The 130,763-nt window shown below is 57.8% G+C and overlaps 15 protein-coding genes and 2 non-coding genes across 31 annotated transcripts; 11 read left to right on the forward strand and 6 right to left on the reverse strand.

Annotated features, from left to right (window-relative positions):
* The first annotated feature begins 248 nt into the window (after positions 1–248).
* APBB1 (amyloid beta precursor protein binding family B member 1) lies at positions 249–7,114 on the forward strand. Of its 6 annotated transcripts, XM_069025163.1 has the most exons (14): positions 249–281; positions 773–1,433; positions 1,887–2,065; positions 2,353–2,409; positions 2,485–2,588; positions 2,975–3,011; positions 3,456–3,593; positions 3,709–3,833; positions 4,494–4,608; positions 5,236–5,320; positions 5,693–5,776; positions 5,896–6,017; positions 6,472–6,648; positions 6,716–7,114. In XM_069025163.1, exons 2-14 carry the CDS (start codon positions 908–910, stop codon positions 6,881–6,883), a joined length of 1,917 nt encoding a protein of 638 aa, XP_068881264.1. In that variant the 5' UTR covers positions 249–281; positions 773–907; the 3' UTR covers positions 6,884–7,114. The 6 variants fall into 6 exon arrangements, 3 of the variants coding, with proteins under 3 accessions (XP_068881264.1, XP_068880942.1, XP_068882862.1); XM_069024841.1 differs by lacking the exon at positions 249–281 and having other exon boundaries at positions 644–1,433; XR_011154316.1 differs by lacking the exons at positions 249–281; positions 5,693–5,776; positions 5,896–6,017; positions 6,472–6,648; positions 6,716–7,114 and adding exons at positions 4,791–4,851; positions 4,935–5,038 and having other exon boundaries at positions 644–1,433; positions 5,236–5,268.
* A 123-nt stretch (positions 7,115–7,237) lies between these two features.
* Positions 7,238–11,684, reverse strand: SMPD1 (sphingomyelin phosphodiesterase 1). The gene is made up of 6 exons (XM_069027869.1): positions 11,409–11,684; positions 9,771–10,570; positions 9,022–9,193; positions 8,866–8,942; positions 8,259–8,404; positions 7,238–8,182 (listed from the first exon to the last, which is right to left on the reverse strand). Exons 1-6 carry the CDS (start codon positions 11,652–11,654, stop codon positions 7,767–7,769), a joined length of 1,857 nt encoding a protein of 618 aa, XP_068883970.1. The 5' UTR covers positions 11,655–11,684; the 3' UTR covers positions 7,238–7,766.
* A 716-nt stretch (positions 11,685–12,400) lies between these two features.
* CCKBR (cholecystokinin B receptor) lies at positions 12,401–15,508 on the reverse strand. The gene is made up of 5 exons (XM_069029003.1): positions 15,358–15,508; positions 14,076–14,327; positions 13,587–13,842; positions 13,389–13,516; positions 12,401–13,111 (listed from the first exon to the last, which is right to left on the reverse strand). The coding sequence occupies exons 1-5, from the start codon at positions 15,506–15,508 to the stop codon at positions 12,594–12,596; spliced, it is 1,305 nt and encodes a 434-aa protein (XP_068885104.1). The 3' UTR covers positions 12,401–12,593.
* A 384-nt stretch (positions 15,509–15,892) lies between these two features.
* CNGA4 (cyclic nucleotide gated channel subunit alpha 4) lies at positions 15,893–22,019 on the reverse strand. Its single transcript, XM_069017230.1, has 7 exons — positions 21,872–22,019; positions 20,472–21,399; positions 19,497–19,610; positions 19,306–19,412; positions 17,154–18,146; positions 16,629–17,086; positions 15,893–16,033 (listed from the first exon to the last, which is right to left on the reverse strand). Exons 1-7 carry the CDS (start codon positions 22,017–22,019, stop codon positions 15,893–15,895), a joined length of 2,889 nt encoding a protein of 962 aa, XP_068873331.1.
* FHIP1B (FHF complex subunit HOOK interacting protein 1B) lies at positions 20,878–29,574 on the forward strand. 2 transcript variants are annotated; one of them, XM_069030133.1, is made up of 14 exons: positions 20,878–20,944; positions 21,302–21,343; positions 22,843–23,108; positions 23,186–23,434; positions 23,851–24,237; positions 24,911–25,069; positions 25,150–25,236; positions 25,349–25,516; positions 25,735–25,814; positions 26,028–26,200; positions 26,858–27,811; positions 27,881–28,059; positions 28,366–28,528; positions 28,975–29,574. In XM_069030133.1, the coding sequence occupies exons 3-14, from the start codon at positions 22,971–22,973 to the stop codon at positions 29,244–29,246; spliced, it is 3,009 nt and encodes a 1,002-aa protein (XP_068886234.1). In that variant the 5' UTR covers positions 20,878–20,944; positions 21,302–21,343; positions 22,843–22,970; the 3' UTR covers positions 29,247–29,574. The 2 variants fall into 2 exon arrangements, with proteins under 2 accessions (XP_068886234.1, XP_068887044.1); XM_069030943.1 differs by having other exon boundaries at positions 24,959–25,069.
* Positions 29,575–31,082: 1,508 nt separating this feature from the next.
* Positions 31,083–33,384, forward strand: RPS11 (ribosomal protein S11). Its single transcript, XM_069027983.1, has 5 exons — positions 31,083–31,168; positions 31,877–32,008; positions 32,220–32,295; positions 32,718–32,847; positions 33,214–33,384. Exons 1-5 carry the CDS (start codon positions 31,154–31,156, stop codon positions 33,335–33,337), a joined length of 477 nt encoding a protein of 158 aa, XP_068884084.1. The 5' UTR covers positions 31,083–31,153; the 3' UTR covers positions 33,338–33,384.
* Positions 32,384–32,468, forward strand: LOC138120199 (small nucleolar RNA SNORD35). The gene has a single exon (XR_011155779.1). It is a non-coding gene; the product is annotated as a small nucleolar RNA SNORD35 (small nucleolar RNA).
* On the forward strand, positions 33,006–33,095 carry LOC138120191 (small nucleolar RNA SNORD35). Its single transcript, XR_011155778.1, has one exon. It is a non-coding gene; the product is annotated as a small nucleolar RNA SNORD35 (small nucleolar RNA).
* Positions 33,385–45,334: 11,950 nt separating the features above from the next.
* On the forward strand, positions 45,335–52,600 carry LOC138119667 (olfactory receptor 52B2-like). The gene is made up of 2 exons (XM_069032164.1): positions 45,335–45,461; positions 46,779–52,600. The coding sequence occupies exon 2, from the start codon at positions 46,814–46,816 to the stop codon at positions 47,786–47,788; it is 975 nt and encodes a 324-aa protein (XP_068888265.1). The 5' UTR covers positions 45,335–45,461; positions 46,779–46,813; the 3' UTR covers positions 47,789–52,600.
* A 1,763-nt stretch (positions 52,601–54,363) lies between these two features.
* Positions 54,364–62,481, forward strand: LOC138120993 (olfactory receptor 52B2-like). Its single transcript, XM_069034499.1, is given in 5 exon segments — positions 54,364–54,379; positions 54,881–55,029; positions 55,156–55,446; positions 61,102–61,477; positions 61,480–62,481. Coding segments are annotated over 2 exon segments (954 nt in total). The 5' UTR covers positions 54,364–54,379; positions 54,881–55,029; positions 55,156–55,446; positions 61,102–61,107; the 3' UTR covers positions 62,064–62,481.
* A 17,083-nt stretch (positions 62,482–79,564) lies between these two features.
* Positions 79,565–82,748, reverse strand: LOC138120342 (folate receptor alpha-like). Its single transcript, XM_069033327.1, has 4 exons — positions 81,850–82,748; positions 81,091–81,279; positions 80,499–80,634; positions 79,565–80,244 (listed from the first exon to the last, which is right to left on the reverse strand). The coding sequence occupies exons 1-4, from the start codon at positions 82,228–82,230 to the stop codon at positions 79,871–79,873; spliced, it is 1,080 nt and encodes a 359-aa protein (XP_068889428.1). The 5' UTR covers positions 82,231–82,748; the 3' UTR covers positions 79,565–79,870.
* An 18,886-nt stretch (positions 82,749–101,634) lies between these two features.
* LOC138104004 (hemoglobin subunit rho) lies at positions 101,635–103,040 on the forward strand. Its single transcript, XM_069002726.1, has 3 exons — positions 101,635–101,917; positions 102,021–102,243; positions 102,877–103,040. The coding sequence occupies exons 1-3, from the start codon at positions 101,826–101,828 to the stop codon at positions 103,003–103,005; spliced, it is 444 nt and encodes a 147-aa protein (XP_068858827.1). The 5' UTR covers positions 101,635–101,825; the 3' UTR covers positions 103,006–103,040.
* A 3,020-nt stretch (positions 103,041–106,060) lies between these two features.
* On the forward strand, positions 106,061–107,309 carry LOC138103354 (hemoglobin subunit beta-like). Its single transcript, XM_069001987.1, has 3 exons — positions 106,061–106,168; positions 106,288–106,510; positions 107,181–107,309. The coding sequence occupies exons 1-3, from the start codon at positions 106,077–106,079 to the stop codon at positions 107,307–107,309; spliced, it is 444 nt and encodes a 147-aa protein (XP_068858088.1). The 5' UTR covers positions 106,061–106,076.
* A 1,803-nt stretch (positions 107,310–109,112) lies between these two features.
* LOC138102727 (hemoglobin subunit beta) lies at positions 109,113–110,569 on the forward strand. Its single transcript, XM_069000751.1, has 3 exons — positions 109,113–109,289; positions 109,393–109,615; positions 110,336–110,569. The coding sequence occupies exons 1-3, from the start codon at positions 109,198–109,200 to the stop codon at positions 110,462–110,464; spliced, it is 444 nt and encodes a 147-aa protein (XP_068856852.1). The 5' UTR covers positions 109,113–109,197; the 3' UTR covers positions 110,465–110,569.
* A 498-nt stretch (positions 110,570–111,067) lies between these two features.
* Positions 111,068–115,951, forward strand: LOC138121636 (hemoglobin subunit epsilon). 9 transcript variants are annotated; one of them, XM_068995601.1, is made up of 5 exons: positions 111,068–111,107; positions 112,572–112,633; positions 114,015–114,127; positions 114,231–114,453; positions 115,556–115,951. In XM_068995601.1, exons 1-5 carry the CDS (start codon positions 111,095–111,097, stop codon positions 115,682–115,684), a joined length of 540 nt encoding a protein of 179 aa, XP_068851702.1. In that variant the 5' UTR covers positions 111,068–111,094; the 3' UTR covers positions 115,685–115,951. The 9 variants fall into 9 exon arrangements, with proteins under 9 accessions (XP_068851702.1, XP_068853325.1, XP_068850885.1 ...); XM_068994784.1 differs by lacking the exon at positions 111,068–111,107 and adding an exon at positions 111,918–112,026; XM_068999283.1 differs by lacking the exon at positions 111,068–111,107 and adding an exon at positions 112,341–112,430.
* An 8,408-nt stretch (positions 115,952–124,359) lies between these two features.
* LOC138117554 (olfactory receptor 52R1-like) lies at positions 124,360–125,972 on the reverse strand. The gene is made up of 2 exons (XM_069027998.1): positions 125,932–125,972; positions 124,360–125,345 (listed from the first exon to the last, which is right to left on the reverse strand). The coding sequence occupies exon 2, from the start codon at positions 125,326–125,328 to the stop codon at positions 124,360–124,362; it is 969 nt and encodes a 322-aa protein (XP_068884099.1). The 5' UTR covers positions 125,329–125,345; positions 125,932–125,972.
* Positions 125,973–128,699: 2,727 nt separating this feature from the next.
* On the reverse strand, positions 128,700–130,300 carry LOC138117561 (olfactory receptor 51E2-like). Its single transcript, XM_069028009.1, has one exon. The coding sequence runs from the start codon at positions 130,258–130,260 to the stop codon at positions 129,310–129,312; it is 951 nt and encodes a 316-aa protein (XP_068884110.1). The 5' UTR covers positions 130,261–130,300; the 3' UTR covers positions 128,700–129,309.
* Between the last annotated feature and the right edge of the window lie 463 nt (positions 130,301–130,763).

Genomic DNA, 130,763 nt, shown 5'->3' on the forward strand with positions numbered 1-130,763 from the left:
GCCGGATCGAGCTGCCCGCCGCCGGCAAGGCCTGGGCTCCCGGTCCCGGGGGGTACTCGGGGGTCTCGGGGGGTATCCGGTGGTGCGTGCCGGGGAGGGTCCGGAGAGATCCCGGTGGTCCCGGTGCCGGGGGGTCCCGGTGGTGCCGGGGGTCCCGCGCGATGCCGGCGCCGGCGCGGGAGGCGGCGCTGTCCCCCCGCCGGCCGGAAGCGGAAGTGACGCGGCCCCGAGCCCCCCACCCTCCCCCCCCGCGACCCCCGGCAGCGGAGCCGCCGCCGCAGGTACCGGCAATGGGGGCACAGAACCGGGGAGGGGCGCGGGTCGGCCCTGCTGCGCTGCGGGGAGTGATGGGGGGCGATGGGGGCTGAGGCCCGTGGAGACCCCGCAGGCCTGGGCCGGGGGAGAGCGGGGGAGGTCCGTGGGTGCGGGGTCCCCGTGGGATCTCCCCTGGCAGGGCCGTGGGGCAGGTGCGGAGGGGCCCCGGCACGGGGTAGTCGCGGGGTGACCCCGGGGGATTGTGGCCGTGGAGGGGACTGGGGGGAGACCCGGCGCCGTGCGGCGGGGGCAGTGTGGGATGCCGGGGCTGAGGGGGATTCTGGTGCTGGGGGGGGGGGTCTCCCCGTCCCGGGGGAGCCGTGGGGGGATGCTGGTGCTGCGGAACGCTCCCCGGGTCCGTGACAGGGCTGTGAGGGGATGCCGAGTCCTTGGGAGGACCCAGGGCCGTGGAGCGTCCGTGGCCGGGGGTCCCCGCGCTACCCCCCGCTCCCCGCAGGCCCGATGGACGCGGAGCCGCCCCGGGGGCTGTAGGACCCCCTCGCCCTCCCCCCCCAGCAACGGCAGCTGCGGCCGGGCCGGGCCGGGGGTCCCGCCGTGCCGGGGGTCCCGCCCGTCCCCGTGTCCTCGCGCCATGTCGGGGGCCCTGAGCAAGCGCAGCGACCTGGCCAACGACAACCGGTGCCCGGGGCTGAGCCTGGGGCTGGGAGCGCCCCCCGACCCCCGCACCGGCCCCGGGGGGGCCCCGGCCGAGGAGCTGCCCGGCGCCGGGTGGGCGAAGGCCGGGCAGGACCAGAACCGCAACGAGCTCGAGCCGGGGCCGGGGCCGGGGCGGTCCCCCGGGGCTCACGGAGGGTCCCCCGGAGCGCTCGAGCCGGGGGTCCAGGCCCGCAATGCCCGGAACGCCGCCCGAGACCCACGGGCCCTGCTGATCGGCGCCTCGGAGGAGGAGGAGGATGATGAAGATGAGGAGGAGGACGAGGAGGAGGAGGACGGGGCCGGGGTCTCTCCGCCGGCTCTGGGCACGGAGCGGGGCCTGCGGGAGCCCCCGGGGCGCAGCGCCAGCCGCCTCTTCGGGGGGCCCGGCCCCGGCAGCGACGAGGACTCGAGCTGGGCCACGCTGAGCCAGGGCAGCCCCGGCAGCTCCCCCGATGAGCCAGGTGGGCACCCGACCCGACTGGGGAGCCCCAGTGACTTTTGGCTGCCCTATGGAGCCCCACGGTGACCTCTCACTGCCCCACAGTTGCCGCATGGAGGCTTCTGACAATATCTGGCTGCCCCACAAGTGCCCCACAGAGCCCCATGGCTGCCCCCACCTGCTCCTTCCTGCCATGCCCCCCTGCTCCTATCAGCTTCATATCTCCCCTAGTCCTTGGCTGTGTGCCCACCGCTACACTCCCAGCCCCGCTGGGTGCCACTCCTGGCCCCCTGGTCCCCCAGCCCCCTGGGCACTGTTCTGTGTCCCCAGCCCCTGTTGGTTCCATGGCCCCCTCTTTGCCCCCTTGTCCCTGTGCAGCCCTCCTGGGGCATCCCCGTGTCCCTAGGCAAGGCGGCTGTGTGGGGCTGTGTGTGGGGTCGGGGCTGACCCCCTCTTACCCCCCCATGCCCTGCAGAGTCGCTGTGGCCGTGCGGTGCGGGAGCACATGGGGACCTGCCCCCCGGGTGGCTGCGGGTGCAGGACACCTCGGGCACCTACTACTGGCATGTCCCCACTGGTACCACTCAGTGGGAGCCCCCCGGCAGGCCCCATGAGACCCCTTCTGATGGCAGCACCCCCACCGAGGGGCCCACCGTGAGTCGGGACTGAGAGGGCTGGCGTTGGGCTGGGAGGTGGCTGTGCAGCCACTCTGGGGCCACCGGGGGGTGGCTATAGGGCGTGGGGTGACCGGGATATGATGGTAGGGTGGTTGTGGGGCGTGCAGGGCACCCGTGGTATGGGCGTGGGATGCTCTTGGGGTTACCGTGGGGCTCCCATAGTGTGCTGCGGGGTGACTGGGGGGCAGCCATGGGGCACTTGTGGGGTGATGGGGGGCCTGCAGGGGGCTGCCCTGTGAAGCTCCCTGACCCAGCCCCCTGCAGCTGTCCTGGACCAGCTTTGCCCCGGCCGAGACCTTCAATGATGGGGACTTGTGGAAGGTGAGAGGGGGTAGTGGATGGAAAAGGGTGGGGGGTCAGTGCCCCTCCAGCCCCACAGAGCCCCCTTGCCCCTAGGACCCCACAGCAGAGGAGGAGGAGGAGGAGGAGGAGGAAGATGAGGAGCCAGGAGTGTCGGACCTGGAGATGCTGTCACCAGGCCCAGGATCACCAGGAGAGGGGTGCGGGGCAGGGCACAGGGGCTGGGGGGACACACGGGAAATGTGGGGCATGGGCAGGGCCATGCCTGGGCCCTGTCAGGAGGTGGGACCCTGGGTGACAAGCAACAGAATGGGGAGAGGTGTCCGGTGTGAAGTGGGAGCTGGGGGGGCAAGGACCCAGGTGTGGGGCAGGGAAATGGGGTCTTGGGACAGGGGTTGGACTTGGGTCCCAGGATCTTAAGGCAGGGGTTTGGGGGGGAAAGTCCAAGGTACTCAGGGTGCAGTGACCCAGGTGTGGGATGCAGGGAATCCCAGAGGGGTCTCAGGGACAGGTGTTGGGGATGGGGAGGCCCCAGGGTCTCAGGGTGCAGTCACTGACCCCCCCCCCCCCACCCTTCCCCTTGCAGCATGGCCCTGGGTGAGGAGGATACGCTGGACTCCAAGGTAGGGCTGGTCTCTCCTGACCCTCCCAACCCACGGGGCCCCTTCCCCACCCCGCTGGGGTCTGGTCTACTGCTGGGGGGCTGAGGTATCCAACCCGGGGGTGCCCCAGGATGTCACCTGCACAGGAGGGACCTCGCCCCACTGTGGGGTCTGCCCTGCCCCGAGGGCCCAGGGCCGTACAAACTGGGGCAATGAGGGGTTGGGTTACTGCTGGGGAGCTGAGGCTGCCCCACACTATCCCTGCCCCCTTGCCCCTCACCATCTCTGCCCCATAGCCCATGCCCCACAGCACCCCTGCTTCATGGTCCATGCCTTTCCTACTCCATGTCACTCCCTTCTCCACTACCCCCCACCCCATGCCATCCTTGCCCCACACTGCCCCCACCCCACAGCTCCTGCCCCACACAGTCCCCAGTGACTCTCGTTTTCCCCCCTTGCCCCCAGGGCCTCCCGGTGCGCTCTCTGGGCTGGGTGCAGCTGCGGGAGGAGGAGCTGGGTCCTGGCCGCAGCAGCAGCGCTGTCAGCGCCTGCATCCGGCAGCTCTCAGGGCCTCGTGATGGCCCCCCCGGCAGCTGGGGGGAGGTGAGTGACCCCAGAGCCCCCCGTGCCCCCCCACATCCATCCCACACCCTCTCCGCTGCCCCCCCCCGGCATCTGCGGGAGCGGAGTATCCTCCTGACCCTCTTGTGGCCCCCAGGCACGGGCGCTGCTGCTGCTCGAGGGCCGCACGCTGAAGCTTGTGGACCCCCAGGACCGGGCACTGCTGCATGCGCAGCCCGTGGGCGGCATCCGTGTGTGGGGCGTGGGGCGGCACGGCAGCAGGTGGGGGGCACGTGTGGGGCTGGGAAGCACAGGGGTGCCCACGTGTGGAGCTTGAGGTGGCACTGGGGTCTGGTGTGGGGGCATGGGGTTCTGGTGTCTGCAGGGGGCTCGGTACATATGGGGCTGGGGGTCCTGTGTGTGCAGGCTGCAGGGATGGAGAGAATCTGGGTTTGTGGGACTCCTATGGGGCTTGGGGGACCCACATGGGGTGGGGGCTCTGGAATCCCATGTATGTGGGGCTGGGTATGGGGGCATCCGGGTGTGGAGGGGGGCCCGGGGCTGGGATTCCCACATGGGTGAGGTGTGGGGCTGTGGGGTCACGTGCGCAGGGCTGGGGGGTGCCATATGTGGATGTGGTCCCATCAGTTGGGCAGGTGGGGGCCACGGGGTCCCAACACTGAGCCCCCCCAGCAGAGGAGAGTGTGGGCTGGGATCAGACCTGCCCCCAGGATGCTGTGGGGTGGGTCCTGGGGCTGGGGAGGAGGGGGTCTGTGCCCCGTCATCACCCCCTAACCCTGCTCTGTCCCGCTGTGCTGCCGGGGACACAGGGAGAGGTATGGCCCCAACTTGTCCCCAGAGGCCCAGTGCCTCCAGTCCCGGCTCGGACCGGGTGGGGAGGGAACCGGAGGATCCTGAGCGTACCCCCCTGCTCCCCCCTAGGGACTTTGCGTACGTGGCCCGGGACCCCTTGACGCAGGTGCTGAAGTGCCACGTGTTCCGCTGCGAGGGGCCAGCCAGTGCCATCGCTGCTGGGCTGCACCGGGTCTGTGCACAGGTGAGACCCCCCAGACCTCCCCAGGACCCCCCTCAAGCCACCCCCTGGCCTGCACCATGTCTGTGCCCAAATGAGACCCCCCCTCTGGCCTGCACTGGATCTGCGTCCAGGTAAAACCCTCCCAATCCCTGCCGCGTTTCTCCCCAAACCATCACTTTGGCCTGTGCTGCATCTGTGTCTAGATGAGACCCCCCAAAAGCCCTTGAGAACTCCCCTCCTGGCCTGCACCATGTCTGCGCCCAGGTGAGACACCCCCCAAGACCCCCTGGGCCCAGGAAACCCACCCCAAATTCCCCTTCCTTGGTCTGCACCACGTCTGTGCTCAGGTGAGACCCCCAAAAACCCGCCGGGACTTGCCCTAGCCTGCGCCACATCTGCACACAGGTGAGACCTGCAGGCCCCTCCAGCCAGCCCCCAGGCCTGTTCCCGGGTGAGCCCCTCCCCACCCCAGCGTCCCCACAGACCTGCTGCAGGGTGCTGCGAGTCCCTGCGGGTGTCCATGGTGTGACATCCAGGAGGGCTGGGGGTGCCCCTTGTATGACATTGGGGGACTGTGGGTCACCGCGGGGGTCCCTGGAGGTCACTGTGGTGTGACATCTGCGAGGGCCGTATCCCCTTGTCCCCCAGCTGACGGCGGAGCGGCGAAGCGCCCGGGCAGCAGGCAATGGCCTGGGGACAGACCCCCCCCGGCTGGGGGACCCTCCCCTGCAGGGTATGGAGGTTAGGGGGTGCCTGTGAGGGAATTGGGGTGGCTCTGGGGAGGCGTCTGGAGGGGATTGGGAGTCTGGGAGTGACTAGGAAGGACTGGGGGACTGCAGGAATGGGGCCCGTGTGTCTGGAGTTGCATTTGCTGGGGTGGGGCAGCTGGAAGAGAAGGTGGCTTTTGGGGAGGTTTGGGGGGGGGCTCTGACAATGTCCCCCACCACAGTAGGGCTCCTGGCCCCTAAGAGCAAGGCAGTGCAACTGGGGGATGTTGGGAGTTCTGGGGATGCTCTGGGGGAGTGTTGGGGTGCTCTGGAGGGATGCTGGGGCTCTGGGGTGTTTTGGGGGGCTCTGGGGGTGTCTGACAGTGCCTCCCCCACAGTGGAGTTCCCAGCCCCCAAGAGTGAGGTGGTTCAGCGCTTCCCCGTGTGTTACCTGGGCTGCGTCCCCGTCGCCAAGCCAGTGGGTGAGTGGGGGACTCAGGAAGGGGGAGGGTGTCTCAGGGGGGGCTCCTCCAGCCCATGGGGGGGAGCTATGGGGAAAGGGCACCCCCGGGGTTGCCCTGACCCTCCCTGTGCCCCTCAGGCATGGATGTGATCAATGCGGCACTGGAGGCGGCGCTGGCCCCTGGCTCGGGGGAGCCCCCTGCACCCACCCCCGTGGTGGTCAGTGTGGCCCCTGCCACCCTCACCATTGCTCACCGCCAGGTGTGTGCCCTCCTCGGACCCCCCCTGCCCTGGGACCCCCACCCACGCCCGCCCTCACCATCATCCACCACCAGGTGCATCCCCCGCCTGGGACCATTACCCTGGCCTAGGGGGGCTGTGGTGACCCCCACCTGCACTGGTGACCCCCTCCTGTTCTGGGGTCTCAGTGACCCTGTCACGTGCCAGAGGGGCTGTAGAGACCCCTCCTTGTACCAAGGAGCCATGATGGCTCCCTCCATCGTGTCCCCATCCCAGCACATCCCAGGGGGCCTTGGGGGATCCCCTCCCAACCTGGGGGGCTGTGCTGAACCCTCCCAGCACAGCGACCACCCCACTCCTCCTGGCGGGAGCCTTAGGCACCCATGTGCCCTGCTGACCCTATCCCCATCCTGGGGGTGCCTCGATGACCCCCTGCTCACCCTGGGGTGCCCCAGTGACCCCCCTGCTCCCCCAGACGGAGGCGGTGCTGTGCGAGTGCCGCGTGCGGTTCCTGTCCTTCATGGGCGTGGGGCGCGACGTCCGCGCCTTCGCCTTCATCATGGCCAGCGCTCCTGGCACCTTCCGCTGCCACATGGTGTGGTGTGAGCCCAACGCCGCGGGGCTCAGCGAGGCGCTGCAGGCTGCCTGCGTGGTGAGTGGGACCCCTGAGCCCCCCCAGGGCTCCCCCCGCCCCCCGCTGACCCCCTCCCTCCCCACAGCTCCGCTACCAGAAGTGCCTGGATGCGCGGCCCCAGGCCTCCAGCTCCTGCCTGCCGGCGCCCCCGGCTGACTCAGTTGCACGGCGGGTGGGCTCCTCTGTGCGCCGGGGGGTGCAGACCCTCCTGGGGACCCTCAAACCGCGGCGGGGAGGGGCACAGACCCCGTGAGTGGGGCAAGGGCATGGGGGGTACGCAGCTGGGCAAAGCAGCGTGAGGGGGCAGGACCACTGACCCAACGCTCCAGGGCACACAGTTACCCAGGGTGTTGGGTTGGGGGTCCTGCCCCCACCACTGCCCCCATGGTGGGTCATGCCCCCCCCAAGGTCCCCAATGCATGTGGCGTAATGAGGGTCTGTGTTGTACTAAATCATTAATTAATAAACCCATTCCACCAGCCCAGCTTGGCTCTGCATTTGGCCTCTTAAAAGGAGAAGCTGCAAGGGGAGGGATGGTGAGGGCACTGTGTCCAGTTTGGGTCTTCCTAGTGTGTTGCAGGGTGAACATGAGGGTGAAGAGGGGCAGTGGGGTCCATCCACACCTTTATTAGGGGGGGTGATGGGAGTACAGGGACTATGGCCTGATCCTAATTGTGATCCCAGGGGGTGAGAATTAGGAGAAAGAGGTGGGGTGGTGGGGTCCCATCATCCCTGATTTGGGTCTCCCTAAGCTGTGGGCTGAGAATTGCGGTGAGGAGGATGAAGGACAGTGGGGTCTATCACACCTGTACTGGGGGGTGATGGGAGCATGAGGACTATGTGCTGATCCTGATCCCAGTTCCAATCCTGGTGGGTGAGGATAAGGAGGGGTGGTGGCGTCCATTGTGCCTTTATTGTGTAACTGGTGGGACGTGGGGACCATGTGCCAATCCTGACCTTGCTCCCAGTGACCTTGTGCAGATCCCGCTCCCAGCCCCTCTCCTGGTGTAACCACGTGCTGACTGCAATCCCGCTCGCTGCGTAACCGTGTCCCAGCCCTGCTTCCAGGGAGACCACGCACTGACTCTGCTCCTGGTGTGGCCACGTCCCAGCCCCTGCTCCTGCCGGCCCCTGGGTCAGCACAGCCGCTGCTGGTGCCAGAGCTCCTGGATGCGTGGGAAGGGCAGCGCGGGGCGCAGGGGCCGGCACAGTGCGGGGTCGGCGGCGCGGCCGGTGCGCAGGGCGCAGAGCAAGGCGGCCTTGCAGGGGCTCCCGCAGGGCTCGTGGGGTGGGTGCCCCTTGTGCAGGTGGAACCAGAACCGCTGGAAGAGCTGCTCGTCGTCCTGCATCCGCCGCACCAGCAGGTCCCAGTCAGCTGGGAAGGCTGTGGGCAGCCCATAGGCCTCACGTGCGCTGTAGAGCCGCTGCCAGGGCGGGGGAGTCCCTGGGGGGGCTGCGTTGGCCTCCGTCAGGTTTAGGATGAAGGTCTCATGGTCCAGAACCGCGTGGGAGCTCCCAGGGTAGGAACCGGCCACCTCATACACACGGTACCCTACGGCAGGAGGGACAGTCAGCACCGGTGGGATTGGGGTGGCTTGGGGGGACACATGGGGGGGTCTGGGGCGCACCGGGATTGAGGTTGATGTAGGTGGTGACGCTTGGTGCAACGAAGGCAACGGAGACGGGACGTGACAGCGTCTCCTCATCGTAGAACAACTCAAACTCGTCCAGGTGCGTGTGCCCGAAGAACTGGGCAGCAATGGTGCCCTCGAATCTGCCACGGTGGGGTGAGTGGGGGGCGGCATCCCGACCTCCAGACCCCCACCCTGGAACCCCAACCCAAGCCTAGCCCTGGGGCTCTGGTACATGGGGTGGTGGTCCAAGATATGTGGGGTGGGGGTCTGGCACATGGGATGGCACATGAAGGGAGAGTCCAGGGCACAGGGTGAAGGTCTGTGTAGGGGTCCAGCATATGGGGCAGGGACCTGTTGTATAGGGCAGGGGTACCATGTGTTGGTGGGAGTTCAGGGTGTGGAGCTGTGCTCTGGCTTGTGGGGTGGGGGGTCTGGTGTGGGGGTCAAGGATGCATGGACAGGGGTCTAGTGTGCAGGGCAGGGGTCCAGCACATGGGGTTGGAGTCCGGGGCACAGTGTGGGGGTCTGGCATGTGGGGTGGGGCACACAGTCAGGGGTCTGGCACATGGTGTGGGGTCTGGGCCAGGGGTCAGGCACTGACCTGTTGACGATGCGGTAGTAGTTCCAGCTCCAGCTGCGCAGGCAGTGGGCTGGGGGGATGTGCCCGATGATGTGCACCTGTGGGCAGGGAGCCGGGGCTGGGGCTTTGCCTGGGGCCCACCGGAACCCCCCATGTCCCCCCAGAAACCACCCCCACCTTCTCCCCATCACGCTCGGCATCTGCAAGGACCCCCATGAGCCACTGGAGCTGCCCTGCAGGGTCAGTGGCGTTGATGAGGAGCCAGAAGTTGGCCTGGGAGCAGAAGTTCATGTTGAGGGAGACAAGGCGCAGCCCAGGCCAGACCTGTGCCGTGTAGAACCCGCCGGCCCTGCATGGAAAAGGGGGGTCAGTGCTGTGTCTGTCCTCTGATCCACAACCCCGCACCCATCCTATGGACCCCCAGCTCTCTGCCACCCACGCTGCCCACCTGCCTACAGCCCCCAGCCTGGAGCCCCCACTGCCCCTGTGCCCCCATAGCCCTCTGTACCCCAACCAGCCATGACCCCCCCCCCCCCCCCATCCTTGCACCTCTCCCCGCCCATGAAGCTGAGACATGTGCACCTAGCCTGGTACCCCCACTGCCCCTCCAGCATGGAGACCCCTCTGTGTCCTGCCAGTCCCGAGCCCCCAGTAGCCCGGAGTCCCCAGCTCTGAGTCCCCAATCCATGCTACCCCAACTCCTCTACTCCAGAACACCCAACAGCCCAGAGCTACCCAGCGCGGAGCCTCCCAGCCCTCTGCCCCCTGATCCCTGGTACCCTAAACGCCACAGACTCTGGCCCCCAATAGCCCAGAACCCTCATCTCTGTGCCCTCCTACCCCTGCAATCCATTAACTCCCCACACCTGGACCCTCAATAGCCTGGAATCCTCCACCCTCTCCCCCCGACCGCGCCCCGTGCCCACCGCAGGGTGTGCAGGGCGGCGGGGGGCAGCCAGTCCTGCCAGGCCTCGGCCATGGCGTCGTAGAGCCACGCGGCCGACTGGTTCCCGCGCACGTAGGGCGGGGGGAAGGCGTTCACCGGGGTGGCCTCGTGGTTGCCCACGGCTGGGAAGACGCGCAGCCCCCCCAGGCGGGCGCGCAGCAGGGCCGTCACGGTGCGCAGTGCCCGCAGCTGGTCCCCGCGGCTCTGCTGCCACACGTTGTGCGCAGGGATGTCCCCAGTCCAGTACGCTGCCGCGAAGCCGCTGGTGCCGTTACCGCTGTCGTTACCGGTGTGACCGGTGGTGTTGGGGAGCTGGGCCAGCAGCGCATCGATGGTGTGCAGGGGAAGGTCACACTTGCTGTAGGTGCCCCAGAACCCCGCTGCCCCCGGCCCGTCGCGGGGGGCCCCGCGGCAGCACAGCGGGTCGGGGCAGGCAGCGGCACTACCCGGGACGTACTGCCGGTCCCAGTGCAGGTCGGTGAGGAAGAGGATACGGGCGGTGGGCGCTCCAGGCGGTGGCGGCGTGGGGGGCCGCACCGGTGGCTTGGGGGTGGCGGGCAGGGACAGGTTCCAGGCGCCCAGGATGTCCCAGTGGCCACAGCGGGGGCCCAGCAGGAGCCCGCAGGCCTCGGGCGGGCGCAGCACGGAGCGCGCCCAGGCTGCCACCACATCGCCCTGGAACAGCTGCACGGCCTGGCGGCACACGGGTGGCCGCGCCAACCGCAGCTCCTGGCACAGCCGCGACGCCACGCGCCCCACGCGTGCCACATTCGGCTCCAGCTGCAGGGGGATGGACATTCGGGATGGCCCCAGCACCCCACACCCCTTGCTATCCTCGCTGCCCTGCAACCCCCAGCTCCCCAGGACAGACCCCACACACTGAACTCCAGCTGCTGTCACCGGCTTGTACCCGTCAGCACCCCCGGGATGGGCACGGCACGCCAGCTGCCATCTCTGTGCCGCGCCCACCAGCTCCCCGGCATGGACCCCACACCCCGACCGCTGGCTGCTGTCAGTGTCCCACACCCGCCGGCCACCCCGGCCCACTCAGCTGGATATCCCGAGGCCAGAAGGGACCCACACGGGTCCCCAGCCCCTCTGTTCCCCCAGCCCGGTTCCCTCCTCCCTCCCTTCCCTTCCCTTGCCGGCCCCGTCCTCTGAGAAGGATTCACCGACCCCTCCCAGCCTGTCCATGTCCCCGTTCCTGTTCCTGTTCCTGTTCCTGTCCCAGTCCGTCCCCGTTCCCCCAAGCGGAGCCACTGGCATGACCCGGCCCGTCCCTGCCTCCGTTCCCGTCCCTCTTTCAGCCGTCCCAGCCTGTCATTCTCCCCGTCCCCGCCCGTCCCTGTCCCCATTCCCAGCCTGGTCTCGTGTCTGTCACAAGCCCCGACCTGCCCCAGCCGGTCCCGTCACGAGGGACTGGCCCGGCCTGTCTCTGTCCCGTCTCTGTCCCTTCCCGTCCCGTCCCCTCTGTCCCCGCTCCCGTCCCAGCCCTGTCGCCTCCGCTCCCCTCGTCCCGGTGTTCCGGTGTCCACCCATCCCCGTGCCTCGCCCGGTGTTTCGGTGTCGCCCCGGTGCCCCCCGTGTCCCGGTGCTCCCCGATGCCCCCCGTGCCCACCTGCAGCGCCAGGTCCAGCGCCCCGAAGAGCACCCGGCAGGCCGGGCACGACAAGTTCCGCCAGCCCCAGCGCGGCGCCGCCGCCACCAGCTGCTCCCCGGGGCCGAGTGGCGACCCCGCCGACACCGGCAGCGACAGCAGCGACAGCGCAGCCAGGGCCAGCGACAGCGCAGCCAGGGCCAGCGACAGCAATCGCCACGGTGACGGCGCCATCAGCCCCGGCTGGGCTCGAGCCCCGGCGGCCATGGCCGAGGGAAGGGGGCGGGGCGGGGCGGCCCCCGAGCGCCGGCGGTCATGGCCGGGCGGGGCGGGGCCTGGCGCGGGGGGCGTGGCCGCGAGGGAGGCGTGACCAATACCCGCGGAGGTGAGCGGGGAGGGGGCGTGGCCACCCGGGGCGGGGAGCCGTATGCAAATAAAGGAGCCGGCCTGCGTGGCGCGCGGGGGCCGATGGGAATCGGAGTCCTGGGGACGGCGTGGTCCCGGGGGGTCCTCCTGGCCTGCGGTCACAGCCCCGCTGCGGCGATGGGTTCACCGGACCCGGGGGTCCCACCCCCCCAGCTACCGCCGCCGCCGGGCTCAGGAGTTCCCGCAGCGGAGGGTCCCATCCCGCCGCCCCCCGCGCCTTGCGCGGTGCCGACCCCACGTCCCGCCCGGAGCTGCCCCGCGGAGCCTCCGTGCCGGCCGGGCAGGAGCGGTGGGAGCAGCGGCGCAGGTGGGCATGGGGTCAGTTTATTGTGACTGTAGCCGGGGAGCAGCGCGGGGACAGCCCGGGCTGAGCTGGGGGTGCCTCGACCTCCCTCAGCCTCCGACCTGCCCAGCCCCAAGGTTCCTCCCGCCCAGTCCCTCGCCCCCACCCAGCCGGGGACTCGGGGGCACAGGGATGGAGCGCGGGATGGGGCGTAAGGGTGTCCCGGGAGGGCGGGAGGCTGGGGGTGCCCTGATCTGGGAGGCACCAGAGAGGGGCACGGGGGGTGCTGGCAGCACCCGGGGGAGGCAGGGCGGGGTTCATGCTCGGGGGGGTCCTGCTGGGAGTGTCTAGCTCAGGGGTCCCAGGCTGCTGAGGATGGTGTAGCTGAACTTGGAGAGCAAGGTGCTGGCCATGGGGGGCTCATGGGGGTCCAGCTCACGTGGGTGCCAGGCACTGGTGTTGGAGGGCTCAGGGGGTTCCAGCTCAGGGGCGCCGGCTCAGGGGGGTCCCAGGCTGCTGACAGTGGTGTAGCTGAACTTGGAGAGCGAGGCGCTGGCCATGGGGGGCTCGTCCTCAGGCAGGCGGCGGGGGCAGGCGCGGCGGCACCCCCAGCCCGCACAGGTGGCGCCGAAGGCCTTGCGGAAGCGGCGGTTCATGAAGCAGTAGATGAGGGGGTTGGCGCAGGCTGAGGTGTACGAGAGCAGGTGGATGAAGGCGATGGGGGTCCCCGAGAGTGCCCGCTGGGCTGCCCGCGGGGCAAAGGCACGCCAGGTGTTGGCGGCGAAGATGGGCAGCCAGCAGAGGAAGAACATGGCCACGATGACCACCAGCATGCGGATCACGCGCCGCTTGGCCGCCAGCTGGGCCCCCGAGCTGTTGATGCGTGCCCCATCCTGCTGCGCAGCCGCCCCCAGCGCCCGCAGCTCCAGTGCTGCGCCTGGACGTGACAGCTGCAGGTAGCACCCATCGCCCTCATCACAGGCGGGTGCTGGGTCCCCCCCGATGCCGTGCTGGGCTGTGGAGTGAGGAGGCATGGTCACGGCCATGGCACTGTAGGGACACGCTGCATCCCAACACCATGGGAGCATCCTCCAGGAGGGGGGTGGGATGGGGTGCAGGGGACATGGAAGTGGACATGGCACCATGGGGACATGCTGCACCCCAAGGCTACAAGGAGGTCTCCAGGAAAGGGAGGTGGCCCCGAGGAGCCCACCACTGTGGGGAGCAGGGGTGAGGGCTCAGCCCTCCCTCTCCTCCTGGGGTGGGCACTCTGCCACGCCCCATCCCCTCACCTGCCACCTCCCTCTTGACGTCCAGCTCGAAGCGGATGCCACGGTAGAGCTCACGGGAGATGAGCCCGTATGCCACCGTCATCACCACGCCTGGGATGAAGAAGAGGACGAGGAGCAGCAGGACGTACCTGGGACAGGTGGCCCCCGTCACTTGGCATCCCCTCACCCCTGCGTTCCCCCTCCCTCCCCGGGACTCACCAGACCTGCCGGATGCGCTCGCTGGGCCAGTGGTGTGTGCATTGTGCGGGGGGTGGCCGGGGGGCGGCGGGGCGCGTGGTGCTGTACACGGCGTAGGGCAGCATCAGCAGCGCTGCCAGAGCCCAGGTGCCGGCGATGACGCGGCAGGCATGGGACCGTGTCTGCCAGGCGCGCGACTGCAGTGGGTTGCAGATGGCACTGTACCGCTCGATGGCAATGGCCACCAGGCTGAAGGTGGACACGGCCACCGAGACCCCTGCGGGAGGCAGGGGGTGTCAGTGGGCATGGTGTGATGCTGCAGGCCCCCACCTCCTCCCGAAGCCCCCCAGCATGTTCCATGTACCTGTGAGGTAGGGATAAGCCCCCTACATATCCACGCGGTAGGGATGAGCCCCCTCCCTGTGCCCCTGTGTACCACCAAGGTAGGGATGTGCTGTGTCCCCCCATACCCACGAGGTAGGGACAAGCCCCCACTGTGCCCCACCCTACCCATGAGGTAGGCGACAAGCTTGCAGACGACGTCGCCGAAGATGAAGGCACCCATGAGGCCGGGCAGCAGGGTGAAGGGCATGCAGCACAGTGCCAGGAGCAGGTCACTCAGTGCGAGGGACAGCAGGAAGCAGTTGGTGACGGTGCGCAGTCGCCGGTTCAGCGCCAGCACGGCCACCACCAGCGCATTGCCCCCGACGCTCAGCACGAAGATCAGCGCGTACAGCACCACGCGCACCGCCACGTCCAGCTCTGTGGGCAGCAGGGCACCGGCGCTGCATTGGGACCCTGGGTGCACCCCAGAGGCACCACGAGGGCACCCCAGAGGCACCCAGGTGGCACCCTAGAGGCACTCTGAAAGCACTTCTGAGGGCACCATAGAGACCCCCCCACGGCACCCCAAGGGTAGCCCGGTGGCACCCCAGAGACACTCTGAAGGCACCCCAAAGGCACCCCAGCACAGGCCCAGGCACCGGGACACCGGGGCTCCAGTGTGACTGGCGTGGGTTCGCTGGGGACCCATCAGACGAGTGCATCGTTTCCCCCCCGTCTGGCAGCCGCCGGGATTTGGGGTGAACCCCGTGCCCCCTGGCTCAGTTCCGTGAGGCTGGGGGACCCTCACCCAGGTGGGTGCTCCCCAGCACAATTCTGTGAGGCTGGGGAACCCTCATCTGGGTGAGTGCCCCCATCCTGCTCACCCTCCGCCTCGGTGCTGAGCTGCGGCTCCCCCCGGCAGCGCGGGGACCGGGGACCGGGGACGTGCAGCCCGGAAAGGGGAGTGACAAGCCGGACTAGGGGCTCCAGCCGGGCGGTGGGATGGGGTTAGCGGTCTTGGCTCTGGTGGTGGGGTGGGATGGGGGCGGCGCAGTCGAGGGTCCAGTTGGAGGTCCCGGCCCCGGCAGTGGGGCAGCGGTGCGGCGCGGGCGGTGTCTGTGTCCCTGTCGGAGACCCCTCCGGCCTCCTGCTGCCGCCGGCACAGCGCGGCGTGCTCCCTCCGGGCAGCGCCGAGATCCTCACCGGGACCACTGGGCAATGCCGGGGCCGCCGAGCCCCCGCCCGGGGCGCGGGGGTCGGGGACGATGGGTGCGATGAGGGGCACGGCGGGGGACGGGGGCGGCATCGGTCAGGGACCGGGAGAACCGGAGCGCGGGGCGGCGGGCGCCGGGGTGGCACGGCGGGACGAAGCGGGGTGCTGGCGTGCCGAGGGGCGCAGGGCCGGGCACGGAGGGGGGGTCCCCTCCCGGGTCCATCCCGCTCCTTCCCCCCCCGCCCCCGCTCTCACCTCTGGGCGCCGGGGGCCCGCGGAGGCCCCTGCGGAGGAGGTCGCAGACCGAGCCGTTGGTCCCGGTGCCGGTGCCGGGTCCGTTCCCGGTGCCGTTCCCGAAGCGGCAGAGCATCTCCTGCAGCGACTCGTTGAGGGGCCGGGGGTCCATGGCGGGGACCCCCCACCTCCCCCCGCCCCTCCTCCGGCAGGAGGCACCGGGAAGGACCAGGCACCGGGAGGCTCCGGGAGGGACGAGGCTCCGATCCGCTCGGAGCCGCCGGTGGATAAGCGGGGGCGGCGCCCGGCGCGGGGCGGGCCGGGGGCGGGGGGCGGTGGCGGCGGCGGGGGGAGCCCGGGGGGTGCTGGGGGCGCGGGGGAGGCGGGACCGGGGGGAGCCCGGGGCGGGGGGGACGGGCAGGGCCATGGAGAGTACCGAGAGCGGGGCTCGGGGAGTACCGGGCTGCAGCCGGAGTCCCGGGCAGGTCGGGGGGCGTGGGGAGGCTCCAGGCCGGGAGCGCTCTAGCGGCAGCGGCTGCCGTCACCGCGGTGTCTGTCACCGCGTCCCTGCGGCTGACCCCGGGACGCCCCGGCGGGGCTGGGGGTCCCGAGCTGCTCCCGACTCCGCAACTCCATGACCCTGATCCGTCCCCATCCCGGCTCCTTCCCCGTCCCGGTCCCCGTCCCACAGCAGCAGCTGTCGGTGTCACCCGACAACAGTTGTCGCTGCTGTCCCCCTCCAGGTGACCCCTCAGCACCGTGGAACTAGTCCCGCGGCACCCCCCCCCCCTCGTGGGACCCTGAGCCTCGGAGAGATCCTGCACCCCTCTGGAACTCTGTGACCCAGAGGGACCCTGTGGCCTGGGGAGAGCCTGTGCCCTCCTGGGACCGTATGTGCCACTGGGACCTCGTGCCCCAATCTGTGTCTGTGTCCTGGGGGGGCCCTGTGCCCTGAGGGGACCCTGTACCATGGGGGTATCACGTGCCTTGAGGGGAGCCTGTGCCCCCCTGGGACCATATGTGCCACTAGGACCTCGTGCCCCGATGTGACCCTGTGCCCCGAGGGGACCCTGCACCATGGGGGTATCGTGTGCCTTGGGGGGACCTTGCATGTTGCTGGGACCCTGTGCTCTGTGGGGACCCTGTGCCCTGGAGGGACCCTGCACCCCAGTGGGACCCCATCCTCCTGCAGGACCTGGTCCCTGGGCAGGACCCTGTGCCCTGGGGGCACCCTGCACCTTGAAGGGATCCTGTTTCCTGAGGGGACCCTGTGCCTTGGTTGAACCCTGTACCCTGAGGGGGCCCTGTCCCCCAGTAGGACCCTGTGTCCTGGCAGGCCACTGCGGTGAGGCCGTTCCTGCTGCCCCATCTGTCCCTGCTGCTCTGTCCCGTCGCTGCTGCCGCAGGTGCAGCCACCCCTCGAGGCACTGGACGCGCAGGGCCACACGCAGGGCACTGGCCTCCAGCTGTGCCAGCAGTCGGGCTGCCCATGTCTGGAGCCCCTCCAGGGCCACCTCCAGCCCCTGCAGCCGCCGCTCGGCCTCGGCCTCGGCCGCCACTGCTGCCGCCTCTGCTCCAGTGTTGAGCTGGCCCATGCACAGCAGCAGCTCCCGGCCCTTGGCCTCCATGGCAGCACGGGCATTGGGGAACTCGGCCAGCACCTCTTTCAGGTCCTCCTTGCCCAGGCAGAACAGGTCTGAGTACCCAATGCTCAGGATGTCGGCCGTGCGCCGGTTCCCTGCCGTGTTGCCTGTGGGGCAGGGGGCCGTGAGCCCAAGGGGACCATGGGCGGCATCAGGGCGCAGTGTGGAGCTCACCCTTGATGTTGATGAGGCTGATCTCCCCAAAGTAGAGCCCCTCGCCCAGCACGGCCAGCTGCGTGACACCGTCCTCGGCCACCACAGCCAGGCGGCCCTCGCGGATGAAGTACATCTCGCGGCCCACATCGCCACGCCGGCACACGAACTCGCCAGGGCTGAAGACCTGCGGGCGCAGGCGCAGCACCAGCTGCCGCAGCACGCCGTGCTCCCAGCCGCGGAACAGGCTCACGCGCCGCAGGGCCGCCAGGTGCACGCTGGCTGCCACCTCGGCCTGCAGGCCCTGCGGCAGGTGCTGCAGCACCTCCTGCTCCGCCGGCAGCTTGCGCTGCGCCCGCAGGTGCTGGTGCCAGCGCACCACACGCCGCACCAGCCGCCCGCCTGCGTCCTGCGCCCGCAGGTATCGCCGCATCGGCCCCACGTCTGGGTAGAAGGCGGCGTCGGCTGCGCTGAGGTTGACGATGACGGTGCTGATGTTGCCGGTGATGGTGGCGAAGCCCAGCACGGCCAGGAGGAAGCTGGCGGTGACGAAGAGGAACTCCTCCTCGCGCTGCGGGGCTGGCGTGTCGCCCACCATGGCCAGGACCAGTGTGGAGAAGTAGAAGCTGTGCAGGTAGCGGCGCAGCAGTCGGGTGAAGCTGGGGCAGACCCAGGGGTCAACGCCCAGCCCCAGGTGTGCCGACAGTGCGAAGTAGAGGCAGCCATGCCAGTGGATGCCCAGCAGCAGGTACAGCATCAGCTTGGCCACACGGAACACATTGGGCCATCCTGTGCGTGTCTCGCACCGGTCGAAGGCCTCGAAGAGCCGTGGCACCCGTAGGCAGCGGTTGGCACGTGCTGCTGGCACCCCTGGGACCCTGGGGACCCCTGGGAGCAGACAGAGCAGCTCGGTGGGCAGCACAGCCATCACATCCCAGGGGAAGGTCCAGGAGCCCAGATAGCACCGCCGTGTCCGGCTGACATCCTGCACCAGGATCCCATCCTCTAGGAAACCTGAGTGGGCAGCCAGGGGAGCCATGGCACTACAGGGGGTTCAGGGTTTGAGGGGCAGGGGTTGCTCAGGACCTCCCTGTGATGGGAGGAGGCTCACAGTGGGGACGAGGCACTGGTATCTGTGTGTGCCCAGCATGGGGCACAGGGGGGACGCAGGGGTCAGGAGCCCTGGATGGGCACCCTGGGGGATGTCACTGGTGGTTCCCTGGGCTGCCATGGGGCTAAGGGGGTCAGCGGTGGGCGCCAAGACTCAAAACCACCCACCCAGATGTCCTCTGTGTGGGACTGGGGGAAGGCTATATCGGGTGGGAGTGCATGTGTGTGTGTGTCTCTGTGTGTGTATGCTTGTATGTACACGCCTGCATGTGTGTGTATGTGTGTGTGTGCACACCTGTGTGTCTCTGTATGTGTATGTACACACCTGTGTGTGTATGTACACACCTGCATGTCTGTGTGTGTGTGTATGTACACACCTCTGTGTGTGTGCACACCTGTGTGAGTGTGCACACCTGTGTGAGTGTGCACACCTGTGTGTGTCTGTATGTGCACACCTGTGTGTCTGTGTGTATGTACACACCTGCATGTCTGTGTGTGTGTGTATGTGTACGTACACACCTCTGTGTGTGCGTGTGCACACCTGTGTGTGTGTATGTAAACACCTGCATGTCTCTGTGTGTGTGTATGTACACACCTCTGTGTGTGCACACCTGTGTGTGTGTATGCACACACCTCTGTGTGTCTGTATATGTACACACCTGTGTACCTGTGTGTGTCTGTATGTGTATGTGCACACCTGCATCTCTGTGTGTGTGTATGTAAATCTATGTCTGTGTCTGTGTGCACACCTGCATGTCTCTCTGTTTGTGTGTATGTACACACCTCTGTGTGTGTGTATGTGTGCACACCTGTGTGTCTGTATGTGTATGTACACACCTGTGTGTCTGTGTGTACATCTATGTGTGTGTATGTGCACATCTGTGTGTGTGTATGTACACACCTGTATGTGTGTGTGTGTAGGTACACACCTGTGTGTCTGTGTGTGTGTACACACCCATGTCTTTGTGTGTCTGTGTGCACACACCTGTACATCTCTGTGTTTGTGTCTGTACACACCTGTGGGTGTGTGCACACACCTGTGGGTGTTTGTGCCTGTACACACCTGTGTGGAGGTGCACAGCCATGTCCAGCAGGTACAGTGCATCGCTGAGCCCATCCAGGGCCTGCCACAGCCCCATGTGTGCCTCCTGCACCTCGGGGAAGCAGCACCTGGGGTACAAGTGGCATCATGAGGCATCGCTGGGACGGGGCCAGGACACCCCACACCCCCACCCCAACCGTACTGCCTGGCACCTGAGGATGAGGATGACCCAGTTGTAAAGGATGGGCAGAACCATGAGGCTGATCCATCTGTAGTGCCAGTCCCCAGCGGGGTCCAGGGTCCAGTTCCAGGGGGTGGCAGTGCGGCTGGGGGGCACAGAGGGACCTGGGGTCACTCTATCCCCATTTGGGATCCCTCTGCCCCACACTCACCCCCGGCTGCCAGTGGCTCTAAGGCTCAGCCAGACCCCCAGCTCCTGGGGGACTGAGGGGTCCCTGCTGTGCCCCTACCCCCAACCCCACGGGAGGCAGCCACGCCCTGCTCACCCCGCGGCATGTCCAGTGCCGGTGCCAGCCCCAGCTGCGGCCGTGGATCCAGACGTGCTGCAGGGCCGGAGCCAGGCCCAGCGGCAGGACAGGAGGGAGCGGAGGGTCTGCATCCTTCACAGCAGGGATCCCGTGCGTCCCGATAGCGGGGGTCCTGTGCACCTGAGCGCCTGGCAGGTGCTGCCGCCTGCCCCGGTGCCAAGTGTGGTGCCAAGGGGACCCAGCCACGGGGCTCCTGCAGCATGGGCGTGTCCTAGCAACGTGGGGTCCCCAGGGTACCCACCGGCCCCCTGGGATACCCGGGCTGAAGCAGCCGCTGTGCCAGGTCCCCCGGGCATGCTGGGGCACGGAGCCACGGGCAGGAGTGTGCTGGGGGCCAGGCTCGTCTCCAGGAACTGCAGCCGGTGCCAGGCAGTGCCCTGTGCAGAGGTGTGGCAGCTCCCAGTACCTGGTGCACGGGCCAGAGCCGTGCCCGGTACGGGGTTACCTGGCAGAGGGGCGCCTAGTACAAGGTTATCAGTGCCAGGGAGGGCCCGTTTCTGGGGTGCCTGGTAGAGGGGTTCTGGGGGGGTCCCGGTACAGGGGTGCCCGATTCCGGGGTGCCCAGTTCCGGGACGTGCAGTGTGCAGGGGCTATCCGGTGCAGGGGGTCCTAGTACAGGGTTACCCGGTGCCCAGTTACGGGGGGTCCCAGAAGAGGGATGCCCGGGCCAGCGGGGTGCCCGGTTGCGGGTGGTGCCCGTACTGGGGTTCTCGGTGCCGGGAGTCGCAGTACCTGGGTACCCGGTTGTCGGTGACCGGCTCAGAGGGGTTGCCGGATTCTGGGGATGCCTCATTCCGGGGAGTGCTCCAGTACCAGGTTACCCGGCCCCGGGGTGCCCCAGTACCGCCTTTCCCGGTTCCCGGCTCCCGGTTCCCACGCGCCCCCGGCCCCGCCCGGTCCCGCCCCGCTCCCGGAGTAGCCAATGAGCGCTCGGGCTCTCCCGGGCGGCCCCGGCCACCGAAGCCTGTGGGCGTGTCCCCGGCCCCGGTGGGCGTGTCCCCGGCCCCGGTGGGCGTGTCCCCGGCCCCGGTGGGCGTGTCCAACGCGCGCGGTGCGTCGGGCGCGGCGGGAAGATGGCGTCGGGAGCGCGGGGCCTGTGGCGGGGGCGGGCGGTGAGCGGCGGCACTGGGGCGGACCGGGAGGGGCCGGGGGGCACCGGAACACCGGGAACGGGGACACCGGGAATGGGGACACCGGGAGCGGCGGGCGTGAGGAGCGGGGCTGGCCTCGGGGCAGGTCCAGCCGCCCTTCCGCCGCGGTCCCGGGGTGCCCGGGCCGCCGCCCGCCCTTGGCCGCGCGGGGCCGGAGGGACCGGGCCGGCCCGGGCGGTGTCGGGGATGAGGGGACCGCGACGGGGACGGGTCTGAGCGGGCCGCGGTGCCGTGGGGCGAGGGGCCCAGTCCCGCTGGGGCCCGGGGGGTTCCGGGGGGTCCCGGCCCCGCGTCCGACGCCTCCTCTGCCCTCCCCAGGTGCGGCGCTGACGGGACGGGACCGCCGCGGCCTTGACCCAGGTAGGCGGCCCGGCCCCGGGGCATCGAGGGGTCCCGGTTATGCGTGACCCCGGAGCCTGAGGAGGTCCCGGTCCCGGTGTCTCCGTGGCTCCGGGACTGAGGATGCCCGAATGAGCAGCACCTACCGCGGGCTGGGGGACCGCGGCCCCGGCTCGGGGGCAGCTCCGGGCTGTGACAGCCCCTTGCCTCACCCGGACCACCGGCGCCTCCCGGCGACCCCCACACCGTGCTCCGTTTCCTGGTGCATCGGAGGGGCCGGGGCTCATCACCCACAACTTCCTGGCACTGGGTGCCATCCTCTGCGCATGGTGGCCGTGCCCCCGATGTCCCTGTCCTTGCCCTGGTGGCACCTGGCTGTCATCCTGTGCCCTCGGTGTCCCTGCCTGCAGCGTCCCTTTCCCTGGTCTGGTGGCACCTGGTCACCCCCCAGTGCTCTGGCTACTTTGTGCCTGGGCCAAGGCTGCTCCCCCACCACAGCCCCTCCGGGTGGCACTGGGGTGCCCCTGGTGTGGTGCCATGGCCCCGTACTGTGCCCCAGTGGCTGGGTCCTTCGGCACGTAGCGGGCACGGCCAGGTTGGGTTGTGGGGGCACTGATGCTGGTGACAGCTGGTGTCCCTGTCCCAGCAGCATGGCTCTGGCCGCGTATCGGATGGGTCCCTGCACTAGGGACGTCATGGTGTGCCACATCGGTGTGCCACATCGTGGCCTTTGCCTTAGTGTTCCTGTGGGGCCGCAGTGCCAGGTCCCAGGGCTGGCACTGCCCTGGCATTCAGCGGGTCTAACTTTAGCAGCCACACGAGCGCTGGCTGTGGGTGGGACAGGCTGTGCTGGGTATAAATAGACAGGCCCTGCCCGTGCCGTGTCCCGCTGCCCCAACTTCAGCCACTTCCCATTCCTGCTCCTGTGGTTTGGGGTGTCTTTAATGGAACTTTCACTTCCCCAAGCCCCATGCAAGGGCTGTGGCACTGGCTCTCAAAGCCATTTGCCCTTAGGGAGCTCAGGGGCCCCTGTGGTGTCCCAGGCACACCGGTGCTGCCAGCTCTGCGGCCTCGTAGTGCTCAGTCCCGTGCTGGTGCCTGCAGTGGCAGTGGTGGTGCTAGGGCACGGGGCCCTATAAATATCCCGGCAGTGCTGTTGTGCTGCACCGGTTGTGGGTGCTGCTGAGCATGGGGGTGGGCAGCTGTCCCAGCTGTCCCGGTGTCCCTGCGGGCTGCTGGGTACTCCCCACACCCATGCTGGGCCAGCTCCTGGACTAAAGTCCAGTACTGGGTGTGAGCAGGACTGGGATCCAGAGTCCTCCAGCCACCACCGCTCCACCATGCTCGCCCGGCCCAGTTCCCAGTGCTCTGGCTCTCCTGCCTGCCTTTCCTCTTTCTTGCCTTCCTTTCTTCCTGACTTTCTTCCCTCCTGGCTTCTGTCCTACTTTCCCTTCTCCCTCCATCCCTGCTGCCAGGCGTGAGGTTGGGCTGGGGATCTCTGATGGCCCCTCTCCCTGCAGCCCAGCCGCTGGCAGCAGCATGGAGAAAGGACCCTGGCGTCCCGCCCGCTCCCCTGTGCCCCCACGGTGGTGCCAGGCCGCATCCAGACCGGTTGGGGTGCCCCGGTGCTGTCCGTGACCCTGTGCTGATGGAGAGGATGAGCTGGCTTAGCAAGCTGACCCCACGGGCAGGTGGGCAGCGAGCCCCCCGCAGCGCCAGCCTGCAGCCCCCCGTCACTGCTGACCCCGAGACCTGTCTCATGGTCTTCAAAAACCACTGGGCACAGGTGAGTGGGGTGGGGGGCAGTCGGGATCCCCCCAACCCTCCAGCCCCCAGCCCCCGCTGCCAAGTCCCCTCCCACAGGTGCTGCGGATCCTGGAGCGGCGTGGGAGCAAACCGGCCCCCGACGACCTCAGTGCTGTCCGCAACAACACCTACCAGATGCTGAACCTGCTGGCTGAGGACCGGCCCTGGGGGGATGGGGACGGGGACAAGTCACAGGGGGACGGGGATGTGGCCTGTGGGCCCATCCTGGAGTTCGTGGCTGCTGAGAACCTGCTGGAGCGGCTCCTGTGCTGGCATCTGCAGGGCGACTTCACCGAGGAGAGGAAGGTCTGAGTGGGGGGAGCAGAGGGGACTACAGGGGTGGGGGGTATGTGGGGAGGTTTGGACAGGCTGGATCCAAGGGGTGAAGGTGGTGGGTTGAGGGTCAGCCAGGCCAAGGGTAGGGTGCTGCCCCAGGGCATGTACAGCTTGGATTGGATTGGGGTTGAAACTAGATGGGCTTAAGGTCACTTCCAACCCGAGCCACCCTGAAAACTCTGTGATGCTGGAGGAAATTCCTCATGAAAAGAGCTGTCCAGCCCTGTCACACATGGCCCAGGGCAGTGCTGGAATCTCCAGGCCTGAGGGGATTCACAGCCATGTGGATGTGGCATCTGGGAACATGGTTCAGTGGGCTGGGCTGTGCTGGAGGAACAGCTGGACCTGGTGGTCTCTGTACCTTTTCCCCCTGTCCTTGTTGGCAGGTGGAGCAGCTGAAGCTGTATGAGATGCTGATCAGCCAGGCCCGGCAGCCCCTGCTGCGGCACAAGCCGGTGCTGACACCGCTGCTGCGCCTGCTCAGCGTCTGCGCTGAGCCCGCCTCGGCCCCACTCGAGAACAGCCTGGTGCTGCTGCTCAACCAGCTCTGCGTCTCTGTGGCCCGTGAGCCAGCCATCCTGGAGCTCTTCTTCCACAGCCACACAGACCAGGGCCCCGCCAACCTCATCATCTTCTCCCTCCTCATCCCCTTCATCCACCACGAGGGTGCGCGGGGCCAGCAGGCACGTGACGCGCTGCTGCTCATCATGGCCATGTCGGCCAGCAACCGCGCCGTGGCCCAGTCCATCACCGACAACTCCTACTTCTGCCCGGTACGGATCCCCCGTGTGGCATCCCTGTCCTTGGGGCAGTGTTCGCCTCCCTGGCGTGACGCCACTCTCCCTGGTATGGTGTCCCCCTCCCCAGGGCAACGTCCCTGCTGTGGGACAGTGCTTGGACCCTGCACTGCTGGCGCAGGATTGGGTTGGGCCCTTGGGGCAAGAGCCATGGACAGGCCTGGAGGGAGAAGGCCTGCCCTGGCTTGGGGATGGTGGGGGGGCAGGGCTGGAGATTATGGGGGACTCGGGAGTGATGGAAGCTTGCAAGTGATGGAGAGCTTTGGGATAGAGGGCTTGGAGATGATGGGGGATCTGGGGGTGATAGAAAGTCTGCAAGTGATGGGGGGCTTGGAGGTGACAGAGTAGCCTAGAGATGATGGGAATGCTTGGGGATGAGGGGCCTGGGGACAGGGTGCTTGGAGATGATGGGGGGGACTTGTTGGTGATGGGACGCTTGGAGATGATGGCGGGCCCAGCTCTGGGGATGAGGGGGCCACTCCCTGGGGTCAGTGGTGGATGCAGCGCCCAGCCCAGCTGCCCTGCCTGGACCACTGGAGTGGGGCAGGTTCCTGTGGGGGGCAGGTTCCCAGGGTTTGGGGAAGGCCGGTTGGGTCCAGTAGCCAGAGGTCCGAGGGGCTGCGGGGCAGCCGAGTACATGTGTTCCCAGGTGCTGGCCACGGGCCTGAGCGCCCTGTACTCCTCCCTGCCCCGCAAGATCGAGGTGCGAGGAGATGACTGGCACTTCCTGCGGCGTGAAGACTGGATCGGCGTCTCCTCCCTCGTCCTCTTCATGAACTCGCTTGAGTTCTGCAATGCTGTCATCCAGGTGGGGCTGAGGGGCTGTGAGGAGCTGTGTGGGGCTCCCAGCCCCATAGGGGGCTGCCTGACTCCCCTGCGGCCCTGCAGGTCGCCCACCCACTGGTGCAGAAGCAGTTGGTGGATTACGTCCACAACGGGTTCCTTGTGCCTGTCATGGGGCCGGCGCTGCACAAGGTGAGGGACCCCTGGCAGCAGGTGTGGGATGGGGGTCTCATGCCCGTGCGGGCGGGCAGGGCCCCATGCTGCCCATCCCTGTGACGCCTGGCTCCACATGCCTGTCCTGCAGACTTCGGTGGAGGAGATGATTGCGAGCACGGCATACCTGGACCTGTTCCTGCGCAGTGTCAGTGAGACGGCGCTGCTGAAAACCTTCCTGCGCTTCGTGCTGCTGCACCGGCACGACAACACAACCATCCTGGACACGCTGGTGGGCCGCATCAACAGCAACTCCCGAGTGAGCCCCGTGGCCCCCCATGGCCCCCAACATCTCCATCCCATCCCAAGCATCCCTATCCCCAACATCCCCACCCTCATCTTTATCTTGTCCCCAATATCCCCATCCTCATCCTTGTCCCGTCTCACTCCCATCCCCTTCCCCTGTCCTGCCATGGGGTGGGTGGCACTGCTGCCTGCCCACTCTGCTGCCCCTCTGACACCCCGCACTGTCCCCAGCTGTGCATGGTGTCCCTGAGCCTCTTCCGGACCCTGCTCAGCCTCAACTGCGAGGATGTGATGCTGCAGCTGGTGCTCAGGTAACAGGGGCTGGGGGGGGTGCTGAGGGGGGCCAGGGGTCACCTGCTGCTGACCCACCCACTCTGGGGGCTCCTCTGGGATGGGCCTGGGGAGTGCCCACACGGATGTGAGGCAGCCATGTCGCTCGCCCCCCTGTGAAGGGGCTGGGGTCCTGTGCAGGGTCCCCGTCCCTGTGTCTCTCCTGCAGCTGCCCTGTGCCGCCCTGCCCCCAGGTACCTGCTGCCCTGCAGCCATGTGATGCTGAGCCAGAAGCGGGCGGTGCGGGACCTGGACATCTATGGGAAGACAGCGGCTAAGTTCCTGTCGCTAATCCCGCGCTGCTGCCGGCCCGAGAGCCCCCCACCGCCCCACGACCGGGACGAGGAGCCCCCCTCCCGGGCCAGGGGTATGCAACTGTGGCCCCTCAGAGCCCCTCCACACCCCGGCTTGGTGCTGAGCCCCTCCCCATGGCCCCTCGCACGCCGTCCCTGCTGGGTCCCGGCACTGAGCCCTCTCCCAGCATCCATCTCTGCAGCCCCTCAGACTCTCTTCCTACCCTGGCTTGGCACTGAGCTGTCCCATGCTGTCCCTGCAGCCCTTTAGGCCCTGTCCGCCTCCTGACTTGATGTGGAGCCTCCTCCTGGGGTCTCCACGGCTGCTTGTAACCCATCCCTGCTCCTACTTGTTGATGAGTCACAGCTGTGCCATCCCTATGGCCCCCCCCTCCCCCCCCACATCCTAGCCCCATCCTGTCCCATTGCTGAGCTCTACTTTGTTGTCCCCTTGGGCCCTGAGCTCTGGTGCCTGTCAGCGCTGAGCCTCTGGTGCCATTCCTGTGGCACTTTGAACCCCATCCTCACCCTATCCTGGCACAGTCCCCCATGCCGTGCTATCCCCACATTCTTGAGCCCTGTCCTGGCACTGAGCTCCCCTGTGCCGTCCCTGTAGCCGCTGGGACACCATCATTCCTGTCCTAGCCCGGTGCTGAGCCTCATCCCCCCATCCCCCGGCACCCTGAGCTCCCCCCGGCACCAGCCGGGTGCTGACCCCTGCTACTCCGCAGGCCACGGCAGTCCCGGTGCAGACGCCCCCCCGGCACCGAAGCCATCCACACCGTCCCGCCTCTCCTTCTTCATGCGCCAGGCCAGCGCAGCCCCCGCTGAGGCTGCAGCCCCCCGCTCCCCCGGGCCCTCCACGGGCAGCCCCTCCCGGCCTGGCCCCCGGGATGAGGTGGCAGAGCTGGACAGGAACTACCTGGAATACCTGCGGGACGCGCGGCACAGCATCGACCGCTGTGCCTGGGCCTGCCGCGTCTGGTCGGCTCCCTACGACGGCGAGGACCCCCGTGCCCCCAGCCCCACTCCCGACCCTGACAGCCCCCCAGGACGGCTCCCAGGACCCCCCACCCCACGGACTAAGAAGCGGGGGCTGCCCGAGGAGGGGGCGCGGGAGGTGCCGGGGGGGCCCCTCGGGGGTGATGAGCCCAGCACTGGGGGGTCTGGCCCCGAGCCCCGGGACAGGGGGACACTGGTGAATGGGGCACATGGAGCGGCTGAGCCAGGGCGGCCAGAGGGGGATGTGGTGGTGAAGAAGGTCCGTCGGAGCCCCCAGGGTGAGGGCGAGGGCGGCGGAGGGGCCCCGAATGGGGCCCCCCGGGCACAGCCCCCTGGCTGGGAACCTCTGCCCTCGGTGGACTCGCTGTTGGAGGAGCTGCTGGCCCGTGTGCCTGCCGAGCCTCCCGGCGCCGGTGTCTCCATCGAGACCTTCACGGAGGAGCTGCGTGAGATTGAGGCTGAGATGCAGAACGGGGGTGTGGGGGGGGCCCCAGCCAGCCCTGCAGAACCCCCTGAGCCACCTCTGTCCCATGAGGAGGAGGAGGCCTTCGCCAGCTTCACCGCGCTGCCCGAGGGGGACACAGGCACCGGGCGGGCACCGCCACGGCCCCCAGACCCCCTGGCGCAGGTGGTGGCCAGCCCTCCACGGGCGGTGGGGCCACCCCCCAGCCAGCCCTTCACAGGTGGGCATGGGGGGACAGGGAGGGTCCCAGCTCCCTGCAGGGCCCTGCCTGACGCCCCTGTGTCCCCAGGCCCCTTCGTGTCGGTGCTGTTCGGGAAGCTGGAGAACATGCCCCACAACTCACTGTATGTCAACTTCCTGCTGACGGGGCTGGTGGCCCAGCTGGCCTGCTACCCCCAGCCCCTGCTCCGCTCCTTCCTGCTCAACACCAACATGGTCTTCCAGCCCAGTGTCAAGTCCCTGCTCCAGGTATGGTCCCTGGGGAACCCCTGCCCTCATGGAGTCATGGGAAGGTGTTGGAACAGCCCCCCGAGATCACTGAGTTCCCCTTGTGCTGCCCAGCCTACCCCTGCCCCGTGTTCCTAAGTGCCACATGGCTGTAACCCCTCTGGAGACGGGGATCCCCCTACTCCCTGAATCCCCTGTTACTGTGGAGAGCCCCCCCCATTCCTGTAGGGGTACCTTGTGCTCAAGAGAACAACCCCATCGGATGGGGACCCCCCTTCCTGTGGGGACCCCTGTTCCCGAGGGGTCCCCCATCCTGTGGTCCTGCAGGTGCTGGGCTCGGTGAAGAACAAGATCGAGAGCTTTGCTGCCAGTCAGGAGGATTTCCCAGCACTGCTCTTCAAGGCCAAGAAGTACCTGATTGCCCGGGGGCGGCTGGACTGGGCTGAGGGGCCCGGGGCTGTCCCTGCCCTGCGGCGCCCTGACACCCTGGGTGAGGGCATGGCCTTGGATGGGGGGCTGGGGGTTGTGCAGGCAGCTCACAGTAGCATGTGGGGCTGGGGGCTATGTGAAGGGCTGGGGGCTATGTGAAGGGCTGGGGGCTGCCCCTTGTGTTGTCTCAGGGACTGGGGGTTGCATTGGGAGTCTGGTGTCTGGGTGCGGTGTGGGGTCTGCGCAGGGCCTGGGAAGGGGGCCTGAGGGTTGCGCGTTGTGTGATAGGGAGGGCTGGAGTCCGTGCAAGGGGCTGGGGATTGTGGGGGGGAGCTGAGAGCTGCACAGAGGTGTAGATGCCATCGCCTGTGTGCCCGCAGCCAGGAGCTGTCCCTTGGGTATGGCGGAGGTTCTGGGGGGTGCTGGGGGCTGCACTGGGGGCCGTATGCCCCCCTGTACCCCCCCACGCCCAGCGTCCCTGATCCTTTGCCCTCCGCGTGCCCCCAGCCCGCAGCCGGAAGCCATCCCTGGGGGAGCTGCTGCTGCGGCACGCCAACAGCCCGACCCGCGCGCGACACGCGGCGCAGCTGGCGCTGCAGGGGCTGCGGGACGGGGGGCTGCACCCCCTGGCCCCCTCGGCGCGGCACGGCGAAGCCCTGCGCGTGCGCAACGCCGTGTACTGCGCCGTCATCTTCAGCGAGTTCCTCAAGGAGCTGGCAGCCATCGCCCAGGCCCACGCCGTCACTTCCCCCTTCCTCACCGAGCCCCCCGAGGAGTGACCCCCGGGCCCCCTTTTTAACCCTGGACTCGGACCTTTTTAATTTATTGGGGCAGAGCTGGGCCGAGGCTGGGCTGCACTTTGGACACGAGTGGCCGCCCCTCGCCCCGTGCCCCGGGGGAGCAGGGCAGGACCCTGGGGGCCCCCGGGGCTCACAGGGCGGGGGTCGCGGGGCGGGCTGGTTCTGCCCCCCTCGGCCCCCTGGGGGTTCCTGGTGCCCACCCAGCCGCTCTCTATGCAACCCCCGGGGTGTGGGGCTGGGGGGGCTGTGCATGGGGAGGGGATGTGTGTCTGTGCTGTGTAAAACCCTTCGGAATAAAGGGTCTGATTGAGGGCATCGCCTCCCCCCATCTGTGCAACTCTCGGGGTATAGGGGGGGGGCTGGCCAGGATATCAGGGCACAGGGCATGGCCGAGTGACCACATCATGCTGCTGGCCTGAGCCAGCCCATGTCTGCTCCCTCCTCAGCCCTGGGGGGCTGTGTGTCCCTATGGGCAGCACCGGGCTGTGGGGTGAAGCTGTGACTGTCAGGGCTTGTGACAGCAAGTGGCTTGTGGAGCATTGGTTCCGCAGGTGTGGGGTGCTCTGGCCCCCTGGTGCCGCTGTAGCACTGACCTGGGACACGCCCAGGACCCTGTTCATGGCCGTCACCCAGAGGTTTCCCAGTGTTGCTGGGGTGGGAAATGGGAATTGGCATGAGGTTGGAGATGCAGATAATTAGGATGGAATGGGGTTGAAGGGGATGGGCCCCAGTGGTGGTATCTCCTGGGCTATTGTGGGTTTTGGGGGGCATGGAGCCTTATGGGCCTGGCAGGTGCCCCCAAGGCCATGGCTGCATTCTCCATCCCAAACACCCCCCATGCTCTATGACCTGTGGGAACAGCGACTGGAGAATACCTGGATTTCCCATTCCAATAGTTAATGTGTTTATTCCAGTCACTTGGTGTCTTCAGTGCAGCTTTTCTCCAGCTGCACGGTGCAGATACACCGGGGAGGAGAGTGGGGTGAGCTTTATTCCAGCCTTTTCCCTAGCAGTGTGGAACGTTAGCCAGCCAGCAAAGGGACATGGAGCCACCCCCAGGCTAGAATCTGGGGGGCCCTGCCTGCATTAGCTCCAGTTCCAGCCCTTGCAACCCTGCAGTTGAGCCTTTTTCCTAATTGCCCATCGATTTATGACCAACTCCCACTCATCTGTTCGAGGTTTTGCCCCAGATGAGGTCATCTCTGTAACAGCCAGAGGCAAGACTAAGGAAGTGATGCTTTCTCCCGTGCTGGGCACTGCTGAGGCCACACCTCGAGTGCTGTGTCCTGTTCTGGGTCCCTCAGTTCAGGAAGGACATTGAGGGGCTGGAGCGTGTCCAGGGCAGGGAAGGGAGCTGGGAAGGGGCTGGAGCCCCAGGAGCGGCTGAGGGAGCTGGGAAAGGGGCTCAGGCTGGAGCAAAGGAGGCTCAGGGGGGACCTTGTGGCTCTGCACAAGTCCCTGACAGGAGGGGGCAGCCGGGGGGGTCGGGCTCTGCTGCCAGGGAACAGGGACAGGAGGAGAGGGAACGGCCTCAGGCTGGGCCAGGGGAGGCTCAGGGTGGACAGCAGCAGGAATTTCCCCATGGAAAGGGAGCTCAGGCCTTGGCAAGAGCTGCCCAGGGAGGTTTGGAGTGCCCATCCCTGGAGGTGTCCCAGGAAGGGCTGGAGGTGGCACTCAGTGCTCTGGGCTGGGGACAAGGTGGGCATCGGGCACAGGTCGGACTCGGTGGTCTCGAGGGCTGGTCCGACCCGCACGGCCCCGCCGCTCCCGAGCCGCCCCGCAGCGTCACGCCAGCCGCGTTGCGTCACTTCCTGCCCCTGCTCCCGCCCCCGGGTTAACCCGCGCCCCGCGCGCTCCCCGGCCTCTTTCCGGCCGCGCGCGCAAAGATGGCGGACACGCAGGTGGGTGCTGCGCGGGGCCCGGGGACACCGCCGGGACACCGCCGGACACCGCCGGACAGACCCCCAAGAGGGGGATGCTGGCCCAGCGGTGTTAGGGGGCGCGGGGGAGGCGTGCGGGAGGGGCGGTGGGTGCCTAAAGGGTGTGGAGGGGGATTGCGAGGGGAAGTCTCTGGGATCTGGGTGTGGGAGGGGGAGAGGGACCCGTTCTCCGGGGTTGGTGGAGCGAATGGGGGGCCGGAATCTCGGTGTCGGCGAGGGATGGGTCGTCTCGATTCGCCGGGATTTTGGGGAGGGGGCGCCGGAGGCGGCTCTCGGCGCGCCAGGGTTTTGGGGGCAGTGGAAATCTCAGTGGGGTTTTATTGGCTGAGCGGAGGCTCCCATGCCTCGGGGTTGGTAGGACGAAGGCGGGGGCGGAATGTCGGTGCCCCACAGGTTTGGGCTGGGGGAGCAGAGCCGTGCCCGGAGCTTGGGACGGGGTCTCGGTGCACCGAGGGTCTGGGGGAGGGCAGAGGGTCCGGCGGGGGGGGGAATCTCGGTGCTCCGGGGTCGTGTGCGGTCCTGGGGCCCGGGGTTGTGGAGGGAAGGTGGGGGAGGGTCTCGGTGCCCCGGGGCAGGGCTGGGCTCGCTCTCGGTGCTGAGGGTCCTTTGCTGGGATCTCCCCCCGGTGCTGCGCCCCGTGCTGACCCCCCCAGCCTGTTCCACCCCCAGACGGAACGTGCCTACCAGAAGCAGCCGACGATCTTCCAGAATAAGAAGCGTGTGCTGCTGGGCGAGGGCGGCAAGGAGAAGCTCCCCCGCTACTACCGCAATGTGGGGCTGGGCTTCAAGACCCCCAAGGAGGTGAGGGGGGGCCTGGGCATGCAACTGGGGCCATGGTTGTCCTGATGTGGATGTGGCATTTCAGGACAGGGTCAGTGGTGGCCTTGGCAGTGCTTCCTGGACTCGAGGTCTCTGGTGAGCCGTTCCATGATTCCTGTGTATACAAGTGTTCTCTGGGTTCTGGTGGTGTGTGAGCTTTATCTCCCCACTTAGCATCCACCTGTCCTTGCAGGCCATTGAGGGCACCTACATCGACAAAAAGTGTCCCTTCACTGGGAATGTCTCCATCCGAGGCCGCATACTCTCAGGTGAGCTGGAACATCCCCAAGGGAATTCCATGGGAAATCTGGGGCAGGCAACCAACCCCCTTGAGGTAGCCTGCCTTGGTCCTGGAGCCGCAAATGATGCCAATCTCACGATGGTCTGCTGAGCCCACCACGGGCCTGATGACACTGCCACATGGCTTTACTGATGCAGGTGACAGGGCCAGGGGCTGTCCAGGTGTGCTGGAGGGCAGCTGCAGGGGGAAGATGGGACCGTTAGGAAGTGTGTTAGAAGGGCTTGAAAAAGAGCCATAATTGGGTTTATGACAGAAAGGGGGAGGTTGTGGCCTGGCACCGAAGGGGCAGTAAATGAGGAGAAATTCCTGGAATTGGTGCATGTTGCTACCCGGCGCCACACTGATCCCTGCCAGTCCCCTGTGTCTCAGTGGTCCTGTCCCCCCGTCCAGGTGTGGTGACCAAGATGAAGATGCAGCGCACCATCGTCATCCGCCGCGATTACCTGCACTACATCCGCAAGTACAACCGCTTTGAGAAGCGCCACAAGAACATGTCCGTGCACCTGTCCCCCTGCTTCAGGTGCGTGCGTGTCCCTGGCTGCGCCAGGGCTGCCCGGGGTGTCCCCGCACCTGTTCCTGCTGCTTGTGTGTAGTGCTGAACTCACACAGGCTGGTGAGGGCCCGTCTGGGCGGGACGTGGGTGGGTTCATAGCCCCTGCTCATCTGGAACCTGCTCACAGGTTATGATGTCCAAACTCACGATGGTCTGCAGAGTCCCTCAGCTGAGGGGCTGCTGACAATGCCACTGGCATGTGCTGAACCGTGGGTCAGGTTCCAGGCACCATCTGTGGGAGCCTTAAGTTCCCTCCAGGAGGAGCAGCCAGACTCAGCATTGTGAGGAACAGGTGAAGCCTGAGGAGGTCCCTGACCCCGGGTGTCGTTGCAGGGATGTGCAGATTGGGGACATCGTGACAGTGGGCGAGTGCCGCCCCCTCAGCAAGACCGTGCGCTTCAACGTGCTCAAGGTGACCAAGGCTGCAGGCACCAAGAAACAGTTCCAGAAGTTCTGACACCTGTGGGGAGAGGCATGGGAGGAATAAATGTTGGGAAAGTGGAATTACCTGTGTGTGAGCTGAAGTGAGTTGTGTGCAGTGCAGACTGGGGACGGCTGGTGATGTGCGGGCTCAGCTGTGTGGTGCTGGGAGCACAGGTCACGGCACAGGGCAGAAGGGGACACTCTCTGGCTGCTCTGTCACTGGCTGTGTCCCAGTTCAGTGCTGGTTTGTTCTGGGCTGTGTCTCCCCTCGCAGCGCCAATGCAGCGGGTGCTAGGTGTGGGTTTGGTAACAATTCAGAACGTGAAGTCACCTGGTGCTGGCAGGGGCAGGTGTGGCCCTGAGGGTTGTTCTCAGGAATGAGTGGTTCAGCAGTGGTGGCAGCATCTGAGGCCAGCCCTGGTGGTGTCACCTTCACATCCAAGTGTCCAAGGGCAGGTTGGATGGGACTTACAGCAGCCTGGTCTGATGGAAGGTGTCCCTGCCCATGCAGGGGGGTGGAACTGGATGAGCTGTAAAGGTCCCTCTCGACCCAAACCGTTCCGTGATTTCCTGACCTCTGGCTGCCTCCACCTGCTCCAGGTGAGCCCCACACCTTTGGCTGTGGGCTGGAGCTGGAGCTCCAGGGTTGAGCTGTAGCCATGCTTCATGCTCAGACTCCTGGAAGAAACCTCACCGTTAAAAGGATTCACACAATTGCCAGTAAATTTAGGTTTCTGGGGCTCAGTGGGATCCATACCTTCCTGGTGCTGCCAGAACCACGGGACTGTCACATGTTTGCACTGGAAATGGGTGCAGCGGAGGACATGGCACCTGGTGTCCAGGGACAACAAGCAGGAGAGTGTTCAGTGGGTTGGGAGGGTCTTACTGCTGTCCAGTGCCAGCAGGTGCCATGAGTGCACTGGGATTCATCCCCCAGTTACCTGAGGAGTGTGGAACATCCTGAATTGGAAGGGATGCACAGGGACACTCGGATCCTTGTGCCCAACCAGAGTCACCACGGTCTTGAGAAGCATTTCTGAGCTTCAGCCTGAGGTGATGTCATTGCCTTGGGCATGAAGCTCCTCCCGTCAGGGGCCTTAACGGGGAGCACGTGGTGCAGGAGAAAAGGGACAGGACATGGGACAGGGCATCCATCAGCTGTTCCCTTGGAACCCCGGTGTGTGCCTGTGTGAGACCCCCAGCTCCTGAGCGGGGGGAGCTGAATCCCCCAGCACTGCACCCTGTGAACCATCCCAGCATTGAAACCCCCCAGACTGAGGTGGTGCCACCAGCCCTGGCCGTGTCCCGCAGCAGAGGACTGCAAGAAGGACAAGCTCTGCAACCAGCTCCTTCCCGAGCCCGAACGGTCCGGGATAGGGATGGAGCTGTGGGCAGCAGGAGTGTCTTGCACCTGGGTGACCTGAGTGCTGGGATGGCATTGCAGTGGGTCCCAGGAGGGTTGTTGGGTCCTGCTGCAGGATGTGCCCTCCAGTGTTCCAGCTGCACCATCTGTCAGCAGTGGTGCATTTGGGAGCATGGGCCTTCTGAAAACCACATTAGTAATTTCTGTGGCAGGGCTGTGCCCTGGCCTGTGGCAGCTCCTGTGCCCTCAGCTGATGCTGCCTTTGGCTGGCCTGGGCTGACCCTTCCTGTTGCCAAATGCCACTGGTTTGTCTCTGGGCCGTGGCGTTGGGGATGCTGGGAGTGAGCCCCGACTCCAGCAGTGGGGACACCTTTACCTGACTGTCAGACCTGGGTGAGTGGTGCTCAGGCTGCTCTGTGCAGTCTCATGTTCCTGAGACTCATCCTCATCCTCCCTGTCCTGCCTCTCCTCCCATTCCCAGGACAGCTGTCTCAGGCTGCCCGTGGTGCTGGGTGTCTCTGGGGTACCTCCTGTGGCAGGTCCAGCGTGTGATTGTGACTTCCCAAAGCTTCAATGCCCATTCCCAGGTGGAGCCGGGGCCCAGTCCTGGGGAGCCCTGCAGCACTGAGGGTTGTGGTGTTTTCCCCCATGGTTCCCATATGGAAGCCCCCAGGGCCAGCACCAATCCACAGGCTGCTTGGAGCCTACACCCCCCACACCTTAATGCCCAATTATTTGCTCCTTGGGAGATTATCCCAAACCTTCATCCCAGAGTGATTAGTCCTCCTTCACTCCCTTAAGCAGATTTATTTGGCTAATGTGCCTCTCCTGTGAATTATCCCAAAAAGCCTGTTTTTAACACCAAACTGTGATTTTACCAGGGTGTCTGAGCTGGGGGTGGCCTATGTTCCCCCCGCCCCGAACCCTGCTGGGAGCTGTGGCTCCCGGTGATGTCCCTGCTGCACCTGGCAGAACCAGCACGGGGACAGCTCATGTTAAAAGCTTTCCCTCTTAATCCCTTCCTAAACCCTCCTAAGCCCTCATGACATGCTCAGAGCTGCTGGATTTATGTTTTTTGGGGAAGCAGAATCCAGCAGTGGTGAGGGGAGTGATCTGTGTCCCCTTGGGGACCCCCATTTCACAGTTCCTGGGTTCTACCTTCTGCCAAAAGATCACAGAAGCTTCAGTGTCAGAGCTGAGGGACCAACCCCCTTCCAGTGGCAGGAGTGGGGCACTTCGTCCTTTTCCTTCTTTGCTCCAGGGCAGGAACCGTTGTTTGGGGCTGTGGGGGCAGGAGGATCCTCTGGCACAGGATGAGCCAGCCTGGCACGATCTATGGCTCCAGAGAGCTTCTGCCTGGCACAGGAGAGCCGTTCTGGCATGATCCATGGCCCCAGGAGTTGGTGGCTGTTCCATGGCCCTGGCTGTGTTCCTCAGCTAACCCTGACTTGCCAGCATGGAACAAATGCTGCCCACCCCCCCATTCAGTGAACTGAGGGTTCCCTTCATCAGCCTCATCCCCCATCCAGCTCTCTCAAGGTTGGTAAATTTTGGAATGAATTCTCCTGTCGGGCAGCTCAGTTATTCTGATTGCACTTGCTCCAGCTGCCGAAGGGACTCCTGGAGGGACTCCTCGTACTCTCCCTGCTCATGCAATGAAGTGGGAATTCACCACCCTTGGACTGACCATGGCACCTTTATTTTCAATCCAAAGTTCCCAAATGCAGAGACATTTGTGGACCTAAGGGGCTCATGATTCCAAGGTGGAGCTCCCCAATTCCAATTTCTCAGGGGTTGGAAGGGACCTTAAAACCCATCCCATTCCAAACCCTGCGATGGGCAGGGACACCTTCCACCGTCCCAGGCTGCTCCAAGCCCCAATGTCCAGCCTGGCCTTGGACACTGCCAGGGATCCAGGGGCAGCCCCAGCTGCTCTGGGCACCCTGTGCCAGGGCCTGCCCACCCAGCCAGGGAACAATTCCTGCCCAATCTCCCATCCAGCCCTGCCCTCTGGCACTGGGAAGCCATTCCCTGGCTCCTGGCCCTCCATGCCTTGTTCCCAGTCCCTCTGCAGCTCTCCTGGAGCCCCTTTAGGCCCTGCAAGGGGCTCTGAGCTCTCCCTGGAGCCTTCCCTTCTCCAGGTGAGCACCCCCAGCTCTCCCAGCCTGGCTCCAGAGCAGACAGGCTCCAGCCCTTGGAGCATCTCCTTGGCCTCCTCTGGACTTGCTCCAGCAGATCCATGTCCTTCCTGTGCTGGGGAAAAACCAAAAGGGCTGGGATTCACCCATCTGCTCTTTCCAGGCTACATTTGCCCCATGGGTCCCCTCTGGCTGGGACCCCTCCCTTGTCCCCTGAGGTCTCTGGGGTGACCCCTGCTCTGGAAGTGTTTGAGGAAGGGTCTGAGGATGATTTGGACCCCCTGAGGAGGTTGCTTGCCCAAGCTTTCAGTCTGCCTGGCATCTGCCCACTGAGATTCCATGGATTTCCCTCTCTTGGAAGCACCTGCAGCAATGTTTTCCTCTCAGCCCCAGTTTGGCTGTGGAGGCTCCCCTCTGCTCTCCTTTGGCCATCCAAGTTGGAGCCTGCCTTGGCCATCCCCTTCCAGCTCCACGTCCTGGTGTGTCTCTGTCCTGCTGGTGAGGATTCTTTCTTCCAGGACTGAGAACTCAACTCTCCATGGGTGGCTTCCCTGCAGCAGCTCCGGGAAAAATTAGGTGTTAGGAAACATTAGATATTAGGAAAAAATAGATGTTAGAAAAGAATTATTTACTGAGAGGGTGGTCAGGCCTTGGCAGGGGCTGCCCAGGGAGGTCTGGAGTGCCCATCCCTGGAAGCGTCCCAGGAAGGGCTGGAGGTGGCACTCAGTGCTCTGGGCTGGGGACAAGGTGGGGATGGGGCACAGGTTGGACTGGATGATCTGGGAGGTCTTTTCCAATCTTAATGATTCTGTGATTCCTGGTGGCCAAACCCAGGCTGTGTTTCCAGTTCTGAGCTCCTGAGCTGCTGCTCTCTTGAGCCACTGAGCACCCCCAGCCCCATTCCTGCCAGTGCCCCCCTGTCCCTCCTGGCTGGGTGGCTGCTGCTGTGGGTTCTCACTGAAATCTCCACGTTGGAGCACTAGCCTGTGCATATTTCATTATTTCTTGAGGAATTTAATTTGCAAACTCAATTTAATCCGTGGATCTGCAGCCGCGGGGACGTGCTGCGCTGCTGGCACAGCGCGGCAGCTCCCGCCTTGCTCTCCGGCTTTCTTGGTATCAGCATCCTCGTGGCCACCGCTCCATTGTTGAGTTCCTGGGATTCCTTCCCCCGTGCTCTCACTGAAGGCCACTGCTGCCACCTCATCCCAGTCCCCGGCCCCAGCACTGCGCTGCTGACGCACACGGCCCCGGTTCGCTCTCTTCCTGCACCTCTGGTGAGTGATGCTCTAGTCTGTGTTCAACAGCCACTTCAGGATACTCCGTCCCATGCTTTGGCTCCTAAACCCATGGTCATCCCTTCTGGCAGTGCTGGTGTCACCCCTCGCTTCAGAGTGAAGCTCCTCCTCATCCCCCTGTACTCCTGCAGCTCATCCAGAGTTGCCCTTCAGGACCCAAACAATTCAATATTCTGCAAAGGTGAAAGTCTAATAACTCCTGTGAATAAAATTTGGGCTTGAACAGGCTTGGAGCACCCTGCTCAGTGGAAGGTGTCCCTGCCCGTGGCAGGGGTTGGGACTGGATGAGCTTTGGGTCCCTCCCAACCCAAATCATTCTGTGACTCTGTGATCAGAGCACTCCAGGTCCCATAAAGGGAATTGCCAAATGCTTCCTGAGGCAGACAGGGGACAATATTCTTCATCTTTTGGGGACAAAATCCGTCATCTCCTAGGACAACATCAAGCATCCCTCAGGTATTGCTCAAGACAGCGTAGCAGGGTCAGGTCCTCAAGGGGTTTTTCCATCATCCCACAATATCCTGCTCCATCTGGCAAGGACTCAGCCCTTCAGGATGGGAAAGGGCCTGCTGAGGTCCCTGAGAGCTTCTTCCTCATTATCAGACCATGGGATGGAGCACGCTGGCTCCAGCTAAGGGTGTTTCCAGACCCGTTCTCCATTGGGCGGACCCCGGAGGGCAGCACCTGAACCTGTGTGTACACAGAGGTACAGGGTCCCATGGAGACCTGGTCCCAAGCCCAGCTCCAGGCACTTGATTCCCAGACTGTGACAGTGACGATGTGCTGGGCTCCTGCCTGGAGCTGCTTCCTGGCTGGAAATCCGAGTCCCCCAGCCTGGGCTGTCACTTTCCAGCCCTGTCCCACACCACGTCATGGCCCTGTGGGCCATCAGAGTCTCCCTCACTCCCTTTTTACTCCGTAACTTTCCCAGAATTTGACCAGGCTGTCTTGCTCCATCGCCAGCCCTGTGGGGATGTTTCAGCTCCAGGAGTGGAAGGACCAATGCTGCCCCAGTGCCCCTGTGGGATCAGACACAGAGCGATGGATATTCTGGCACAACCTGTGAGAGAAGTGAGCCTTTGGTTCCTGAATGGGGCAGGGATGACCCTGGGACCCTCAGGGACAGGCAGGGGGACAGAAGAGGAGGAGGAGCAGGGGTCACACTGGGGACCGGAGGCATCGGATATAAACCTGTGAAGAGGAGCTGCTGCCAAACATCCAGGCAAATTCTGCCTGTTGTGAAGAGATCCACGGCTTTGGAAGAGGCACACTACTGAAGGTGACAGCTCTGGTGTCACCAGCATGGGTGCCGTAGCCACCACGGCTTGGAGGATGCTGCCAGGGTTACTGTGCCCCTCCAAGGAGCAGGGCAGGTAAGGATTTGCCCTCATCCAAAATGAGGATGTGCTTGGAAAATTCCCTCATCAGAGAGAGGCACAAAACCAGCGGGGGAACCTGTGGGTGCCATTGGGCTTCTCAGGGTGTGCCCAGGAACCCAAGCACAGGTTTGATGTCCCTCTCCCACCTCTCCCTCGGTCAGCTCCAGTGTCCGACCGTTCCCTGTCTGAGGGTCTCTGTCCCTGTCTGAGCCACATTCCTGTGCCAGCCCCAGCCACCCGGGGGACTTCTCGTGATGGGGCAGAGCAGAGCTGACCCCATGTTCACCCCACTTCTCTGGTCCAGTGCTCTGGTCCAGCACTGGCAGCCTTATCCCACCTGCCCATCTGGAGAGTCCCTGTGCCAGGCAGGTGCTCCCACCTGCCCACTGCGACAGCCCGGAGCCGGGAGGGTTTCCATGGTGGAATTGCTGTTTTTCTGAGCTCTGGGAAGCTGCTGCTGTCCCTGTGCCAGGCAGACCAGGACAGCTGTCACTGCAGCACGAGTTGGGAGAGTAATTACATGTAATCGTGTGTAATTATGTGTAATTCTGTGGCATTCCATGTAATTCTCTGACATTTTTGGTGACAATATTTGCTGGGGGGGGGGGGGGGTCAGCCTGTGCTGAGTCGCCTTTCCCCAGCCAGGGGCTTTCCCATGGCAATTCCTCACCTTGCTGTGGCTGGACCTGTAGACCTTCCCGTCCCCCTCCCAGTGCTGTCACCACACGTTCACACCTTTCTGTGTGTGACACCTGGGGACATGGTCCGTGGGGGCCTTGGCAGTGCTGGGGGAGCAGCTGGACTCGATGGTCGCAGAGGGGAGGCAACTGGCCAAAGGTTGGACTTGATCTTGAAGGTCTTTTCCACCCTCAGTGACCCTGGGATTCCGGGGAGGCTCAGGTGGTGGGGCAGCAGCTCCTGTGGCTGGTGCAGCCATTGCTCAGGTGAATCTTTGCCCACCCCATGCATCCGTTTTGGGGGTCCTGTTGCCTGTGCTGTTCCCGTAGCCCTCACATTGCTGCCCTGAGGCTCAGGGCAGAGAGGGCAGTTAATTGAAATAATTAATTAGCTAGATAATTGATTGCCTGCTGCTTCTGCATAAGGCACTTAGTTATCTAGTTATTTAGCATTTTAGTTATTGACTTGTGTAATCATTTAATTATTTAGTTACTGAGTAAATTCATTATTTAATTGCTCAGTGACTTATTTATTTATTTATTTAGTTATTCTGCGAATTCATTATTTAATTACTTAGTTATGTGATTATACTCAGTAAATTCATTATTTTACCAGCAGCCACAGCCCATCTCTGTCACCCCCACCAATGCCATGTTCCGCTCCTGAAATGCTGTGAAGCGGGGGGATTTCAGGGGTGTTAAACTGGCAGCTGGAAACATCCCATCTGTACCCCCAGGCTTTCCCAGGTGCTGCCTGCTCAGGTGGGAAGGAGAGTGGGGGAGCAGTGCAGGCTTTGGGCAGCCCTGCACTGCTGGGGAAACTGAGGCAAGGTGTCCCAAGGGAGGTCTGGGCTGGATATTGGGAAAACTGATTGTCTCGGGGTGACTTCATGATAGTTTTTATCTCTTTCACTTTCCTTTGAGGAAAATTTCTTTTTCCCCAAACCTGGTGGGGGAGGGGTGGTGACCTGCCTTCTCTCAGAGGAGATATTTCTAAATTTGGCCAAACCGGCACACTGATGCATTCCCCATCCCTGGAAGGATTTAAAAGCTCTGTGGATGTGGCACTTAGGGACATGGGTTAGTGGTGCCCTTGGCGGTGCTGGGGGAATTGCGTGATTCGGTGGTCCCTGAGGACTCTTCCAACCTCAACAATTCCATGATTCCATGGTCTGCAGAGGTCCCCGGAGCACACCCAGCCTGGCCCTGATGCAAAAGAGGAGGATGACACCCCTTGGCTGTGCAGGTGACACTCCTCCCAGGGAAGATGCTTCAGGAGCAGAAACAGCAGCTCTTGAACATCCGTGGTGCCGCTTCTAGCATCCCTGCTCTCTGGACCTCGGGATGTGTGGTGTTCCCCACAGAGCTATTATGGGCTGTGACATCCTATTCTGCATCCCTGCGCTCCCCATGCTTTTCTTCCTGGGAGAAAACACTTCAAGGTTGAATCTGTCCCCAGGTTTTGCAGGTAAGGAGACAAACGCAAACCCATACCGTGTATCTGGAGAAGACCTGAGGGGAGAACCCAGTTTTTCCCCCTGAGGTGGCAGAGCTGTCTGTGGCCCCGGTACTGGAGGCAGGGCAGACCCTGAGCCTGTGTCTGGTGTGAGGCACCCCTAAATCTCTGAGAGAAGCAGAAGGAAAGCAAATAACCCAGCAAGGTTGGTGTGGAGTGGAGCCCTGCTGGTCTCTAAACTTTTGGGGAAGATTTACTGTTCTGCTTTGAGGGTGAAGTGGAGAAGGACAAAATCTGGCACAGAGGCCATGGGCTGAGCCCCAAAGGAGGCTTTTGGGGGTGCTGTTGCTGCTCTTTCTTGCTGGAATCCACCCCGACACCACTCCTGTGGGAACCCTCTTACTAGGGAGCTCTGCTCAGCCGGGTCCTCCCCTCTGTGGGGTCTCTGAGCTCCTCCCTGCAGCACTCACAGGGGCTGGAGATGGGTACAGGAGGGGACTGTGAGACTGGGTGTGTAATGGGGTCTGCTGGGGGTTCCCAACTTCCCAGTGCCAGCAGGACCCCGGGGTTCCATCGCAGCTGATGTGAACCAGGCCCCAGCAGGGGGGGATTTGATGGTGGAGGGCTCAGCTCTGGTGGGCCCTGCCCAGAGCCCGGTGTGGCCCTGGGGGGAGCTGCTGGGGACCCCTCTGAAGCACCATCACCCCATCTCCCACCCCTGCCGTGCACCAGCATCTTCCCCAGGCCCCTCAGCCCCGGCCCTGCTGCTCTGGGCATGCACTGGAATCCCTCTGGATCCCCTGCGGCCTGTGTGGACTCATTTTGGGGAGGTCTTCACTCACACCCCTCCTTGAAGAGCCACCAACACATCCACACCAAGAACCATCATCCCCAGTACTCCCAGTGCAGGAGAACCTTCTGCTTCCACTCAGAGCCGGTGTCACACTCCCTCACATACTGGGGCACCTGCCCAGGGAAGCTGTGCCCACTCAGGGAAGCTGCGCGTCTCTAGGCAGGCACTTGGCTCACCATGTGGGGGAAGAGAAACCTCAAAATGAGGGGTATCATCAGCACAGAGCATCAGCTTAGAGTCTGCTCAGCCTGGCTGAGCCCCTGCAGAGGGACACGTCCAGACCAGAGCAGACCAGAGCAGCTTTCTGTGCTCGGGCGCACCGAAGAAGGAGGAGGACAGTCCCTCTTTGCACGCTGCAGGCGCCGGGAGGAACAGGGCCTACTAGTAAATAGAAACGATTAAAATGTCCTTAGGAACAATAGTGCAGCAGCTGTGAGTGCCTGGGCTGTGGTGGGAGCTGTGGAGTGCAGCCTGGGAAAGCAGCAGGTGAGGAGCCTGGGGCAGGGAGCGTGGCCGTGCCGTCCTCGCTATCGCTCTGTCCGTGTCCCTCCTGTCACCCCGGCTCCAGGGCATAAGCAGCTCAGTGGCTCTTTGCACTGGGATGGGCAGAGTGAATCACAGAAGGGTTTGGGTCGGGAGGGGCATTACACTCATTGTGTTCCACCTTCCACTGGGACAGGTTGCACCCAGCCCCGTCCAGCCTGGCCTTGGACACTCTGGGTCCTTGTCCTTGTAGCTCTTCTGAGGCCAGATCCCACTCCAGCCATGATGCAAATGCCCCTTTCCCTGAGGGGACGGTGGGGGCTCAGTGAGGGGCTGCCTCAGGACACACCATGGACTCCCTTCAGGTCTTGGAGGACAGATGGGCTCCGTGTCCCACTGTGTCAGGCTGCAGGTTCCCCCCTCCTTGCTCCTCCTCCACAGCATCCAGCTGGACCCTCCCAGCACCCCCAACATTGGCTGCCCAGTGCCTGCAGGGTCTGGCCCTTGGCTGAAGGCTGTCACCTGCCTCCCCCCACGCTGGTGATGCCACCATGAGCCCCAGGTGACGATACCACAATCCCTGGGTGATGCCACCATGAGCCCTGCAGAGCTGCCTGGCTGAAGGACCATTTCTTGCCTCACAAGGACCTCTAGAGTCACTCTCCCAAAGTCTCAGCACTTCTCCACTCATATATAAGTGGTGCTGTCCATGTCTCATCTCTCCTGCACAGGCAGGAGCTTCCCAGTGGGCTCTCAGTGCTCCTCTTCCCCATGCCAACCCTAGAGAGTCCCCTGTGTGTGCTCCGGGGACAGCAGGGACATCCCCCACATCTCACTCCTCCCAGTGACACCCTCTACTTCTGGGACTTCTGCCCATCCTTGCTCCCAGGCTCTGCCCGGCCCCTGGGATGCTGGATCCAGGTTCCTGCTGCACGCCTTGAAGGCTCTTGCCCCCTGAAGTGTCCCAGTACTGGTGCTGGTGTGGGGTGTGATGTGCAGGGAGTGTCTGGGGGCCCGCTCTGGGGTGTCCATGGCATGGGGTGCAGGGAGGCAGCTGGAAACCAGCCCGAGGTGGGAAGAGTCTGTGGCAGGAAGGAAACCTGGAGCTCCTCGTGCAAGCCCTGTGTTTGAGGCACAGCAGCAACACATCTTCTGCTCTACAGAATGACAGATCACTAAGCTTGGAAAAAACCTGCGAAGTCATTGAGTCCAACCTTCAGCTGAAGTGTTTCCCATGCAGCTCCTGCTCTGCCAGGACACGAAGGCTCAGTGCTGGCAGCGGGGATGGGCATCGGCTCTGCTGCAGAAGGAGCCACAGCCCACCCTGGAGGGAGCCCAGCTCCCACCTCGGAGAGCTCAGAGCATCATTCAAATCCCTTCCCGGAGCCGAAGAAAGGGGAAGCCAATCCAAATGCTACATTTTGAGATGCATGAGGCATCAGAGGAGAGACAACACCAATATTTCTAATTGCATGGCTCCTGTTGAACATTTCCACAGCTGCTGCAGGCGTGACGGTGCCTTGTCAGAGTTGGTGCCTTTCCTGGATCCAGGATCCTTCTGCAAGACCAGAACCTCCCACTCCTGCACCCCAGGAGCCATGTCTTTGAGGGAGGAGGGAGATGTGTCCCAGGGTAAAGGAGGGATGGGAAAGGAGGGGTTGGGACCAGGTCGCTGGGTGGGGCAGGACATTGCTCAGTATTGACTTTTCTGACAATACTTTTTGGACTTGATGATCTTAGAGGTCACAAAATCACAGAATCATGGAATCCCAGACTGGTTTGGGATGCAAGGGACCTCAAAGCCCATCTAGTGCCACCCCTGACATGGCAGGGACACCTTCCACTGTCCCAGGCTGCTCCAAGCCCCAGTGTCCAGCCTGGCCTTGGGCACTGCCAGGGATCCAGGGGCAGCCCCAGCTGCTCTGGGCACCCTGTGCCAGGGCCTGACCACCCTCCCAGGGAACAATTTCTTTCTAATAATGATTTTGTAGATCGTTGATTTGATCAGTGATCTTCACGATAATTATAATCATGATGGTAGATCGCTGCCCATGGGCTGGGGTTGGGTGGCAGAGGGTCCCCTGGCAGCATGAGGGGAGGTTTCAGCAGCGGAATGAGACCATTTTCACCTGCTGCAGGTAAAACACTCTCAGACATCCGCGATGCTCTGGATGCCGGGAGCGCTCAGGCTGTGCCCATCTCCTGCTCAGGTCCTCACCAGCCCGGCCTAGTGTCCGGGCCCAGTGCCCGGCAAGCAGAGAGGAAAATCACTTGCAATGCAAATGCTGGAAAAGCAGGAAATGCCTCACCCGGGAGAGTTAACTGCTGTTAATGGTTAATGGACCGGCAATTTAAACCTCCCCAGGACCAGGGGCTGATGCTTCCTCTGAGGTCCGGGAGAGGGAAGGATCGATATCATCAGCCCCGGCAGCGCTGGGGGCTTTGGGCTCCCCCCGAGCTCTGCATCGCTCGAGGCTGTGGCTCCTCTTCCCACTTCGGGGCTGGCCCTTGGTGAGTCATTTTACATCAAACGCTGGGGTTTGGGGCAGGGATTCTGTTTGAAAAGACTGAAGGGAAGGAAAGTGGCGTGTGAGAGGAATAGATTTCCATATTGCTGGGAAGCGGAGGAGGAAAGTCTTGCTGAACTGCTTTGTAGCCCACACACAGTAACACCGGCTGCCGTTGGAGCCTGGGAACGCTCCCAGGCAGATTTAATCCCCTGTTCTAGACTCAGACTGGCTTGATTCACCTGGGTGACGTGGGTTTGCAAGTGGAAGAGGCGACTGGATAAATATTTGTGATGAGCTGAAGGTCTTTTCTGTACTGAGCCATGTTTTCAGTGGACTTTTGATTCAGAATCCTTCAGAATCCTTAATGGAAGCGCTTAGAAATGCAAACACGTCTGACTTGGGTACCTGCTGTTTGCAATGAAAGTAAATCAGGCTGCAAGGAGGGAAGGTTTATCTTTGGTCCAAATCCAACTGCTTTTCCTCTATCCCAGCCCTGGCCTGGGGATTTTCTAATGTATGATGGAGTTTACACAGGGAATGGGGGCTGGGGGTAAGATGGGGGGAAGCCCATCAGCCCAGCAGTCCTGTGGTCCTCCTTCTTCCCAAAGTCCTTCTCATGGCAAAGCTTTTGTGGAGGACTTGCAGCTTTGCATTATTCAAATCTTCAAAAATACCCTCAGGCTGATCAGTCATGGGACAGTGCTCTTCCAGCTTGGGGACGGTGCTCCCAGCTCAGGCTGCCCCAGTGCTTTGGGGACTGGGAAAACTGAGCTCTGGAAACTGAGAGGCTGGAATGGTGCCAGGGGCTGAGCATCAGTGAAGAACTCTGCATTTGGTCACATCCCAGACACTGCCCAACACTGATACTGGGCCAGGATTTATTCCTGCTTTCGGGATTTTACAAGGAACTCTCAGTCCCTGGTCTGAGCAGGGTGAGAAATTCTGTCATTTCACCGCCCTGGAGGAACCTGGAGTCCCAGCACAGACACAGCTCTGTGTGTGCTCACAGATGGAGCCACTGACTGCGACAAGGCCGAGGGTGACTCTTACAAGGTTTCTGTGACAGTGAATAAAGCAGAGCTGGAAAAAGGCCTGACCTGTTTTGCAGTGGCATTGGGGGGACAGAGATGTTTTCCTTGTGGACACTTTGTAGGACTGACAGAACAAACAGGGTCCTTTGTACAAAATACAGCGAGGGAACCCCTTAGGGTGGAAGGCAGGTGCCTTGTGACTTGTGTCCTGATTTGCAGCATCTGTCAGGGGTCGTGGGCAAATCCAGGCTCACGGGAGTTGTTTATCCCTCCTCTTTCTTGCACAGAGCTGAGCCAGGCTGACCCTGAGCACGGAAACACCATGTATGAGCTCAACGAAAGCAGCTTCGACCCCATCACCTTTGTCCTGACAGGCATCCCAGGCATGGAGGAGTCCCACATCTGGATCTCCGTCCCCTTCTGCCTGATGTATCTCACCGCAGTGTTCAGCAACCTGGTCCTTCTCTTCGTCATCACCACGGACCGGAGCCTGCACGAGCCCATGTACCTCTTTCTCGCGATGCTGGCTCTCTCTGACCTCCTGCTGTCCACCACGACGGTGCCCAAAATGCTGGCAATCTTCTGGTTCAGCGCCAGGGAGATTTCCTTCGATGCCTGCATCACACAGATGTTCTTCACCCATTTCAGCTTCATCGTGGAATCCTCTGTGCTGCTGGCCATGGCCTTCGACCGGTACGTGGCCGTGTGTGACCCGCTGCGCTATGCATCCATCTTGACCCCCGCGGTGATCGGCAAAATTGCCGTCACCGCTGTCGCCCGCGGGTTCTGCATCATGTTCCCCCCGATCTTCCTCCTGAAGCGGCTGCCGTACTGCGGGCACAACGTGATGCCCCACACCTACTGCGAGCACATGGGCATCGCCCGCCTGGCCTGCGCCGACATCCGGGCCAACGTCTGGTACGGGCTGACCACGGCGCTGCTCTCGTCGGGACTGGACGTTGTTCTCATCGCCGTCTCTTACGCGCTCATCCTCAGGGCAGTGTTTCGGCTCCCATCCCCAGAGGCTCGTCTCAAAACCCTCAGCACCTGTGGCTCCCACCTCTGCGTGATCCTCATGTTCTATGTGCCTGCCTTCTTCTCCTTTCTCACACACCGCTTCGGCCACCAAATCCCAAGTCATGTCCATATCCTTCTGGCCAACCTCTATGTTGTGGTCCCACCCATGCTCAACCCTATTGTCTATGGGGTGAGGACCAGGCAGATCCGGGAGCGTGTCATCCGCCTCCTCTGCCCCACAGGGGAGTGTCCCTGCCCTGGCTGGGGCCGCAGGTGCTGAGCTGGGGAAGGGGGATGTGGGATGGGGTCTGGAAAGCAGCACCAAAGGCTGCAGCACTTTCTGGCCTGGAGGAACTGGTTTGCCCAAGGGGTTCAAGAGAAGCTGAAGGTGGTGTGATTTCTGGAAATGTGGGCTTGGGTCATCAACATCTTCACTGTTGCTGGTTTCTCCTGGAGCTGCTTCCCCTGAATTTCCCTCATTGGCAGAGACTGGGCAGCTTCAGCTGAGAAGCATCAAGGCTCTGCTGACTCACTGTCCCCTGCTACAGCTGGTTGTGTTTGCTGTGCTACAGCTTCGTTTCTGCCTGTTCCTTCGGCTTTCTAACAGTGTCCAGACCATGAACACCTTGTTGGCTGCCAGACTGGAGCATGGCACACCAACCATGGCTGGATGGGCAATGCACTGCTCACCATGGCACAGAGGGGGTATGTCCTCCTGTCCTCATTGCTCAGGGACCCTGGCATCTCTTGCTGCTGAAGATGTGTCCCTGCTGAAGTGTCCTGAGAAAGGGACACATGGGAAAGGCTTTATTGTCCTGTGTTTGAGGGAAACATTTCCCTTAAACCATGACTCCCAAATGCAATTCAAGCCTTTAGAGGGGTGTTTAAAGGGACAATGGTCTCCTACACCCACCACATCCCACTGGGATACTTTCTGCCCGTGCAAGAGCATGGCATTGTGGAGCAGCACTCAGCCTGAAGCACGTTGCACCTCAAGATACTTCTCTGTCCATGTGCTGGCTGATAAACCACCAGTTGTGTCGCTGGATATTTGATTCATCCTTCAACACCCAAAGAGCTTTGCAGGATTTTCCTTGTTCCCCTCATTGGTGGGTGTAGCAGTTGAGTCAGTAACACCTCATTCTACCTGAGGTCAGTGGCACCCTGCCCAGGCGATCCTGAGCAGCGGTGCAGGTGTGAAAGGTGAGCACTCGGCATCGCTGGAGGACCAGCGAGGACAACCCGTGTGTCTGGAACACAGGCTGAATCCCAGAATCACTGAGGTTGGAAAAGACCTCCCAGATCATCAAGTCCAGCCTGTGTCCAATCCCCACCTTGTCACCAGCCCAGAGCACTGAGAGCCAAGTTGGGCTCTGCTGCCAGGGAACAGGGACAGGAGGAGAAGGAACGGCCTCAGGCTGGGCCAGGGGAGGCGCAGGGTGGACAGCAGCAGGAATTTCCCCATGGAAAGGGAGGTCAGGCCTTGGAAAGAGCTGCCCAGGGAGGTTTGGAGTGCCCATCCCTGGAGGTGGCACTCAGTGCTCTGGGCTGGGGACAAGGTGGGCATCGGGCACAGCTGGGCCTGGCTGGGCTGGGAGGGCTTTTCCAGCCTCAGGGATCCTGGGATCCTGTGACAAATGCTTGATTCTCCTCTCTGCATTCCCTGCTGTCAGCTGTGTTCCTCTCTTACCCACCACTCTGCGGAATGGGGGCCTGGGCACTTTTTGGTCCCTGCTGAGCTCAGGGGTTTCCTGGGGTCTGGCCAGCACAACTCTGCCTCATCCAGGCAGCAACCAGAGTGTTTTGGTTGTGGTTATTAGGGAGCCCTTTCTGGAGGCTCCACAGTCCAGCTCTCACAGAATGCCAGGAGTGGGATGGTCTGACCCCGTGTTACCTGTGAGACCCCACGAAGGGTCCGGCGTGTTCCCGGTGTCACTCATGAGATGAAGCAGATCAGCCATTTCTGCCAGAATGTCCTTGTGCTCAGGCTGTGAGGGCAGCCAGTACTTGCCAGTCCCACAGCCTGGCTGGGCTGCAAAGCTCTTTCAGACCTGCCCTGGTCTGAAAGTGGGGAAATTGCTGTTGTGCACCTGGACCTCAGAGCTGTCTCATTTGGAGGGGGTAGTGACCCCGGAGATGTTGGGAAATGGCTCTCCCAGGATCTGGACTCCAATAGATGTTGTGCCCTGCATCAGGGCAGGAGCTGTGGGATCATTCTGGCTGGAGCTGATCCAACCCAAAGTTCCTGATGGAGGGCAGGAGCCATGGGCACTCTCTGGGACCAGGTGTGTTCAGACCCGAATGACTCAGGAGCTGAGATCAACACAGCAACCCAACCAGCAAACTCTGCTCCAGCCATACCAGTAATGCTTCAAAAGAACAGGGGAAGAGACATATTCATTATTTCAGATCAAAACTCCCCAGAAGTTTTTCACTTTTGCAACACATTTCTTCTTTTCTTTATTTTCCCTTGATTTGATCAAAAGTGGCACCCTGTGACGGGCACAGGGGAAATGAAAGTCTGTTCATTAGAGGCTGTTTGTCTACCAGTGGAGATAACGGAGCTGGGTACAAAAGCTGCTCGTGTCGCTGGGTTTTTTCAATGTCCTCAGAACGTTCGTGTTTGTGTTGGCTTTCTTAGCAAAAAAAAAAAGTGTTTGCACAGAGCAGCCACGTGATTTTTGATAGGAGATGGAGCTGTGAGAAGGAAAACGTGTCAGGAGAGTGCGTTGCTGTGAGCAGCTCTGAGAACAACTGAGCTGCCACCTGGATTTGTCAATATGTGGGGCTTGGGGCAACCTGGGATAGTGGAAGGTGTCCCTGCCCGTGCCAGGGGGTGGAAGGAGATGAGCTTTAAGGTCCCTTCCAGCCCAAACTGTTGTGTGATTCCATGGTTCTCTGGATCTGTCTGCTCGTTGGGGTTTCCCAGAATGGTTTTATACAATGGCAGAGGCAGTTTTAAACTTGCTGCTCTGCTCCTTGGGTGGATGTGGTGGCCAGGTCAGGAGCAAACTGCCCAGGGAAATGTCCCCAAGTCAATGAATCACCAGCTGAGCCATTCCTGGCCAGGGGCCCGTGCCTAATGGGGCATTAGCCAGCCAAGCAGGGAGATTTATATTTCAAGGTGGTTAAAATGTCAGCTTAATACCTCACACAGGGTGGGAAACCACAGCTCCTTCATATTTTTTTTCCTGGAGACACCCATTCTTTTTTTAGCTCAGTTCATGGTTTTTGCAAGTGTGTTTGGATTACAAGGACCTTTGCCTGGTAGGAAGGAAGGGAAGGAGGAAGGTTCTCTGCCTCTGACACAGAGTTAGAACAAGATGAGCTTTAAGGTCCCTCCCGACCCCAACCGTTCCACAATTCCATGATTCTGTAATTGCAACTGGTGTTTTTCCCCACATAGCACATGCAAGAAGTAAATGAAATCTCAAAAATCTTTGGGAGATAAGTGGAAGTCACTGCGAAACACTCCTCTGCCCTCAGTGAATGTTTCTGTACACGGAGGAGGAGCTGAGCCTGCACCTGGAGTGGAGATGGAGCCTCGGGTTTGTGCCGAGCCAGGCTCTTGGTGTGTGTTTGAGAGGTGAACGCTCTCCAGCGTGTGATTGCTTTGCTGCATGGACAGGGACAAGCTCAGCTTTCATCACGGACAGAGCCTCGAGTGGGCCAGGTTCAAGTACCCCATTTGCACTCGGTTTTATTGCTGTTCACAGACAAGGGCGCTTTGTTACCTGTCCTTCCCCTGCGGAGCGCTGGGCGCAGTGCGTCAGAGCAGCGGAGCTCCACGACTGTAGTTCTCCCACTTCTCCCATCACAGCCTTGGCAAACGGCAGGATAGAGGCTCCTTGGGAAGAATGGACGGGAGAGGAGGGGTCACCCTCAATGTCAGTGAGCGGCTGGATGCATGGAGCTCACCTGGGATGGATGGGGAGCCGACTGAGAGCTCACGGGTCAGGATGCCCCTGGATCCCTGGAAGTGTTCCAGGCCAGGTTGGATGGAGCTTGGAGCAACCTGGTCTGGTGGAAGGTGTCTGTGCCCATGGCAGGGGGCTGAACAGGATGATTCTATGATTCTGTGAAATGTTGATTTAATAAAAATCCCACTTCACAGACAGGTAGATAATAAACAGCACCACCTCCTTGCCTGAAACGAGACGGTAACTGAGCCTCCAGGGGGAAGTTTTGGGTGGCTGGTTTAATCTCATGGATTACAGATTTCTTCTGGACCCGAAGGTGCCTAACAGCTCCCTGAAGGGTCGTGGCAGTCAGGAGGCTGCAGACTGCAGTTTCCCTGCCCTCAATGCACAGCCTGCTGAGGGTCTCTGCAGGTTTCTGGGAGTCCAATTCTAGTGGTCCAATAAAATCAGAAAGGGGGACAAAATCACCTAAGAGGTTTGTAGCAGGAATGTCTGCTGATCTCTAGCTCAGAGCTCCCAGTTTCCTCTCCACTGTGGTTTCCAAAACGTTAAAGCAGTTCTCGGTCCTAAAGCACTTCCAGTCTGGGGCAAGCACAGGGGTAGAGCTCACACCTGATGGACAGATCCCTGCCAGCCCAGGCTGGTCCAGGCACAGCCCTGGGAACCCCTTTGGGATCCACGATCCGGAAATGGATTGTGCAGGAGTGACTGGTGCAGGGTGATGAGTGATGGGGTGGTGAGGGCTCACTGAGGTTCCTTCAGGGACAGCCTGAGGGTCTACAGGGCTAGTACAATCAGTGCAGTTAATTAGTGCAGTAGTAGGAAACACCCAGGGTAAACGAACTGGTGCCGTCTCCAGTGCCCTTCGCCACATGCTCAGGTGTGAGCACAACCCCCCGCCCCGTGGTGTCCCAGGGCACTCCTGGACCAGATACAAACTCAGGCTGTGTCTGTCCCAGCAGGCTGTGTCTGTCCCATGGCTGGCACAGGAGGTGGGTGACAGAACAAGGCTGGGACATGGCACTATTGTTTCAGCCTTTTCAGGCTTTTAACTTTGTCTGTTTGCATATCCAGAGTGAATCTACTGGAGTGTGTCCAGGGAAGGGAACGGAGCTGGGAAGGGGCTGGAGCCCCAGGAGCGGCTGAGGGAGCTGGGAAAGGGGCTCAGGCTGGAGCAAAGGAGGCTCAGGGGGGACCTTGTGGCTCTGCACAAGTCCCTGACAGGAGGGGGCAGCCGGGGGGGTCGGGCTCTGCTGCCAGGGAACAGGGACAGGAGGAGAGGGAACGGCCTCAGGCTGGGCCAGGGGAGGCTCAGGGTGGATATTGGGAAAATTCCTTCCTAGAGCTGTCCAGCCCTGGCACAGCTGCCCAGGGCTGGGGGGGAGTCCCCATTCCTGGGGAGATTTCACAGCCCTGTGGATGTGGCACTTGGGGACGTGGGTTAGTGGTGGCCTTGGCACTGCTGGGGAATGGGTGGACTTGGTGGGCTCAGAGGGCTTTTCTGGCTTCAGTGACTCTGATTCTGTGCCTTGCTCTAGCTCCCAGAAGCTGCAGGCAGAAGATTCTCTTGTCTCACAGGCTCCAGTAACAGAAATGCCAGTTCCTAGCCAGGATGGAGGAACTGGGATAGTGCAGGGGGACCCTGATAAAGCAAATTGCCCAATATTTACTATTCCCAGTTAAAATGTATCTCAGAAGTTAAGGTGTCTGTGCCATGAGTAATGCTGGCCGTGAACCAACTCCCCTGAGCCAACCCTGGGTATCCCTCAGCTGCTCTTTGAGCCTTTTCCTTACACCTTCACCCAGCACAGGCTGCCCAAAGGGGCTGTGGACTCCCCACCCCTGGCAGTGTCCAAGGCCGGGCTGGATGGGCGCTGAGCAGCCTGGGATGGTGGAAGGTGTTCCTGCCCATGGCAGGGGGGTACAATGAAATGGACTTTAAGGTCCCCCCCCAGTCCAAACCCTCTGTGATTCTGTGATACCACAGCTCCTGCAAGTGAGGAATGATGTGATGTGTTGCATCGAGACACATCAGCCCCCAACCAGTCAGGATCCCACCCCCATCCTTCATCGTGGGGGGGGGGGGACACCTGGGCTGGAGAAGTCTGTGCCCTGCTCTCCATCCCGGTCTGTGCTGTGTGTGCCGCTGCCCCGCTGGGGAGCTGGGCCCTGCTGGTCCCCACAGTGAGGGAGGGCACTCCCCAAGCCCCTGGGCCTCTCCCTGCACGCTGCCCGTGTGGGACCTGCTCTGCCCACAGCCTCTCTGCCCCAAACCCTCGGCCTCACCTCTCTTTCACTGTTTGCCTGGTGTGGATGGCAAGCAAACCTTCCTCAGGTATCTCTGGCTCAGCCAAACTAGGGAAAGAAAAAAAAGTTTCTGACTTAAGTCAGGAAAACCATAAGTGTATGTGCTTAAATGAAATGGAGAAATGGGATTATCAGAGAAATCTGAAACAGCTTCATTTGCCTTTAGATTCAAATAAAATAATGGCAAAGTGAATATGAGACTTGATCAATAGTGTAAAAGGGCAGGAATGTAATTAATGGCAATCAGTGCTTGTTTGGGCATTCAGCTTCCGTGGAGACATGGATTTTCATTTTCTGATGGTTCCACATGGGGTGATAAAGTTACCCAAAGCCTGAAAGAGTTACCCCAGGGCTGGATGCAACCTGAGTATTTTTTATATTCACAACATTGTGATATAGAGCTCATTATGCCACACAAACAAATTAATGAATAATAAGTAAAGCAGCTGCTGGTGGACTTTGGCCAGCTGCAAAACATCACTCCAATATACGTCTCATTTTCCATATATTCCTGGAGAGGTCCTGCAGGGATTGGCCAGGTGCTGGGTCTGATGTTCTGTGATTGGTATCGGCTGTGTAAACACAAGTATAAAATCATTGCTAATGAGGTTTTCAGCTGATGCAGAGGCACTAATTTAATCAAGGTGAGTGCAGCCACCCTCCAGGAGGAGAGTGAGGGCTGCACCAGCGTGGGGGCCCAGCCCCAGTGAGGGGGGGCCAGGGCAGCTCAGGGGTCTGAGGGAAGGAGTGTCTTGGGGGGGGGGGGCACTTGGGTGATGCTTGGCCCCAAATTGAGGGTCTTGGTGTGTCCCTGCAGCCAGTGATGGGTCCTGGTGGGCAGCACAGGGCAGTGTCCCTCGGCTTGTTCCCAAATGCTTCACTCCGTGCCCACGTCTGGCTGTGGATGGGGTGACCAACAGGGCTGGAGTTGTGCTGGCCTCCAGGGGAGGTTCTGCTCCTTCCCACAGCACTGTCCAGTCCCTGTGGGACACCTTGGCCACTGTCCCAGTACTGGTGGGGGTGAGATGAGGGTGGGGAAATCAGGAGGAACCAGCACTTGGATACCACTTTGCTCAGCAGCTACAACAGCTGAGGGCTGGTTCCCAGTCCCTTTTGAACAAAAACGCAAGCAAAGCTCCTTGCAGGTACTTTTTGATGTTATGAAGGGCAAAGGTGGGTGATCACAGCAGTCCTTTGTTGTGAGAGATGAGACTTTGGTCCCAGAGCTGCTGGAAATCAAGACAGGCTCCTTGAGTGTCTGCTGAGGGGATGGGAGGCCGTCAGGTGACTTCAGGTGAGCTGTGGGTGCTACCTTGACCTAAGCAGTGTGGCCTTCCCCCCGGGCTGGGACAGGAAGGGGGGGGCTTTCTCACGAGAACTGTTTTAGCATTTTTGGTGTTAAACACCCTTCTGCCCCCAGCTCTTCTTCTTGTCTGGTGAGCCAAGAAGAGCAAGACCTTGTTTTGAGTCATGGACATCTTTGGATTGCAAGCAGCATCTGGAGAGTTCCCTCTGCATCAGAGCGATGAAGGAGTCTGAAACATCTGCCTGGGATCCCAGGTCTCTCTGGACAACGTCAATTACCAGATGCAACGGGAGAAAAGCGCGAATTTTCTGTTTCTTCAGTCAAGACTTACATTTTGAAATAGGGTGGGGATGAAGGGAGGCAAATTGAGCTGGGGGAAGAGGAAAGCAGGCTCTCCCTGTTGAGGTGAGGAGGAGTATGCCCTCGTACCACCTTGAGTGCCTCCACATGTCCCTTGGAGGGTGGGCTGGGCTGGGCTGGCAAAGGGCTGCCTGATTTACAGCCCCAGAGCAGGAACTAGAGCAGGTTTCCTGGAGAGCTCGTGTGCTCCATCCTTGGAGATTGTTGAGACTCAAGCCCTTGGCTGACACTGATTGCGCAGGCAATTGGACCCAAGACATCCCTGGGTCCTGCCCAGCCTGGATTGCTCCACAGTTCTGTGCCTGAGCCATTGTTATGGGCTAGGTTGTGTCACGAGTGTTCAAGACCCATCACACTAAAGTTTTGTCCCTTTTTAGGTACAGGAAGTGCAAGGAACAGGCTGTAATGGCAGCTGGCAGTGCCACTGCCCCAGCTCCCATCACCTGTGTCCTGAGGGGCATCCTTGGCATGGGGGAGTCTCATCTCTGAGCCCAACCCCTTCCAGAGGTCAGCAATTTGTGGCTGTTAGGCAGGGATTGCTTCCATGCAGCCTCTCAAGGACTGGGGGGTGACCAGGGGATGTTTTGGCTTGGAATCACACAAGGTTTGACTTGGAAGGGACTTGAAACTCACCCCATCCCACCTCTGCAATGGGCAGGGACACCTTCCACTGTCCCAGGCTGCTCCAAGCCCCAGTGTCCAGCCTGGCCTTGGACACTGCCAGGGATCCAGGGGCAGCTCCAGCTGCTCTGGGCACCCTGTGCCAGGGCCTGCCCACCCTCCCAGGAAACAACTCCTTCCCCATAGCCCATCTAAATATTCCCTATTTTAGTTTAAAACTGTTTTTCCTTATGCTATCTCATCACTTCTCATTGATCTGGAGCCAGAGCTCTGCCAGCAGTGACAGGAGGCTGGTGAGGTCACTGCCACTGCTGTTCCCAGCAGCAACAGGGCTGTTGGTGGCAGTGAGGGGGACACAGGATCAATTGTGGGGACAGGGAGCAACCTGGCATCGGAGTACCGTCCTGGCTGTGTGTGGCAGTGGGTTCTGCCCAAACAGACAAGTGCAGAGCAGCTCCGGGGCTGCGAACACGTGCTGGGGCTTTGGGAGCATTGGCTCCTGGCACGGTCAGGGAACAAGCACCACCCAATCCTTTGGGAGCTGTCTGGGCCTCGAGTCGGAGATATGAGCCAGGCTCTCTGTGAACTGATCAGGAGATTTCTGATGGAAAGAAAACTTCTGCAATTTAGAAAATTGATGTCAGCATCAAATATCCTGAAAGTTGTGAGCATAAGTCTAAACAAATGGGGCGGTTTGGCTCTGCACCTGGGTTTTTCTGATCCCTCTGTGAACGCTGGTTTGCAGATTTTGCAGATGAAATTGAGCAGCAACCTGGGGACCTGAAGACTTCTTTCCATGCAGCACACAAACAAGAAATGAACCATGGGATGCTGAGACACATTTGCCTCCTTTTGGTTTTCTTTTGAAACAAACACAGTTTTTCTCAGCTGGGTAAATATTTGTTCTGCTGACGGTGCTGGAGTGTGTCTGCTCTGGGAACAGGGAATTGAACATGGATGCTGCCGAAATCTGCCATTGCTGGGAGCCCATCAGAGGAGAGGGGTTGAGCCCAGGTGCAGGGCTGGCAGCAGAACCCCAGAAAGACCCAAAGGCTGGCTGGGGTGGAGAGTTCCAGGGTGTTTTACATCCCTGAAGCAAACTTGGCAGGATGGGGGTGTTCACTGAACCAGGAAAGATGGGTCTAGAGCAGAAAGGGAGGGTCCCTGGGGGTTTTCAGGGGACTTGGCCATGGCAGATTGCAAGTGGCTGGGTGAGGAGGTTGTCTCAAGTGGAAATGGTCCTGGAGTTCCCTGAGCCTGCACTTCCCAAGTCGTGGTTCTCCTCTGCCCCACAGCTGAGGTCGCCTGGGAACCAATCTGCAAATCGAAGGCTGGACCTTTCCATCTGTTCCTTTGTACAATGGCTGAGCTCCAGTGTCCACCCATGTTCCCTGGCACTGGCTCCTTCCCTGGCAGAGGCAGCAGCCTCGGGCAGTTCCAGGCACATGTTTCTAACCTGGCCAGAACAGCAGACATCATCTGCCCAGCGCTCCCCTGGAGAGCACAAACTGTTCACTGATAGCTCTGCAGCAGCGATCCTGCAGCTCTCTGGGCCCCCCGTGCCAGCCCTGAGTGCCACACAGCCAGGCACCACCTCGTATTTTGGATTTATTTGGATTAGCAGTCCAAGTGGAGAGTGACTTTTTACAGGGGCAGAGAGTGATAGGGCAAAGGAAATGGTTTTACACCAAAAGAGATTTGATGTGGGGAACAAACTCTTCCCTGGGAGGGTGGGCAGGCCCTGGCACAGGGTGCCCAGAGCAGCTGGGGCTGCCCCTGGATCCCTGGCAGTGCCCAAGGCCAGGCTGGACACTGGGGCTTGGAGCAGCCTGGGACAGTGGAAGGTGTCCCTGCCATGGCAGGAGAGTGGAAAGAGATGAGCTTTAAGGTCCATTTCAGCCCAACCCACTCCATGATTCCCGTAATACCTGCAATCCTAACCCAGACTCGGCAGGGTGGCACTCCTGCTGCGGAGCTTCAGGGGCGTTGGATGCTGAGCACCACCACTGCTCTTGTGGAATTATTGGCTTTATTATGGTCAAAATCTTCCTGTGTTTCTCCATTGGGGGTGGCACCCCACTGCAGGTGGCTGGAGCTTCATTAGTGCTGGAATGACCCAGCCTGCCGGAAATCCTTCCTGCAGATGGAGGGGTTCCAACGGTGAGCATGGTGAGATTCCTGGGGGCTGGAGGGAGGAGTGGTCACCCACTGACCCAGGGCACAGGGTCCAGGCATTAATGGAATCATATCACAGAACGGTTTGGGTTTGGGAGGCACCCTGAATGTCATCTTGTTTCACCGCCCGGCCATGGGCAGGGATGCCACCCTGCTCCTGTCAATCCAAGGAGGGATCCTAAGCCCCGAACTCTTTCTCCCATCCCCTGGAGCAGCCCAGCCCACAGACCTCCTCTCGCATTCCCGTGGGTAAACTCTTCCAAATTCCTTTTACCGAATTAATCACCAAGGGAGATCTACACAACAATAATTATTCAAATCAGGGATTGCTATTTATAGGGATGCGCTCTGTTGTTCGCAGAACGCATCCCGTGCACGCCCGGCTGCTCGGCACTTTCCATGTCAGAATGGTTTGTAGGACTCCTCGCGCCAGCCTGTTTTCCCAAAGTCTGGCTGTGTCTTGCCGTAGCCTGGGGTGCGTCCCGCCGGTGCCGTGGGGTCCCGGGGACAGGAGGTGCCCTCGGTGGGCTGGGGAGCCGGCAGGAACCCCGCTAGCGCATCTGCGGCAAGAGCCACCTGCTCGTGTGCGGGGCCAGCTGGGGCTGCAGGGGCGAGGGACGGCACCCCAGGGCGGCTGGAGCTGCCGAGCGGGGCAAGGAGCCTCCCGGTCCGCTCCCCGGTCCGCTCCCCGGTCCGCTCCCCGGTCCGCTCCCCGTCCGCTCCCCGGTCCGCTCCCCGTCCGCTCCCCGTCCGCCGGGATCCCGCGGCAGCGCAGCCGGGCCCCCTTCCTCCCCAGGCTAGGGAGCTGGTGAGCTGTTTGTGGGTGGATTTGGGGCCAGAGCGATCTCTGGGGCGCTGGCAGGCTGGCGCAGAGCTGCCAAATTCCCCGTTAACAATAGCCACGGGAAAAGCCCTCCCTTCCGAGCGGCGAGAGCAGCCGCGCCCTGACGGGGACAAGGTGTCCCTGACAGCTGGCGGTGCCGGGCTGGAGGTGGCCGGGCAGCAGGGGCAGGCAGGAGTGACCCCACGCACGGGGCGATGCTCGGGGGGCGATGCCGGCGTGGGCACCCGCGTGGGTCCGCCCCAGCATCGCCCGCTCGCTCCCGCCGAGAGCCGCGGACGCGCCCTGCATGCCAGGGAAACGCGCCTGCGATTTCGGTCTCTCGTGAGGCGAGGCGGAATCCCCGTGAATCCTCCGTCCTGCACCGCCGTTTTGTTTCCCGGACCTCCCTCCTGAAGACCGGGTGTCCGGGGGGAGGCTGCCCCATGGATGCGGCACCAAAGCCCTCCTGCAGCTCTTCCTGTGACCCTGGGGCAGCTCGCGAGGGATAGGGTTTGTGTTTTAGGTAACTGCTTTTAGTTTAAACTAAAATGGAAAGATTTTGGGGAAGAAGAATCCAAGGAGCTGCTCGGGCAAAGCTGTGTGAGCTGCACCCCTAGAGCTGCATTAAAAACTGTATTAACAGAGTTTTGTAGTGAGGACGGGTCATGGAGGAGAGGATCTGATAGACCATGGAGGAAGGGGTTTAATGCTCAGGGACTCCTGGGTGCTCCTGGGTGCTCTGCGATTCCCGCTGGATCCCTGTTTATTTGCAGTTTACCATTCGCATTTTGCCAGAGAGGCCGAGCTGTTGGCATGGCAGCACAGCTGCCAGCTTCCAGCACTAGTAATACTTTTTGTCTTAACACCTCACATCCGTTTTTGTTTCATGCAATATTTATACTGAACTGCTTTTAAAAAATTACAAAATGGGTTGTTAATATTAGAGAATAGTAGTTATTGTTATGTAATACTTCTCATTATCATTATTATATGTTAGGGATCGGGGATCATTAGGGAATCAGTTATTATTTTGATCAATTTTATTTTTAAAGATGATCCACTGCCATACTGTGTTCCTCTGGACCAGGCTTCTTGGACTCTCTTGGTTCAGGATATTTTAGACATGAAATTGAGTGTGAACAGGGAATCCAACCTGTTGCTGAGGATACAGTGGCTTTTTCATGCAGAGTCAATATTTTCGTGTGCAACAACACCACAGTTTTTCAGCACTTACCACTTCCTCCTGCGTTATGGCTAATTCCTTAAGGTTTGAGTTTTGAGATTTAAGACTTGAGTGTTAATGCAGAAGCTGCTGATAACAGTCATACCCCATTTAATTTGTGTGTGACTCTGGCTCTGATTCAGCCTCTGGGGCTCTTCAGGCCTCTCCAGGGCAGCAGCACATCCCTTCCTTTGGCTGGAGGGAGAACTCCATCTCACACAGGTTTTCCTCTGACACAAAGGTCTTTCCAAGTGCCTGGTTAAATTTTAGTTCTGCTAGATTTGCTCTGGAAAATACTGCAAAGCAAATTGCATTTGGTCTCAGAGCTAAAAGGGGAGGGAGAGAAGTTTGGAGACAAGGAACATGGGCAGCCAACTTCAAACCTGGAGTTACTTTTGTTCTCTACTCTAATGTGAGTCCAGGGGCCCCTAGAACTCCCCATTCTTAGTGCCTGAGAACCTCTTGTTCATCCCTGCAAACACTTGACCACTCCTCTCTCATCACCTGCCTTCTTCCTTTTACTCTGCACTCACAGAACACAGAAATATCACAGTATTCATGCAACAAGAGCTGATTCTGTCTCCAGTCACTCTGCTCGCAGTGGAAGCACTGGAAGAAAAATGCAGAAATGTTGTGTTAAAATCAAGTGAGGAGGAAATCTGGATGTTGCCTTTTACCCTAGCAGGAGTGTGGGGACAGCCTGCAGTGCAGTGCAGACCATGGGGTTTGTACGCTGGGGTTGCACCTCTGGCTGTGGCTCTTTGTAGACCGGAGCAGGTGACACGAGGCATTTGGTGCTGCTGGAAGAGCTCAAGCACCTAAAATAACGTTCTGTAGTGTCTTCTGCCTTTGCTTTCAGGTGAACATGTCCCCATTCAATCTGACCGGCTCGACACCAGCCACATTCATCCTGGCTGGGATCCCAGGCATGGAGCAGCTGCACGTCTGGATCTCGATCCCATTCTGCTCCATGTACCTGGCAGCCCTGCTGGGAAACGTTGTCCTGCTGTTCACCATATGGACCGAGCGCAGCCTCCACCAGCCCATGTACCTCTTCCTGTCCATGCTGGCCATCGCTGACCTCACGCTCTCCACCACGACAGTGCCCAAGATGCTGGCTCTGTTCTGGTTCCGAGCTGGGGAGATCTCCTTTGGCGCCTGCCTGACCCAGATGTTCTTCCTGCACTTCACCTGCTCAGCAGAGTCGGTGATCCTGTTGGCGATGGCCTTGGACCGCTTGTTGCCATCTGCTTCCTGCTGTGGTATGGGGTGGTGCTGACCCCATCAGCTGTGGCCAAAACAGGGCTGGCAGCTTTGCTGAGGAGTTTCTGCATCATTTTCCCCTGCATTTTCCTCCTGAGGCGGCTGCCGTTCTGCGGGCACAACGTCATCCCGCGCACCTACTGCGAGCACATCGGCATCGCCCGCCTGGCCTGCGCCGACATCTCCGTCAACGTCTGGTGCAGCCTCATGGTGCCTTTCACCGTGATCGTGCTGGATCTGGTCCTCATCGCTGTCTCCTACGGCTTCATCCTTCTGGCACTGTCCAGGCTCCTGTCCAGGTCTGCCCGCCACAAGGCTTTCCACACCTGCGGCTCTCATGTCCGTGTGCTGTTCCTGTTCTACATCCCCGCCGTTTTCACTGCTCTAACACAACGCTTTGGTCGGAACATCCCCCCCACGCTCCACATCCTGCTGGCCAACCTGTACGTGCTGTTCCCGCCGCTGCTGAACCCCATTGTGTACGGGGTGAGAACACAGCAGATCAGGGACAAGGTTGTGAAGGTGTTCGTCTGCCCCAAGAGCCACCTGCTGAGATGATGAGAGTGAAAATGATGGACACCTACATGGGACTCCAAACTCCCCACCCCAAATTCTCTTTCAGGCAATGTCCCCAAGTCTTCTGCTTCCCCAGTCAAATACAGAACACCCAACATCCTCACACCACTGTCCCCAGGTTTGTGCAAAATGCAAGATAAAGGCAAAAATCAGGATCTCTGATTGGCAACGGAAGGAGAGTGATCAAAGAAATGAGAAACTACTCCAGGTATGTCACCTTTGGGAAATCCCAGACTCACAGAGTAGCTGGGGTGGAAAGGGACCTCCAGAGATCAGCTCATCCAACCCTCCTGCTCAAGCAGATTCATCCAGAACAGGTTACACAGGATCACGTGGGTGGGTTTTGAACATCTCCAGGGAAGGAGATGCCCAACCTCCTTGGGCAGCTGTTCCAGTGCTCGGTCACCCACACAGTAAAAGAGTTTTTCCTCATATTCAGCTGAAACTTCCCATGTAAATCCCCTACGAGGAGCAGGTAGGTGGAATTCCACTGTGGTGTGACAATAAATCTCCATCTCAGCTGTTCCCTGGAGTCAGGTGGAAAGATGTATAATGAGTGTGTTCTTCTGAATGACACATGTTTAATGAAATTCATCTTAGAGATTTATTCTTCATTAAAATTCATGGTATTGAAAAATCTCCAAAAGGAATAATACAGAAATAAAAGCAGGTGTTGCCCTTCAGCATTCTGGGGCTGTCTTTAATCCTTAACTGTATCACTTGACCTTACTTCGAGTAAACATGTCAGTGAAAAATCATCCTCAAAAGAATCACAGAATGGCATTGAAACAAATTGTTGTTATTGAACCCTAAGAATGCTCTTGCTCCAGAGTAGCTGCTTTCCTGGAGCTTAAAAATCTCTTGGGCATCAGTTTGGAACAGCAACTGGAGGCATCAGAGCAACATCCCCCAGAGCAGAGCTGCAGCACTGGGCAGGGCTGCCGAGAGTCTCTGAGCAGCCTGGTGCAGGGAGCCGTGTGACCGAGCACGTTACTCTCTCTAAAAATAGCCCCAAAAAAATCGAATGCCATTCTGAGATGGAACACAAGAATTTTCTTTCAGTAGCTCGACGTCATTTCTTGTTGCTTGGAGGGAACACATGGGATTGCTGTTTTGGGAAGAAATTAAAAGTAAAAAGGATGACCCATGCTGCCTGTTCAAAGCTGGCTGGGAGACATCAGAACGCTGACACCGGCCTCCAAGGCCTTCAGCCACGGCTGGTTCCAGTGGCAGCCACATGTATAATTCATTGTTTTCTCTACAGCAATTTAATTGGTCATCACTTTATCGCTTGTTTAATGGCAGCAACTTAATGTTCTAGTCGAAATTCATCCACGCACTCACCCAATGGGAAACCCAGAGGCTTTGCAGAGTCCACAGACCTGCCCGTTTATGAAGGCAGAGGGACAGAAGCCGTATTTATTCCTATTTTGAGTGGTATTTATTCTCATTCTGAGCAGCAAAGATGAGTTCAGTGATTTGCCTAAGGTATATCAAGCCTCATTTTAGAAGCTAAATGGATTCAGGTTTTTTTAATGGTAAAAGTCTCATTTTCTAGACCTTCAGTTGCAATCAGAGACCTCGGCAGTTTCACCCCCTCAGTGAAGGGATCACTGTTCATGATGTGCCTCACTTCCACCCCAAAAATAATAGGGTTAAAGACGGGAATTGCTGGTGCAGTGATGCCCATGGTGGAGAACACTGTGACCAAAATGGTGCCTTGAAAATGAGAAAGGTGCTGGGGGGCGAAGCAGGAATGCAGAGAGAGATTCCTTGTTTTGCTACATATCCCAGATTAAAAAAAACCCCAGCTCTCTCAGTTCCAAACCCTGTCAAGTTTCAATTTGCTTTTGACCTTGAAAAATTCTAGCACAGTCACAAAAGCTGCCAGGGAGAAGGAAACTGATGCTACAACATTTAAAACCAGCACCTTTACAGCATTTCACCATTTCCCTGTAAAACAGACCTGTGCATTTCTTTTTTCCAGGAATCACTGATTCTATAGAGTTCTGAGGTAAGAAACAAATCTAAGTTTTGCTTTGGTTTCCAGTGTTTGAGTTGCATTAGGTCAGAGATGATTTCTACACTCCCTTTCAACCCCAACCATTCTCTGATTCTATGAACTCTTCATTTGGGTTTAAGTTATACTGAAGCTCTGCTATCTGCCTCTAAAGCACTATAAATCTTTGTGGGTGTGTCAAACCTGGGCTGATGTTTTGCTGTAGGTTTGTCTCAGTGATGTGTGTCCTGTCATGAACACTGATCCCTTTGGGAAGAAGAAAGGAGTGATTTTCTGGCGTGTGTGGAGAACTGAGTGAACACCACCTTGCTGATCAATAAACCCCCTTAAATTCAGCTGGTGCTCTCACTGCCAGCACAACACGTCCCTGGACAGGCAGCTCGGCAGGAATGATCCCTGCAGATTCAGAGTGAGTGAATATGGGGTGGCCTGGGGGGCCTCCCCGGTGGGATCCCACAGAGGCTGACCTATGGAGCAATGTTATGAAATGTCACTGAGGGCCCAGGGTCACCAATGCCTTGCAGCAAATTAATGCAAATCCACTTCCACCTCAACCCTGCCAGGGCTTGGATCGAGAGGGATCAAGACTGCGGTGAAATCAAATCCTCAGCCTTAATTTGATCTATGGATGCCTCAGGGGATGCCAGTCCCAGACCCTCAGCGAGAGGCTTCGCTGTGGGAAGGCAATCCTGCTCCACAGGGGCAGCTCCTGAGCCGGCACAAGCACAAACCACAAACACCCTGTTTGTACTCAGTCCTTAATATTTTCTTTAGTAGTTTCCAAGCCGCAGCTGTGCTTCAGTTTACTCGTGTCGTGCAGCGTGTGAGCAACCTGCTTCCAGCTCTGGGCCAGGGCTAACCAAAGCCGGGTTTGTATCAGCCTGTGGAAATCAGAGCTTGGCCCAGCGAAGCCCTGCCCCAGCTCAGTTCATCTTCCAGGACACACGCAGGGCAGGCAACACAGGAACAGGTTCTCAAGGTGTTGGTCTCTTCTTCCAGGGAACAGGGATGAGAGGAAATGGCCTCAAGCTGTGTCAGAGGTTTAGGGTCAGTGTTAGGGAAGACTTCATCACTGAATGGGCTGCTCAGCGCTGGCACAGGCTGTGGAGTCGCATCCTTGGGGGGATTTCCCAGCCCTGTGGATGTGGCACTTGGGGACACGGTCAGTGGTGGTCTTGGCAGTGCTGGGGAAGAGTTGGACTTGATGGTCTCAGAGGGATATTCTGACATCAATAATTCCATGATTCTGTGATTCTGTGATGCCTTAGTCTAACAGAGAGGGCTTCACTCGTGACCCCTCAGAGGCCCTTGTGAGGAAAGCAGCCACATGTCCTTCATTTCAACACCAATTTAGTTGAGCTGGCAGCAGGAGCTTGAGAGGTTTCCCCTTTATGCCTGGAACTCACCAGTTAAGGATGTGCTGGCTTTCACATTTTAGACAGGCATTTTCAGTGGTGTTTGATGGACCCCAGGGGCCAAGCCTTTCATTCCACTGGCTTCCATGCAATGGACCTTACTGGACCTCCCAGGCTGGGTGCAAGAGAGAGTGAACACACACTGAAATAGACCCTGTTGCATTCTTTTGAGGCAACACAGAATCCCAGACTGGCTTGGGTTGGAAGGGACCTCAAAGCTCATCCCATTCCACCCCTGCCATGGACAGGGACACCTTCCACTGTCCCAGGCTGCTCCAAGCCCCAGTGTCCAGCCTGGCCTTGGGCACTCCCAGGGATCCAGGGGCAGCCCCAGCTGCTCTGGGCACCCTGTGCCAGGGCCTGCCCACCCTCCCAGGTTAGAGTTTCTTCCCCATATCCCATCTAAATCTCTGCTCTCTCAGTTTGAAACTGTTGCCCCTTGTTCCGGAATTCCAGGCCTGTGTAAAAAGACACTCTCCTGCTTTTCTATGAGCCCTCTTTTCATGACACCAATAAAAAATGATCTTATGCTAATGAACCGTTTCTTCCAGAATTAAGATTCGCTCACCTTTGTCCCTGTATGGAGTGTGAGTCACTGTGACTAAGACGTGTCTGTGTGTCTAAGAGACACCTGGAATAACAGTGTCCTTCCAGAAGAGCTGCCAGAGCCGCGGCTGGGCTCAGCCCCTCCCGCCCTGGGGAGTCTCGCAGGGTCTGACGCTGCTCCAGTTCCCTGCAGGTTCCTGTCCGTGGGGCAGAGCAGCTCCTGGACTGGGACGGGCTGGAAGGGCCTGGAGGGCGGCAGGTAGGACACGGTTCCTCGGAGTGTCCCAGCTGGAGGCGGGGCCATGGGACAGTGCCACCACCAGCTCAAGGGAAGAGGTTTCACCTCTTGATCAGCGGCCACGCCTGGAAGGCTTTGTCTGGTTCTGGATCCTTCCAGGTATGCGAAGATAAACTGTAAGCAAGTCCAGGTGGGACCACAAGAGGGCTGGGTGGATGGTGCAACTGGGGCTTCTGACCAGCAGAAAAGAACCCAAAAGCAGTGTCTAATTAAGTCTGTCAATTCCTGAAAGAGAATCCAGGGGAAAGATGGAGTCAGACTCATCTGAGGTGAAAAGACAAGAGGGTGGGTGGAAGAGCTGCGATAGGGGAAAATTCTGTTGGAAAATAAAGGAAAAATTCTTCCTCATGTGGGTGGGACTGCAGACCTTGGAAATACAAGACTTGGATACCCAGAGCTCCTTCTTCAGGCTGGAAGCTGTTTGCTTGCAAGGACATAGCAGGTTCCAACTATAAAAACTTGTTTTCCATTTTAAATTTCTCTCCCTGACAATCCTGACTGGGAACTGCCAAGTACAACCTTCTCAACCCTCAGAAAGTCCCTGTGCTGCCCCTGAAGTAGAGAGCAGATGTACACATATCTCTATATTTCATTATTACCATCATATTTTATTTCATAAATTGCTCAAGTCCACAGCAGTGGATAATGAACACTCCACTGATTATTTTACCATTTTCACTGGTGTCTCTGGGATAAAATATCCATGAACAAGAGACAAATTCAGGCAAAACTTCAAGGAATTAGTAAATTTATCAGCTGCCTCAATATTTAGAAATTCCCCACAGCAATATTGGTCTTTTTTAAAAATACTACTATTTGAGAGTCATGATTAAAGCCTATGTGTCCATCCAGCAGTGAGTTGGACTTTTGCAGCTCCTCTGATCCAGATTTTGTCGAGATGGTGAATGACTCAGAATGACTGTACTGAGGATGGTTTTTTTTCACAGTAAATGTGAAAGTTCTGATCCAAAGAACTTGTAACTGTTCATCTGATAGATAAGGATCGAATAATATCTTGAGAAAAAAATGAAAAAAATTGAAAATAAAGTTAAAATTAAAAAAGAATATGAAAAAAATGAATGCAAATTTCACCTAAGATACCAGCAGAGAGAAAAAGTGCAGAGAGAGGCTGACTTAGTGAGTTCAGACAATGTGAGAGTTAAAAGAACAGCTGAATTGATCTAAAACTTGTCCCCAGTCTTGTGTGGTGGCTGTGATGACTCTCCAGTACCACCCCCAAGCCTAATGTCACTCAGTGACTAGAGTTACACAGAAATGGGATGAAATGAGACACTGCTGGTTGGCAAATCTGAAAATGAAAAAAAACAGATGACAAATTCTTTGTTTTTTGGAACCCTGAAGCTGAGGACAGAAGTTCCTTGGAGATGCACGCCTTGCCTGAAGCCCCTTGCGGGGGTTTGGTGGGTAAATGGGTCATGAAATTCCTCTGGAAATGCGACGCAGGATGTCAGAACACATCACAGCGATCCATTCCAGATCTAATGTTTTCTAACTCTCCTGTAACTAGGAACAAACCCCACATGAATTAACGTGTTAATTAGAATAGAGAGAAGGGACTAAACACTCTTTCCATACTTTGCCCTTGAGTCCCATCAGCGAAATCTCTCAGCAGTGACATCAGGCTCTGCAAGTGCCCCTGAGTGACAAAACCTCATGGCACTGCCCTGGTGTTTTGGAAATGTCCCAGAAGGGACCTCCATGGTTTCTGCCCTGGTGTTTTGGAAGTGTCCTAGATGGGACCTCCATGGTTTCTGCCCTGGTGTTTTGGAAGTGTCCTAGATGGGACCTCCATGGTTTCTGCCCTGGTGTTTTGGAAATGTCCCAAAATCTGCATGGCCGTGGCTCAGTTTGGGCTGTGGTGAGGAAGTCCAAGCCCAACTCACCAAAACACAAATGGCCACTATAATAAGTGGTCAGGGGGTCTGTTGAGGCCTGGCTTTGGCTGTGTGTGGGTGGAAGGGTGGCTGCAGTTGGGTGATGCTCTTAATGCTGCGTGTTGAGAGCTGAACCTGCGGTGGGCAGAGCTGTCCCTGGTTGCTGTTCCGGGTGTTTTGTGGCATTTGGAGTGCATTAATGTGTCATGGCCAGGCGAGGCTTGTGTGTAGAACTGCTCTGATCAGCTGCAAATCTGGAATTTCTTCATGGAAAGGGTTGTCCAGCCCTGGCACAGCTTCCCGGGACAGTGGTGGAGTCACATCCCTGGAAGTGCTCAAAAAAACATGTGGATGTGGCACTTGGGGACACGTGGTGGTGACTGTGGTGGTGGTGCTGGGTTGATGGTTGGACTCGATGATTGCAGAGATCTTTTCCAGCCTTAAGGATCCCATGATTCTATGATTCCGTAAGAAAGCTACGTGCCAGCAGAACTTGGGGTTCCCAGCGTCTGGAAGGACATCAGGGTATCTGTACTACCCTCTCATTTTTTAGGGTATTAGATCTAATAAGCAGCATTTTAAATGATGCTTCACAGGGCCTGGCTACCTTCTGGCACCAGGACCACCACGGACCAGCAGCTCCTGAGGCAGAATTTCCTCCTGTCAAGTGGGAGGATGCAGCAGCTCAGAAGTTGTTTCACCATGGTTGGGTGAAGATGATGATGAAGGACTCCCACCCTCCTGGCTCCATGGGCTCTCCCTGCCAAGTGTCCTGCCACGTCACACTCAGTGATGATCCATGGGGCTGGAGCCCCCTCCATGCAGCTTCTTGCACTCTCCTAGCTCTGGGATGGAGGTGGTGTTGATGCCATGAAGATTTTTTGCCTTTTCTTTTATACCCCTGTTATAGCTTTTTACAGCTCCTGTATTCTTAGTGCTTTTCCCCTACATTCTTGGCCTTGTTTGTTAAGCTAGGAGACGAAACATTTGAGAAGCTTCGTAGTTAGGGGTCAGTGTGCCCCAGAGCCCAAGGTCCTCTCCAGAACACATTTTGTAAACCAAGACAGAACCATCCAGGGGAAGGTTCCTTGGGGAGCGGGGGCTCATTCGAGCCTCTCCTTGGGGAATTTTTGATAGATTAGTAATTAGTAAGACCTATAATGTTACACCAGATCTTTTGGGGTGGGCATTGGGGTGCGCATGGAGGTGCATTCAAACTGCACGTAGTGCACCTAAGGATCCTTCAAAGAGATACCAAGGTAAAATCCCTTTTTCCCTTCTAAGCGTGTTTGACTCTTGATTTTAAGACCAGGACAAGGCATCAGTGTTACTGCTGGTTAGTTGAAGAGCCCCCAGGGAGCCCTGTGCTCCCGCTGGCTGGTGCTGTGACCTTGGCAGTGTTCAGGTAGGGAAAAGCACATGGAGAGCCCGGGGGGGGTCACTTCTCTGGCAGCTTCCATCGATCTGAGCCTCTGGTGCTTCCTGAACCAGGAGATCTGTTTCGTGGGGAACATTCTTTGATAGATTTGTATTTCCTGTGGATTTCTCTCACCACTTGGTGAAGCTTCTGCAGACTTTTGGCGTTTGCAGTTTACTCTGACAGAATGTTCCAAAGCTTAATCCTGTTGAGGGAAAAACTCCTCCTGTAACTGGTTTTAAACTTGCCACCTGCTATTTTATTTAATGCAGCTTAGTTCTTGCATAAATGGACAGCAAGCAATTAGACCTGGGTGTCCTCTTCCAGCCACCCAGGATACCACAGAGCCCTTCTCCACGCTCCAGTCATTCCTCTTCCAGCCTGGAGACTCTGGGTTCACCCACATCTTCCTTTATGGAAATTATTTTACACTTACTGCTTGTGTTTGTTGCCTGCTTCCAAAATCCTTCTGCTCCCCAAGAGGATAAATGGAAGGTGAGAGCATCTGCTTCATTGACTTTTCAGATCAAGACTTTTGGGGCTTAAGGGAAAGAGAAAGTAACTGTGAGAGATGCAATACAAGTCTGGTAGCTAATGGGAACAACAGCAAAGCCTAAAACTCTTCAGCCACTCATTGATGGGCCATTAGGAAACTCCAGCTCGGCTTTGGAGAGGAGCAGCCTGGCCTTTATGGCTGAGACAAAGAGGGACAGGACGGAGGTGAGGATTCGGGATATCTGAGTCCTGTGGGACTCTGCAGAGCTGACAGAGGAAGCCTCAGGAGAAGGGTCAGCAGTGAGAAAGGGGTGTTGGGAGGACAGGGAGGGGGGGAGATCCAAGGATGAGGTACCCAAAGGGCTGATTGCAGCCACATGGAGGTCAAATGCTGGAGCAGACTGTGGGATCCATCCTGCCCCGTGTTTCAGCAGCCCAGCTGGAGCTGGTGGGCAGCAGCTGGAGCCAGTGGGCAGCAGCTGGAGCCGGTGGGCAGCAGCTGGAGGTGGTGGCAGCAGCTGGATGTGGTGGCAGCACCAGTCCAACAGTGACAGCTCGGTCGGTGGCAGCCATGGGGCAGCAGTGACCCCCTGTCTGCCGGGCAAGAGAGTCTGGGGACTGAAGGCTACAGAGGCCACGGGAAGAGAGCCACGGTCAGAGTGGTGTCCTCCCAGCTCTCTGTCTGCTGTCCCAGCAAGTCCAAGGATGTGCTCTTCCATGTACACTTCCCTTCTGTGCTGCTGGTGTCCCCCCAGCCCCAACAGCCTCCCCAAGCCATCGCTGACCCCCCATCCCAGTCCCCTCCTGCTCAGCAGCTGCTGGCTCCTCTCTGACCCCTCATTTTGGGCACCACATTCCTGGACATGTTTACCTGGACAACCTGTACAAACCCACCATTTCTGGTGTGGAGACCAATCAGATCTGGGAGAAATCACTGAGAATTATTAAAATGCTACTACTTAACTATTCCTAAATATTTCTTTGAGCATTCCCTTCCTGCACATAAGCCCTGGATCTCCATCCAAAGACACTTCTGATATTGTTTTGCAGTGGCCCATAGCTCACAGTCATGCAGGGAAACAGGCAGAAACCACTTCTGGGACATGTCAGGAACCTTTCTAGACTGGACATTACCCTGTGTGGTCTCTCTGACTCTTGACATCTGCTGAACTGAATTGTTTTTCTCCAAAGCATTTGCCAAAGCATTAGTCAGTTGAATTCTAAAAACCCTGAATCTGGAGAATTCAGCACGTTCCTGATGTTTCCACTAACTTCTTCCAGTGGTTAAACATCACCTCTGCAGAACACACACCTGTGGGTGCTCACATGGGCTCCAAAGCAAAGTGCTTTTTGACCCTGGGACTCCCATGGTGCTGGAAGCGGGATGGAAAACAAAATTACCCCAGGCAAATCCTCCTGTGGGTTGGCTTTGAGCTCTGCAGAGGAATCAGGGAGCTGCTGGATCCAAACACAGAGGGGAATTAAAGTGGCCACTGGGCTTTGGGGTTTGCAGCGCTGGGAACAAGGAGGGTTTAGCGTGAACAAACATCTCATCCCTTGTGCAGAGGAAGGAGTGAACCTTACGACTGAAACTGGATGAAAAATTCAGATTTCTATCCCCCTGAGCCCTCTCGTCCTTGGCTCGCGTGTCTTTGCACCTGAGAGCAAGTGCTGCACAGATGGATGGAGGGAATGTGACAGCTCAGGTGCCAGCACGGCTGCAGCGGGCGCCTGAGCGCTGCCGCTCCTCGGGGCCGTTCCCTGCCTGCACCGACTCCACCTGGCACAGCCCGACCGCTGGCTGGAGGCTGCTCAGCCCCACCTGTGACAGCCCCACCTGTGCTGGATGCACACCTGCAGAGCTTCCTCCTTGCAGGACACGCGCCCTGTGTCGCCAGGGTCCTGCTGTGGCATCCCTGGCACTGTGTGGGGCAGGGAGCTTGTGTCCACTCACATCTCACCCCTCCCACAGCCCCACAGGCCTTCCTTTCACTCTCCCAGGCTGTCAGACGCGGAAGAGGGACGATTGTGTGGATGCTGAGGAGCTGCTGAGCCTCCTCGGGGTCCCTGTCACCTGCAGATTACAGAGATCCACCTGTGGTGAACCACAGAACCATAAAATGGTTTGGGTTGGAAGTGACCTTAAGGATTATCTACTAGAAGGAAAAGGTTCTTTCCCCAGAGGCTGCTGGGCACTGCCCAGGCTCCCCAGGGAACGGGCACAGCCCCGAGGCTGCCAGAGCTCCAGGAGCGTTTGGGCAGCGCTGCCAGGGATGCCCAGGCTGGGATTGTTGGGGGGTCTGGGCAGGGCCAGGGGTGGGACTGGGTGATCCCTGTGGGGGATCCTGCATGGTCCTTCCAGCTCAGGCTATTCTGTGATTTTGTGAACCAGTTCCATCCCTCTACCATGGGCAGGGGGGAACACCTTCCACTCCCCCAGCTCCCTTCAGGAAAACCCCAGATGGCACCTGGCACAAGGTGAAAAACAAATCTTGAAACAGGACCCATTCACATTGTTCCCAAGAGTTTCTCTTTAACCACATTCCCATTTTGGAAACCAAGATCTTTGCTGTTCCTGGAAATTCTAACCCTTCTAGATTGTTCTGTGACACAAGCTGGACTGGGAAGTCCCAGAGCATGTTTCTCCTCCTGGAGTGATGAGTGCCAGTTGTTTTGCAGAGGGGACAGTCACATTTGAGCCAGATTCAAAGACCTGAGTGTTGGGTGTAACGGGCTCTGACAGCCGGGCTGGGGATTGTCAGCAGAAGCAGGGAGAAGCTTCCCTGCTGCAGGGTGTGTCTTGTCAGGAAAGGAGCAGAGCTGGGGCAAAGAGATCCAAGGAGAAAAGAGCAGAGTGATTGGATGGTCAGGTCTGGGCTAAGAGCACTTCTTGGGTATAGAAATCCTGCTTTTGGCCACTTCCACTGCTGAACTGCTGCTTTTTGCTTCTCCTTTCAGCTGCAACAACATCCAGGTGAAGGATGATCTGTGCCCAATGGTCAGCATTATGGGGGTTTTTATTATCCAACTTATATCATAATTACCACAAATTCTGGAAATTAAACCTTGTGGGGTGACATTTATCACTGACCTCTGCAGTGGCCTGGACACCGAGAGCCTTCGGATCACAGTGACTCATCCTGGCAAGTAGAGCTGCCACAGCAGTAATTATTTCATCCTCACTCATCAGAGGGACGTGGTTTTGCTGCAGGGAGTGATGGATTCAGGGTTAGAAAATGGTTCTGGGTAAATTTTGGAAAAGCGAATAATTTTAATGCTGGGCCACTTTTCCCTTCAGCAAACAACCACAATTAAGGATGCATTTTCCTGAAAATTGGGATTTTATCAGATGTCTGACCCTACCTTTTGTATTTTTCAAGAGAGATAATTTCTTTCATCAGCCCAAAGGCTGGAGCTGGGAGATAAATCTTGCAGAAGAACCTTCTTCCTGTAAAATGTGCTGATGTAAAAAACAGCCTCTGGTCACACTTTGCTCTCTGCTTGATCACTTATGCTTTTAGGGATCTTTGTGGCCCCACAGGGGAGTCAGGAGGGGAAACCTTGTCTGCATGGAGAGTTCTGAAGGGAAAACCCATGTGCAGCCAGCAATCCCAGAATCCCAGGATCCCTGAGGCTGGAAGAGCCCTCCCAGCCCAGCCAGTCCCAGCTGTGCCCGATGCCCACCTTGTCCCCAGCCCAGAGCACTGAGTGCCACCTCCAGCCCTTCCTGGGACACCTCCAGGGATGGGCACTCCAAACCTCCCTGGGCAGCCCCTGACAAGGCCTGACCTCCCTTTCCATGGGGAAATTCCTGCTGCTGTCCATCCTGAGCCTCCCCTGGCCCAGCCTGAGGCCGTTCCCTCTCCTCCTGTCCCTGTTCCCTGGCAGCAGAGCCCGACCCCCCCGGCTGCCCCCTCCTGTCAGGGACTTGTGCAGAGCCACAAGGTCCCCCCTGAGCCTCCTTTGCTCCAGGCTGAGCCCCTTTCCCAGCTCCCTCAGCCGCTCCTCATGGGACTGACTCTCTAATAACTCTCAGTATTACTGCAATGACATCTTTGCTCAAAGTGAGGTCCCCAGACTAAGTATGGATGAGACTCACAGAGTGCAAAGTCTGGCTTAAATCCAGGATGTTCAAGAAAAATAAACAATTTCCCCCCCAGCTTTAGGTATGTGTTTATTTTTTTAAAGCTGAGAAATCCAACCATCCCATGTGATTTGCTGATGAAAATACAGGAAGGGTTGGTGGCTCTTCACCAAGACACAACTGTTTATTACCACTGAAATATCACCCAGAAGTTGGTGGAACCTTCTGGTGCAAGGAGTCCTGCCCATGGTGGGGGGTGGAACAAAATGATCTTTAAGGTCTCTTCCAACCCAAACCCTGCTGGGATTCTGTGAGTCAAGACTCCCTCTCACTGGTAGTGAAGATCAACCCAGCACCAGGAGGAAAAGCTGTCCTGGATGTACATAGGGAAGCTCAAAATGTACAACCAGCAAATGAGATTTGCACGGCAGTGGTGGAAAATAAACATCTAACATGAGATTTCAGATGGAAATATGAAAAACAGGAATACAAGGAGCCTTGAGAGACTGTGCAGTCCATCTGCCCCCTGGAAGGACAACAGCTCAACCAAACCAACCCAGAAGGGCGTTCAGTAAATCTGGTCTAACATTCCTGGATGGCACCTCCATAAAACCCTTGTGCCTGAAAGGAGCTCTCGTGCTTCATATCCCGTGGAATTTTATTTATTTTCTTGCTAATGGGTCTTTGTGTTCCCTCATAGACGGTGCCTCCACTTGGGTTTGGTGCTGTTGAGGCACCAGAGGGAGGCTGGAGTTACACCAAAAATGGTAGGCAGTCAGGCAGTACTGAACTAATAAACACCCAGTCTAGTGCATTCTCACAGAATACATGGATTAAAGGCCATATCAGCCAGGGAAGGTCAGCTCTATGCCCCCAGTATGACATGACAACAGCGTGACATGACAACGTGACAACACCCCAAAAGATGGCTGTTTCCTGAAGAGCTCATTGATGAAAGCTGGAAATAACTGCAGAAATCAGACCACTTCCTTCATCTTTGGCAATGAATAATTGATAACCTCATTTTTCAAGCGAGTTTTGTCCTCCCTTTTGTGGTTGTTTCATTTGATCATTCTCTGCCCTCTTGTTTCCCAGGACATTGTGTGAGACATGTGCCAGGCGTGACTGCAGTCGGGGCCGAGTTAATTCCCTGGCTGTGCCCTGGCAGCCGGACGTGCTGCCCCAGCTGGAGGAGAAATTACTGCACTTTGTCACAACTTGTTCCTAAGAAATCCACAGTCGCTACTGCCACGTGTGCTCCGAAAGGATTGGGCTTCTCTGTTTCATGGTTTTTCAGGAATTGAATGTTAATCGAAGTGGTTCTTTGCCCATTTCCACATCTCCTAAGGCAGGCTCTGGGCTTGCCTCACTCCACGCTGGTTTTCATTCCATTTATCTTCTGTTCATCCTCCAAGATCTCTGCCAGCAGCCCTTGGGCTGCTCCTGCCCCTCTGTAAGTGCTCCCAGGGGAATTGTAACCCTGCCCTTACACTGCCCTGCTAATTTTAAACCATCTATTTTATTAACTTTTGATTTTTTTCCCCTATTCCCCCTGATTTCTTACTTTGCTGCTGATGTTAGACTACTTCAGGAAAAAGAATTTATAATAAAAACCCAAGGAACTGCCATGCCTGGTCACACCATCTATCACTCCATGTGCTTCCCCAGCACTGGAATAACAAAGCAGCTCATACATCAATCTGCTCCTCACTGAATGCAAATCACTTCTCGCCTTCCCAGCCTTCTCTTTTGTTTTCCATGCTTGTGCCATTTCCTTCTGTAAATCATCTGGTTTTTTCTCATACCAGGGATCACCGCAAAGGTGGGAATTTATGCCTGGTGCCTTCTAGTGCCCCTCTTGCCTAGCCATTGCATCGGTGAGGTTTGGAAACTGCTATTTTGATTCCATCTCTAATGAACCTCATGGCTTCCTGAAACGTGACCTCCTGGGCATCGTCCTTGTGCAATGCGAGAATCCTGGAATGGTTTGGGTTGGAAGGACCTTACAGCCCATCCAGTGCCACCCCTGCCATGGGCAGGGACACCTTGCACTGTCCCAGGCTGCTCCAAGACCTGTCCAGCCTGGCCTTGGGCCCTGCCAGGGATGGGACAAGGACATACCTCTACCTCAGTGTTCCCAAGGCCACCCTGCTGAGGTCCAGAGCTTTCAGCTACGAAAACCAGACAAACAAAAACAAATAAAACACCCCACAGAATGAAGATCTTTAGCAGTGAAGGTCCTGCTCAGTGCACTTCGTCTCTCCTTGAAATATTCACCATGGACACCACAGAGAATGCAATATTCCTATGCAGCCCATAGGGCTGTTTGGGCAAATCCACGAGATGGATGAAAGTCAGATATCCCAGGGTGTAGAAAGTAGTTTGGGATAGGGCTGAGACCAAACAGTTTCTCTTCATCTTCCTCCCAAGCTCTGCCTCTCTGCCTGCAGTGCATCTCCAGCTCTCCGTCCCCTCTTGCCCCACCCCACCACAGCCTGGCCTCTGCCACAGCTCTGGTCCGATGAGCCTGCCCAGGACCTGCCCTCCCCTCCACACTGCCAGTGTCCCCCCAGCTCCAAGAGCATCCCCAAGCCCTCACTGACCGACCCCTGGTCACCCCCCCAGAGCAGCCACCAGCTCCTCTCTGACCCCTTGCTTTGGGCACCACCTTCCTCGGCCTGGGCACATTTACCTGCACAGAGCCACCATTTCTGGGGTGAAAACCAGTCCGAGCTGGGAGAAACCGCTGAGAACACTCGACCCTTAGAAATGGCCAGGGTGTGTCTGCAGCTGGGAGTGCCTCGAAGAGCAGCTGGCTGCAGCATCTCTTGGAGCTCATCCCAAAGTGACTTTAAAGGATAAAACTATGAATGGCTGGAAGCCATGAGGTCAGGTCTCCTTCCAGGCACAGGGTTCCCATGTGGGTTTGGGACAGGAGGAGATCACACTGCTCCTCTGCAGGATTCCAACGTACTTCTAAGAGACAAGAACCTGGACATCTGTTGGACACAGTGGCAGAGCTGAGCAGAACCCAGCAGACACCAAGCCCACAGACAGCAGGAATTGCCCAAACCAGATTTTCCTTCCACCCGAGCAGCTTTGCCTTCTGAGTTGTTTGATTTGCACCCTTTATGGAGGCCCCTGTCACAGGAATCAGCTCCCAGTTCTCCCTCTGCCCTGTCCCAACCTGGAGCAGGCAGGGCAAACCTCACCCCCCACACATGGGCTAGAAACCATTTCTAAGCCCTGGTCAGTTCTGGGCTCCACCTTCAGATTTTTGAGACAACATACTACATTTAGAGCAATTAGATTAAATTCTTCATATTTAAGTTAGAGAGGGAAAGTGCTTCTCTGTTCCATGTAAAGGCAAGGAATTAGTGATCAGCTGTGACAGAGGCTACATCATTGGGAATGTTTTAAAATAAAAATTTGCCAGAAAAGCTTCTGGAAACAGCTGCTCTGATCTAAAAACTCCTGAAAATATTTGAAGTACTACAAAGCTCTGCAGCTTGGACTTGGCCTGGCCTGGGCAGCCCTGGCATTGCCTCATGGGCAGAGTGGGAGAGAAACTTTATCGTGGAGACCCTCCCACTGAGTCATGAGGAGCAGAACACTCCCCACAGACCCCCAAAACCAGCACCCCCACCCAGACTCCATGGCTTCCTGAAGTCTGTCCCAGAGAGGAGTCTGGGTGTGGCTGGATCCAACCCCAGCCCCGGACTTGGTCGATGATTTGTGCCTGAAGGATTCTACAGCTGTGATTGAACCTTTATGTGACTTAGTCCTCCAGGATTAAGGATGGGAAACCAAACATATTTAGATAAATAAATGAATCATTACGATGATGATTAGACTAAGAGGCCTTAATCAGCATTATTGACGGCACAGCACAGGTAGCTACAAGCACCAGTGTAATGCTCTGTTTGAAAAAAGCCCAAAGCAGTTCAGTTAAAGCCAGCAGAGCCCATTACTGAGCAGAGATTGGTGTCACTCACCCAGACCAAGGGCCATGGGCAAATTGCTTTGGCTCAGCCTTGAGAAGTGACCTTGAGGGGTATCCCTAGGGGGTACTCGGGCAAAGGGGGTGTTAGAAGATGCCCAGATTAAAAAGCTTTTATGGGATAAAGCCCCTGGACTGGCAGTCAGGTGCCTCTGGGCTGTGCCAGCTCAGCAGCTTTAGGGAAGGTGTCAGTGGCAGCACCTGGGGGTTCCTTCCTCAGGTACTTCACCAGCTCTGCCACACCTTCACCTCACTCAGGATGCTGAACTTCGGGATTGAGGAGTCAGGCTGGTTTCAGCTTTATCCAACCCCAAAAGCAGCAGGACCCCCTCTCTATCCCCACTCCAGGCAGGGCATCCAGCTCTTCCCACCCGCTGCATTTCCTTTCAAGGAGTTCCTGAAGTTCTGCTGAAGTTTCTGCTTCAGAGGAAGGAAAACCCTAAGCGAGCACAGCAGCAAGTCTTTGCACAGATGCTGCAGGTCTGGGAGCCTTTACCCTGCTTTGAAGCAACCCAGCTCTTGAGCCCACAGCAGGTGTGGGCAGGGCTGAGCCAGCTCCCCTGGGCTGCAGCCAAGGACAGGGAGGGTCCTGCCGGCAGCCTCTGGCCAGGAGCACATCAGGACAGTTCTGCTCTTCTGCCCTACCGAGGTGGGACCCCACCTGCAGAGCTGCCCCAGCCCTGGGGCCCAGCACAGGGAGGACCTGGAGCTGCTGGAGAGGGCCCAGAGGAGGCCCTGGAGTTGCTCCAGGGCTGGAGCCCCTCTGCTCTGGAGCCAGGCTGGGAGAGCTGGGGGTGCTCACCTGGTGAAGGGAAGGCTCCAGGGAGAGCTCAGAGCCCCTTGCAGGGCCTAAAGGGGCTCCAGGAGAGCTGCAGAGGGACTGGGGACAAGGCATGGAGGGCCAGGAGCCAGGGAATGGCTTCCCAGTGCCAGAGAGCAGGGCTGGATGGGAGATTGAGAAGGAATTGTTCCCTGGGAGGGTGGGCAGGCCCTGGCACAGGGTGCCCAGAGCAGCTGGGGCTGCCCCTGGATCCCTGGCAGTGTCCAAGGCCAGGCTGGACATTGGGGCTTGGAGCAGCCTGGGACAGTGGGAGGTGTCCCTGCCATGGCAGGAGAGTGGAGAGAGCTGAGCTTTGACATCTCTTCCAATCCAAACCATTTATAATTTTATGATCTTTCCTACCCCCAGGCCAATTCCTACATTTCCAGATCTCACACCCACCACCATCCCAGTCCAGCCACCTCCCTCCACCCCCAGGACACTTCCCCCTCCTCAGGAATATTTCACATCAGTACAGCAAGGCTGATCCAGAGAAAGACTTTATTATCAAACCCACTCTTCAGGGAGTCACAGCAGCCCAAAGGACCAGACACCAGAGCTCAGCCAACCCAGCACACAGCCATGGGCTGGGAACAGACGTGGAGGAGCTCCCGCATCAGAGCAGAGATTGTATTGCCCTTCCCTCGGTGGCAAGAAAATCCGTGTCCTGGTCAGCAGCCACAAGAGGTTGGTATCAAGGTCCAACAACACAACTTGTGCTGAGCACTGGACAGACTCACAGGGTCATCTGTGCCACTTCCTCTTGCAGGGCAGCTGGAGCAGTCCAGGCCATGCCCCTTCACAGAGCCACCACAGGGACCCCCATCCGCGGGATCCCACAGCCCCCAGCGACCTCGGGGAGCAGCACAAGGGCCAGGGGCAGCAGGGCCAGGACAGACCACGGCAGAGCACGCGCAGCTTGGTCCCTCTCAGGAGCCGCTTTCTCCCCCTGAGCAGGGGAGCAGGTCTTTTTCCAAGCGTAGTATCTCGCCACAGCCACGTTGGGGTTCCCCTGGGCAGGGTCAAACCACATCTGGATGCAGCGCCCGCTGCCCCGGTGCTCGGGGCTGTATTTGTAGGAGTTGGACCAGATCTTCTCGCACAGGTCTTTGGGTCGGGGGAAGACCTCGCTGAAGGGCCTGCACATGGAGCCCCAGGGACAGCGGTTGGTTCCTGGGGACAGAGCACCGCAGCAGAAAACCTCAGTGAGAGCACTGGGACAGCCCTTCCCTCTTGTCCTTCCCCCTGGGAGGAGCAGGTCACCTGCCCATGGCCCATCACTACACCACAGCTGGGCACTGAGGGCTAGGCCACCTGCTTGACCACCTGCTTGACCACCCCAGAGAAGTGAGAGCTTTGGGCTCCTGGCAGCAATGCTGCCAGTGACCTGCCTGGGGGTGAGGAAGGGTTCCCCAGAGCCCACCGACCTGTTGCCCAGTTCCAGCCCTTGTGCCAGTTCTCTTTGCACGTGAGGGCATCCTTGCAGTCCTTCCACCACTCCTCGCAGTCCTCCTTGCAGAGCGGCACCTGGAGAATCCTCTCCCGACGCCAGCTGCTGTCAACCTGCAGGACACAGGACCAGGCACACTGGGGAGGGCCCTTGGAGGTCAAGGGCAAGATCTGCCACATCCCAGATCCCCCCAGCCCCTCCCATGGGGCTCCACAGCTGGTCCCAGAGGAGTTTCAGCCTCAGCAGAGATATGTCTTGGCACAAGGAATTCTTCTATCAGTCAGAGGCCAGAAAAGTCCTTGGAATCTTTCTACCCTGTGGGAAAAGTTGAGACACTCCAGCTATTGAAGAGAAATCCTTCCCTGGGAGGGTGGGCAGGCCCTGGCACAGGGTGCCCAGAGCAGCTGGGGCTGCCCCTGGATCCCTGGCAGTGCCCAAGGCCAGGCTGGACATTGGGGCTTGGAGCAGCCTGGGACAGTGGGAGGTGTCCCTGCCATGGCAGGGCTGGCACTAGGTGGGCTTTGAGGTCCCTTCCAACCCAAACCATTCCAGATCAGATTAGATCCTACCTGGTCAATCCAGGGCCCCAGGTTGGGTGAGCACTCGTACAAGCACGTGTCCTGGATGAAGTGGCGCTTGCATTTGGGTGGCATCACCCCACAGTGGTTCCAGTTGAAGTTGTACAGGTTGGATTGGTCCTTGTGGGCTTCTGAACTGGTGTTGGCTGTGCAGCAGGCGTTGTCCTTCCAGGGAGAGCACTGCAACAGAGCAAGGGACAGGCTGGTCCAGGTGGGCAGACAGGAGCTCCAGGAGGGCAGGGGATGCCGCAGGTGCCGGCTCCCTGCAGAGCCCACAGCAAGGAGCCTTCAGCAACCAGAGGATTTTATCTTCTTCAGCGAACTCCTGGTCACTTTGGGCTCAGGAGCTCAGCACTGCAGCAAGGCAGAGCTGGAGGGAGAGCAGATCAGATCCTCAGGAAGAGAAAAAAACCCCTTTTCCTCCACCAGGAACTTGGGGCAGAGCAACAAGAATCTCCAACACTGAGAGGGAGCAGAAGAGTTTCTCTTCACCATTCTTTCCCTTGCTGTGCTCTGGGGTACCGGAGCTTCAGGAGGGGCTTAAAGAGGGGTGGCACAGAGCTGACAAATCCCCACACCACTGCCCCCGCTCTGGCCATTTGCTGAAAGAAGGCAGCAAACAAACAGGTCTCACACCCAGCATAGGCTTTCTCCCTCAGGCAGGTGGTGGCCAAGGCCAAACCAGTCCCCGGTGGGGAGGCAGGTACAGGGGGCCCAGACAGTCCCACCCAGCCCATCAGCACCTCCTACCTGGTCATGCAGCTTCCCCTCAGGGCCAGGCTTGTGCTTGTGGTGTTTGGCATCCATGCAGATGTTCAGCAGCGGGTTCTTCACCGGCACTGCAGCATCAGCAGCCAGCAGCACCAGCAGCGCCAGTGCCACGGCCATGGCCACAGCCAGCCTGGGGGAAGGGAGCTCTGCGGAGAGGGGACAGCACAGGACGGGTGACAGAGCAGGACAGAGGGGACAGCACAGGAGAGGGTTTGGCACAGGTGGCAGCGAGGGAGGTGCAGTGGAGGCCGGGCACTCCTGAGGACCTGCTGGCGGCTCATGGCACCAAGGACACAAGCGCAGCCCCCCTGAGCCAGGCTGCAAGGTCAGCGGCACGTTATCATCAGGACAACACTGCATCGGGGACAAACAGCCCTGGGAGAGCTCAGACCGGCCAACAATTCACCTCCCCTGAGGGAAGAGGGGATGCTGTGTGAGACCCACTCAGTTTGGGGTCCTTTTGCCACCCTACTGCTTCAGAGAGAAGCTTCCGGCCCCCAAACCTTCTGCACCAAGACATGGGGAGTCCAGGGATCTCTCTCGTGATTGTCCAGAGGGGCAGGGAATGCAGCAAAACACCAGCACCTTGTGTGGACCACGAGCTGCAGGAGGCCCATGCTGTCGTCAGGAGAATGCTAACACAGGAGAACATTTCCTTTATCTGCATCTGAGACTTGGAAACCCTCACCTGAGGTCTCCCGCGGAGACCTGAATCATCAAACAATCACAGAGGGGTTTGGGTTGGAAGGAATCTCAAAGCCCACCCAGTTCCACCCCCTGCCATGGGCAGGGATACTTTGCACTGCCCCAGGCTGCTCCAAGCCCCAGTGTCCAGCCTGGTCCGATTTGAGCAATAAAAGACATTTCACACCATCGTGCCTTGGCCTCCTCTGCCTGCCCAGAGGCTGGCACAAATTTTATACTCATTTTCTAAAAAAACACCCAAAATTCAACCCCAAACCAACCAACCAACCAACCAACCAACAACAAGACTTAATCAAGAAAATTCCTTCCTATTCCTTGTTTACACAGCACAAGGTTCTAAACCAGACACCTTTTAAGAAGAGTTTTGCAAAACACAGAAGCAAGACAAAGCATTTACAGCATTAAAATGGCACAAAACCCCCCAGAATAAGCAACTGCAGGCCTGAGGCGACAGACACAGAAATCTGAGAACTAGGAAGCAGCTAATAAGTGCATTATAACTACATTTATGCCCCCAAATCAACTGTCAGCCTTACCAGCCATAAAAGCCCCTAAACTCTCCACACCACCTTACAAACACTCAGCTCAGCAGCTTCCTGGGGCAGCTTTAATAGGAAGCTCCTGGCACTGGGGAGGAATTCCCCCTCCATTTAACGAGCTTTGACTCGTGCCAGTGTTTGTTATCACAGGGGCCAATATTTTGGCGGCAACCAGCTCATCCAGCCTCTTGCACAAGCAGCACCTCTCGCCTGGGAAACAATCCAGCGTTTCTTTCCAAAGCAGGTGCCTTATGAGCCCTGGCCTGTCATAACAAGCCCTGTTTATTGACCCTGCATCAGGCAGTTTGGGCTTGGACCATTGCATGAGGCAGAAGAACTCAGGAGAGACTGACCCAGGGCTCTGGGTATGGAATAAATAATGGGACAAGTGCAAAAGGCAGCAAATGACACACAGGCTGCTGCCTCAGAAGGAACAATAACAGCTCCCACCACAAAGCAGAAACGCAGGGACTGAGGGGAAGCAGTGCACCTCCTTGTAATGCCTGAGCACATCCATCGGTGCTAAAAGCTTCACCACAGCCTGTGGAAAGCCCTTGCCCTCAGCATGGGGGCAGAGTCTTCCTCCTGGAGCACGTTTTGGGGCTGATTTGCTCTTTTCTTCACTCACATCACTGATGTTTTGATGATGAATCACTTGCCTAAGGAGCAAATCTTTCTCAGTTTCATTGGTGAACACTTTAGGCTCTGGGAGACCCTGCTTTGGTGACCACAGAATCACTGAGACTGGAAGAGACCTCCCCACCTTGTCCCCAGCCCAGAGCACTGAGTGCCACCTCCAGCCCTTCCTGGGACACCTCCAGGGATGGGCACTCCAAACCTCCCTGGGCAGCTCTTGCCAAGGCCTGACCTCCCTTTCCATGAGGAAATTCCTGCTGCTGTCCACCCTGAGCCTGCCCTGGCTCAGCCTAAGGCCGTTCCCTCTCCTCCTGTCCCTGTTCCCTGGCAGCAGAGCCCGACCCCCCCGGCTGCCCCCTCCTGTCAGGTAGAAAACAACCTTGTGCTTCTAACCCCTCACGTTGGAGGTGTCTCTGAGCAGATCTTCCCCCACCCATTCTGCCCCTTTGCCACCTCTGCTCCCTCCACACAGAGTTTTGCCCCTCGAGGAGCAGGACTGTGGCAGTTTCAGATGCCCTGTGCTGTCCTGCCAATGTTTCCTGCTCCTTGCCAGGGAATTTCTAATATCTGGTTTGTTTTTGGAACTGCTGATCACTGAACTGTGTTGTAACATTGTCAGAGCAGTGACAGCTTGTTCCTGAGAGATAATTGTCAGCCACCAGCCTGTCATCTTCCATCTGACGTGTTCTCCCCAGTGCATCTCTGTGTGTTCATCTCAACTGCTTTTTCTTTGAAATCTGTTGTTTTATTGTTCAGTGACTCAGTCGTACCACGTGTCACATCCCACTCCTATGTAGAAGGGAGCACCCAAGAGTCATAGGTGTCCATGATCACAAAAGAATGGGAGAAACCAGAAGGGTCCAAAAAACAAAGCTCACCAAGTTTTATTGGCCAGTTCCACTCCTGGTGTGGAAATACATGCATGTTTTGCCCCTACTTTGTAGTAGTGAGAGAAATGAAAGAATAAAAAGAAAGAGGGAGGAAGGAGAGTGTGGAAGAGAGATTGGATGGGAAAGGAGATCACCAGTCCTGGCTCCAGCATCGATCCAAACAGGGGGGTCCTGGGGCACTGCCTGGGCTTGGGGGGGGCACTTTTCATAGGTAAGTTTTCCCCACCCTGGTATTGGGTTTCTTGCTCATCGTGTATACGGGAGCATGTGCAGTCTGTTCTTCTGGATCTTTCTGGACATAGGTAGAGGGGCTTTGGGGGTCTTTTAGTGGTCTTGATCCCTCCCTACTGGCTCAACCCTCAGTCAGCAGTTCGTGCCAGCTCCTTGACCCCACTCCTGCACTGGAGCTGTCTTTGTGTTGTTTTGTCACCACGGACCAGAACAGGGAAGTTGGCCCTGGAGCGGTGCTGCCCCAGAAAGGCGCTGCCCCATCTCCGGACTGCCCCTTCCTGGTCACATCCTGGTCTAGTCCTGGTTTAACCTTCTTGCTCCAGTGGACATCAGGAATTTGAGGCACAGCAATGCATTTATTCCTTCCTGCCCAGGCTTCTGCACCATGGACTTTTGCAGATTTTTACAGCTGGTCCTGGAGTGATTTAGTGCCATCAGAGACTGGGTTGACTTGATGTTTTCCCCTCCTTTTCCCAGACAAAATTTGTTGAAAAGCAGAAATGATAGAATCAAAGGAGTGTTTGGTTGGGAGGGACATTAAAACTCATCCAAATCTGCCCCCCTGCAGGGGCAAGGACACCTTCCACTGTCCCAGGCTGCTCCAAACCTTGTCCAGCCTGGCCTGGAAAACTTCCAGGGATGGGGCTTATCGTTCAGCCCTGTACTACATTTCCTGTGACCTTTCCCTGCACAGACACCGTGTTCATGGGTGTGCAGATCTCCCCATCTCTCCAAAAAGCTTTCCAGGCTGTCCCACATGAATGTGCAGACCTTGTCCTTGCAGGGGGAACTTGTGCCTGGGACGGTGCAGAGCACAGGGAATGTCTCCCTGTTGTCCTGCCTGTATCCCTGTACACCCCCACTACCTAAATATGCTGCATTTTTCCACACCAGATGCTCATTCTTTGCTCCCTTTGTCACCTCCAAACCATTTTTGTCCCTCTCTGAGCTTGTATTTCCTCAGCTGAGCATCCCAGAGTTGTTTATAGCCATGAGGTCCCCGGTACCAGCCCATGCCCATCTCTCACTGCCTTGTGCCCCTCTGTACCACACCCTGAGTCCCCCCTCCTGGAGGCCCTGCCATCCTGCCAAGTGAGTATTTCTCTGCACTACCTCGGTGTGTTGAAGTCTTGAACTTCTCTCCCTCAGCACAGGATTTTGCTGTTCTCTGCATACTGTCAAAGCAATGGGGAGCAAAAGAGCCATTGCCACAGTCTGAATCAAAGCTGCCTTCTCTGCTAAAGCTGCTAAAAACAAACCCACAGGACAAGATCACAGAAAGCAAAGCTGGCATGGCTCAGTTCCCTGAGACCTTGCAAACTCAGTGCAAAGCCCACTGCCAGCAGTGGCCATGCCATGTGCTATGGGTTCAGCGTGCAGGACCTGTGTCACAGCTCTCAGCCAGGCTGGGGACACAAAATCACAGAAAGATGGACAGGTATGGGTTGGGAGGGGCCTTAAACACATCCAGCTCCCCCCCTGCCATGGGCAGGGACACCTCCCCCTAGGAGAAAATAAAATTCCAGAAAACAAAAGCCAAAAAATCACTTCAGTCTCTGTATCAGAGGGACTCCCACCTGACATGGGGAGGGTGTTTCCCTGAGGTTTTTGCTGATCGAAGCTCCCTGGGGGAGGCTGGAAGTGGCTTCAAGTGTGAGGGGGCGGAGGGGGTGGGATTGCAGACTGAGATGGCTGGGCACAGATCATCTTCCTGCGATCGAAACACTTCATGAACTGCAAGATGTGAGGGTGCTTAGAAAGTCAATCCCAGAAAATTCAAACACTCAGCTGAGTCACAACAGCTCGTTGTTATCATCAACCATAATTAGCAGGATTAAACCAGTGCCTGAGGACAGACTGTGCTGTTGCCTTGGGCCTGAGCAGACTTGTCCCACAGATTTTGGGTTAAATTTCATTTTAATTGTGCTTTTATTCCAGATGAGGCCTATCTGACCAGAAAGGAGAACTGGAAAAGGGCCTGGGATCCTGGTGGGTACCAGTGACCCCGAGGTCAGTAGGAGACCTCTCAGTGAAGGTGGCTGGTGGTGGATCTTTGGGGGAGCTGGGGCTCTCAGGCTGTGCAGGACAGTGGTTTCCCAGCCGTTCCACCCTGGTGAGACCATGTCTGGGCACTGAGTCTGGCTCTCCCAGCATGGCAGACAGTGATGGGCTGGAGATGCTGGACAGGCTTGGGGGGGTGGTTTATTTCCAATCCCCCTGCTTTAACCTTGACAAGATGTATTCCATCCACACTTTCTTCACCACTGAGGACCAGGGCCTTGAACACCTGCACCTCGCACACCTATGCTGTGCTAATCTCCAATATTGCAGTGGTCAGCTTGCCCAAGAGTCACAAATTTGTGAAAAATGCTTCTCCCACTGCTGACATTCTCGTGGCCGACATCTGCTGCTGGTCCCATCACCATGAATCCCATTGTGTACTGAGAGAAAGCTGGGTGGGTCCTGGACCACCAGAAAGCTGCAAGAAGCCAAATGTGACCCCACAGTTGTGGTATGAGCTGGGCTGGAGCTGCGGGTCTGCCACGGTGGCACGAGTGGGTGGGCAGAGCCTCATGGGGGGTGGGGTCACACAGCTCAGAAAGACAGCAGAAATTATGCTCAAAATTGAAGGGCAAACATCACCTGGTGCCAACGGGAATAACTGCACAGACCTGGGCGATAAAATTCCGCCTGAGAGTTGTGAATTCTCATGATGATCAGAGCCTCAGGCTGGGCCAGGGGAGGCTCAGGGTGGACAGCAGCAGGAATTTCCCCATGGAAAGGGAGGTCAGGCCTTGGCAAGAGCTGCCCAGGGAGGTCTGGAGTGCCCATCCCTGGAGGTGTCCCAGGAAGGGCTGGAGGTGGCACTCAGTGCTCTGGGCTGGGAACAAGGTGGGCATTGGGCACAGCTGGGCCTGGCTGGGCTGGGAGGGCTTTTCCAGCCTCAAGGATTCTATTCTACAATTCTCTGATTCTGTGGTCTTTAGGTCCCTTCCAATCCAAACCATTCCATGCTTCCATGACTCTGTGCATGCCATTTTTATGGTCAGATGTGGCTTTGTGCATCGCACACCTAATGTGGTTAATTTGGAGAAATGCCCATACCCTGAGTGACGTCACCGCATAAATATTTGAACCAAACATAATTTCCTCTATTGATTTCCCTCCCACAGAAATGTCTAATGGAGAATGAGGCTGTGCCTGCTTTCTTTGCTAAAAAAAGAGTGAATAAATACCTCAGTAAAGTCTAAAATGCTGTAGCAGAGTGGTGGATATCCACAGCTATTGTGCCAGAGATATCAGCAATTTCCATCAGTTAATTAGGGAGCAGAGCCCACAGGGATCACAGGGACCAGGCAGGGGTTATCAGTGAGAACAGCTATTCTTGTGGGCACAAAGGAGAGTTAAAGATTAACCAGCAGAGCAAATGCAGCTCCCAGAGATTGGCAGCTTTAAAGACCAGGTCTGTGGGTCTGCAGAGGAGCTGAAAAGGGAGGGAGGTCCCACCTCGAGGTGGGATTCCTGCCTGATGAATCATCCCGGACAGATTGGATAGACAGCTGTGAGACCCACCACGAGATGGGTTTGCCATAGGTCTGCCTGGAGTTCCCAGGTACAGATGTAAAGGCACATCAGAGAATCATGGAATCATAGAATCATGAAGTGGTTTGGGTGGCAAGTGACCTTAAGGATCATCTGCTTCCACCCCTGCCATGGCAGGGACACCTTCCACTGTCCCAGGCTGCTCCAAGCCCCAATGTCCAGCCTGGCCTTGGGCACTGCCAGGGATCCAGGGGCAGCCCCAGCTGCTCTGGGCACCCTGTGCCAGGGCCTGCCCACCCTCCCAGGGAACAATTCCTGCCCAATCTCCCATCCAGCCCTGCCCTCTGGCACTGGGAAGCCATTCCCTCTTATCCTGTCACTCCAGGCTCTTGTAAATAGTTTCTGTCCATCTTGGAGATCTTTTGCAACTTTAATGATTCCATGATGCTTGGGGCAGGGAGGTGGTGATATTTATACCCCCCGGCCTCCCCGAGGCACACAGATCCTGTCTCTGACAGAGGCTTCGCTGAGGCTCCTCTGCAAAAGCCTTGGGGCGAAGCTCCCCTGCAGAAGCTGCTCAGGAGAGAACCCTCTCATGGGGACTTGGCTTCTGGGCTGCCTCACTGCTCCAGGAAAAGGAGGAATATGACAAAAGGAAGAAGAACAGAAGAAACAACCTTTCCATGAAGGTCCTGATGTGGCACCAAGAGCCTCCGGGTGCATCTGGCCATGGGGCAGCCTGTGTGACTCCATGGATTCGTGGTCTCCAAAGGGGAGATGGTTCCCCTCCCTGGTTACCTGGGGAGCCACCCCCCGCAGGCTGAGGCCACAGGGTGATGGGGCAGCAGGGACTGGAGCATCCCACATCCACACGGCCCCTCCTTCATCTGATCTGCATCCCAGCTCCTTCATCCTGCACCACACATCCACATCCTGCATCTGCATTGTCCACATCCCGCCCCTGCCTTTTCATCCCGCATCCTGCATCTGCCTCCTGCCTCTGGATTCTGCATCCTATCTCCTGCCTCTATGTCTGCTTCCCGCATCCCGCATCCTGCATCTGCATCCCACATCTGCATCCCACATCTGCATCCCACGTCTGCATTCCACATCTGCATCCCACACCTGCATCCCACATCTGCATCCCACACCTGCATCCCACATTTGCATCCCACATCTGCATCCCACATCCCACATTTGCATCCCACACCCCACATCTGCATCCCACGTCTGCATCCCACATCTGCATCCCACATCTGCATCCCACACCTGCATCCCACATTTGCATCTCACATCTGCATCCCACATCCCACATTTGCATCCCACATCTGCATCCCACATCCCACATCTGCATCCCACATCCTACATCTGCATCCTGCATCCCACATCCCACATCTGTATCCTGCATCTGCATCCCGCATCCCGCATCTGCATCCCACATCTGCATCCCGCATCCCACATCTGCATCCCGCATCTGCATCCCACATCCCACATCTGCATCCCACATCCCACATCCCGCACCTGCATCCCACATCTGCATCCCGGATCCCACATCTGCATCCCACATCCCACATCTGCATCCCACATCCCACATCCCGCATCTGCATCCCACATCTGCATCCCGCATCCCACATCTGCATCCCGCATCTGCATCCCACATCTGCATCCCGCATCTGCATCCCACATCCCACATCCCACATCTGCATCCCACATCCCACATCCCGCACCTGCATCCCACATCTGCATCCCGGATCCCACATCTGCACCCCACATCCCACATCTGCACCCCACATCCGCATCCACCTTCCGCCCCCGCCTCCGGCCCGCAGCCCCGGCAGAGGGAAGCATCGAGCCGCGCTCGCCGCTCGCAGCCTGCGGGGCCCGGCCCGCGCTGGGGCAGGTCCCGGCAAAGGGGAGGGGGATTTGCAGGATCGACCGGCTCCACACCTTCCCTCTCAGGGGGCAGGACGGCAGCTGGCTCTGGCCGTGCGGGTGCCCCCGGGCTCCCCAGTTACCCTCGGGGCTCCCAGTTGCACTGGGAGGGCTCACGCTGAGGCAGAGAGGCTCAGCCGAGTCTCCTGAGCACCAACACGGGAGATGTTGCTCCAGAAGTTTGGCCCGGTGCTGTCTGTCCCAGCCTGGCCACCTGCAGGTCCTGGGGGAAGGGTCTGGGCACAAGGAAAACCCACAGTGTTGCTCCTCAATGCCAAAGACCCAGGGACTCCTCAGCCAGAGGCTGTTTTGGGATCCAAGGGCTCTGCTGTGGATTTGTCTCACTCCTTTTTGAGCCTCTGGAGGTCTCTGCCACCCACAGTGCGTCCCAGAGCTCCTTCCCAAGGGACGGGGTCTGAGGACAGCTCTGAGGGAGAGGACAGGGGGCCTCACCTGTGGGCAAGGCTCCACCAGGACCTCCTGGGCAGAGATTGTCTGAGATGTGGCACTTGAAGTCATGGCATTGGCAGTGCAGGGGGTTGGAACGAGATGGTCTTTAAGGTCCCTTCCAACCTGAAGCTGTCTGTGATTCCAAGTCTAAATGAGCCAGTTGAGGAGGCTGAGCTGCAGCATCTTTTGGAAGCTCCAGCAGCCTAAATAGTGCCTGCTAATTCTGGAATGACAGTTGTTTCCAGCGGGCTGGTGGTGCAGCCTGAGCCAGGCAAAACGCTCCAGGTGAAGCAGAGACGAGCAGGGAGGACAGAACTTGTGTTTAAGGAGAAACCAGCACTTCAGGCTGAGCCCAAAAGCGGCTGTTCCATAAAGGTCCCTCGGCAGACTCAGGAGCTGCTCTCGTTGTCAGCTCCTGTTTGGGACACCAGCCCAGATGTGGAGGGTGACCCTGCCAGGCCCAGACCCCTCACCTCCTGATGGCCCTCATCCAACACCTCACATACACGGCACCAAGCCTGATGGTCAGGGACCAGCTTGGACTCCTGGGGCCCGGTGCCAAGTGGCAGAAGAACGGTCAAAGCGAGCTGTGCCTGCAGTGTCCCCACACCCACATCAGCAGTGCTCACGTGGGCATGACCAGCACCCCCCAGCCCTGTTCCTCCTCTGTGGATGGTCTGGACAGGACATGACCCTTGCCACTTGGTTTGGTTCACTGGGGGGACTCTCAAGCCCCAGGGCAGACCAGAAGCCTGTCCCAATCCATGCCCAGACCCTGGGCCCCATTTGTCCACTCTCCAGCTCCAGAACTGGGGCTTTCCAGGTTCTGGTCTCCTCCTAGCTATCAGTCAGTCCAGCTGTTCATGGACTGACCTGGGCCTGCGCAAAGCTGCTGACAGTAACGTGTGGGGGGTTTCTCTAATCCTTGAGAAGCTCTCAAGAACCATTTCCCATATCCCACAGAGCAGGAGGAGGAGCAGGAAGTCATCTTCAGGCACCAGCGTCTGACACAGCCAGTTAGAGCAGCACAACTCCAGTTCAGTCTCCACCCTGAGAGACAGGAACTGTCAGAGGTCATTTTTGATTGCCCTGAGCTTCTGCTGTGCCTCATCTCTTCCTCGAGAGCCTTGCCCATGCTTTGCACAGCCCGTGCTGGATGCTGCAGGGGAAACTGGGGAAGTGCCTTATCTCAGCCACCCTTTGTGCCACAAACCAGCGGCTCCCCAGTTTCCCACCGCAGCACAGGCTGGGGCAGGGCAGCGTCACTGCTGGAACAGGCAGAGCGGGGGCTGGGGCCGGTGGGCACAATCACAGAATCACAGAGCCATTAACTGGGTTTGGTGGCAGAGATGGACTGAACGGGGCAGGGAGGAGGTTCCTGGAGCAGCGTGGCTGGGACAGTGCAGGATAAGGAAATCTGGGGGCAGGGATTTTTGGGGAGGGGGTGCGGGTGCTCCCACACCTGGCAAACGTGAGTGCAAAGCCCTGGGGAGCAGCTGCCCTGTGGCTCCAGCCTCATGTTTGGGCCACGTCTGGAACTGAGTGGGGTAAAGTGAGCCTTGTACTGCAGGGGTAGCTCATCCCCAGCTCTGCTCTGCTCCCTCTGCCTCTCATCACACCAGGACCCCAGCCGAGCCTTTACCTCTGAGGGTGGTTTTGGATAAATCCCAGACTAGCAGACCTCAGCGCCAAACCCTGCCTGGCTGGAAAACCCACATCCAAGGCTAGGGATGCGCTTGGAGCAGCCAAATCCCGGCACTTCTCCTGGAAATCCCAGTCACTGATGGGATCATGGTCTGGAGGGAGCACCTGCCCCATTATCGGGGACTGCCTGTGCCTCAGTTTCCCCTGTTGCCCTGGCCTGGCCTGACCATGGGGTTTCGCTGAGACGTGAGGGAGATGGAACCCCCAGCTGGCCCCGGGGCCACACGGGGTGAGGGGGCTGCAGTGGTGGGTCTGGTGCCCCAGCTCACAGGAACAGTGGGGTCTCACGGCAGGTGGGGGGTCCCAGCAGAACAAACCCAGTCTGCCCCAGTCCCTCTTGCTTTTCTTCCCTCCTTTTTAATCCATGCCTCAGTTTCCCTCCTGAAAAAAGTGGATTTGCTGCTGTTTGCATCAACAAAAAATGTCTGTCGGTCCTTTTGCCTCACCCCGAGGGTCTGTCGGTCCTTTTGCATCCCCCAAAGTTCTGTGGTCCCCCGTGCATGAACCAGCACAGAGGCTGCCCAGGAAGTTGCCACATTGCAAACAGAAAGGAGAAGGCACTCCTGGGGCAGCGCTGGTGCCATCAGACCCTTCCCCAGGGCCTGTTTGGAAGGCACTTGTGAAAAACACAAGCTCCTGGGGTCAGAGGAGATCCTGGGTGAGTTTTGTGCCTTACAATCCACGGAGCTCTGTCTGGAGAGCTTCGTGCTTGCCCACACAATCCCTTCGGTGCTGGGGACCACCCTAAGCCACACTGACCCAAAAGCTCCTCAATCCCAGTGGAAGAGGCCAGGTTGGGAGCACAGGAGGAGCTTGCCTGGAGCACACCCGGCTCAGCACCCACCTCCCTGGCCTCAGGCTGGGTTGGTCAAGACACTACACCCTCACTCCCAAGCTGGCTGGGCATCCTCATCCAGTCGGAATGTGGGTAAAAGCCTGGCTAAGGCCAGGTTGGACACTGGGGCTTGGAGCAACCTGGTCTACCTTGGCAGGGGGTAGAAATGGATGAGCTTTAAGGTCCCTTCCAACCCAACCCAGTCTGGGATTCCATGATTCTAAGATTAGAATTATAGAATTCTAAAGATGTTAAGGAATTCTATTGATTCTGAGGAAGAGTTTATCTTGCTGTGCCCCTGGGTAGGAGCAGGACATGGGACAGCAAACATGCCCCTTTCCTGAAGGGGATCTGCCCCTGCCATGAGCACTTCATGGCATTTCTGGAGAGCAGCCACTCTGCTTTGTGCCTCAGTTTCCCCACAGGGAGCTCTGCCCGTGGCCAGCACGGGGGGAGCAGGGGAGCCAGGGAGAAAGGATCCCCCGAGAGCTGTTCTCTGGGAGGAGGACAAGGTGAGAAATTCCCTCTCCTGTGGAAACAGGAAAGGTTTCGATAGCAACTGGCACATTCCACACACCCTGCCCCCCAGACTTGTAACAGGGCAGCAGAAGGGAGGATGGAGAAGAGGGGCTGGCTATCAGGACATGTCCCACCATCCCTTTGGGAATGGGCATCTCCTGAGCCTGCCACGGGCTCTGCCGCACAGACCCAGGGGGATCCTGAGCCCCTCACTGGCACAGGAGTGAGCAGCCCGTGCTGGGTAGTCCAGAGCTGCCCTCCTGGTTCTGCTAAGATAAATAAATAATAAATTTTAAAAGGTGGCTGTTTTCCCCTGGCTGCCACTCTGGCTCAGCAAATATTTTCTGCTGCGTCAGAGTCTGACTCAGCGGAAAGGGGACCCTGCCCTGGGGCCAGGAGCTGCCTTATCACTGCCCCAAAGGCTCCTGTTTGTGCCATCCCAGTTATCACCCCCACGCAGCCCCTGACCACGGCCAGGCTGGGGCTGGCACCGTGACTCAGCACCCTGAGCCTGTGCAAACTCATCCCACCAGTGTGTGATGGGAGAGCCCACAAACATCCCATAAACTGCAGAGAACGGGCTTGATTCCTGGGCATGGGAGTGAAACCCCTCACCTTGACCCTAATCCTGACCCTGACCCTGGTCCTGGTCCTGACCCTGAGCCTGGTCTCAGAGCTCCCTTTCTGCCTGAGTGTGTGAAGAGGAGCCTCAAACCCAAGTGTGCCCTGGGGTGTAAGAGGGTCTGTGGGACGTGCCCTGACCCCATCCCAGCTCAGCCCAGCAGAGAAGCTGTTGTTTAGGACACCCTGGTTCTGCCCAGTGCTCAGAGCTGGGCAGAGCTGAGCACAATGGGTGACGAACTTCAGGCCAGTCCTTGATTTACCCACAAGCCCTGGGACCGTGGAGGTGCTGGGATGAGCCCCATGGTCTCTGTCCAGGCAGTGGGAGAGGCTCTGACAAGGGCTGCCCCAAGGACCAGGTTCAGCGCCTCACTCGGGGCAGGGGGGGGGCTTCTCTCCAGCCCCCAAACAGCCACTCAGCCTCTGCAGAGGGATCTCCTCAGGTTCCACCCCATTTTCAGAGCCACTTTTGCTACTAGAGTAAGTGGCAGGTCCCAGGTTGGGTCAGGTCTGGAGTCAGGTCAGGTCTGCCCTCCCAAAACCAGTCCCAACACAGGAATAGGTCTGGCTCTATCCCCTGCCATCTATAAAGGCTGTAAAGGCAGAACAGGACCCATAAAACATGTTCCTGACCCAGCTGGTCCCATGCCATGAGCAGGAGGAAGAAAGTCCTTGCCTGAGCTCAGCAAAGCTCTTCATGCCCCTGGAGCCATCCTCGCACATAGGAAACCTTTGGTTAGCAAGGGCCCAAGGACTGTGAGGTCTAGGACAGCTCTCGCAGATCCCAGACAATGCTGGGATTTTTTGTGGAGGTCTGTGATTAAGGGAACCTCCTGCAAAGCAGTGACAGGCAGGGCCAGCTCAGCCCGTGGCAGGTGCAGTGCTGGGAGGACTGGTGATGTCCCTGGGAGCTAACCTGGTGTGCTGGTTTGGCCAAATTTCGAAATATCTCCTCTGAGAGAAGGCAGGTCACCACCCCTCCCCCGCCAGGTTTGGGAAAAATGAATTTTCCTCGAAGGAAAGTGAAGGAGATTATTTATTTAACAAATACAAGGGAAAAGTAAAATAATGCTAAATAATAAAATCTCTCGCTGTGGAGAAAAAACCTGGGAAAGTGTTAGAGTCCTCCCTTTGGTCTCCTCGGAGCTGGGGCTTGGCCCAGGGCCAGGCCCTCTGCGCTCGGTGGAAAGTCCTCCCGATGTGCTCTGATATTGAAGCAGTCCAGCAGAAAAGAGAGAAACTCTGAAATTCCAGGGAAGGAAAAAAGTTCAACTCTCCGTCTCTCTCTGGAGAAAAAGAAGCTGAACAACTGGCCAAAAGCTGACTGGAAAGCAGCAAGCCGGGTGCTTCCTCGCTCCCCTGCCGCGGCTGAGGGGAAAAAAAAGTCCCTATCTCTGTGTGACCTTGAACAAGCTGCAAACTGCTTTGAAAAAGTTTTGCTCAGTTTTTTCTTCCCCCTCTCAGGCTCAGTTTAAAGGCATAGAAAGGCACAAGAATTAATTTCTGGGCATAGGGCAGTGATATGGGATACACATCATAAAGTCACCCCAAGACACCTGGCCTGGGAGAAAGGATGCTGGAGCCTTGCTGAGGGAGAGCCAGGCCCTTACTCCGAGGTGTCTGGGGTTTACCTGGGTGAGGATTACCTGCTCCCTTACCTGCTCTCCCCTCTCTGCTGCCAGCACAGGCACAACCAAGCATCGTTCAAGTGCTTTTCCTGCAGCACCACAGCTCAGTCTGTCCACAGAACCCCAAGCTCCCTCAGAGGCCACAGGGGAGGGGAGCTCTGGGGAGGGGGAGAGGAAGCCTCATGGCTACAGGGGCAGAGGGAAGGGCTCGCTGAGGAGAGTCCACTGCCATCCTTCTGGTCCATGTGTTGGTACGCATTTTGTCCTGGTGTGAATGCTGCCTGTGGGCACTAGGCAGGGATGGAGGAGACCCTGAGCCCCTGTCCTGTCATAGCTCTCACCTGCTCTGAGAGAAAAATGTGAGAGGAAAACCCAGTGTGACCCATGGACAGAGAAAAGAAGGCTCCAGGGAGAGCTCAGAGCCCCTGGCAGGGCCTAAAGGGGCTCCAGGAGAGCTGGAGAGGGACTGGGGACAAGGGCTGGAGGGCCAGGAGCCAGGGAATGGCTTCCCAGTGCCAGAGGGCAGGGCTGGATGGGAGATTGGGCAGGAATTGTTCCCTGGGAGGGTGGGCAGGCCCTGGCACAGGGTGCCCAGAGCAGCTGGGGCTGCCCCTGGATCCCTGGCAGTGTCCAAGGCCAGGCTGGACACTGGGGCTTGGAGCAGCCTGGGACAGTGGGAGGTGTCCCTGCCATGGCAGGGGTGGCACTGGGGAAGCTCTAAGGTCTCTTCCAACCCAACCCATTCCACGATTCCACAGCAGAACTGCCCACTGGTGTGACTGATGTGTGGATGGGGATCTGTCCATCCATCCGTCCCGTGCCAGTGCAGCCAGACCCCAGCCCCTGCAGTGACCTTCCCCATCCCTCTGGCCCCCACAGCACACAGCCTGTGGCACCCGGCCCGGCCTTATCTCGGGCTGCAGCGAGGGGCTCTCGGGGAGGGGCTCTCGGGGAGGGGTCGGGGCTGCCGCGAGCGATAGGGGGGAGATGGGCACGGCCAGGGCGGGGGGGTCCCAGCAGCCCGGCCGGGCTGATAGCTCGGTGTGTGCCGGGGGTGTGACACCAGCCCGAGCCCTGCAGGGCCAGGACAGCTCCACAGCGGGCACTGGGCTGGGCTCTGGTGCTGGGCACAGCTGGAAAACCCCTCAACCCCATCGTCCTTGCCCTCCCTTCCTACCCCCGCCGATCGTGTCCCTCCCTCGAGCTGTCCCCCTCCAGTGTCCCCTCCAGCCCAGGGCTGAGGGTCTGGTGGCAGCCACAGCCTAAGTCCCTCCTGTGCTGAGAGATGGAAGCCCAGCAAGGGCAGGGGGGAGAGCGAACCATCGAGGAAAACCTCTGCTCTAAGTGAGCACGTCCTGCAGGCAGCTTGCCTGGAATAAAAATCCTGCTTTTCACCATTTCTGGATGGTTTTGCCTGAGTTCTTGTGGTGAGGGATAATTCAGAAGCTGTTTCACTAAAATTTAGCTTTCCCCCAGACATCCTGGCCCTTATGCCTCACCTTGTGCCTCTCATCCCTCCTCCACACTCAGCCCTGGACCCCAGAGCCTGTGGCACTGGAGTGGGTCCCTTTGCAGGGGCACAGGGACAGGGATGGACACACAGGGGCAGGGCAGGTCTCCTGCTGTGTCCAGGAGGTTCTTGGTGCATTTCTGCTGCATCCAGCCCCAAGCCCCAGCACTGTCCCCTGAGACCCACATTCCAGACCCAGGAGATTTCCGATAAAATTAAAGCAATACAGTGAAAGGTTCCAGTTAAAACATGTTTGTATGAAAAGTGGGGCACATGTTGGGATTCTAGGGGTGGTCCTGTGCAGGGCCAGAATCTGGACACAATAGTCCTTGTAGGTCCTTTTTCAGGAGGAATTTCCCCATGGAAAGGGAGGTCAGGCCTTGGCAAGAGCTGCCCAGGGAGGTCTGGAGTGCCCATCCCTGGAGGTGTCCCAGGAAGGGCTGGAGGTGGCACTCAGTGCTCTGGGCTGGGGACAAGGTGGGCATCGGGCACAGCTGGGACTGGCTGGGCTGGGAGGGCTTTTCCAGCCTCAGCGATCCTGGGATTCTGTCCCTTCCACCTCAGGGTATTCCATGGTTCTATGATTACATGGCATGAAGGTCAGGCTGGAGCAGTCAGAGCAAGGGGTGCTCCACACCTCTGGGAGTCAGACCTAAAAGATACCAAGTGTTAAATCTGCATCCCGAAATGAGAGAACTTTGTTAGGGGCAGAGAAGAGTTAATTTAACCCCCACTGCATTTTCCCTTATTGTTACAGCAGGGAAACAAATGGGAATGTGTTTGTGCTGAGAGCAGAGTGCCTGGGGCTGAAGGAAACAACTCTCCTTGTGGGGATGACATCCAGCTCCCTGCTCTGAAATTCCAACCTCCACTGTGGAGCCCCCACACCTCTGCTGTCTCTGTTGTCTCCCAGTATCCCTGTCCCTTCTGAGGAAAAAAACCTGCATTTCCAGAAATTCTTTTCCTCCATGTTCAGGCAACAACAAGTCCCAGCCAGGCAAAGTTGTACAAATTGTGGTGATTCAGACACACTTGTTGCTGCATTTCCCTGGATTCATCATTGGCCGCAAACTGAATGGGTTTAGAGCAGCTGCTCTGCCCCTTTCCCTAAAGTCTGGGAACATCTGTCTTTGCTCTGCTCCTGAATTTGGGGCAACCTAGAATCCCAGAACAGTTTGAGTTGGGAGGGGACCTCACAGCCCCCCAGTGCCACCCCTGCCATGGCAGGGACACCTTCCACTGTCCCAGGCTGCTCCAAGCCCCAATGTCCAGCCTGGCCTTGGGCACTGCCAGGGATCCAGGGGCAGCCACAGCTGCTCTGGGCACCCATCCTGCCAGGGAACGATTCCTGCCCAATCTCCCATCCATCCCTGCCCTCTGGCAGTGGAAGCCATTTCCTGTGTCCTGTTTCTCCAGCCCTTGTCCCCAGTCCCTCTCCAGTTTTTCCAGGGCTTCCTGATATCCCTGTTGTCCCAGGCACCATTCTCAAGCCACCCCTTGCTGGATATCTGCAGTAGCAGTGGGGTGGTGGGAAATTAGCTCTGGCCTCCAGGCCAGTCCAAGGCACCAGTCTCAGCCTGGCCACAGCCAAATGGGCCAGTGGGGCCCTGTGGGGCAGGATTAGCTGGAGCTGATACAGAAATTTACAGCCCAGAGTGGCTGCAAAAGGCCATTGCCATGACAGACTCTCCCCATGCAGAGGCCACAAGACCCTAATCCGATTAAGTGGCTGATTCACCTGCTGTTATTCCTTTTCTACTGTGTCCATCTGAAGGGATTTAGAGCCGCTGTGGGGATAAACCATTAAAGGGATCAATACAGGAGAGCAGCATGGAATGGGCCTGTGTGAATGAAAATTACTTCAGCCTCTCTTCCTCCTGTTTCCTCTGCCTTCCTCCTTCCCCCCTCAGCTCTTTATGGCCATCATTAACCATCCCATGAAGTCACCCTGCTCCCACACCAGTAAAACCAGACCCTGATGGGTCACAGCGTGGGGCCAGGCCTGCAGGCTTCTCACCACAAGCCACGTCTCTGCCTGTTTTCCACAGGCTCCAGAAACCCAACATTTATTAACCACATTTTAAAAATAATATTAATGCTACAGTTAACGCTCTCCTCCAGCCTCTGTGTTTGATGTTGTCCTGCCTGTCCCAGGTTCACCCTCCTGCTGCCCCTCCCTGAGCTTTTCCCTGCTGCTGGTTCAGATGCAGCAGAAAAGCATCATTATCTTTTCCCTTTCAAAGTTCAGCCTTGCAGAGCTGAAAATGAATCTCCTATCAGAGACAAGGCTAAGAACAGCCCCAGATGCAGCTTGGGTTTTAATTTCAATGCCAGGGAATTCAGGCTGCAGAGAAGTAATAAATGCAGAGGCCACCAAGGCCATTTATTGTCATCCCCAGCTGGGCGAGCAGCTGCCAGCCAGCGCTGCCTGCCTCACGTGGTGGGAATGTCTGCTTGGGAATTTAGGGCTGCACATATTCCATCCCAGTCTTTGTAGGTCTGTTTGATGAATTTTGGCAACCTCTGGAGTCTTCAGATCTCTTTAGAAGCCAGGGTGTGTCGTGTCTCTGCTCTGTAGGTGAGGAGCTCAGCCAGTGCTGGGCACCTGACGATACCTTTATCTGCTCCACACAGCCCCACTCCCCGGGCTATCAGAGCCTGCCTGGGGCTGCTGAGAGGGCCTGGGCCTCTCCCACCATCCAGAAATGGGAAAAATTAATAATGTCTCATCGAACCCTGCGCTGAGGAGCTAAAATGTGACTACAGACGTGACTCCCCCAACGGGATCACAGTGATGGGCTTGTGCCACTGTGTCTCCAGTGAGATCACAGAATCCCAGACTGGGTTGGCTTGGGAGGGACCTTAGAGCTCCCCCAGTGCCACCCCTGCCATGGCAGGGACACCTTCCACTGTCCCAGGCTGCTCCAAGCCCCAGTGTCCAGCCTGGCCTTGGGCACTGCCAGGGATCCAGGGGCAGCCCCAGCTGCTCTGGGCACCCTGTGCCAGGGCCTGCCCACCCTGCCAGGGAACAATTCCTGCCCAAGATCCCACCCAGCCCTGCCCTCTGGCAGTGGGAAGCCATTCCCTGTGTCCTGTTTCTGCCCATGTGAAAAGTCCCTCTCCAGCATTCTCAGATCAATGGACCAATATCAGCCTGTAATTGGAATATCTCAGAGGTCTGGATGAGACTTCCTAAACTGCCCACACACAGACCCAAAGTCACAGATGCAAAGAATCATGGAATGGTTTGGGTTGGAAGAGACCATGAAGATTACCCAGTTCCAGCTCCCTACTGAGGGCAGGGACACCTTCTACTGGACCAGGTGGATCCAAGTCCCGTCCAACCTGGCCTGGAACAATTCCAGTGTCCGTGGTTTTGTCTGGATGCCTGACACCTCCAGCATCCTGGCTTTGCCTTTCTGAGCATGGGAGCACAGCTTCACTCGAGGGCTGGAAACCAGGAAAACACTCGTGCAGGTGACAGCCAGAATCCAACATAAGCCTTTAGCCAGACCTCACCCTGGTGGAAATGGATGTTGCTGATCGGGCTCTGACATGGCAGGGTCCTGCTGGCCTTGTGCAAGACTTTTCTCAGCAGGGAGAGGCCACTGAGGGGCTCACAGTGGACACACATGGAAAGAGCAGAGGAGCCTGTTCACAGCTGCAGCCCACCCTGTCATCCTACACAGGTATTCCTGGAAACCTGGAGCTGAGGAGGCGACCTCTGCTTCCCTGACACCATCCCTGCAAGTGTCCAAGGCCAGGCTGGACAGGGCTTGGAGCAACCTGGTCTAGTGGAAGGTCCCCTGTCCATGGCAGGGGGTGGAACAAGAAGACCTTTAAAGTCCTTTCCAACCCAGGCAATTCCATGATTCTAAAGGACCTCTCTGAGGGGTCTGTGCCTGCTGCAGGGATGGGTGGAATGTCCATGCCTGTGGTGAACAGACAGCCAGGGGTGAAGGAGAGGGAGATAAGAGGGTCCTGTGTCCTGAGCCAGACTGTTAAGGGACTCACAGGGCTTTCCACACCTCACGGCAGAGTGACCACTGCACGGACAGCCTGACCGCCCGCTGGGGACCCCCGCCCGTCCCAGCCAATGGCCCCGCTGCAGGGCCGGGGAGGGGCTGCGGGCAGGGGATAAAAGCCCCGGCGGGGCCTGGGCTCAGCTACGGGGTCTGTGTCCTCCTGCAGCCCAGCACAGCCGCCGCCACCATGGTGCACTGGTCAGCCGAGGAGAAGCAGCTCATCGCCAGCGTCTGGGGCAAGGTCAACGTGGAGGAATGCGGCGCCGAGGCCCTGGCCAGGTAGGCCCAGCTGCCGGGAACCTGCCCGGCTGCACCTGGAGAGGGAAACTCTCCAGTCACGGGAGCGTTCACGTGGCTGTGCTTCTGTTGTGTCTCTCCCCAGGCTGCTGATCGTCTACCCCTGGACCCAGAGGTTCTTCTCTAACTTCGGGAACCTGTCCAGCCCCACGGCCATCATCGGCAACCCCAAGGTGCGTGCCCACGGCAAGAAGGTGCTCACCTCCTTCGGGGAAGCCATCAAGAACCTGGACAACATCAAGGTGACCTACTCCAAGCTGTCTGAGCTGCACTGCGACAAGCTGCACGTGGACCCCGAGAACTTCAGGGTGAGTTGTCCTTGGAGCTTGACCCTCTGTCCCTCCTTCCTCAGAGCACCTCAGTGCCTGGGGGATCTCAAACAGGCATAAATAACTTGTATTTTAGTTACCAAACAGGACATGGCTGACTGGAGTGGGAACTGGGGGAGAGGGGAAGGTTGGGAATTTAATGATGCAGGGTAATACTAGGCTCTGGGCTGCAGGGACAAATTTGGTGACAAACATAGGGAGATTCTGTAAAAGTCTGGGGGCTCGTACAGGCATGGCTGGAACAAAGAAGCAGGATGTTGGCCTCTGTTTCAGCCTCTGTTTAAGCCTGGCTTTGGGGATGTAGCAGGTGGACCTCACACTGACCCTTAGCTGAAGTAGGTGTGGGGTTTCACAGCAGAAAAAGAAAAGGTAGAAAAATGTCCAGAGGCTGGAAAGCATGAGAGGAAGCAGAGATGGAGCAGGTGGATACTCGTGCCCACAGCCAGCACAGGGCTCTTGTCCTGCATGAGGACTCAGCTGACAGACCTTCCCCGGGTCACAGCCCCAGGACCCACTGGGAGCTGGGGTCCCCTGGTCCCGGGGTGCTGTGCAGGGCGAAGGGGTGCCCAGCACCTTGCTGACCTGATTTCCCTCTTGCCTTCCCCTCTCCAGCTCCTGGGTGACATCCTGATCATCGTCCTGGCCGCGCACCTCACCAAGGACTTCACCCCTGCCTGCCAGGCCACGTGGCAGAAGCTGGTCGGGGTGGTGGCCCATGCCCTGGCCCACAAGTACCACTAAAGCCTCAGGAGGCAGCTGTGTCTGTAACAGGCAATAAAAACCACATTTTCTGGAATTCTTTGTGTTGTGTGTCTGTGCGTCTGCCTGTGGGCTCTGGGCCTCTCCTCCTGGGATGTTTGCAAGGACATAACTTTGTAGAGATTCACTGATTAGGCAGAAGTTTACCCCTCCACAGTTTGCTACTGATGTATTTTTAAGAAGCTGATCAAAAGCATTTTCTGCATCAGAGATGAAAACTAGTGCATCCTGATCAGAGTTTGATAACTGAAATGTGTAAGATCCCAGGAGCAGGGGATGAGGGATGAGGGCAGCTTTCAGACAGGATGGATTAGAGCTTTTTTTTACTCATTTTGGTTTAATGGAAGCACATTTTTCAGTGGAATAGAAGGATTCTATGTAAGCATCTCAGTTTCAGCAATGCTTTTCCAGGAATAGCCTAAAAGGCAACAAGGAGAGACATGCTGGTGTCTCAGGATGATGAAACCCTTGTTTTGCAAGATTTATGAATAAATATTCTGGCTTTCCCATGATAAAGCAGGGATTTGCACTTAACCCCTCTATCCTGCACAGCCAGGTGGGCAAAGGTCCAGCCCTGCCAGCAGCACTGAAGGGCTGGGGGAAAAAAAATAGGAAAAAAGCCCAAAATCTGGATCCAGCTTCCCTGCAGCACAGCTTCTCCTTTTACCCAGCAAATGAGCATTTCAGCAGGATTGCAGGAGGTGAGCCATCCTCAATGCCTTGTTCCAGTTCAAAGCCTTGGAATTTTCCAGCACACACAAAACAGCTGATGGTGGGTGCACCCAGCAGCACCCCCAGGCCTGCTGGGGTGTCCAGAGCTGGTTCCCAAACCAGCACCCAGGGCAGAGGTGTGCAGTGGCCAGCTCTTTTCATCTCAGTGTCCATATCTTGATCATTCTGTTGCTGCTCTCCTCTGGACACATTCCAGCGGTGGTGTGGAGCATGTCCTGCTCTCTGGCCAGCACCTGGATGGTCCTGTTTTCCTGGATTAGGGATAGTGACACGGGTGTGGTGCTTGTGCTGCAGAGCCAGTGTGCCCCACTGTCCCAGTGACAGTCATCCCTCTCTGGTGTGACAGAGCAAAGTTACAACTACCACCAGCCCACCTGACCCAAAAACAGGTCAGGAGAATAGAGGAGAGCCCTGGATGCAGGATGCCCCTGGATCCCTGGCAGTGTCTAAGGCCAGGCTGGACATTGGGGCTTGGAGCAGCTTGGGACAGTGGGAGGTGTCCCTGCCATGGCAGGGGTGGCACTGGATGGGCTTTAAGGTCCCTTCAAACCCAAACCTTCTGGGATTTTAAAATAGGAACAAAGGCACCCTCAAGACCTGCTGGCTTAGGACACAAGGCCCTGCATATTCTGGAGGAGAGTGGAGGCTGGCCTGGCTCCAGAGCAGAGCCTGGGCACAGATGCCACTGCTGCTGATAAGGGCTCTGTAAAGCTTGGCGGGGACACTGCTGCAATCAGGGACCATTAAACTCTGCTTGGGGCAGAAAGGCCCTCACTGGAGCTGCCTTTGGCCCTTGTTGGGATGGTTTGTCTCCAAAAGGGAAGGGTCTTGTCCATGGAAGGGGGCAAGTGTGTGGCCAAGACTTGAGCAACCTGGTCTAGTAGAAGGTCCCCCGCCTATGGTGGGGGGAGGGGGGTGGAACGAGATGATCTTGAAGATCCCTTCCAGCCCAAACTATTCCATGATCCTATGATTCCCCGAGTTTGGAGATCTTCCTCTCACAGCAAAGGGAACAGCCAACTGGAAGGATACTTGAGGGAAGGGTCCTGAGCGCAGTGAAATCCATCACAGGCTGACAGCAGGGCCCAGTTTTCTGCCTGGGGACCAGCTGGCAATAAGCTGTCAGGTGTTGCTGGGGTTGCACTGGGGGAAAGGAGATTTCCCTTTGACTCTGCAGACTCAAAAAGAACTACAGAAATTGCCCCTGCTCAGCACATTGTGAGGAACATTTCCCCTCCCAGCCTATGTCCCCAAAAAGCTCCCTCAGCAGGCAGCCCCTGTGCCAGGAGCTCCCAAAACCTCCCAGCCAGGCCGCTGCCTCCAAGGCAGAAAGCAGAGGATTTTAAAACCTACCTAAAATTAACTCTTTCTTGCAAAAATGGGTGAGGTGGAGGGACCCTCTGGAGAGCGCCAGGGTGAGCCCAAGGCTGGGACTATCTGGGCTGTGCTGCCTTTGGTTTTTGCCAGGTCTCACAGGGTCCAGGACTGCTCAAAGCTGGTGCTGTCCTGGCCAGGCTCACCCTGCCCCTCGCAGGTACTTGGGGGCTGTATCTGCCTCACTGGGAGCTTGTGTCACTGACAGTGTCATGGCCCAGTGCCCGCTGCTACAAACAGCCTCTGGGCCAGCCCAACACTGCAGACTCCCTTAAAATTTTTCCATGGCTCACTAATCTTCAAATTTAGAAGCCCTTGGAATTCTTTCTCAGGGAGTTTAAACTTATGTTTTTAGCTTATTTCAGCTGGTAAGTGCCCCATGTCACCAAAGCAGCTGCTGGAGAGGCTCTCTGGATGCCCAGGGAAGCTCTGGCTGCCCTGGAAATCTCCAAGGCCAGGTTGGAGCAGCCTGGGACAGTGGAAGGTGTCCCTGCCCATGGCAGGGGGTGGCACTGGATGGGCTTTAAGGTCCCTCCCAACCCAGACCAGTCTGGGATTCCATGATTCCATGTGCAAAGCACTTTGGAGGATTCACTTGGCAGGACGGGATGATGTTCCCCAGGAGGAACACATGGCCTGTGCCACCCTGCAATCCCAGAGCCGGGCTGGAGCCATGCTGGCAGCTCCACCTGTGCTCGGGGCTGCACATGGGGGTGAGGTGATGGTTGTCCACTCAAAGGCAGAGGGACAAAGGGCCTCTTTCCCCCTTGGACAGCATCCAAAACCACTATCTTTCCCTGGGCAGCCCCGCTCCCTCTCCAGCCCCAAGCAGGGGCTCAGTGAACTGAGATTAGGCCAAGCCATGTATAAAAATCCCTGGGGCAGACTTCGGAGCCACATCCTTGGCATTGTTTAGGGAAGTCCTGGGCACCCCCCGTGCTGACACCATGGTGCAGTGGACAGCCGAGGAGAAGCAGCTCATCACCGGCCTCTGGGGCAAGGTCAACGTCGCCGAGTGCGGTGCCGAGGCCCTGGCCAGGTAGGTCCAGCTCCTGAGAACCTGCCCGGCTGCACCTGGAGAGAGGAACCACCCCACTCATGGGAACATCAATGCCTCTGTGTCTCTCTCTCTGTTTGTGTTCCTCCATCTCTCCCCAGGCTGCTGATTGTCTACCCCTGGACCCAGAGGTTCTTTGCCTCCTTCGGGAACCTGTCCAGCCCCACTGCCATCATTGGCAATCCCAAGGTGCAGGCCCATGGCAAGAAGGTGCTCACCTCCTTCGGGGAAGCCGTCAAGAACCTGGACAGCATCAAGAAATGTTTTGCTCAGCTGAGCAAACTCCACTGCGACAAACTGCATGTGGACCCCGAGAACTTCAGGGTGAGCCATGGGCAGAGGCTCCCAGGCTCTGGAGGTGTTTCAGGGCCTCAGAGGGGTCTGACAGTCAGTGAGACCTTGAGAGAAACCCTGGGGCTGCCTGAGAGCCTGTTGAGGGTAGGGGCAGTGGAGGGGAAAGGAGAGTCATATTTGGGGGGAACAGAGAGGAGTTATGGGGCTGGGATCTGTGAGAGGAGGGAGCCAGGCAGGCGAGGTGAATGAGGAGAAATGCAGAGACAAATGTGTCCTGGTCAGAAGAAACATCCTGGAGCAGCCAGAAGGGAAGGGATTGAGACGGGGTTTAGAGGGAAGAGCTGAGCTTGGCTGTGATGGAGTGGGTAAACCAGAAGGGAAAACAAGCACAGCCACTTTGGCAGGAGGGTTCTGAGCCCAGGGACAGCCAGGGTGGGTAGGGATGGAGAAGGGAAGGGGTAAACTCAGTAGAAGCTGAGGGAGGACACTGCACAGCAGGCAAAGGAAGGTGCTGGGGGGAGGATCCAGCACACCCAGGGATCCTGGTGCATGCCAGCTGTGCCAGGAGCCTGGTGCCCTGCATGAGGCCGGGATAAATCAGCTCCTTGCTTGCTGTGAGCTCCCCAGTGACCAGAGTGGGACGGTGGGGAGGAAGGTGGGGGCAGCACCAGCTGATGGCTTCTTCTCCCTCCACTGCCAGCTCCTGGGTGACATCCTCATCATTGTCCTGGCTGCCAACCACGGCAAGGAATTCTCCCCCGCCTGCCAGGCCGCCTGGCAGAAGATGGTCTGTGTGGTGGCCCACGCGCTGGCCCACGAATACAACTGAGCCTCCTGGGATCCTTCCTGCCTGGAGACGCTCCTGGGGAATCCTTCTCGGGTTCTGCTGGGCTCTAATTACCAAATAAACACCAACTGCTCCAGCCACGAGGAGATGTCTGGTTCTTTGTGGGAATGGGGAGGGGGGGACACGGGGGGCTGGGGAAGCAAATGCTCACAAACATGGGATAACATGAGCCACGATCTCGTTCATGCAAGTGAAACTTAGTCTAAGATGGAGAGCCCAGGGGAGTGTTCAGGACAAAACCCAAATAAACACCACAAAAACCAAACAGAAACACTCTGGCACTTTTTTGGAGACATCAGGTAACATTGTTTGTTTAATGTTTTAAGACTTTCACAGAGTGAGTGGAGTAGAACTGTACGAAAATGTGCAGTGGGAGAAGTGTCAGGGAGACTGGGGCCATCACTTGTAACTTCCTGCATGTGGGGTTTTGTTGGTTTTTAAAGTTGTTGTAATTCTTAGGTTAGCAAAGGCAGAATGCAACAGACACAACCATCAAGACTGGGTTGGATGGGACTTAGAAAAAACCTGGGCTAGTGGAAGGTGTCCCTGCCCATGGCAGGGGATGGGACTGGATGAGATTTAAGGTCCAAGCCAGTCTGGGATTCTGTGATTCCATGAAACACCCCAGTGTTGATTGCAGAGGACTGGGGAACTGTGTCACCACCAGGCCTGGCCCAGGGTCCTTTGGCCAAACCCCCTCCTGCAGTGAGCAGGAACAAACACAAATGCTTTGCTCCAAGGCCACCCAGACCCCACCAGGGCATTCCTGAGCCCCATGAGCTCCATCCCTGTCCCCTGGATCCCACCTCACCACCTTCAGCTGGGCGCAGGAGCAGAAGAGCAGCCCCAGCTGACCCAGCTGCCTCTCCCACCTCTCAGGAGCACCACTGACCATCTGGCTGCTGAACCCCAGGGTCGGGCACTGTCTCAGGCTGCACAGCTGCGCAGATGTTTTTTCCTCCTAGAAAGGGTGGTCAGGCCTTAGCAGGGGCTGCCCAGGGAGGTTTGGAGTGCCCTGGAAGGGCTGGAGGTGGCACTCAGAGCTCTGGGCTGGGGACAAGGTGGGCATAGGGCACAGCTGGGACTGGCTGGGCTGGGAGGGCTTTTCCAGCCTCAGGGATCCTGGGATCCTGTGGGATCCAGTATGCCCAGTCTTCGCACCTCTCTTCATGCCCTGTGAGCCAACACCCTGCAGGCAGTTGGTTTGCCCTGGGCTATAACATCTCCCTTCCAGCCTTGCCTGAGCTTTGCCAAGAGGTTCTTTGAGGAAGGAGCTCCCTCTTGGCTGCAAGGCCTTGCCGTGGTTTTAGCAGTGTCATCCTGAAGTTACCAAACTCTTAAAGAGCTGATGGGAAAGAAAAAGGGAGAACCCAAAGCCTGACAGGTCCTGCAAGAAGAGGAGAAGGAGAAACTGGTGCATTCAGAGGGAGAACCCAAGAGGCCCAGGTCTGAGTCTCCTGCCTCAGGGGCTGGCATCATCCAAGGGGCACCAGGCCTGTCACCTTCCCTGGGGAGCTGCTGCAGAACTTGCAGGGAGCCGTGCTGGGACTTTGTGTGGAGATAATGCCACCATTCAGCAGGGCTGGAAATCAGAGACAGGGGAGGGCGGGTGGCCAGCCAAGCCCAGCGCTGGATCTGGGCATCTTGCCCTGGGGCCCCACCCTGATGTTGGGTCCCCTCCCCTGGGGTGCCAGGGCTGCGGGGCCCCCCCGGGGGCCCAGCCAATGGAGGGGTGCACAGGGGAGAGGAGGGGCCCAGGGCAGTGTATAAAAGTGGGGACAGGGAGAGCAGCTCACCAGCGTGCGATCCTTCGGGAGCAAGAGCCCAGCCTTCCTCCGTACCTGCCACACACAACCCTCCTGCCAACACCATGGTGCAGTGGACAGCCGAGGAGAAGCAGCTCATCACCGGCCTCTGGGGCAAGGTCAACGTCGCCGAGTGCGGTGCCGAGGCCCTGGCCAGGTAGGTCCAGCTCCTGGGAACCTGCCCGGCTGCACCTGGAGAGAGGAACCACCCCACTCATGGGAACATCAATGTGACTGTGTCTGTTTGTGTCTCTCCCCAGGCTGCTGATTGTCTACCCCTGGACCCAGAGGTTCTTTGCCTCCTTCGGGAACCTGTCCAGCCCCACGGCCATCATTGGCAATCCCAAGGTGCAGGCCCATGGCAAGAAGGTGCTCACCTCCTTCGGGGAAGCCGTCAAGAACCTGGACAACATCAAGAACACCTTTTCCCAGCTGTCTGAGCTGCACTGCGACAAACTGCACGTGGACCCCGAGAACTTCAGGGTGAGCTGTGCCCCTGACGTGCCCTCCCCACTGCAGTGTCTTCCCTAACCCTGATCCCCACCAGGAGAGGGATTTACCCTGGACAGGGCAGTGTGGGAGGAAGAGGGGGTGGTGGTTGGCATGAGGGGGAGATGCAGAGGGACAGAGAGGGAAGGGACCCAGTGCAGCCTGGTGAGAAGGCACTGCCCAGCCTGAGAGGTGACAGGGGCTGTGTGGAGGGGGCGAGCGAGGGCAGACGGGGGACGGGAAGGGGAGGATGTGGTTTCGGTGCAGGATTGGAGGGGGAGAACAAAGCAAAAGCAGGAAGAGGTTTGAGCCGAGGGGGAAGAGAAGGAACAGGGCAAAGCTTGGCACAGAGGAGAACAGAGAGATGAGTGAGGAGCAGGAGATGGCAGCTGGATGCCAAAACCAAGAGGATCTACAGAGAGAAAACTTTGGCTGAGAGTGTCTCAGTGGGGAATTAACCCCAGTATTTGTCCCCAGGCTGTAAATGTAATTCAAAAAAAATTGTGGAGAATTTTTAGTTACTCTTTCCATATGGTAGCAGAACCAGAACCTTTAGAAAAAGAGCAGAGACCAAATTTAAGGTGAATCTTAAAAAGCACTTGGGGGAGGTTTTTAAGACTGCAGATTTCCTGGAGGCTTCCCTGGGTGTAATGTGAGTGCTTGTGTGGGGATGTACCGGGCATTGCTAACCTGAGGGTGCTCTTGTCCCCACAGCTCCTGGGTGACATCCTGATCATCGTCCTGGCCGCCCACTTCGGCAAGGATTTCTCTCCCGACTGCCAGGCTGCCTGGCAGAAGCTGGTGCGTGTGGTTGCCCACGCTCTGGCCCGCAAGTACCACTAAAGAGCCGCAGGAACGCCCCGGCAGCGCCCTCGGTGTCCTGCACCCGCTGCTGTGCTGGAGCCAACAGCTTCTAACAGCCAAATAAAGCTCATCCTGTGAAGTCTCCACTGCGTCTGTGTGTTCCTGAGGGCCTGGAGGGCTTGGGGGGGCAGCTGGGCTGGGCAGGGTTCCAGAAAATACCCCCTGCCTTTGTTCTGGGTGGTTTTGGTGGTTTGTGTGGGATTTGCCTCTGGAAATTGTGCTTTCGGGATATTGGGTGGATAAAGTCCTGCCACCCCCAGGGTCACACACTGGGGACTTTGAACAGAGGAACTACTCAGAATTTTACTGTAAAACCTGCATGTCTCTCCTAGACAAGGGAAATTGAGAGGATTCATATTTTTCTGGGGGGAGGATAAACAAATTGAAGACTTTAATCTACCCTGGCTCATCCCTGGCATAAAACCTACCCGAAATCAGCTGAGTCACGCAGGCCCAGCAGCCAGCTGGGTGGGGGCAGGTTTTAGATAAACATTTTGCTATCGAGGCCTGTCCAGACTTTGTTTATTCACATGCCTCCCACCCTGAGCCGCCCACTCTGCAATTTGGAGGGGGCCCGATCCTGCCAAGAGCAGCGACTTAATTTCCTGGATGCGCGTTTTGGGTGGGTTTAGGTGTCTGCAGAGCAGGACTCCTCTGGGTAGGGTTTGTTCTTGGCATGGGAAGCACATCTGAACAGAGCATGACGCAGCAAAAGTGATGCTTGGCTGAAAGATGTGGTCATTTCTAAGGGAAAACCTGGGCAAAGCTATTTATCCCAGGATTTCTGACACCCAGTTTGCACTGTGTTCTGTCTCTGCCTCACCCACATCTCTGGGCACTCCACTCTCTGCCCCTGACCCACAGGAAGGTGTTAGAAGCCCCCTGTGATCCATAAATGCCATTTCTCAGTCATGTCACCCAAAGAAAGAGGCATTCTGTTCCTGGCATCAAGGTACACACTGAGAAGGAGAGAAGATGACTTGCAGCAAGTCCCAAGGGTTTTTCTCCCTGCAGGGAGACTGGGCAGTCACAGAGCCACCAAACCCCCAAATTCTACGTGACTTTTCATAGGCTTTGTGACAGATACTAATAGTTTCCTATGAACATGATTGATCTTCAGGCAGAAATGAGTGAACTGCTTGAATAAGTAGGTCTCCTGCAAGCGAGGTGTCTGGGGATAGGAAGGACAACACAGAGAGGCACTGGGGACAAGGGCTGGAGGGACAGGAGCCAGGGAATGGCTTCCCAGTACCAGAGGGCAGGGCTGGATGGGAGATTGGGCAGGAATTGTTCCCTGGGAGGGTGGGCAGGCCCTGGCACAGGGTGCCCAGAGCAGCTGGGGCTGCCCCTGGATCCCTGGCAGTGCCCAAGGCCAGGCTGGACATTGGGGCTTGGAGCAGCCTGGGACAGTGGGAGGTGTCCCTGCCATGGCAGGGGTGGCACTGGATGGACTTTAAGGTCCCTCCATCCCAACCCATTCTATCCTTCCATGATCCTACAACCCGAGCAGACCTCCAGGGTTCTGGCATTCCCTGCACCTGGTGAGACATGGCACGGTGGGAACAGCCCTCATTGGTGCTGCCTTGTGGCTTCATTCCCATCTCCATTCCCAGCTGGGGATGACACCCTGCTCCGGGTGCCCCCAGCACACACATCCTGTGGGATGTCCTCTCCCCATGCTGCTTTTTCTGCTCCCATTCCACGATATCAGAACATCCCTGTGGGTGCCAGCACCCCTTGGGTGGTGCCCAGTGCAGCACTGGCAGCACCCAGGTCCTGGTGGGGCTGATAAGGGGGTGCAGGGGGGTGGGCACTGGTGGTAGCCTGGCGGCCTTTTCCCTGCATATTCCCCCTTCCTGCCTGTGCCAGGCTGAGCTGGACTTGATTCGTCATTGTGGTCCAGCCCCCAGCTGTGGGGACTGGATTTACTGGAGAAAAGGCAAATGTAAGCAAATCTAATGAAGATTATTCATTCCTATTCTACTAAAAAAAAATCTACAGCTGGAGTGGGAAAAAGATATTGTTAGGCTAGAGACCTCTCTTGCTATTTTCTTCCTTTCAATTGCTTTTCCTGCCATATTTTCAGCGCAGAAGACACTTAGCAGGAGATGGCCCCTGGAGGAAGTGCCGAAGTCTGAGAGGAGCTGGGTTAGCCCTGAGGCTCTGCTGCAGCCTGGTCACCCCCTCACCTGTCCCCAGCCTGACAGGACCCAGCAGCTCTTCCTTAGCCCAGTCCAAATCCTCTGGAAAACAACAGGAAAACAGTGCACTGGCCCTGGCACCTTGGGATCAGGATCAAAACCCCTGTGCTGATTTTAGTAAGAACAGCATTTCTTGGGGTTTATGCAGAAAACAAAAGAGCAAATCTCCCCAGGGCACTGCTCCTGGTCAGAGTACTTCACCCCGGGAATGCTCCAGGGTGTGTCGGGGGGATCCAAACATCCCTCCAGGAGAGCCTGGCCTGGCTGAATGTGGCAGGGGAATGTGGAACTTGGCAGATTCAGAAGGGGCAGGCCCTGGGCTCCCCCACAATCTGGACATGCCTGAGCTGAGCTTTTGTTGTTTTTAGAGCCCACAGCAGAACCTGCAGCAACAAATGTTGTGTTCCAAGACTGTTTCACTGCTCTTTATGGACGTGGCTGAAAGCAGGAACGGGCTGATCCTGTTTGGCCCCCTCTCCCCACCCACAGCACTGCATCGGGCTGGTTCTGTCATGTCTGAGGGGACAACATCTGGGTGGGCTTCACATGGCATGGATGAGCTTTAGGGTCCTTCCAGAGCAAACCATTCTGAGATTCTGTCTTAGAATATCTTGAATAGGAAAGGACCAACCAACCACAATAGTTGAAGTCCAGCTCAGAAGCTGGACTACAAAGTCCAACTATGATTCCTCCTGCTCCGCAAGGCACAAATAAACCAAAGAGGTCAAGTTCTGTTACAGGAGGACAATAATGAGGTTAATGCAGATGTTGGCTGCAGAGCCTGAGCATCCTCTGAGCAGCTCCAGCACAGCTCCCAGTGGTGCAAGGACACCCAAGCCCCTGGGCAGGGCAGGGGCTGCAGGGTTTGCTGAGGGCAAACCCCTCTGTGTGGCTCTGCCACAGGCTATATGTCAGCCCGAACATTCATCACTTCACTGGTGCCAGGCAGAGCCCAGCATTCAAAGAGCTGAGGCACAAGGCTCACAGGCCCACAGGTCACAGCCCTGAGCCCCTGCCCACGGTCAGTGGTGATGGACCATTGCTGGGACTCCTGCAGCCCTTTACCCGCAGGGGGCCCGTGCTGGAAGGTGAAAGAACTGCCCTCACAGACGGGAAAGGATAAAGCTCTGGAGCTCAGGATAACCAGAGAACCCTTCTCGGGTGCCACGCCCTGGCCATGCCCCCCTGCTCCCCCTCCTGCTCCCCGCTGGGGACCCCCGCCCGTCCCAGCCAATGGCCCCGCTGCAGGGCCGGGGAGGGGCTGCGGGCAGGGGATAAAAGCCCCGGCGGGGCCTGGGCTCAGCTACGGGGTCTGTGTCCTCCTGCAGCCCAGCACAGCCGCCGCCACCATGGTGCACTGGTCAGCCGAGGAGAAGCAGCTCATCGCCAGCGTCTGGGGCAAGGTCAACGTGGAGGAATGCGGCGCCGAGGCCCTGGCCAGGTAGGCCCAGCTGCCGGGAACCTGCCCGGCTGCACCTGGAGAGGGAAACTCTCCAGTCACGGGAGCGTTCACGTGGCTGTGCTTCTGTTGTGTCTCTCCCCAGGCTGCTGATCGTCTACCCCTGGACCCAGAGGTTCTTCTCTAACTTCGGGAACCTGTCCAGCCCCACGGCCATCATCGGCAACCCCAAGGTGCGTGCCCACGGCAAGAAGGTGCTCACCTCCTTCGGGGAAGCCATCAAGAACCTGGACAACATCAAGGTGACCTACTCCAAGCTGTCTGAGCTGCACTGCGACAAGCTGCACGTGGACCCCGAGAACTTCAGGGTGAGCTGTGTGTGCAGTCCCAGCCCTTCCCTGGGCTGTGTGGGGAGAGCCAGACTTTGCTGTTGCTCTGTCCAGGGACATTTTCTTGGGCTGGTGGGGGAAGAATCCCTGTGTAATACCCAAGAGGGGTGATGGTTTGTACAAGGGTTTTTGCAACGGTGTCTGTGACTTTCTCCCTAAAAAGTCCCATTTTTGGTGCCAGCACAGCACCAGGGAGGGGAAGGTATGGAGAGTTGGTTACCCGGAGATCTGGCTGCAGAACCCCAGGGGAAGGTGCAGCCTGGGCTGGAGGAGTCAGAGCAGAGGGAAGCTCAGCAGAGCATTTCAGGAAATCCAAGCTCCCACAGCAAGATAGAACCAAGGAGCAGGGTCCTGCCTTCCCCGGCACCAGGTGTGGGACACTCCCCCCTTCTCCAACACTTTTATTTAGAAATGGATCATTCTCTTCATTTATGTCTCAAGACAAAAAGAAAAAAAATAGTGTTTTTCAGGGTGGGTCTCAGGCCAAATCCAAATGTTTTAGCATTGCAAAAATGGGGAAATAGTTGAAGGTTCTTTCTGGGTTTATTTTATTTTATTTTATTTTATTTTATTTTATTTTATTTTATTTTATTTTATTTTATTTTATTTTATTTATATTGTTTTCCCAAAACCCAGAGCTTTCTGTGGAAAGACTGAGGATTCTGTTGCCTCAGGGAACAGGGAGTGAGCCATGCCCAGTCATGGACCAGGGGCTGAGGAGGAAAAGGAGGAGGAGTGTGCAGTGTGTGAGATCCTTTCAGGAGGGCAATTCCACCTCAGGGAGAAGCCGGGGAAGGAAACCTGTGGGCTGCAGGTGGTGTCTGGGAGGTGGACAGGAAGGAGAGGGACTGGGGAGGGGGAAAATCTGCAGCAGCAAAAGTGGGGAGAGGTAAAGGAGAAGCTGTTTGGAGCCAAAGGCACTGCAGGACACAGGAGGGTGGTGGAGGGGCCTCCAGTGACAGCAGAGCCTTGGTGGCAGCGGGTCCGGCCGGGATGTCCCGAGCTCCCTGATCAGCTCTGACTGACCAGCAGCTCCCAGCAGCACTGACCTTGACCCTGCCTGTGCTCCTATCTCCTCCAGCTCCTTGGAGACATCCTCATCATCGTCCTGGCTTCCCACTTCAGCAAGGATTTCACCCCTGCGTGCCAGTTCGCCTGGCAGAAGCTCGTCAGTGTCGTGGCTCACGCTCTGGCCCGCAAGTACCACTGAACAGCCCGGGAAGAGCAGGAGCCCTGGCACACTGCCAGCCCCTGGGCACGGGGAGCAGCCCGCTGGGAGCCCCTGACCACAAATAAACTCTCCAGCGGCTCACCTGCGACGTGTCCCTGTGTCTGTGCTGGGGAGGAGGGCTGGGGGCTGTCCTGGGGCGAGGGGCCATCCGCGTGGGTGATTCCCGGTCTCCCGGGGCTGGGCAGTCGGAGATTCCCTAACTCCGCAGTGCTCTCTGATGTGCGATCGCTGCAGCCGGGAGGGCCGTGGGAATGGAGGGGCTGCAAAGAGAATCCTGGAATCACAGAATACCCTGAGCGGGATGGGCCCACGAGAATCATCGAGTCCAACTGCTGGCCGTGCACAGAACAACCCCAAAATCCCACCACGCACCTGAGAGCATTGCCCAAATCTGTTCTCCCAGCTCTGCAGTAATGTGGGCTAAGGTGAAGCCAGCCGTATCCGGAGCACAGAATTCCCTAATCAAGGTGCTGCTGCCCTCAGGGAACTGGTACCTGCTGTGCCCATCCCTAGGCCCGGGGATGCACCATCTCCTGTGAGAGCACCTGATCCAGGAGAAAGTCTGAACTCAGACCCCTGGGAGGTTCAGAAGATGTTGGAGAGGGACTGGGGACAAGGGCTGGAGGACAGGACCCAGGGAATGGCTTCCCAGTACCAGAGGGCAGGGATGGATGGGATACTGGGCAGGAATTGTTCCCTGGGAGGGTGGGCAGGCCCTGGCACAGGGTGCCCAGAGCAGCTGGGGCTGCCCCTGGATCCCTGGCAGTGCCCAAGGCCAGGCTGGACATTGGGGCTTGGAGCAGCCTGGGACAGTGGGAGGTGTCCCTGTCCATGGCAGGGCTGGCACTGGGTGGGTTTGAGGTCCTTTCCCCACCCAAAGCAGTCTGAGATTTTCATGGTGGTCTCCAGGAGGAGAGGTGCCATTTCCCAGTGGCTGAGGAACCACAAGCACAGATCACAACTGTGATTTCTATAATTTAACACTATTTCCCAATGCCTTTTCCTACCCATTTTGCCGAAGAGCAATCCTCCTCTCCTGAAATCTGCTCAGTCATTACTCTCTGCTGTTGTGGTCATTCCCTTCCTTTGTTTCCCAAGCAGCACCATGTGCAGCTCATTCATCAAAGTTTTGTGATGCTGTGAGAGCAGAGAACAATCAATCATCCTGCTGGGGTGAACTTCCCACCATTCCAGAGCTGCATGATGCAGTTCAGAGGGACTCAGGAGTTTTCCCTCTTGTCTAAACCACACCTGAACCAAATCTGTGCTGATTGCGACTCCCAGCACCTTTTAAGAAATTCTTATTCAAATGTTAGTGAGGAGCAGGGGAACCAGGAGACTATCAGGTATAATTATTTTTATCTGCTGCTTATCCCTTATCCCCACACTTATCAACATTGCAGAAGCAGAAAAAGTCCCCAGTTCACTTCTCAGCACAAGCCAAAAATACTCTTTAGGCAGCTCTGTGCTGCCCCTGCCGGGGTTATTTATGGTGTATTTATAGGCACGATTTTACACCTCTCGAGGGAATTCTGTCAGGAGTGGCAGCATCACGGAGCATTTCAGGAGCCCGAGCTGGTGGGGTTGGAATGCAATCACCACATCAGCTGCCCCTGGGACGTGTCTGCTGTGTTTGACACTGCCGGAAGGAGGGGGGCTGACAGTGTCCTTGCTCTGATGCTTAGAAGATGCTTCATCACTTTTGAGAGGTAAATAAAGATGTTGTTTTCTCCAGGAACCACAGTGGAAATTCCCAACTTGCCCGAAGAATCCGTGCTCCTGCAGTGACTGTTTCAGGCAGTTTGTGATGCCGTGTGTTACGTCACAGGGATATTTAGACAGAAAATCTCTCTGCCTGCGGCACAAAGGGATCCTTGCAGATTTCCTAGGATGGGCTTAATCCATATGGCCAAAGCAACAGGTGAGACTGGAGGGATGGGACCAGCCCTCCTGGCTCTCTTCCATGGGCCCCTTGTGCAAGGGCTGGCTGGGAACAGGATCACAACTTTTTCCTGTGTTACTGCCGCGACCTGATGTCATGGCAACCGCAGCAGTGCTGCAAAGCCCCTCAGAAATAGCATGTGGATGTTAAAAGGTGTTTGATCCCTTGGTGACTTTGGAGAAAGGAAGGTTGGAAACCCCAGAGGGACTTGTCAGAGCTTATCTGCCTCATCTTTCCTTTGTTCCGCCCCCTTGCCTCCTCCCCCCTCTGTCAGTGCCCTCCGAGCCCAAATTCTCTGCAGCAGAGAACCAGACACGTGCAGGAATCACATTTCTGAGCTGCTGCTGAGTTTCTCTTTCCTACCCCAAAGTCTTACCTGAAGTGCAGGAGTTCTGACTGCCTGGCACAGAGTGACCTCAGAGACCAGACCCTTCTGCTGTTTGCCTTGGTTGGCAGCGTTTTCACTGCGTCCCCCTCAATCTCTCCTTGCCCAGGTCAGGTGATGGCTGCTGTGCAGACAGATCACCCTGCTCCTCTTTCTCCTCAGCCCTTTCCCAGCCCTCTCTCTCCAAAGTTTTGCCATAGGAAAACTTGAATCTTGTCAAGCCCACGGAGAAGGCAGCGTGAGGATTTTGCACTGAAAGACTGACCAGAGTCCCAGAATCACTGAAGTTGGAAAAGCCCTCCAAGATGATAGAGTCCAACCTGCGATGATCCCCACCTGGTCAGCTGTGCTGAACACGACTGGAGGTGGTGACCCAGCTCCTCTGGACTCACTGGGAGCCTGGCAGGTGGTGCTGGGACGCATAGCCCTGCAGGGCTTGTGTTGTCCGCAGGCTCTTCCATTGGGGCAGGAGCTCGGCATCCTTGGGCACGGAGCAGCCGCTGCTCCCACCAGCACAGCAGCTGTGGGAATTCACCCTGTCCCTGCCCACACTCAGTGCTGCTGTGTCCCACAGGGACACAACAAAAGGGCCATGGGAGGAGCAGGTGAGGAATATTCCTGCCCGTGTCTCGCCGTGCAGCAGTCCAGGTGAAGAGCTTCATGGATGGGCATGGAGGCAGGATGTCTGCCCTCTGGGGCAGCCCCATGGCGGGAGGATGTGACTTGTCCCAATTTTTACCCATTTTTACCAAGACCAGAACAGTGGGTGATGCACAGAGTGAATCAATCCACCCACTTGTTTTTGCGGGATGTTGCAGAGGATGAGGATGCGGTGCACGTCCGAGTTGGCACATCCAGATTCAAACACTTAAATCTGGATTTTCATGTTGAGGACCATAGAGCACCCTGGAAAGCTGCCTGCTAATTTAACTTACCAGGCTAATTATTGAGCTGCTGAAGTGAAGAGTGGAGGCGCAGATGTCTGGAGCTTTGTCTGAGATGTGGGGCAGTTGAAAACACACCAATTCCATTTCTCATGGCATGCTGATGAGTTTAGTCCTCAATTAAACAATGCCAAGTTCCCTGTTTACATAGACAGATTGCGTGTGAATTCCTTGAATGCTGGGGGCTGGAAAAGTTTAACTTCTCCCACATCAGCCCCTAAAAAGAGCAGTGGGCAAGTCAGGAACTCATTAATGTCAGCTTGAGGGGCATTTTATAACTTGTTTTTAATTTTTTCCTCACAACCCCTAGGGCACCGTTCTGCCTTCAAAGCTTAAGCCCTTTAAGCATCTCTTTTCTGTTACGATTTGTGCTCCACAGAGCACAGCATTTCCCTGAGGAGTCTGTGGGCTGGGTGGGAAGCCCTGGGCTGACAGTTCTGTAGGAGAGACGAGCGCTGAATTTGTGCACGTGTTGCCTAATTTTCCTCACAGCTGTAGCTGCAACAACAACATTCCTGATAAGAATTATGGTTGCTGTGTATTTTCCTAATAAATATCGACTGAAATGCCTGGTACTGGGAGCCGCTGGGGTTACAGCAATGGCAGCAGCAAGTGGAACAGTGAATAAACTCGGAAATGGAGGGAAACAAAAGGTTCTGGATTTGCCAGTGCCTTAGACCTGTAGGAGTGACCTGTGCCCTCAGGGGCCAGCGTGGGTAACAGGTAACTTCTGGTAATTGCTGCTGTTTCTGTAGCTCCTGGGAGCACAGTTCCACAGTGCCAGGTGCTGCACAGACACAAAGCAGGGAGACAACTGCAGCCTTTCCCCTTTTCCTTCCACTGAAGGGTGTGATAAGAGAGAGCAAAGGGTGCAGGTGGGGGACAGGAGGGCCGCTAGAATCATGGAATGGTTTGGGTTGGGAGGGACCTTGAAGCTCCTCTTGTTCCACTCCCCTGCCATGGGCAGGGACAGGTTCTGTGGGACAGTGGCTCCAGCTGGACGCACCCCCACAGTCATGGATGTCCCAAATCCCATGGCTAAATGCTTCTAATGAAATCACTTTGTAGGGGAAATGGAGGAAACTGGGATTGCTGTAGGACACGTTTTGCTCTGCGTTGTCACCAGTGAGTGCATGGAGGGCACAGGGAACTCCCAGAGCTCGCCCAGGACAGTAGGGCAGGCACTGGACTGATAACAACTATCTTCTGTGGTTTTATAGGGCTGCTAAAACCCCACTTCCACATAGAAGATGTGCTTCTTTCTACTGCAGCAAGCTCTGTACATCCCCTACACACCCAGAGCCCCCCCGAGACCTGGTGACACCCGGCTGTGACAGCTCATCGCTGGGATCACGAGTCCTACACAAGCCAGTCCCACTCTTGCCCTCTTACCACTCTTGTTGGGCGGTAATGGGTGTGTGTAACACATCTGTTGATGTGGGAAACCTCACAAAAATTTGTCAAACCCAGTGCTCAGCCCCAAAACCCTCGGAAGGGTCTCAGCCTGAGGAAGACGGTGTCTGGTTTTTGGGTCACATCAGCGAAATCCTATCAGGTCAAGAACTGAGGAGCAGTCAGTGCTTGGTCTGACCAGGAACGTTCAAGGTGCATTTTGTTATTTTTCTGTGTATTCTCAGCAAATACCCCTTGGGTGTTGATGTGCCCCTTTAGGCTGCCGGGGTTGTTCTCAGCAGTGACAGCTTTACGTAAGGAAAAGAAGACACCAGGATTTATTTTGGCTGTTCCTAGCCCCTCCTAGGGGGTGGATGCTGCACAGTGAGGAAGGTGCCGGCCTTGACTGCACCCAGCACTGCCAGCAGTAATTTTGGTCTCTTTTCAGGGCACGGCACTGCTTTGACTCTGTTTTCTAACCTCGTGCCAAAGCAATCCCATTCAAATACATGGAAATCAAAGCAGAGGGAGGTGTGGGGAGAAGACAGGGTATTCTGGGGTGAAATCCAGAGCACCCATCCCTGGAAGTGCCCAAGGCCAGATTGGACGGGGTTTGGAGCCACCTGGTCTGGTGGAAGGTGTCCCGGTCCTTTCTAAGTCAAACTGTTCTGTGGTTCTATAAAGCCAACCCCAGCTCCCTGCTTCAGGGTGACCTGAGCCACTGCTCCAGGCTCTGGCTGGAATAGATCTCCTGGCTGACAGCAGCTTAAACACCCAGCACACATGAAGGCCGCTCATTTTGAGAGTCCCTGACCCCGTTTTGGGTGTAATTCTGCACAAAAGCACTTCCCTCAGGCCTCTGGGCTTGGGAGTTGGGAGGGAGCTCACTGGTCCTTGCTCTGGCTTTTCCAGGCCTGGTAGCAGCGCCAGAGGAGGAGCCCCATGTGTGCACCAGTGATGCCATGATGATTTTTTGCCTTTTCTTTTATACCTTTTTGCAGCTCCTGTATTCTTAGTGCTTTTCCCCTACATTCTTGGCCTTGTTTGTTAAGCTAGGAGACAAAACATTTGAGAAGCTTCGTAGTTAGGGGTCAGTGTGCCCCAGAGCCCAAGGTCCTCTCCAGAACACATTTTGTAAACTAAGACAGAACCATCCAGGGGAAGGTTCCTTGGGGAGCGGGGGCTCATTCGAGCCTCTCCTTGGGGAATTTTTGATAGATTAGTAATTAGTAAGACCTATAATGTGACACCAGATCTTTTGGGGTGGGCATTGGGGTGCGCATGGAGGTGCATTCAAACTGCACGTAGTGCACCTAAGGATCCTTCAAAGAGATACCAAGGTAAAATCCCTTTTCCCTTCTAACCGTGTCTCACTCTTGATTTTAAGACCAGGAAAAGGCATCACCAGGACCTGGGCTCTGACATTGCCAGGTGACCCCCTCACCTGGAGATCTGAGTGTGGATTCAGTGCTTTGTGGAGGAGATTCCTAAGTCCCTTCTGTGCGGGTGCTGCAGAGCACATCTCTGCTGGCTGGGAGCCCCATCCTCATTTTAGATCTGTTTTTGTCACTATTATTATTATTATTATCTTAAATCATTTGCACCTCTATTTTCCTTCTTTCTGTGAATAAATCTCAGGCTTGATGATCTTTTCCTTCTCTAAAAATAACCTTGGCAGCAGAGACCTGAGGGAAGTGCCTTTGTGCCAGGCAGTTTCTGCATCTCAGAGCTGAGCACAGCTGAGAACCCGGGCAGTGCAGCAATGCTTTGCCAAGCACCCAGCAGCTTGTGGATGCCAAAAAGCAGCACTGTGAACATCTGCCAGCCCAAGGGTGGCAGATGTTGGACTTGGATATGCCTGTATGTACAAACTCAAGTGCTGTTTTCCAGCACGAATGAAGTCAACAATAACCATATCACCCTCTCCTGGAGGGGAGAGCTCTGGCAGCTCCCTGTGCTGCCCAGGAACTACTTCAGCATGCTGGGAAGAGGAGATTTCAGTCCAACTTACCCACCTGGCCAAGCTGAAACATGGGCAAGAATTGTCCTTCCTTACATGTTTCTGGCCTCTCACCTGGGTGCAGGTCCCTGCTCTGTAGGAAGAAGAATCTCAGTTGGTTATCAGGACCCATCAATCCCATCACGGTGCATTTGGCACTGCCAAAGGCAGCTTGTGTCACCCCTGGTATGCCCTGGCTGGATAAATGGTGTGTAGAGCTCTCATCAGCAAGATAAAGGGTCTGAGGGCAACAAGCTCTTCAAGACATGGGCACCCTCCCCTTAAAACTGATCATCACTGCAACTACAGCAGCACTGTCAAAGCGATCTGATATTTAGAACTGACATGTAAAAAGCAGCCCAGAAAAGCCCAGATCACTTTGCCTTAAATGTGAATATTGAAATGGATATTTCTGTATCCATGCCCAAACAGGAGCTGCCTGAGCATCTTCCCTCCGGGCTGCCAGTGAATGTCTTCATATCCCCCTCCACAACGTCCCCCAGGACTCCCAGGCTCACTCAGTGCTGCTTCTTCTTTTTTTTTTGGCTGCTCTGCAGTGTCAAAGGGGATGATGCAAACATGCTCATGTGAGGGAACCCCAGTGTCCAGCAGGAGCTGCTGTGGGGTTGCCTTGGGCTGGCACCAGCAGCTAAATAGGACTGGGAATGGTGTCAAAGCAGGATGGGAACGTGGTGTTGGTTTATTGCCTCAGCAAGGGAGTTCAGACAGGAGGGACCTTTGCTGGGAGACCCTCTGTGGGGACAGGAAGGAGAGATGTGAACGCACCAAGAGGAGAGAGCGATGGTGCAAGATGGGGGAGAGCTGGAGAGGGACTGGGGACAAGGGCCAGGAGTGCCAGGACAAGGGGGATGGCTTCCCAGTGCCAGAGGGCGGGGCTGGATGGGAGATTGGGCAGGAATTGTTCCCTGGGAGGGTGGGCAGGCCCTGGCACAGGGTGCCCAGAGCAGCTGGGGCTGCCCCTGGATCCCTGGCAGTGCCCAAGGCCAGGCTGGACACTGGGGCTTGGAGCAGCCTGGGACAGTGGGAGGTGTCCCTGCCATGGCAGGGGTGGCACTGGGTGGGCACTGCGTCCTCTGGCCTCTGTCCAGCAGCTCCACGTCCTCCCAGGGCTGGGGCAGCTCTGCAGGTGGGGTCTCACCTGAGCAGGGTGGAGTGTGTGCAGCCCAGCCCGTGATCTCCCCATGACAGGTCACTCCAAATGATTGCAGCAGTGAGGATTCCCGATCTCTTGGGAAGGCTTTGTGTCTTCACAGCACATTTGGAATCTGCTAGCACAGGATTGTTGTAGTTTTTGCCTTCTTTACAAAAACAAGGTTAATGCTTAAAATTGAATTCTACCCATGTCCTTCTACAAGGATAGTCCCCATTCCCATCTGAGCACCTTCCCATGGAACAACAGAGTCATTTAGGTTGGAAAAGAGCTTTAAAGTCATTGGGTCCAGCCATAAACATAAGACTGCCAAGGCCACCACAAACCCATATCCCCAAGTGCCACTTCTACAGGGCTTTTAAATGCCATCACACAGCCCAGAACACTCTTCATAAGATGAAATCTGCTGCAGGAAGGTCTTTCAGACCTACTCAGCCTTACAGTGAAAATAATTAGTCAGGAGAGGATTTTTTTTTAATAGTGAAAGGATTTTAGCAGTGAGGAGTTTAACTCCTGGGAGGGGTGAACACTGCATTCCCAGTGGCTTAGAAGTCAGACTGAATGTTCTTATGCCAAGTTTCATCACACAATGGGTGAAACCTCCTGGACAGTGATAGCAGAGGAGAGAATCAAGTGATTTCTGCAAGAATGGATCTCTTAAACTCCAGGTAGGGAGGGAGGCTCCTCCCTGAATGGCCCCAGTGTTATCTCTCATTCAGTTTCCCTGCAGCTGCAGTAAATTATGAGCACAGTCTGAGGCACACACAGAGTCATAAAGGTTGGAAAAGACCTTTAGGATGATCGAGTCGAGCCCATGTGGGTCAGGTTCCCTTGTGCTGGAAGAGTCTGACCACCCTGTCCCAGAGCTTCTTTGTTCTCACCCCATACACAATGGGGTTCAGTGTGGGGGGCACGAGCAGGTACAGATTGGCCACCACGATGTGGACGGGGGGAGGGATGCCCTGCCCAAAGCGGTGGGCGAGGACCGTGAAGAGGGCAGGGGTGTAAAAGGCCAGGATGACACAGACGTGGGACGTGCAAGTGCTGAAGGCTTTCAGCTGGGCCTCTCTGGACGGCAGCCTCGCCACCACACGCAGGATCATGGTGTAGGACACAGAGATCAGCACCAGGTCAGTCCCTGTCACCAGGAGAGCCACAAAGAGCCCGTAAGTGACATTGGCCCTGGTGTCCCCGCAGGCCAGCTTCACCACGGCCATGTGCTCGCAGTAGGAGTGGGCGATGACGTGGTGCTGGCAGAAGTGTCTCTGGTGGACCAGGAAGCACGTGGGGCTCACCAGGAGCACCCCCCGCACCAGCACCAGGCTCACCAGGGCCACCACCACGGGCCCTGAGAGGATGGTGGAGTGCCTCAGCGGGCAGCAAATGGCCACGAAGCGATCCAAGGCCATGGCTGTGAGCACGCCCGACTCCACCGTGGAGAAGGTGTGGATGAAGAACATCTGAGTGAGGCAGGAGGGAAACCCAATCTCCCCGAAGCCCAGCCAGAAGATGCTGAGCATTTTGGGTAGTGTGGAGGTGGACAGGACCAGGTCAGTGAAGGCCAGCACAGCCAGGAAGAGGAACATGGGCTCATGCAGGCTGGGCTCTGCCTTGATGATGAGGAGAAGGGTGATGTTCCCCAGCAGGGTGATGCCATACATGATGCAGAAGGGGAAGGCAATCCAGAACTGCTCCTCCTCCAGCCCAGGGATGCCAATGAGGAGGAAATAGGGAGGGTGGGAGAAGGCAGTAGAGTTCAGAGACATGAACCCTTCTTGGCTCTGGCCCATGCTGAGGGCTTTCTGTCCTGTGGAAAAAAAAAAAGCATCAAACACTCTCGACCTGACCTGGCCAGTGGCAGAGACTGGTGTGACAGTGGGTCTGGAAGCTCAGATATCTCCACCTCAGCCTTTGGCAGCTGCTTGCACTGGGCCAGGAGAGCCCCTGTGAAATAAATGTTCTGGCAGCTTCCACTGGAACTGTCCTGCCCCTTCTGCTGGAGCACACTGGACTCCTGGATAAATTGAACAGGAAGATGCCTGAGGTGCACACTTGCTGCTGCCCAGTGTCCACAGGGTTTCCAGCCCAGCAGACCAGAGGAAAGCTGGTCTGCAGCAAACCTTCCTGAAGTGTGTTTAGTGGGAAGATGAATCCTTGCCACCAGCCCCGGAGCTCTAAGGACATTTGACAGCACCGTGCTGCTCATCAGTGTAAACTGAGGTGCCAAGTGCTGGTCTTGGTCAAGAAACACCAATTTCAGGGCAAAACGTGCCAGTGTCACAGTATGTGACAGCCCCCGCCCCCTGCCCGTGCTCCAGTGCTGCCCGTTCCCCCTCAGAGGAGTGGGACTCACGCAGACCCTGCACATTGCTCAGCTCATTTTTCCCCGATACCTGGGAGAAAGGATGCCTTGAAGAACCCTGCAGAGCAGATCAGGCTGATGTCCCTGGCCTGCCAGGAGCCTTTGGAAGCCTTCCTGGAGCTGATGGAGACCTGCAAGTAGCAGAGGGATGAGCGATGTCCCAGAACAGAACCAGGCTTTTCCTCCCCGAGGCTCTGATGTAGCCGAGCTGGGCTCTGCTCCCGCTGCATGTGGAGACAGATGTCACACTGTGACCGTCCCAGCCCGTCCCAGCACGGCCACCAGTCACCAGCGGGAGCTGGGCTGTCGGGGCCACGCTGGAAACCTCACAGATACTTTGGGCTGGGGGTCACCTGCACTCTGGGGACATTCCCCATCTTTTCCATGTGGCTTTAAACATCCTGGGAATCGAAAGTCCTGACAATTTTCTTCTTCTCCTCCTTCCTGGCAGCTGCTTCTGTTGATGGTGCTCTACCTAAAACTTCATTCTTCTGTGGAGAACACAAGGGCAGGGAACAGAGCTCCCAGGCAAAGGCGATGGGGGACGGGAGCGGGGCTGCCCGGAGGAGCGATGGCACCAAAGCCCTTTGTGCACAGCAACAGACTGCTGCCCCAACCCTAAATACTCACCCGCCTCTGCAGGTCCCGAGGGGGGGACTCTGCTCCGCAGAGACCAGGGATGTTTTTCTGCCTGGCACATCAATCCCAGCAGGGAGCTCTGCTTCTCCCCCGCTCCTTCAGGATTAATTACCGACTGAAGTCAGAGAAGGCAGCAGTCTTTAACCCCCTCAGTGCCTCAGCCCCGTGTGTCCATGTTGCCTCTATTGCCACCTCCAGGCTCCTGTGACTCCAAGTCCTCTTCCCACCTCTCCCATCCTGCTTTTTCCCCCTTCTCCTTGTCTCAACCCTTCCCTTTTCAGTCAAGTGAGCCCAACTCTTTCCAACTAAGCTGGACCATCTCCACCTCTGGCTCTGGTGCTGCTCATGGAGGAGATGTGGGTTGGATGTCCCCATGTTCTGGTTGAGGTTTTCCTTCTGCAGCAGGAGAGGTGGCCTGGGGCCTCAGCATTGGGCATTCCAGAAGGAAAGTGGTTGTTATACTCATTGGCAAAGCCGAGTGCCAAGGAAGCAGCCATGTTCTGTTCCCCCAAAAAAGCAACACTCCACGATGAAACTTTGGAAAACAAGATGTGACTGAGTTTTTATCTGCAGCCAGGAGAAATCCATCATGCCTTCCTGCTCCGAGGCTCTATTACTCCCTGAGAAAAAAATTAGTAGGAAATACAATACAGCATTTCCAGGCTGGTTCATTCATTTTTCTTTATTAATTTTTTTTCTCAGCACAAGAGGAAAAAAAGGAACATATGGGGAATGAGCAGGAGCCATTTCTCAGTGCCATGGCTACCTGAAAAGGGTTTAGACCCATAATGCCTCTGAAAAATTCATTCACATTTCCCAAATCATATTAGGCAGGTACAGATTGTTTTCATTTTTATGAGATTTTTTTTACCCTTCTAAGCTCTATTAAACCAGAATATGCCAAAAGTGACAGGAGACAGAATTGCCTGAAATTCCCAGATGAGAACTGTTTGTAACTCGCCTAAATGAAAGTATTTATTTTGAAATAAATTGAGGTTGAATTTAGCAGAAAAGGCTATACCAACACTGAAGCTGTACCAGCACAGACTACAAAAACGAGGCCCATTTTACTCTCAGCGTTTGTTGGCATTTGGAAGAAACTGCACCAAACTCCAGCAAACACTGCAGCCACTGGAGGCCCTGACAGTCTTTGGTGAGATCCCTCATCTAAAACCATGGACAAGAGCCCCTGAGTGCAGCACTTGGACCTGTCCTCTGTCCTGGAGACTCAGGAGCAGCTGAGGGAGCTGGGAAAGGGGCTCAGCCTGGAGCAAAGGAGGCTCAGGGGGGACCTTGTGGCTCTGCACAAGTCCCTGACAGGAGGGGGCAGCCGGGGGGGTCGGGCTCTGCTGCCAGGGAACAGGGACAGGAGAAGAGGGAACGGCCTCAGGCTGGGCCAGGGGAGGCTCAGGGTGGACAGCAGCAGGAATTTCCCCATGGAAAGGGAGGTCAGGCCTTGGCAAGAGCTGCCCAGGGAGGTTTGGAGTGCCCATCCCTGGAGGTGTCCCAGGAAGGGCTGGAGGTGGCACTCAGTGCTCTGGGCTGGGGACAAGGTGGGCATCGGGCACAGCTGGGCCTGGCTGGGCTGGGAGGGCTTTTCCAGCCTCAGGGATCCTGGGATTCTGGGATACTAAGGAAGACATGGGTGTTTGAGAGCACCTGGGTCTCCTGAGGGAGTGCAGATCAAACCAGTGCTGCTGTAGTTCCCTGAGAAAGGTCTGGGCAGGGCTTTGTGCCACCCCCTTTGTGCAGCAAAAGCACCCTGATCAAATGGGAACCCACCCCAGGCACCTCTCCCAGAGGGATCTCAGTGGCTGCTGCAGTGGGAACTGCGAGCACATCCCTGTTTTCACCTCGAGAGTGAAACCACAATTCATGATAATGAGAACAGTGAGAGAGGTTCCCATCAATCCACACAAATCTCTCCAAGGGGTGCCAGAGGATGGTGCCAAACTCTGTTCAGTGGTGACAGTGACAGGACTTTAAGAATTCCCAGTGTGGAATCAAAGGTATGAAACACCTTTGGCTTGGAAATGAGACTTCCTTCAGTGTGGAATCATCACTGACATTTATAACTTGCTTATTTTTTTCCCTTGAGATGCTGTCATTTTATTGAATACAATTATTAATTTAAATTATTTTTACAGTTGCTACCAGTAACTCTGAGATTGAGGTTTTTCCACAGCATCTGCTATGAGGAGGTTGAAGGGACTTGACAGAGTACACAACAGGTCAGAACAAGACCACAGAGGTGGAGGTTCTTCTTCTGAAATGCATTTCTGCATCTGTAATGTCACTTTGGACAGGCTTCCTGTAATTATTTTACTTAGAGAATGCTGCTACATGCAAATTTTCTGGCAAAAATTTTGGAATGTGAATGTGCCACATGTGAAAACAATGAATTAACTAAATCATCCCAAACCATCCAGCATTTGCTCTGCTCTGCCACTGTTAGAGGTGGGATGGGAACCAAGAGGTGCAATGCTGGGACATCTTTATAAGTTTGCTGAGTCACTTTTCCTTCCTTGCAGAACCTGCCAGGTTGGGCTTGGATTTAGATCATTGCAGTCATTTCTCTCTAAGTTTGGTGAGGGCAAACACTCTTGGAAGGAGTTTACAATCAGGAGTTTACAATCAGGAGTTTACAATCTGCTTTTGCCTGGTGGCAGCACCTCAGAGCACATGGACAGGACAGTCCTGCACCAAAGACTCTGAGTGTGAAACAAGATGAGCTGGCGTGAGGACACGGGAGACAGCGGCTGAGCCCAGGTCACCGGGGAGTTCTGTCACTAACATGAATCAAACTCAGGATCCTCCTCTGGATCTGCTTGGTCCTCACCCCGTAGATGATGGGGTTGAGCACAGCGGGCACCAGGATGTAGATGTTGCCCATGATGATGTGGACCAGCGGAGCCAGGTCCTTCCCAAACCTGTGCACCACAGACAGCCCGATCAGGGGCACGTAGAAGGCCAGCACCACGCAGATGTGGGCGATGCAGGTGCTGAACACTTTGAGCCTCTCCCTCCACGCCGCGAGGCGCAGGACGGCCTTGAGGATGAGGATATAGGAGAGGCAGATGAGGACGGCGTCCAGCCCCATGACCAGCAGGATGGCAGTGAGCCCGTACACCACGCTGGGGGTGGTGTTGGCGCAGGCCAGGTTCATCACGTCCTGGTGCAGGCAGAAGGAGTGGGACAGCACCCGGGAGCCACAGAAGGGAAGGGGCAGGAGCAGCAGAGGCAGAGGCAGGAAGAAGAGCACTCCTCTGGCCATGGCCAGCAGCCCAATTTTGGCCGTGGCGGCGTTGGTGAGGATGGCAGCGTGCCGCAGCGGGTGGCAGATGGCCACATAGCGGTCCACGGCCATGGCCAGCAGCACGGTGGACTCGATGGCCGAGAGTGTGTGGATGAGGAACATCTGGAGCAGGCAGGCGCCGAAGCTGATCTCCCTGCTGTCGAACCAGTAGAAGGAGAGGATGCGCGGCACGGTGGCCGTGGCCAAGGCCAGGTCGATGGCAGCCAGCATGCAGAGGAAGAAGTACATGGGCGCGTGCAGGCTGGGCTCCATCCGCACCACCAGCAGCACCGCACAGTTGCCCGTCACCGCCAGGATGTAGGCAGAGCACAGCGGGATGGCCATCCAGGACTGCGCAGCCTCCAGCCCCGGGATGCTGGCCAGGATGAAGGACGGGCTGAGGTCAGAGCTGTTGGAGAAGGGCATGGCCCACAGGGCCAGGGGCACTCATGCTATGCCAGGGCACTTCCTGCTGCAAGGGAAACACAAATGGGATTTTTTATATACCCTTTCCCACGGCTTGGGATCCCGCAGGGCCATTCCTGGGATTCTCAGAGTTGCCACACTGATGCAGAGAGCTCGTCTCACAGTTTTTTTACCCCATTACGGCTCTATGCAACAACATATGCAGTGACAAAATGCTGACATTTGAGTTTGAACGGGAATTGCCTGAATTCTCTAAAAGGCAGAACACTGTAAAATCAACCTGTTGAAGAATAAACCCATCAGCTGAACTTGTTTGCTTTTCTTTTTAAAGGACAAATTAAAAATAATAACAAAAAACCCAGCAGATTTTTAGTGCTTTCTGTAAAACTTCAGTGCTGCTTGATGCTTTCCGTATGTGCCGTGGTGCCCTGTCAGAAATGTGTTCAGTGAGGCTGAAGCTGGCGGTGCTGCCTCCCACGGCCCAGCCCTCCCCAGAACAGCAC

Source organism: Aphelocoma coerulescens, chromosome 1 (genome assembly GCF_041296385.1).
Source record: "Aphelocoma coerulescens isolate FSJ_1873_10779 chromosome 1, UR_Acoe_1.0, whole genome shotgun sequence".
NCBI lineage: Eukaryota > Metazoa > Chordata > Aves > Passeriformes > Corvidae > Aphelocoma > Aphelocoma coerulescens.

What these genes read in the sequence shown, in the direction of transcription:
- APBB1 (XM_069024841.1), top strand. Translation starts at nt 644, where the DNA reads ATGCTGGTGCTGCGGAACGCTCCCCGGGTCCGTGACAGGGCTGTGAGG. An exon ending in AGGATACGCTGGACTCCAAG is followed by an intron (nt 3,012 to 3,455) that starts GTAGGGCTGGTC and finishes CCTTGCCCCCAG; the next exon opens with GGCCTCCCGGTGCGCTCTCT. An exon ending in CCCCCGGCAGCTGGGGGGAG is followed by an intron (nt 3,594 to 3,708) that starts GTGAGTGACCCC and finishes TGTGGCCCCCAG; the next exon opens with GCACGGGCGCTGCTGCTGCT.
- SMPD1 (XM_069027869.1), bottom strand. Translation starts at nt 11,654, where the DNA reads ATGGCCGCCGGGGCTCGAGCCCAGCCGGGGCTGATGGCGCCGTCACCG. An exon ending in CGCTGGACCTGGCGCTGCAG is followed by an intron (nt 10,571 to 11,408) that starts GTGGGCACGGGG and finishes ATCCCCCTGCAG; the next exon opens with CTGGAGCCGAATGTGGCACG. An exon ending in TACTACCGCATCGTCAACAG is followed by an intron (nt 8,405 to 8,865) that starts GTCAGTGCCTGA and finishes CCACCGTGGCAG; the next exon opens with ATTCGAGGGCACCATTGCTG.
- CCKBR (XM_069029003.1), bottom strand. Translation starts at nt 15,508, where the DNA reads ATGGACCCCCGGCCCCTCAACGAGTCGCTGCAGGAGATGCTCTGCCGC. An exon ending in CGGGCCCCCGGCGCCCAGAG is followed by an intron (nt 14,328 to 15,357) that starts GTGAGAGCGGGG and finishes TGCTGCCCACAG; the next exon opens with AGCTGGACGTGGCGGTGCGC. An exon ending in GAGCGCATCCGGCAGGTCTG is followed by an intron (nt 13,517 to 13,586) that starts GTGAGTCCCGGG and finishes CACCTGTCCCAG; the next exon opens with GTACGTCCTGCTGCTCCTCG.
- CNGA4 (XM_069017230.1), bottom strand. Translation starts at nt 22,019, where the DNA reads ATGACGTCCCTAGTGCAGGGACCCATCCGATACGCGGCCAGAGCCATG. An exon ending in GACCCAGCCACTGGGGCACA is followed by an intron (nt 21,400 to 21,871) that starts GTACGGGGCCAT and finishes GGACCTCCTCAG; the next exon opens with GCTCCGGGGTCACGCATAAC. An exon ending in CAGCCTCATCAACATCAAGG is followed by an intron (nt 17,087 to 17,153) that starts GTGAGCTCCACA and finishes CCTGCCCCACAG; the next exon opens with GCAACACGGCAGGGAACCGG.
- FHIP1B (XM_069030133.1), top strand. Translation starts at nt 22,971, where the DNA reads ATGGAGAGGATGAGCTGGCTTAGCAAGCTGACCCCACGGGCAGGTGGG. An exon ending in GCATCAACAGCAACTCCCGA is followed by an intron (nt 25,517 to 25,734) that starts GTGAGCCCCGTG and finishes CACTGTCCCCAG; the next exon opens with CTGTGCATGGTGTCCCTGAG. An exon ending in GCGGCGCCCTGACACCCTGG is followed by an intron (nt 28,529 to 28,974) that starts GTGAGGGCATGG and finishes GCGTGCCCCCAG; the next exon opens with CCCGCAGCCGGAAGCCATCC.
- RPS11 (XM_069027983.1), top strand. An exon ending in CCGAGGCCGCATACTCTCAG is followed by an intron (nt 32,296 to 32,717) that starts GTGAGCTGGAAC and finishes CCCCCCGTCCAG; the next exon opens with GTGTGGTGACCAAGATGAAG. An exon ending in CACCTGTCCCCCTGCTTCAG is followed by an intron (nt 32,848 to 33,213) that starts GTGCGTGCGTGT and finishes GTGTCGTTGCAG; the next exon opens with GGATGTGCAGATTGGGGACA.
- LOC138119667 (XM_069032164.1), top strand. Translation starts at nt 46,814, where the DNA reads ATGTATGAGCTCAACGAAAGCAGCTTCGACCCCATCACCTTTGTCCTG.
- LOC138120342 (XM_069033327.1), bottom strand. Translation starts at nt 82,230, where the DNA reads ATGCAGTGTTGTCCTGATGATAACGTGCCGCTGACCTTGCAGCCTGGC. An exon ending in AGGGGAAGCTGCATGACCAG is followed by an intron (nt 81,280 to 81,849) that starts GTAGGAGGTGCT and finishes GCTCTGTTGCAG; the next exon opens with TGCTCTCCCTGGAAGGACAA. An exon ending in TGGGGCCCTGGATTGACCAG is followed by an intron (nt 80,635 to 81,090) that starts GTAGGATCTAAT and finishes TGTGTCCTGCAG; the next exon opens with GTTGACAGCAGCTGGCGTCG.
- LOC138104004 (XM_069002726.1), top strand. Translation starts at nt 101,826, where the DNA reads ATGGTGCACTGGTCAGCCGAGGAGAAGCAGCTCATCGCCAGCGTCTGG. An exon ending in GGCGCCGAGGCCCTGGCCAG is followed by an intron (nt 101,918 to 102,020) that starts GTAGGCCCAGCT and finishes GTCTCTCCCCAG; the next exon opens with GCTGCTGATCGTCTACCCCT. An exon ending in TGGACCCCGAGAACTTCAGG is followed by an intron (nt 102,244 to 102,876) that starts GTGAGTTGTCCT and finishes TCCCCTCTCCAG; the next exon opens with CTCCTGGGTGACATCCTGAT.
- LOC138103354 (XM_069001987.1), top strand. Translation starts at nt 106,077, where the DNA reads ATGGTGCAGTGGACAGCCGAGGAGAAGCAGCTCATCACCGGCCTCTGG. An exon ending in GGTGCCGAGGCCCTGGCCAG is followed by an intron (nt 106,169 to 106,287) that starts GTAGGTCCAGCT and finishes ATCTCTCCCCAG; the next exon opens with GCTGCTGATTGTCTACCCCT. An exon ending in TGGACCCCGAGAACTTCAGG is followed by an intron (nt 106,511 to 107,180) that starts GTGAGCCATGGG and finishes CTCCACTGCCAG; the next exon opens with CTCCTGGGTGACATCCTCAT.
- LOC138102727 (XM_069000751.1), top strand. Translation starts at nt 109,198, where the DNA reads ATGGTGCAGTGGACAGCCGAGGAGAAGCAGCTCATCACCGGCCTCTGG. An exon ending in GGTGCCGAGGCCCTGGCCAG is followed by an intron (nt 109,290 to 109,392) that starts GTAGGTCCAGCT and finishes GTCTCTCCCCAG; the next exon opens with GCTGCTGATTGTCTACCCCT. An exon ending in TGGACCCCGAGAACTTCAGG is followed by an intron (nt 109,616 to 110,335) that starts GTGAGCTGTGCC and finishes TTGTCCCCACAG; the next exon opens with CTCCTGGGTGACATCCTGAT.
- LOC138121636 (XM_069035750.1), top strand. Translation starts at nt 113,718, where the DNA reads ATGGACCATTGCTGGGACTCCTGCAGCCCTTTACCCGCAGGGGGCCCG. An exon ending in GGCGCCGAGGCCCTGGCCAG is followed by an intron (nt 114,128 to 114,230) that starts GTAGGCCCAGCT and finishes GTCTCTCCCCAG; the next exon opens with GCTGCTGATCGTCTACCCCT. An exon ending in TGGACCCCGAGAACTTCAGG is followed by an intron (nt 114,454 to 115,555) that starts GTGAGCTGTGTG and finishes TATCTCCTCCAG; the next exon opens with CTCCTTGGAGACATCCTCAT.
- LOC138117554 (XM_069027998.1), bottom strand. Translation starts at nt 125,328, where the DNA reads ATGGGCCAGAGCCAAGAAGGGTTCATGTCTCTGAACTCTACTGCCTTC.
- LOC138117561 (XM_069028009.1), bottom strand. Translation starts at nt 130,260, where the DNA reads ATGCCCTTCTCCAACAGCTCTGACCTCAGCCCGTCCTTCATCCTGGCC.